Raw genomic sequence first — 144,179 nt, 5'->3', positions numbered from 1 at the left:
TTGAATACTTAGGTGTATCACTCTTTTTTTCTGCCCTGCTGGGAAATTTGGAAAAAAAAACCTGGAGAAATCTTGTTTTTTGTCTCAGTAGATGAAACAGTTTGTTTACTGGGATTTCCTGCATCGTCGCTGGCTGGGTGCAGCTTAATACATGCACTGCTTCCCTACTCCCTCATTCTTACTGCTTCTCCACTTCCTACCATTCCCCTCAGCTTGCAGTCAGTGCTGCCACCACTTCTTGCCACTAGCCTAGTAGCTGCCGATGGGAGGCGTGAGGGGTGGTTTGTTTTGATATGATTCTTGGAGATTGTTGACCCAGTTGCTGGAGACAACGGTCATATGTGCACGAGTTGTGTCTGAGTGATTGTGTGAATATGTGTGTGTGTGTGTGTGTGTGTGTGTGTGTGTGTGTGTGTGTTATTTTCCAAGAAAGGCTATGGCCAAAAATTTAGTTGTGAGAGTGTGATTGTCTTTTCTACGTGTCTGTCCATGGTTCAGCGATCATCTTTACGGTGAGTTGCTACCTATCTTCATTAGCATTAATTCTCAGAGTATTTGCACAAATTGATGGATTTATCACCACCATCTCATTTCATCAACATAATGTCAGTGACTTGTGTAAAGCTGGCCACATGAATGGACTTCCATGACGGGCCAAAACCACAGGTCATTTCTGTGGGTCTCTCTAACGGATTGGGTCTGCCGATTTCAAGCCCATCGTTTCCCAATAATGTGCAAGCCCTGCCTATCGGATCTAGTCTCGCCGATCTGTTCCCAGGCTGGCTCTGTTTGTGTGTGGTATAATGCAGTGGGTTTTCGTGATTTATCCGAGGACTCAGGACTGTGGTGCTCCTCGGCAGGCCAGAGGCCACGGGCGATAGAGTTCAGGAATTGTGACTTTCTCACTGCAAGTACATTGTGCGGTACATTGTTTTATAAACATTTTATTTATTCTAGTACATTTTGGGGCTTAGAAAATAATTTATACAGGATGTACATATCTTTTTTTTTACAAACATTCAGTACGCGAAACATGAGTGACCCGGCAGACATCAATACAGTAATCGAATTCGTGCCATACCTGTCCCAGCATGGCATCGTTGATTGTGATATTTGTTTCTCGTATTCTCTCCCGGAGCTCCGCTACATCACGTGGTAGAGACCATACTTACACCGGATCTTAAATGTGTCCCCACAGAAAAAAAGTCACACGGAGTGAGGTCTGGTGATCAGGGAGGCCATTTCATGAAACAGCTGTTCCCTTCTGTAGCACAGCCAGTTCATCGATGCGGCAGCTCCGTATTCAGGTACCCACAAACTTCACGATGAAAATGGGGTGGAGCCCCATCCTGCTGAAAGATGAACGGAGAGCCCAATTGCATCTGAGGCATCAGCCATTGCTGCAACATATCCGAGTAGGAATATCCAGTGACAGTTCTCTTGGCGAAGAAGAATGGCCCGTACAGTTTTCGACACGACAGAGCACAAAAAACATTTACATTTAGCGAATCACACCCAAATTCAATGCATTCGTGTGGATGCTTTGCACCCCAGATTCGACAATTATGCCTGTACACTTTCCCATTAGTGTGAAAAGTGGCTTCATTGCTAAAACTTAAGCGATCAAAAATTCCATCCCCTTCCTTATTCAATTGTTGCAACTGTGAACAAAACTCAAAACACTTGTCTTTGTTGTTGTTATTGACCTTCTACCCTAGCTCCAATCTGAATGGTTTCATAGACAACTTCTGTCGCATGACTTGCCACAGTCAGTGGAGCCATTTCGAGTTCATGGGATGCACGACGCACCAATTTCTTTGGACTCCTTATGAATGTCTCTCGTATGCAATCCAAATTCACTTCACTCACACTGGGATGTCTGCTTCTCTGTGCTGGGCACAAGCAACCCGTCATAATAAATTTGTTGTGCCTTCCTTATTGGTGGTTTCTTACCGTACTTTGTTCTAAACATCCATTGAACAGCTGTAGCACACACTTTTTTTGTCGAACTCCAACACCCAGAAAGCTCGCTCCGCACCTGAACTTGCCATGTTTATGACTGGTGCTATCGGCAAATCACCAAAGTATGCTGTGGTGGTATACATGAACAAGAACTTTCAGGGTATCTCTTCAAAATGACATATGTGTGATATCTGTGCTATGTTTGGTTCTTGTGCAATAAATAATTGAAAGTGTTCCCAGATGTAATGTACACCCTGTATATTAGAAAGTATGAGCGATAGGAAGAACAACTTGTGGCAGTCACAGGCGGTTTGTATGCTATGTACCTGTATATTTTGGCCTGCCTTATATACTTCTTTCAATAGGCCTACTTTTTTCTGAGGTTATTTCTGAAATCAGTGTAGGTATTTTAAATCTGTCTTGTGACTCCAAGGAAATGTGTATTTGTGTCACCAAATATGTTTAGTTTTATTGAAATAAAATAACATCAGTGGTCTTCATGGAATATTATATACCATTGTCTTTCTTTCTCCATCTAAAAACTGTTCATTACAAAAGATGCTGACATTAGTACTTAAGATTTTTGCTCATGAGGGGAAGAAATACAGAAGTCCTTACATTTTTTTTGTGACCTTATGTGTTTACTTGCCCTTGAGACCTCGAAATTTGTCAGGGAAAAATGCTAAAAGTTGCTGGAAATCGGGGAACGTCACTTGGGGAAACTTGCGGCAACCCTGAATGTTCACAAGCTGGCACTGCAGAGCTTGCTGACTGCATTTTTCAGGGATGAGAATATTCTTGCGAAGTGCACAGAATTGCCCCAAACTATAACACCATATGAGATAACAGAGCAAAAGTAAACAAGCTTTTGTGTTTGTGTCCAAGACATAGTGTATAGTGAAGACAGAAGTGTTCATTTTCTGCTTAAGGTGTTGAACATGATACTTCTAAGAGAGCTTTTCATCTATCTTCAGTCTTAAGAATTTAAAATGTCTGTTCGACCAGCTCAGGACAAGACTATTTCTATTTTACAAGAGTTCAGTTGTTGGCAGTGAAGTATTAATCCATTCTCCAAAAGCCATGTGCTGATGTTGCCAACTACCTTGTCAGCTAGATGATTTACGTTACGTTCAGTGTTTTCCGAGAGAACACATGTCCGAATATACAAAAGCTTTCATTTGCATTTGCAGTAGGTATGAAAAAAAAAAAAAAAAAAAAAAAAACAGAAGCTCCTGTTTGTGTTTCCTATAGATAGTGGATATAACAACAGCTCCTTTAAGTTATGTTTTCAGATTATTTTTGATGCCACAATTTCCACTCACGTTGCTACTTTTGTGTTTTCTTCTTGCTTAGTACTCTTGATACATTTTGTTCAAAGTTTGACTATGGTTTCTGCTACTAGGTGCGAGAATACAAGTGAGTTGGCTTCCATTCGGACGTCTACGATGAGACGATGGACAGGGTGAAAGGCCTCGGCGTTGATACCGAGTGCACTGGTGGTGGCAGAATACAGCACGACCCCAGTGCCAAGGTCATCAAAGTGTACAGCTACTCACAGGTGATACCTAAAGCAGTGAGTTGTAGAAATGACAGTATGTGTCATCTTGAGCTGTTATTCAACTTAATTTTTTACTGTGTGACTGGTTTCAGTTGAAGACCATTTTCAGGCACCTGTTGTATATACATCGTGGATACGGGAAAATTTGGGATGAAAAGAATGTTTGAAAATTATAGTAACAATACAAGCAACACTTACAGAATTTGATTACCAGCAAAAACTATATATATCAAAAGAATACAATGTCAGAAATATAAATATCCACAAGTATTGTTACTACAATTTTGAAGTATCCTTTTTGGCTGAATTTTTCCTGTTTCCATGCTGTGGGTACAACAGGTGCTCAAAAATGGTCTTTGACCAAAACTGGTTGCATCGTAAAAAAAAATTATCAACAGCTTAAAGTGTTACGTGATGTCATTTCTACAATTCGTATAAGCTGCAGACCACAGTTAACAAAAAATATTTTAAGAACAGTGAAGTTTCTGTTCATACGTTGTGTGCCCCATAATTCAAGTATTTTTAAAGTTTTTAAGAATGTTATACGCCAAGCTCCTCCATGGGAAAGCAGTTTCTGCTTCGGTTACATGGCACAAATTATAGAATACCTTGTTAGATGGTCAGAAGCAAATGTCACCAGATGTTAATACCTGTAAATCATCATCATCATCATGCTTCTTACAACCGTGTACAATAATTTGGGTGTGGTGTTGTGGACAAGTGTTATGGTTGAAATGGCTACTGTTGTTCTGGGTAGCAGCCGTGATTATGAAACTTCCTGACAAATTAAAACTATGTGCCGGGCCAGGACTACATCCTGAAACCTTGGTTTCCGTGGACAATGCTGATACCAACTGTGCTGTTCAATCTGATTCATGATTTTTTCTTACACCTTTCAGATTACTTTTGAGGCCACAATCCTTGCTTCCACTTGTATATTTAGCGAGAGAGAGTTGTATATGTAGCAAGAGAGAGAGAGAGAGAGAGAGAGAGAGAGAGAGAGAGAGGAAGGATCTTCTGTCCCATAATTTTATGACATTATTATTATTATTATTATTATTATTATTATTATTATTATTATTATTACCAGCTTCTGTATCTTTTGATTGAGTATAGTTACGGCAGCACATGAATTGTGGTGAGCCTGGTGTTTTTACAAGACTTTTTCCAGTTGCCAGGACAGTTGTCATAATTACTCAAATCAACAATTCCTTGCACTTGGAGCAGACCAAATGATTCCTCTGTACCCCTCGCACCTATTTTATACTTTTCAGACTGTGTTTCACACATTTTGTGACCTACCTGTTTCATTTAACACAGTTAATACAGTTGCAGATTGTGGGTACGTGTTTAATGTTTTTGCACGATTACTGCTGCTTGTGTTTCAGTGTTGTGTACAATGCCAGACCCATCAATAGAAAAATTAATTCTGATGCTGCATCTTGCACATCTGTTCTGAAGGTCTTTACACACTCCCTTTTTCTGCTGCTTTTGTGTTGTGATGTGTGGTTTAGAAAATTTCAGATTGCTTTACGGTTTCATGTGCTCTGTATTAGATGCATTTTTAGTGTACGTACAAGCACATTGTTTACTTATGATGTAGTTGTAGTTAAGAGTTCTCGTTTTAGTGTTTAATTATTATTGTGATATGTAGCACACTGTTTAATTGTACTTTAGTATTAAAATACCCAAGGACTGCTTCATTTCAGGGGTTTGGGAAGGCAGACCACAGCAAGACTGTAGAAATTCTGAAGACTGCATATCCTGTTTACATTACTTGGAGTGATGAAGGATACTGATCTGCTCAGGTAATTAAATTTACATATGTGTGATACATTCAAAATGTCTCTGACATTACGACAACCTTCATAATGAATGAAGGTGATATTTTTTGCATTTAAGCTGTTGTATTTTAATAAGACCTCTCCTTAATTATACAGGGTGATTCAAAAAGAATACCACAACTTTAGGAATTTAAAACTCTGCAACAACAAAAGGCAGAGCTAAGCACTATCTGTCGGCGAATTAAGGGAGGTATAAAGTTTCATTTAGTTGTACATTTGTTCGCTTGAGGTGCTGTAGACTAGGCGTCAGCGTCAGTTGATGCTAAGATGGTGACTGCTCAACAGAAAGCTTTTTGTGTTATTGAGTACGGCAGAAGTGAATCGACGACAGTTGTTCAGCGTGCATTTCAAACGAAGTATGGTGTTAAACCTCCTGATAGGTGGTGTATTAAACGTTGGTATAAACAGTTTACAGAGAATGGGTGTTTGTACAAAGGGAAAATTTCTGGACGGCCCAGAACGAGTGATGAAAATGTAGCACGCATCCAGCAAGCATTTGTTCGCAGCCCAGGAAAATCGACTCGCAGAGCTAGCAGAGAGCTGCAAATTCCACAATCAACTGTATGGAGAGTCCTACGATAAAGGTTAGTTATGAAACCTTATCGTCTGAAATTGGTTCAAGCACTGTCTGCAGCTGATAAGATTAAAAGAATCGATTTCTGTGATTTTATCCTTGCTCAAATGGAAACAGATGAATCTTACGTTTCAAAGATTGTGTTTAGTGATGAAGCAACTTTCCACACTAACGGGAAAGTCAACCGTCACAATGTCTGTATATGGGGCACTGAGAATCCGCGGGAAACAACTCAGTATGAACATGACTCGCCTAAGGTGAACGTTTTCTGTGCCATTTCAGCCAATAAAGATTTTGGTCCCTTTTTCTTCGAAGGTGGTACTGTAACTGGACTACAGTATCTGGAGATGTTAGAGAATTGGCTGTTCCCTCAGCTCGAACAAGAAGCACAATAATTCGTATTTCAGCAGGATGGAGCACCACCACATTGGCACTTATCTGTCCGTAACTACCTGAACGTCAACTACCCCAGGCGATGGATCGGCCGCCAGGCTGCCCATGACAGAGCACTTCATCACTGGCCTCCAAGAAGCCCTGATCTTACCCCCTGCGATTTTTTCTTATGGGGGTATGTTAAGGATATGGTGTTTCGGCCACCTCTCCCAGCCACCATTGATGATTTGAAACGAGAAATAACAGCAGCTATCCAAACTGTTACGCCTGATATGCTACAGAGAGTGTGGAACGAGTTGGAGTATCGGGTTGATATTGCTCGAGTGTCTGGAGGGGGCCATATTGAACATCTCTGAACTTGTTTTTGAGTGAAAAAAACCTTTTTAAATACTCTTTGTAGTGATGTATAACAGAAGGTTATATTATGTTTCTTTCATTAAATACACATTTTTAAAGTTGTGGTATCCTTTTTGAATCACCCTGTACAGTTAGTTCTGGCCCAAAAAGCCATTTTAAATGTTTTTAAAGTACAACAAACAGTAGCATTTCTACTGTAATTTGTAAGCCATGATGAACAGTAGCACATAGTGTGAGTTTGCTGCCTTTTTATTTCTGTGGGACCTCGCTATGTGTGTAAACCGAAAAATTGCTTTTCGAGCTGAAACTAGTTGCTTAATTAAAAATATTTTTAGTAACTCTATTATCTTAAGTTGAAAAATATCATTTTCATCCAATGACATTAATAATTTTTGTGTCCTCTTTTTCACTTTTGCCATATGGGTGTGTTCTGAGAAGGTCTATCACATGTTTCTTTCTAAGATTGGTACAGTTGTTTTCTGTCATTAGTTATTGTATGCTGCTTTTGACCACTGAGAATCAAATTTTTCAACTGTTTAATATCAGGATTTAGCAGTAAGTTTTTTTACTCAAGTGTTAAAAGGTGTTGTATCTAACAACTATTTTTCTGATCTTCACAACTATTTTTCTGATCTGAAGATTGCCATGCAGGAACTCAACAAACTAGTTCTGATCTGATTCAAAGATTGCATTCATTTTGTTGGTAGAGACAGTGGGGAGCTGTCCTCTTCAGTCATCATTATCCAGAGGTGAAGCTAGTTTCTTTCAGTAGTGGCTGTCATTATTGACTTCAGTCTTCAAGAGTGTGTCTCAGAAATCATTAAATCAGCAGCAGACTGTTGGTTTATTGCATGAAGAGATTCCAAATACTGCTTTAAATTCACTTCTATCTTAAATTCAGTGCCATGTATGAATGTCTTCTTTTAAACTCCATTGCTACCTCAGTCTAACTGATGTGTGTACAAAAGGAGTGAACAAGTGGCCCGTGTAATATGCCTAGTGTGTTAACAGTGTACACCACTACACATTGTCTATTTTAGAAAATGAATCACTCTGCAGCAACCCAGAATGTCTCAGAATTCCCACACTATGCAGTACAGTATCCAAAGATTGTTATTCTGTGAAAAGAAATCCATTAGTGTTAATTAGATGTGTACTGTACTCTCCATTTAATGTACAAAAGCAGTTGTCCAGTAGCAATTCATTGCAAGAGAAGGGACAATTTCCAGTTTTGTTATTTATTTTATTTGCCCATTTAAATAAAGCTGACTTAGGAATTTTCCCTTATGTGGGGACTGTTTGTACTAGATAATGTGTCTGTTTGAAGTTCTATATTTGTGTATTTTGCTGTTCATGTCACTTCTGCGTAATTTTTCATTGATTGTATCGATACTTGTTTGAATTCTGATATGTTGTGAAATTTCAAACATTTGGGAATCCCGTGATAAACTAGTACTATTAGCATCAATTGTAGGCTTAAACTAAATTGTGCTCTTTCGAAAATTTTTAGAACATTATGCCCATCATCCTCATTCAAAATAGTCTGTCTCTTATTTTGTTGTCCAGTTATGTGAGAAATAGTTTAGTTTCAGAATTTTGAGATGCCTGCAAAACTATACTTTGTAAGTTAGTGCTACCAGTGTTTTGTATACGTAATTTACGTAGCAAATCAATGCTTTGTGGTTCACAGCTCAGCCAAAGTATACATCACCCCTGAATTTCATTGTATATCAATGCAAATAAATGTGTATTTTTGAGAATTTTCGGAAGTTACCATTGTCCTTTGCGTAATCTGTGAGCAGTCGGGGTTTGTGATGTAGTTCCTGTAGCAGATTTTCTGCCAGACATTTTGTGTTACATCTGGTTTTCCCTTAACCCTTTACTGGCCAAAACTCTATTGTATCTTTTTTTTTGCAAACTTTTATACATAAATATGTTACATTGAGTGATAAATTGAATAAAAAGTTGTTTTGAAAAGTTTATTAGAAGTTTATTAGAACAAAAACTACAGAAGTCCCATGTTTGGGACATTGGCCAAATGCGCTATCCAAATTCACAATCTTTTTCTCCATGCATAATATTGTAAGAAGCAACACAAACATTAAATAAAGAATATTTTAATGTTATGGAATGTATATTCAGTATGAAATGAAGCAAAACACTTGTCATGTACACCAACATTGCACCTATCACAAATTTTTGTTGTTTTTTTCTTGCAGTAAGCACATCTCTTCTGTGTTTTACTTGGCACAAAGAAATGATTTCCTGGATCTAGTCGTACATCTGTGCTCATCCGTCCTCCCATCAATTTGCTTACTTGTGGTCCTCTTTGTTTTGGTACTGATCCTTTTTTCTTTGATAGAAAAAACATCAATATTCTCTGTCGGACATCCAAAAGTAAGAGCTTCTCATTAGAGTTAGCAATTTGGTATGCACGCCATGTGTTTACTACGCAGATATATACCATCTGTGTGAATAATGGCCACCACCATTTCTTTGACCTTATCCTCGTCCTATAAAGTGATATCTGCTTGTCCAGTAGATATATGCCACCCATATGGGCATTGTATTCTTCAATGATATGTGGCAGTGTAACAGATATTTCCTTTTTTTTGCCCGTGAATATCTTTTTGTAGAACTCGAGGAATAATAGTACTGTTATTTGTCACTACACATACTGGTTTGTTGTCACTCCATTTCACAACCAGAACTTCATGCTCTTTGTCAAATATGTAGTCATAGAATCCTCGTTCCTTACTTTTGCCATTCTTTTCGAGTCAATCAAAGGACATGCATTAGTTCGGATCTCTGTTATTGTTCCTGCAGCTTTCATTTTACTCTTTCCGAGTGTGATCAGTGTGTCAACACTGGTGAACAAGTTGTCAAAGAAAAGCTTGTAATTCGGATACTCTGATTCTGGAATCAAGCTGGTTAGTTCATTTATTACCCTTGCACCTAAAGGCTCCTGTTTGTTGTCAGTCTTGCCACAGTATGGTGAAAAATTATAAAGAAAGCCATTGGAACTTGTAAGACACCAAATTTTATATCCAAATTTGATAGGCTTTTCCCTCAGAAACATTTTAGCTGAATGTTTGCCATAATAATGTACCATTATTTCATCAGTTGAGAGTTCTGAATGAAATACGCCAAATTTACCAAATTCCTATTTCAGCATTTCAAATTATAACCTCAGTTTGTACATCTTGTCGTTTCTGTCCATTTTGGAGTTGTCATTGAGATGAATGAATCTCTTTATTTCCCAAAACCTATTTCTTGACCCGGAGTTGAAGACTAAAGGAACACCGACATCAGGAGCCTGTTCCCAGTACTTATTCTTGTGGGGAAGCTTAATGATAACCACTCAGAAGTAGTACGCCAATAAATAATTTTAGTTCTTCTTTGGTTAGCAGAAAATTTATTCTGTTATGTTGGCAAGCATAAATTTCGCTTTGTTCAATAATAGTATCCATTAGTTTCTCAGAAAAAAAAATCCTCAAACACCTGGGGCACTGTGTTATTTGCTAGACATTCCGCATCATAATGTTTGTTGCTCTTCCCTGGTTCACTATTGTTTGTGTACGTTGGTTGACATTTATACCACTTACATATATATTTTTTTGTAGATAACATACCACTTTCTCCTCCACCTCCCAACGCTTTCCTTCTTTTGGCTTCTGGATGTACAATTGTAGCATTAACTTCATCTCAGCTGGTTGTGAGCTCTAAAGTACTGGCGTCATCTTGTACAACAGTACATTTTCGTCAGTGTCTTCTTCATCTGTTATTACATCTGCATCGGGTGGAATAATCGCCAATTCTGTATATCATCTTCATCGTCACTCTCTTGATGGTTCTCTAGTTCTGCTAGAATTTCTTCAAATGTAAGTTCACGCGGCATGTTTTTGTCCTGTTGGAATCGTAAAATTGGAATAGAATATGAAAAAAGCAGATATAAAGAACATAAAATGCAATTCTTCTCTGTATATTATGTGTATACAAGAATAGGGCACATCAACAATAAATGATAGTATGATTATATTTATATAATAGAGGGAAAAACACACAGGGAGAGGGTAAGGAGTCATTCCAATCCCGGGAGCGGAAAGACTTACCTTAGGGGGAAAAAAGAACAGGTATACACTTGCACACACACCCATATCCAACCACACATACACAGACACAAGCAGACATTTGTAAAGGCAAAGAGATTCGGCAGAGATGTCAGTCGAGGCAGAAGTACAGAGGCAAAAATGATGTTGAAAGACAGGTGAGGTACGAGCGGCGGCAACTTGAAATTAGCGGAGGTTGAGGCCTGGCGGATAACGAGAAGAGAGGATATACTGAAGGGCAAGTTCCCATCTCCGGAGTTCTGACAGGTTGGTGTTAGTGGGAAGTATCCAGATAACCCGGACGGTGTAACACTGTGCCAAGATGTGCTGGCCGTGCACCAAGGCAAGTTTAGCCACACAGGGTGATCCTCATTACCAACAAACACTGTCTGCCTGTGTCCATTTCCCCCCTGCGGGTTCGGGGGTTAGAATAGGCCCGCGGTATTCCTGCCTGTCGTAAGAGGCGACTAAAAGGAGTCTCAACTGTTTCGGCCTTTAATGTGATGGTCCCCATTAGGGTTTGACCTCCATTTTTCCAAATTCAACAGAAGTAAGAGCCTTTTGGGGAAGGACCCCTTACGTGGTGCACCATCAGTCCTCTGTGCCCTAAGACCTTGGCACTCTTTATCGTCTGGGCGTCGTAACTGCACCCTCCATCCCTCATTTTGGGCATACACACCTGATGGATTGTGTAAGTTACGCCCTTAGTGCATCATCATCTGCACCCACGATCACTATGGACTACCCATGGCACCCAAAATCCAGCACGGTAGCCAGCCCGTTGTGGTGGGGTCGTCATGTACCCTCTAGGTTGTAGCCCCCTGACAACACAGGGATCGTACTGCCGATGCCTGAGCTGCCGCCTCCCCACGTAAGCCAAGGAGTAGATGCCCGTCTCTCTGGGGCATCAGGACTCCCGGCAACGGCCATCCTGCTAGGTGGCCTTCGCTGTGGCTGGGTGCCACCCGTGAGGAGAGCCCCTGGTCGGAGTGGGTGGCATCGGGGCGGATACCCCGCAATGAAATGAAATGGGTACAATCTCAATCCGGTGGTCGCGCGACCACCAACGTCTCTAAGCGCAATAAAGTAGACTTTAACGCTGTGGCATATAACCCCAAATCATCCCCTTCCCTAGCCACGCCCTGGGAGGGACGCAGGGCTGCGGACAGACAGGAGCCATATTCACCGCGATATCTTGTGTGTAGCAGAATTGATGGGGATTCATTTTTGGGGACTAAGCCTCTGTTCTTTGTGACCCATCTTGAAGATAAGTTTGGGGAAGTGGCCTCTTTCCAAAATGCGGAGCGGGGCCATTTTGATACAAGCACCTTCCTCTGCACAGTCAAGGGCGTTGCTCGCCTGTGAGAAGCTTGGTGACATACTTGTTAACGTCACTCCCCATAAGTCACTAAATTTTGTCCAGGGGATTATCTTTCATAAAGATCTTCTGCTACCGTCTGATGACGAGCTACGGGAGAACCTGGCACGACGAGGTGCACACTTCGTTCGTCGTGTCTTTAGGGGACCCAAGGATAATAGGATCGCTACCGGTGCTTTCATCCTGGCCTTTGAAGGCGACTGCTTGCCTGAGAAGGTCAAGGTCATGATCTACCGGTGCGATTTCAAGCCCTATGTCCCGCCCCCTATGCGATGCTTCCAGTGCTGGAAATTCGGACACGTGTCCTCCAGATGCACTGCCAGCCCCACATGTCGCGATTGTGGACGACCTTCGCATCCAAATGCTCCGTGTGCTCCACCTCCCACCTGCGTTAACTGTGGGGAGCATCATTCTCCCTGCTCGCCAGACTGTGCAGTCTACCAACGAGAGCAGAAGATACAAGAAATTAAGACCCTGGACCGTTTAACTTACCAAGAGGCGAGGAAGAAATTAGAATGGCTGAACCCCACACCTATGTTGAGGAGTTATGCTGCTGTAACACCGCAGCCACCAGTTCCTGCAAAGACTCCTTTGACAGTTGGCCCACCGAACAGTCACGTTTCGCCTGCCCCACCACCGGTGGGGGCCACTCTCTCTTCCACTGCTCCCAAAACACCCAGTTTGGGAGCAGTGCGCCCCAAGCAACCGGGGACGTCGGTCCCCACCTCTCAGCCGGAGCGGCGACAGCCCTCTCCGGCTCCTCAGCCGGGGAAGCGACAGCTCTCTCCGGCTGCTCAGCTGGAGACGCAACAGCCTCCTCTGGCCTCACTTGTTCGGAAGGGATCCCTTGGGGGAGTCCCTTCCAAGGACTTCCACAGTGTCTCACAAGACACTAGCCAGTGGCTGAAGAAGCCACCAGCTGCTGGTCGAAGGGCTTCACGCTCTTCCTCTGTTCCTGATAATGCGTCAGGAAAGCCCTCCCAGCATGCCAACCCTCCTCCGAAAGACAAGAGAGAGAAGAGGAAGCTCTCCAAGAAGGATAAGGACCCAGTGGTTCCCGCACCAACGCTTCCTGTCAGCTCAGCCTCTGAGGATGAGGTCGAGCTCTTTGCGTCCCCTGATGACCTGGATCTCACCGTCTCCTCAGAAACGATGGCCGTAGCGACGTCCGTCACTCAGTCGGTGGCAGCATGTGACCCTGCCCAGTAATTTGCCTTTTCAGTGCCTGAATGCCTCTACAGGACGCGCTTTGTACAATCCTCCAGTGGAATTGTGGCGGTTATTTTAGCCATCTACCTGAGCTACGTCAGCTTGTAAGCTTGACACCTGCTTTATGCATTGCTCTCCAGGAAACCTGGTTCCCGGCAATGCGGACCCCTGTCCTCCGTGGATACAGGGGTTATTACTGCAACCGAAGCACTTACAATAGTGTGTCAGGTGGAGCCTGCGTGTATGTCCTTACCTCTGTATATAGTGCTCCTGTGCCCCTTCAGACATCTTTGGAAGCTGTGGCTGTCCGCGTAAGGACTACCCAGGACATAAACGTCTGCAGTGTCTATCTCCCTCCAGGTGGTACAGTCTCCCTGACCGAATTGGCTGCACTTGTCGCCCAACTTCCCATGCCTTTTCTTCTCCTTGGGGATTTTAACGCCCACAATCCCTTGTGGGGTGGATCGAAGATTACTGGCCAAGGCAGAGATGTCGAGAATCTCATCTCCCAACTTGACCTCTGCCTCTTAAACACTGGCGCTGCCACGCGTTTCAGTGTGGCGCATGGCACGTTCTCGGCCATAGATCTGTTGTTGTGCAGCCCAGGGCTTGTACCATTGGTCCACTGGAGAGTCCATGACGACTTGTGTGGTAGTGACCATTTTCCCATCTTCCTTTCACTACCCCAGCGTCGATCCCATGAACGCCTGCCTAGATGGGCATTTAGCAAGGCAAACTGGGAAACATTCTCCTCTGCTGCCACTGTTGCATCTCTCCCCCACGGTACCATCGATGTGGCGGTTGAGACACTGACTGCAGCAATTGTTTCCGCTGCGGAACGTACCATTCCTCGTTCGTTAGGGTGCCCCCGGCGAAAGGCAGTGCCTTGGTGGTCTCCGGAGGTCGCTGAAGCCATTACAGAACGTCGGCGGGCTCTTCAGCGACATAAGCGGCACCCGTCTTTGGAGAACCTCATTTTCTTCAAACGTCTCCGTGCTCAGGCACGGCGGCTCATCAAGAGGCGGAAACAGAAGTGCTGGGAGAGGTACGTTTCCACCTTTGGTTCCCGTACTTCACCCTCCCAGGTGTGGATGAAGATTCGGCGCATCTTTGGAGTGCAGCACTCTACAGGTGTCCCAGGGCTTACCATCAAGGGGGCGGTATCCACCGATGCTGATGCAATCGCCGAGCATTTCGCACAGCACTATGTTCGGGCCTCTGCGTCGGAGAATTACCCGCCTGCGTTTCGCGCGCTTAAACGCCGGGAGGAAGGCAAACGGCTTTCTTTTGCTTCTGCCACCCTGATACGTATAACGCCCCATTTAGTTTGTGGGAACTCCAAAGCGCCCTGGCACAGTGCCCCGATACTGCCTCTGGGCCAGATGGCGTCAACAATCAGATGCTCAAACACCTGTCCCCGGTCTGTCAGCGATGTGTTCTTGCCATCTTCAACCGCATATGGGGCGATGGTGTCTTTCCGTCGCAGTGGCGAGAAAGTACCATCATTCCGGTGCTGAAGCCTGGTAAGGACCCGCTTACTGTGGATAGCTATCGACCCATCGGCTTGACAAATACTCTGTGCAAGCTACTGGAACGTATGGTGAGTCAACGGCTGTGTTGGCTGCTCAAGTCTCGGGGTCTTCTGGCTAAGTGCCAGAGCGGCTTCCGTCAGGGCCGTTCCACCGCCGATACTTTGGTCTTTCTTGAGTCTGCAATCCGCACTGCTTTTTCCAGGCGCCAACACCTTGTCTCCGTCTTTTTCGACCTCTCCAGAGCATATGACACGACGTGACGGCACCATATACTCGCCACGTTGCACGGGTGGGGTCTCCGGGGCTCTCTCCCCATTTTTATTCAGAATCTTTTATCTGTTCGAACATTCCGCGTTTTAATTGGCACATCCCATAGTTCACTTCATATCCAGGAGAACGGCGTTCCACAGGGCTCAGTATTGAGTGTGCCCCTTTTCCTTGCAGCAGCAGTTGGGTCGTCTGTCTCACCCATGTTATATGCAGACGATTTCTGCATCTTGTTCAGCTCCTCCACCATTAGTGTTGCAGAACGTAGGTTGCAGGGAGCCATACGCAAGGCGCAGGCATGGGCCCTAGCTCATGGGTTTCAATTTTCTCCTGCGAAGACTTTTTTTATGCACTTTTGTCGGTGTCGAACTGTCCATCCCCACCCTGAGCTCTATCTTCAGGATGCCATGCTCAGGGTTGTTGACACTTACCGTTTTCTGGGATTGCTGTTCGATGCCCGGCTTACTTGGCTTCCACATATTCGTCAGCTCAAGCGTCAGTGCTGGCAGCATCTGAATGCCCTTCGCTGCCTCAGCAACACAACTTGGGGTGCCAATCGTAATACGCTGCTGCAGCTCTACAAAGCCCTTGTGCTGTCCCGGCTTGATTATGGGAGTGTGGCGTATGGCTCAGCGTCGCCCTCAGCGTTGCAACTGCTGGACCCCGTTCACCACTGTGGGGTTCGACAGGTGACAAGAGCATTCCGCACCAGCCCTGTGGACAGCATACTTGTGGAGGCAGGTGTCCCTCCACTGCGATTGAGGCGCCAACATTTACTGGCCGCTTATGCTGCCCATGTTTTTAGCTTGCCCGGGCATCCAAACTATCGTCTCCTGTTCCCGCAATCGGTCGTCCATCTTCCTGAACGTCGGCCCCGGTCAGGTTGTATGATCGCGGTCCACGTCAAAGAGCTTCTCTCCGGGCTTAGGGTTTTTACAGTTCCACCTCCTTTCCGGACCACTTTGCGGACACCCCCATGGTGTGTTCCTCACCCTTGCCTTCGGCTCGACTTGGCACAGGGCCCGAAGGACTCCGTCCCTCCAGAGGCCTTCCGCTGCCGTTTTTATTTCATCTTGGCCACGTATCAGGGCTCTGGCGTTGTATACACTGACGGTTCGATGGTTGCTGGTCGTGTCGGATATGCGCTTACTCTAGGGGACCATTCTGAACAACGTTCCTTGCTGGATGGCTGCAGCGTTTACACAGCTGAGCTGGTCGCCATCTTTTGTGCCCTAGAGTATATCCGCTCCTGCTCAGGTGAGTCCTTTGTTATCTGTAGCAATTCCCTGAGCAGTTTATGAGCTCTCGACCAGTATTTCCCTCGTTCTCGTCTGGTGATGGCTGTCCATGAGTCCCTGCATACTCTTGCACGTAGCGGCCGCTCTGTGGTCTTTGTGTGGACCCCAGGCCATGTTGGGATCCCCGGCAATGAGAATGTTGACCGCCTGGTGAAAGAGGCCATCAGTAAACCACCTCTGGAGATTGGCCTCCCGGCGACTGATTTGCGGGCACTATTACGCCGCAAAGTTTTCGATTTCTGGGACACTGAATGGCGCGACCTGCCCGTGCCAAACAAACTCCGTCGTATCAAGGAGACGACGACTGTTTGGCGGTCATCCCTGCGAGCCACCCGCAGGGACTCAGTCGTCGTTTGTCGGCTCCGCATTGGCCACACCCGACTGACGCACAGTTATTTACTGTGTCGTGAGGATCCTCTTATTATGCGTTCAGTTAACTAAGTAGAAATTAGTAATATCTTATCTCAGTGAGGAACTTGAAACTTTCAGGACAGGTCAGGAGCATGTAGAGGTGCTCTTCCTCTACTTGAAAAGAACAGTTGACCATGCACTGAGTAGATAGGTTCCTAGTAGAACAGTTCATAATGGGATGGAACCTCCGTGGTATACAGTCACTGTAAAGAAAACGTCTAAAGGAACAGAGATTACTGCATAATAGGTGTAAAACAAAGTGTAGGATTATAGATTGAGAGACGCTGGATGAAACATGTTTGGCTGTCAAGAGAGCAATGCATGAAGCCTTCAATGACTACTGTAGCAGAATATTGTCAAATGACATTTCACAAAATCCAAATAAATTCTGGTCGTATGTAAGGGCTGTTAGTGGCACAAAAGTTAGTGTCCAGTCCCTAGCAAGTGAGACAGGAACTGAAATTGAGGGTAGCAAAGTAAAAGCTGAAATTCTGAACTCGATTTTCAAATGTTCCTTTGCAAATAAAAACCCATGAGAACTGCCCCAATTCAATCCTCGTACACTGAAAAAATGGACGAAATAGGTATTAGTGTCAGTTGTGTTGAGAAACAGTTGAAATCATTAAACAAAGCTCCAGACCCGATGGAATCGCAGTCAGATTCTATATTGAATTTGTGGCTGAGTTATCCTCTCTTCTCACTGTAATCTATCCAAAAGACCTTACCCAGTTTTTGGAAAAAGTTACAGATCACACCCGTCTACAAGAAGGGTTGTAGGAGTGACAAAACTACCATCCAATAGCCTAGACATCGATTTGTTGTAGATTCTTAGAAAATATTTTGAGCTCAAACATAATGAGGTATCTCGAACGGAACTACCTTCTCAATATCAACCAGCATGGTTTTCAAAAACATTGATGATATGAAATCCAACTCTCACTTTTCTCACATAACTTGCTGAAAGTGTTGGGTCAAGGCAACAGGTAGATAGTGTTTCTTGATTTCCTAACAGTATTTGATTCTGTTCCACACCTACACTGACTGTGAAAAGTACGATCATATGGGGTATCAAGTGAAATTCGTGACTGGATTGAGGACTTTTTGATAGGAAGGACACAGCATGTTACCTTGGATGGAGAGTCATCATCAGATGTAGAAGTAACTTCAGGTGTGCCCCAGGGAAGTGTGTTAGGGCCCTTGCAGTTCTTGTCCATTAATGACCTTGCTGTAAATCAGGATTTTTGCAGATGATGCAGTTATCTGTAATGAAGTGCTATTTCAGAGAAGCTGCATAAATATTCAGTCAGATCTTGATGAGATTTCAACATAGTGCAGTGATTGGCAACTTGCTGTGAATGTTTAGAAATGTATAAACTTAGTACCCTGTGACTATAATATTGGTGAGTCACTGTCGGAATCTGCCAACTCGTACAAATACCTGTGTGTAACACTTTGTAGGAATATGAAATGGCATGATCACATAGGTTCAGTTGTGGGTAAAGCAGGTTGTAGACTTTGGTTTATTGGTATAATAATGGGGAAGTGCAATCAGTCTACTAAAGAGATGCTTACAAGTCATTCGTGTGACCCCCCCCACCCTAGACTATTGCTAAAGTGTGTGGGACTTGTACCACATAAGACTAGCAGGAGACATTGAATGTATACAAAGAAAGGCAGCATGGTCACAGGTTTGCTTAATCCATGGGAGAGTGTCACAGAGATACTGAAGGAACTGAAATGGCAGACTGTTGAAGACAGGTGTAAACTATCCCAAGAAAGTGTATTAGCAAAGTTTCAAGAACTGTCTTTAAATGATTACTCTAGGGATATACTACAACCCCCCACATATTGCTCTCACAGGGGTCATGAAGATAAGATTAGAATGATTACTGCTCACACAGAGGCATTCAGACAAATTCAGACAATCATTCTTCCACGCTCCATACATGAATGAAACAGCAAGAAACCCTGATAACTGGTACAATGGGACTTACCCTGTACCATGCACCTCCTGGTGGATTGCAGATTATAAACGTAGATGTGAACTGACAGTCTCTTACATGTGCATGAGGGAAACAGCTAATCACCTTTATTTTACCAAGACAAAAATTATGATTTACTAAAGTTTCAAACCTTGACAGGAAATAATGGATTAGGCTGTCCATAAATTATAAACTAACATTATTGTGATGATGGAAAATCTCATATAAAGACGTGAAACAAATACTAACAAAGAGATAGAGGGGCTGGCCAGTACAGCCAATAGATACACAAAACATAACAGAAAATTTACGTATCCTAGCTTTTGGAACTTTGTTCCTTCATCAGGGAGGAGAGAGGGGAAAGAAGGGGAAGAAGAGAAAGTGGATTCAGTTACTCACAACCCAGGTTGTGAAGCAACAGGGTAGAAGTAAACAGGGAGGGTAGCAAAGATGGAGGCATGGGTGTATACTCTACAGTATGTCAACATGTTGCCTTGACCTGTTTGATCACCAGGTCTGGCTCCAATTCAGTGCACACGGGACATCATCGAACAACTCCAGTGTCTCCCAAAAACAGCATTAACCATCCCTATTTCGATAAAAATGTGAAACAATCATGGAACTTCATCCCACAAACTCATATCCAGCACAATGCATGCACGTTTGCATGCTTACATTCGGGCAGTTACACTGGATTTCAATGTATTACTGTATCACATTTGCAATGGTGTATCTCGCACTTATATTATCCTGTGATCTTGCAACGTTAATCACTTAAATAAGTTACTTAGACATATATGTTCCTGAAATTTCATTACTCTACGTTAATTACTTTTTGGTGTTGCAAATTTTTTATTTTTTTTTTTTTTTCAGTGTACGTGATGACTACAATAATACATTATAATGTTTCTCCAGTGGTTTCAACATTAACTTTTTAACAGAAAAGATTTTGCTTACAGTTCATTTTTAAGTTAACATTTCAAAACTTTTTAACCATCCATATTAAAGCTAGCAATAGTAACTATATTAATAATTGCTACTGTAAACAGTTACACATATGGACATCAGTTTTGAATAATGGGTTTTGAGTGTAAATAATGTTTTATGTAAGTGTTTGTATTGATACTTAAAATTAAATGTCATGTAATGAATGTCCAGATACTCATATAAAAAGTTTTGTTGGATCAAGTTATTTACGAACGCGATGTACTGTGTTCTTCCATTAGAGAATAAGACTGTATTGTTTATCGGTTTCATTACAAAATGCTAATAAGCTTTTAGTTAGAAAACCTTCTATAACTAGAATTATTAATATGAGAAAAATAGGAACAATGAAAGAACGGAAGATCAGTTGCAGAAACAAGAGTAGCTCTGAGTTGCAAGAGTGGTTGCTTTTCCCACACATGTAATTAACTGGCATTATCGCCACTATTAACTTACCATGGTTTCACATCTCATCTGTTCATTGTTCCCCATGTCCTGCCCTTCTGTTCCCCCTTCCTATTAGATCATATATGCCTCTGTTACTGTAATCGATATGTAAACAATATTTATCTCATGACCTTTTTTTGTTACAGGTTGTAATATTTGACATTGCAGCTTTTGAAAATGGAGCAGGATGTTGTGCCCTCTTTCCTATTGGAGTGTTTCTCTGTGATCAGAATTGGAGGCAGACAATTCACTTGAACGTCCATTGCTGTTGTTGATGTCTTTGAATCATGTTGTTTCTTTGTGATTAATAAAAAAATTATACAATCCAATGGTTTCTTCGCCTTGTCTTTAAAAATTCCAGACCTATTGTTCAAACACATATTTTGAGAGTTATGCATCTGAGCCTTTTTGTGGAAAGTGCGTTTCACACGTACTTTCAAGATAAATTGAATAATGACCCCCATTTTGTGTGTTGGGGAAGATAATTTGATACAGCTAAATGCATATACGGGTACACACATTTGCTCGCGCCTGAGACAAAGTGAGAGTGATTCAAAGGAAGAATTCACTACTTTTTACCTACTTTCTGAATAACTCGTACTTTCGTCAGAAATGTCACACTGCAAAGTTGATTAGATAAAGGGACAAAAATGAGAGTAAAATATAATTCGAATATCAGAAAAAATAACCACTTAGTGTTTGTGTAATGCTTTACGGCAAGCGTAAAATTAATTTTTAAACATTGGGAAATCTGGGATGGAATAACAATAATATGAAATAGGATAGCTTTCTGCTCCCCACCTAGAGGAGACACTGAGCGGCAGACTGGCACATTGAAGGAAGATTTTTAGATATTAGAAAGTATGGGACAGTCCTCATCAAGCAGGTGTGAGGCTGGGGTGGGAGCAGGTAGAGGCCTAGATATGTGAGACAGAGAGACTAGCAAAGGTTTACGTAACGGGGTTTACAGGAGTGAAGAATATGTCGCAGCTAAAGTTTCTAGGCTTCGTTCCTGTGGCCCCACACCTCAATGCCCTCCCCTGCTCCCATTCCAATCTCACACACTGTTACTGTCTCCCTAGTACACCTCTCTCTGTCTGTCCACCTCCACACTCCCAACCAGCAGAGACTCCCTATGCTCAGGTGGGCTCTGTCCATTAGATTACACTCGTAAGATAAAAATAAACATTATGCAGCATGAAAGAATTATCTGTGTGGGATGGAAATATGTAGATGTGATGTACGTGCACAGACAAAAAAAAAAAAAAAAAAAAGATACAATGTCAGAAAAATTGATTGATTTATTCAAGAGAAAGAGCTTCACAAATTGAGCAAGTTGGTCCACCTCTGACTCTTGAGCAAGCTTGGCATTGATAGATTTGTTGGATGGCCTACTGAGGGACATTAAGCCAAATTCTATCCAAGTGGCGCATTGTATTGTCTAAATCATGAGCTGGTTGGGTGGCCCTGCCCATAATGCCCCAGACATACTCAGTTGGGGAGAGATCCCGCGACCTAGCTGGCGAAGATAAGGTGTGGCAAGTATGAAGACGAATTGTGTGTGGGCAGGCATTATCTTGCTGAAGTGTAAGCAAATGATGGCTTGTCATGAAGAGAAACAAAATGGGGTTTATAATATCGTCAACAGATGTCTGTGTTGTAATGGTGACACAGATGACAACCAAAGAGGTCCTGTTATGAAAAGAAATGGCACAGTAGACCATCAGTCCTCGTTGGGCTGTATGGCAGCCAGCAGCCAGGTTGGTATCGCACTGCTATCTGGTGTGCCCCCAGGCACGTCCCTGGTCTGGAATTGCATTGACTGGAATATAATTGGCTTCAGTGATGAATCCCACTATGAACTGAGCCCCAATGATCAGCACAGATGTGTCTGAAGACGCCCCAGACGGTGGGATACCACCGTGAATGTCACATCCCATACGGTCCAACTACCAGGACTGATGATCTGGGGTGCGATTTCTTTTCATAACGGATCCCTTTTGGTCAACAGACGACTATGCTGTAGGGGTGACATGGATGTCACCCCTACAGCATAGTCGTCTGTTGACGATACTGTACATCCTATTTTGTTTCCCTTCTTGGCAAGCCATACATTGCTTACATTTCACCAAGATAATGCCTGTCCGCACACAGCTTGTCCTCGTGCTTGCCAAACCCTACCTTGGCCAGCAAAGTTGCTGGATCTCTCCCCAATTGAGAATATAAGGAGCATTATGGGCAGGGCCGTTAGACCACCTCGGGATTTTGACTATCTACCGTGACATTTGAATAGAATTTGGCATGATGTCCCTCTGTTGGACATCCAACAACTCTATCAGCCAGAGCCAAGCTTGTATAAGGGCCAGAGGTGGACCATCTCATCCAATTTGTGATGCTCTTTCTCTTGAATAAATTATCCAGTTTTTTCTGAAACTGTAATTATTTTTCTGTCTTCACATGTATGTCACATTTACTGATTTCAGCCCTATTTGGTATTTGGATAATTCCTTCAGTACCTAAGTGTTTTTTTGAGTATGTAATATCTGACAGTTTCTATTTTTTTTCAGTATGCTTGTCTGCTGCCCATTGCCTGCTCTAACTGGTGAGTAGCAATCTGTCCTATTTCATATTGTTAGAATTAACTTTTGACACTCAATATTTATGATGCAAGCAAACTGTTATTGCCACTTGACATGATGGTGAATGGTACTCTGTTAGCCATTGGCACAAATGGATTGACATGATAAAACAAGGGTCCACAGCTTTTACAAACTCTTTGCATGTGATAAATACAGCTTACTACTGTCAATACTTTTGTTAATTACAATATTGATCGTTTGTTATTTTCAAGCATACATGTCGGGTGCCACGACACCTTTGAATTACTGGAAATGGACAAAGATGACCAGCTCATTTCTCTTCAGTAGAAACAACTATCGACAAGAGAAGAAACTTGATGTCATTCAAATCTACTTTTTCATTGGTAGAGATCTTTCACTCATGGGATTAGCAGCAGAGATTAAAAAGAAGCAGCAGCAAACAGATCCAAGGCATCCATTGTTTGGAACTCATGTTCTTCCATCACAACTCCTTATAATAGTATCAGCTCTGGAGAACTAAGTCCCGATTCATTTTCTTGTAACAAAATAGACTGGCATTACCTAGCAGTTAAAAATGGGAAGCTTTACATGAATGTCCTACATGCAGTTTTTTTATACTTGTGCTCTTTGAGTTCCTGTCCTAGAATACATTAAAATATTAAAAAATGTGTAAATTAATCTTTGAAACAATCCAAACCTTTCAATGGAAACCAGGAAAGACTTAGAAACATTATCATTTAAAAAAAAAAAAAAAAATCAAGGAAAGGTAATGTAAGGAACAATCAGGGAAAGTCTGCTGTACCCTTCCTGTTGTGTACTGTGTTATTGTTATTCGTAATTTTTTAAAATTTGATAATGGCCATTAAAGACCACGCAGAATAGCAGTTGCACATTACTAGTAGCTGCCTTTGCATTCTTCCTCCAACAGCCCGTTGTATTTGCTCAGCGTAGAAGCCTTTAAAGTTGTAACTCTGGTCGGTCTGAGACGCCGCCTAGATTTAATCCAGCCTGTCAAAGATCCCTTTGTCATTCCCCTGAACTACGTCAGAAACTTTAGGGTTGTTTCCAAGAGTATTAAAAATATGTTTTGTCAACCTGACCTTAAAACTTTCGTCTTCCTGACTCGACAGGTGCAGGCAGTATTTCTCGATTTCTGAACAGCTTTTGACTTAGTGCCAGATCGATGCTTATTATCAAAATTGCTACCGTGAGGGGTATCGAGTGAAATTTGTCACTGGAATTGAGGATATTTTGGTAGGAATGACTTACATGTTATCTTGGCTTGGGAGTCATCATCTGATGTAGAAGTAACCTCAGATGTGTCATAGAGAGGTATGTTGTGACCATTGCTGTTCATGTTCATGTACATTAATGACTTTGCAGACAATATTAATAGTAAAGCACTCTTTTCACAGATAGTGCATTTATCTAGAATAAAGTACAGTCTGAAAGAAATTGTACAAACATTCGTCAGATCTTGATAATTTCAAACTTTCTTTTAAATGTTCAGACATGTAAAATCGTGCATTTTGCAAAATGAAGAAAACGCAGTGTGGTATGACTACAGTATCAGGGTGTCTTGCTTGGATTAAGTTTATTCGTACAATTACCTGGGTGAAGCACTTTGTAGGGATATGAAATGAACAGTCATATGGGCCTACTCAGGGGTAAGGCAGGCGAAAGAGTGAGATTTTTTTTTTTTTTTTTTTTGTAGAATACCATAGAAATGCAGTCATTCTACAAATCGTTTGTATGATCCATCCTAGAATATTGCTCAAATGTGTGGGACCTGTATCAAAATGGATTAATGGGGAATTGAACGCATGCAGAGAAGGGCAGATCAAATGGTCACAGGTTTGTTTGACCCAAGGGAGAGTGTCACAGAGATGCTGAAATAACTGAATTGGCAGACGCTTTAAGATAAGATGTACACTATCCTAAGAAAGTATGCTTACCAAAAGACGACTCTAGGAATATGCTACAACCTTGTAACTATTGCTCCCATAGGAACTGTGAGGACAATATTAGATTAATTACAGCATGCCGAGAAAGATTTAAATGGTCTTGAAACATGAACAAGCTTTAATATCTGGTACAGTGAGATGTACCCTCTGTCATACTCTTCATAGTGGTTTGCAGATTGTGGATGAACATGTAGATAGCATCATCAAGAACGCAATCAATGTGTATCTGAAACTTGAGCTTCTCCTAGTGTGTAGTGTCACAAACGTTTTGACATTATTATACATGCTTCTGCCACTGGGGCAATCATAGGTAATGACTAATTTGGCAGTAATATGCAGTGCTAGATTTGTTAAAAGAAAAAAAATAGACTTCTTAACATGTATTTATGGTAAGTAGCACTCTATCATTTCCTATATTTCTAAGCTCCTACCGAGAGTTTCCATAGTTTGATTTAGACTTCTGAAAAAGTTATAACACTTTTCTGAGCTTTTTAAAAGTGTGAATACAACATTTGCATCTTACCGCTTCAACTAGAGCAAAAGTTCTATTGTACCACATCTCAAAATCTTTGGGTCCAATTTTTTTCGTCATCAGCGGTATACTGTCACAAATCAAGCCTTGGTTATGTGTATTGTTAGATTTTGTTTATTATTATTTATGTGGGGTGCATGAGCAATGCAGCTGACTGGGATTCACCTGCTGCAAGTCATAGACTGACCGCTGCTGTGTTCACTGCCTGGGTCAAAGGTGCTGAAAGGATGTTCTCATTGATGCTATGGAGACACTGTTCTGTGTTTTATTTTAACGACAATTATTGTCAGTTTTTTCTTGTTTTGTTTATAAGAAAGGAATGAGGACATCATTAGATCTTTTGAAGAGTACACAACATAAATCACAAAATGTTATTTCTGTATTAGCAAAAAATTGGACTACATTGTATGATAGAGATGAAAAAGAAACCGTGATTAAATTCTTTCTGTGTTAGATTTCTGAACCTGCCGATCTTTGAGAGAGAGAGAGAGAGAGAGAGAGAGGGGGGGGGGGGGGATGGGATTTAATTGTATCTCCCCATGCAGCCGTAGCATTTTGGCGTGTCGTACATTGGTCAGATCATCAGTAGCTTGGAGGACTCGTATGTAGGGCATAAGCAAGACACGCACACACTTAATAATAGTCAAGAAAATTTGCAACCGCAAAATATTGCTTCGGTACAGGTCATAGAATCTGATATACAACACAGATATTTCAATATGCATATCCAGTTACTGGAATAGTGTTATTAAGAAAGCTGTTGAGAGACAGAAGTTTTTGCTTAAATTCTTATAATTTATACCAGATGATGTACAAAATAAACTCCAAATTACTGTAACAACATAGTGCACAAGGCACACATTCATTTTCTAATTACAACAATCATACCCCAAACTATAACAATTAAAATATTGAAGACCAGCATTTAATTTTAGCTGCTACAAAATTATGTCACAAGTAACAGTTATTTAATTCACTTCTTAAACATAACAATTTAATTTAAAAAAGACAACAAATAACATTTTTAAGTACAATATTCAAGTTTAGCTGCTGCAAAGATGCATAACAATCATCTATATTTCAACATTCTTATAAAAAATACAACATAAAAAGGAAGACCTGATTGTAGATCATGGGTGGGCTACGTAACATAAATGACAAAAACCAGCAGCTGTAAAAGGCAGATTTTTTTTCCAACTACAACCAATTCCTCCATTTTACAACAGCATAAATGAATGCAGCTCTTTTTCCCCAAATTTGCTGCTTCAGAGTATTAGTGTCATAATGAAGTCTTTTAAGAATTAGGGGCACAAACAGATTAATAAATACAAACAAAAGCAGGAATATTCAATTTGCTCGAGGCTACCAAATGAAAGAAGAAAGGGGGCTAGGGAGGAGAAAAAAGATCACGTAAGAAAGAAATAAACTGCTGATTGTTTGCATCATTCCTAGACTCAAAACCCTAAGCAAAAGAAACAGTGATGATAGCATTGATTTAAAATCATGTCAGAAAAGACGGCAGCTAATTCTAGGTGATGCTCCATAAAGCCATGGTCTCACGTTGTCAAACCCCTGCAGGATTGTTTGAGGGACAATGATTTGACACTGATTGTTAAGTCAAAAAGGCAATGCATCTTTGACTGAAGTAACAATCAAAAATATATTCTTTTAATGGAATATTTACATTGCAGTGTACTGATCTGAGAAACATACTGAAAAGAAACATGACTATGTTGAGAAATTTTCATTTTGTATTTTCTTATATTTGTAACCGCAGTACATGAAAAAAGTGACACTCGACATTTGAGTTAACTGAAAGATGAAAGATTAGGGTTTCATGCCCTGCCGATCCTTGTCCCCAAACGGGGACAGCCCGCAAACAGTATTCTACCAGCCAGCTTGGACTGAAAACATAACACACAGGGATCGTGCCCGTGAGTGTAGATGGCACTCAGAATATAACGCAACACGGATACCCGAGGATGGTGTCTGTCAGAGCAGATTGCAGATGAAGCACGAAGGCAGAGGGAACAAATTACAGACCTGCTCCATATGACGATCAGTCTCAAGTAGCACTTTGTAAAAGCAACGACTAATGTCACCGAAATATGCGAGGAAGACAATGATGTCCGACTGCAAAGGACAACTCGGGAATTTCAGCAAACTTCTGGAAAAACCTGAAGAATTAAATTGACAGAAACCTGTTCTGGATTGGTAACTTACAAAATAAAACATTTTCAGTCTCTGGACAAGTCACACACAAGAAAGATGATAGGCCTTTAAAAAAGAGGATACCATACAGTGTAAAGCTGAAACATGTAAATTAGTCTGGCCAATATACTCTACACCTGAGCAAAAGTGTCAATGAAGTGGTGCACCTTTTAGGAACTGTTAAAAAAGTGTCATTTTACTTCAATGAACACAGCAATGACAACCTGATCCTAGGAGAAAAGAGCTGATACGCACTATTTATTTAAGAATGAACACTTCACCTCACCTTTTCACAGCACGGGACCATCAAAAATTGAAACAATAGAGCAACACAGAGGACACTACCACACAGCTGGGGGAGGGCACAGAGAGAGAGAGAGAGAGAGAGAGAGAGAGAGAGAGAGAGAGTTTAATGACCGACTTACTCACTTTTTACTGGCAACAAGATAAGAGTGCAGGTGGTGTCATATCAAAATTGTAGAGAACATGCACGAGAAAAAGTTTTAACAATAGAAAATTAACGTACTTGCTAGTGCTTATTTTTTGTTTTAAATATCTCTCTCAAATTGATCAGGTATTGGAAAAAGAAAGATAAATATTTTGAATTAAGACTAAAAAACAGGATGGAAACGGGTACCATACTGGCCTGAATATAAGATACACCATTTCTACAAAAAATCTCCAAAAAAATTAGAGTATACAGCACACCCCATAAAAACTGGGACTTTTATGAATCATAGAAACCTCAACTGTAGTGCTTCTACTTAAGTTTGAAATGAAACAAAAATATCACTACAGTTTGTAAATCAGTTGTTGTGTATGAGGTAGCAATGCAAACATTCTCTTTGTTGCTATCCCATTTAGGTAGTGACTACAGAGGGATCCAGAAAAATGTAGACATTCTCTGATAGTTATTACCTTTGGAACAAAGTGTTATATGGCTGCAATTTTGAGTGGTAGCATAAACCACTGTTTTCCCAACAGATCTTGTCGTGTGGGTTTCCAGCAGATGACAATGCAGCACTGAATGAAGTACAACTATTGTTTGAGCAATGCAAGGCTGTACTGAAACAACAATTTATTGTATTTGGTATAAATTTTAAGCCGACAATACTGTTTAAAATGTGCACAAGGAAAGGTCCTCCGAACAAGAACATCAACCTCCAGGTTCCAGCACTGCTGTATTGCAACATTTTTCTAGATCATCTCAAAAATCTATGAAGCAGGATGTATGGGGAAGTGGGGTAAGCTGATCAAGTGCATGATAAATTCTGAAGACTGCGAAGTGGAAAGTGTACATTCCAAGATTGTTTCACACTATGAATGAGGACAACTCAAATCGAAGGATGGAGCACTACGAGTGGTCTGAAGGCATGCTTCACGAAGATGAATGGTTTGCAGGGAAGGTTATCTGGCCTAATGAGGCACAATTCAACCTGAATGGTAATGTAAACTGTCATAGCTGCGTGTATTGGGCTGCTGAAAATCGTCATGTTCACATGGACAAACATGTTACTTCACTTGGTGTTAATGTGTGGTGTGGTCCGTCATAGTATTGTTTCTCTGACCCATTCTTCTTTGAAGGTACATAACTGGTGAGGTGTATCATATGCTGCAAACATTGATTTTATTAGCCATCCAAGTGGTGTTTGGAAACAAAAGATTTTTACCTACAAGACTGTACTCCACCTCACCACCACAGAGATATCAGATTCTACTTAGATGAAAATCTACCTGGACGACGGATAAGTCGAAGAGGAGCTGTCAAGTGCCCAGCAAGATCACGGGACCTTACAATTCTCGACTTCTACCAATGGGGGACCTCAACAAACAAAGTTTACCAACAGAACCCAGCTACACTGAATGAGATATGAGAAACCATCAAGACATCCTGTGCAGCTACCACACTGGCAACACTGACAGCTGTACTTCAGTCAACAATTCAGCAACATTGATGTTGCTTGGCTGCTAACAGGTGTCACTTTGAACACACAAAATGATCTTCCTCCCATGCAAGAATTTTGACACTATGCCATTTTGTTCCATCAATATTGACTATCAAAGAGAGTCTACAGTTTTCTGGACCCCTCTGTATTACCACTGTCACAGTTTCACTATTTTAGACAATGGGACAGGCACAGTTTTTCTCTAACTAAAGAATATAATTTATTCTTCACCAATGAAGCACAACATTGAGAGAAAATTTTGGAATTTGGTACAGTTACGTTGCAAATTTCAAACTCACAGTTATTCATCTAACAGATGTGCTTTTTAAAGGTACGGTTCAAGAAATGCTGCACATGCAATGCCCGGGATTGTAGTGACGGCACTGTACTTTGGGAGGAGAGTGACAAAAATACTGACAGTGACAAAACAATGAATGTTAGTGAAGTTAAGAGTGTCTTACATGAAAACTGCAACTGAAAGCTTTGTTTTTGTGTGTAATTTATCTACAGTGTACTACAAAAAAAGTGGTTAAGGGTAAATCACATTTTGAAAAGCTTTTGTAAATGGGCAACTTGACAAATTATTTTTAATTAAGTTTCTCTCTTTTTCGAAATTAAAGGCGCAACTTATATTCAGGCCAATTCGATGTGTATATAATTTGTGATAACTACGAACAGACTTTGAAATTTGCCTACATCACACCAGGTGTACTTAACTTATTTCACTGACCCACACAGATGCTCATGTCCGGTGGAAGTCTCCTCTAGTTCCCCCACTTTTGGCCAGAAGCATTATTTCAGATATCACAATGTCATGACTCACAGCTTTGCACATATCGTACACTGTTAAGGCAGACACTGATACAGCAGTGAGAGCTTCCATCTCCACGCCCGTCTGCCCTCTACACTTTGCCGTGCCAGTTATAATCACACAGTTGAGAGCAGAGTCCAGTTCAATGTCCACAGCCACAGAGGATAAAGATATATTATGACACAGAGGGATAAGGCTGGATGTCTGCTTGGCCCCCACAATTCCCGCCAGGCGAGCAACGCTAAGTACGTCACCTTTCTTCAGGCCATTTTCTCGTACGAGTTTCATCAGTTTGGGTCCCACAAAAACCTTTGCTCATGCTGTAGCAGTCCGTTCTGTCACCGGCTTCGAACCCACGTCGACCATTTGCGCACTGCCGGTCCGGTCGACATGAGTCAGACTTCCGGACTGTGCTCCCGAACTGCAGAAATGGCAAGAGAAGACAGAGGGCTGTGCTCTGTGTGTTTGGCTTGTTAGGAGTCCTGCATTGCACATAATGCTTGGGGTACAGGGAAGCAAAAGAAATTGTTTTCTAGATTCAGTCACTACACTCAAATTATGTGATAACAACTTAGACATCTGTGTATCCGACACAAACAGGGGCAAAATATTGGTATCTGAGAAGAAGTACTTTTGAAAATCTTGTTTCTGAAGGTTTAACAACTTCCGACTTTGTGCCTTCACGACATCACTACAGCCATCAAGTTCAGTGCCACCTGGAACAAAAATACAAGCTGTAACAAAGAACTCTTCATAATCTGAAAATAGGTTAACTACAAAAGAATTTTTAAGCATTCGTGTTGAAACACCCCTGATTAATTCCTTTACTGGATTTTGGGTAATTTACCGAAGCCACCAAACAGTTAATTATTATGATATATGACTGTGTACTTAATGGATGAAAGGCTATTGGTTGTTCTGCGAATGCGGCTGTTCTGAGACAGAATAGCTAATGATTGAAAGTTTGTCTATTATTAAGTATCACAAAGGTTGCGATGTACAACTGATATATATTTCCTACTAACACACAAATTCTGAGGCAGTTGCTACCTTTGCCTTACACGTCTAATTGCGGTTATTTCTTTTTATTGATTGCTGATTTTCAGTACTTTGTCACACGCAATGCTGATCGTTAACATTCACAACAATCCTCACTGCAATCCATGGTTGTTGCTGGCCGACGCGGTTGACGCGAAACACGTAATTCGGCACTTGTCACTTTCTGTTTCATATCACTCGCGAATCGGCATTAGTGAGAGTCAACCCCACGATGATCAGGGGGACGTGCTCACTCGTCATACTCCAGTGAGTTTTACCGTTTACAACTCACTCGACCACCATTCTCGCCGGTCATTCCCGCACTACTTCTCACTCGACACTCTACCATACTACTGCGCACTCAGCACTAGTCTCACTGCCTACTGCAGTGCTCGACAATCGACTCCTGTCCACTATCGACCTGGGCGTCAGATACTAGCATCTATGTTTGTGGGATCACAGATCCCTTACAGTGTTCAAGACAAGTTCTTTGAACCTTAATGATCTGTGATGATTCTTTTCTTTCCTAAACTAAGTCGAAAATCTGTTTTTCTGCAGAAGTGTGCAATATGAATATTACACAAAGTTGATAGGAACATCTCGCATAAATCTCCTCAGTGGCTGTAGATTTCACAATCTTGCAGGAGTGCATACAAGGGGAGGTCGTGGCAATGGTGATAACTACCACCCACTTCCCAAACAACATATTATACTGGGGTGCACTTAAGAAGGCAGCAGTGTGGTGCATTCTGTGCAGAAAGAGATGGGGAATGCTTTATGGTGCTGTCTGTGTGCTCTCTCTCTCTCTCTCTCTCTCTCTCTCTCTCTCTTTCTCTCTGTCCCACTTCAAACCCTCGTATCTGGCACAGGCCACTGTGTCTGCTTCTGACTCTGCCTATTAGAATTTATGCGGTCGGAAATCTATCGCTGTTGCTTTCTAATGTAATACTTGTCATGTTTCCTTTATGCCAGCCATTGTGAACACTAATGGCTAAGTAACCTCACCATACCTAAATGCCTTGTATCGTACACGCACTCCAAAATGCACACTACAGACAGATGTGGCAGAATGACACGATGTCTTTATATTTTTTACCTCACCAATTTCCAAATGCACACATAACTTTTGGAGAAGGAGGTAGCGTGGAAACAGAAGTGTGTAAAAACTGCCAAGTTCTTCCAGCAATGACAAGCTACATTTAATAAAGGACACTTTTCAGTTGCTCGTGCTAGGGTCTGCCCACAAGGACATGCTTTTGGTCTGATTGACAACATTCCAGCCGGGTAAAGCTGCACAGCACTGGGTTGAACATACCAGCTGTCAACAACAGATCCGATACAACAACAACAGAAAGAATGACTTCCCGAACACAGTTGGAAATCACTGATAGAAACAGTATTCCCCTCATTCACATGTGTTTGCAGACCTCTGTTCACTCATAATGTTTATTGAAATAATGATGTTGAGCACACACTTTGACAGAGTTCAACTTGGTTGTTACGTGATTGTTCAGCTTTTTCCTTCTTTCCTCCTCCCTTTTCTCTTTCCAAAATCTTTTCATTCTTTGACTCTGTTCTTGTTTCTTTTGATATGTACATATTCTCTCTGTTTTCTTCCTTCCCTTTACTTCAAGTTTTATGTTCATAATTTTGTTTCTGAATTTGTCTCTTTCATTCATCATTTCCATTCTGATTCCTGCTTGTTTGTAGCCTTCTTCTATTTCTTGAAACCAACTGGTTTTTTTGATTAAGGCATTTACTACATCCTAAATCCCTTTGTGAATCTGTCGCTATTCATTGTGTGTATGTGTCCACAGAATGTTAGTCGGTGTTTTCTGATTGTGACTGAGTCTGCCTCTGTGTTCATATAATTCTCTGGTTGATCTCTTCATCCATATACCATCTCTGTGCACTGCTCCAAAAAATTTTCTGAGGATTTTGCATTGTATTCTTTCTGCTTTGTGGTGCCTGGTCCTCAGATTGTGGTCATTTCTGATGCGAAGAGTGCTTCTGATACTATAACTGTATTGTAGTGCATGTGTTTGCCTTGTACTGAAATGTTTCTTTTATTATAGTGTGTCCATGTCAGTTTGTACACTTTCTGAAGTTCTTTTGTTTGTTCTATGTTTTCTTCCTTCTTTGATCAACCTATTTGTATTGTTACTATTATATTGAATAATTTAATATAATTTTGTGTGTTTATTATTGTTATTAAAATTGTAGATGTCTGTCGTATGCTAACAGCGAGGTTGCTAGCGAGTTGCATTTTTGAGGGAAGCTGGCCGAGGCGGGGTGGAAACAATAACAAACCGTCACTCCCCCCCCCCCCCCCCCCCCCCCAAATAACCAAACCCTGGATGCCAATACATTTGCTCTGTATAGGTGTTTGTGTCCAGAAGTAAGAGTCAATTTAGCAAAAAAAAAAAGCAAAGGAAAGCTTCATGTTCTGGCCCACATCAAAACCAGATGACCAACCACAGTGTAATCCTCTGCAATGGCATCACTGAAAGCAGAAGGTGGGAGGGGGGGGGGGGGGGGGGCGTCAGCACACCCTGTTCTGGTCACTGCCAGCTTTCTGGACCTCAGAGTCACTACGCCTCAGTCCAACAGTTCCTCAATGGGCATCACAAGGCTTGGTGCACCTCGTTCCAGTCCTCCCACCAAGGAAAACCACGGGCAGTACTACGGGTGAGTCGCAGCTGAGCAGCTGCCTTCCCCCTGTACCTGCAGTAGCTGCGAGCGAGAGGAAATTTGTGTTACACATACGCTAAAACTGGCGTAGATGCCACAGGACACTCTTTGGAGTGTCACTAACAAGCACACGCTACTACACACTTGACAGTGCTAGGTGGCCAAGAGTTCTGGCTCAAAGTTCCTGCAACTGTGGTTGGAACTTCCCCAGTGTGACTCTCCCATTCTTTAATAGGGTATTTCAGTGTCCGGGGCACGTTCACATTGGACAACACTGTCCAGTACAGGCTGCTGTCTTCCACCCGTGCTCTCTTGCACTGAGCATTGCATCTTGCACAAGTGAGTCATAAGGACTCCCCTCTTCTTTTCAGACGAAAAAGTAAAATTGTCTCATATCCACATTCTATCCTTAAAAGTATCCTTATGTCTGGGAGACGCAGATCCACCGAGCAGATCCCACCCGACGACCCGTAGCAAGACTGCAGCACAAGAGGCAGGAGTGCCATCTGTTCCCTTCGACGTTTCTGTCTTGCTTTGCCACCTATCAGTAAGTGATGAACCAGCTAAATCTGGACTTTGCTGCCACAAATCAAGAAGCAATGGCTTGGAGACAGCATGAGCTCATTGTCCAACTGACGGGTGGACATTGGGCATTGTTCAAGGAAATGCTTGAAAAGTCGTATCCCACAAATTCCCAAAATTACACAAAGCAGGAAACTTGTTGAAGCTGTCAAAGCCCTTACCACCGCAGTTCAGGATGCAATAGCAGGTACCATTACGGTACTTATACCACAAGAATGCTCAATGGCCCTGCTCCCAGAAATACAGGGGCCAATGTCAATGAGAGATCATCTCGGGAGATACTGGCTGTACAAACAGCATATTAGCAGGCTCCAGGGGATCATACAGGCTAAATTAAAACTTTTAAAACCACAAACTGGGACAATACACTCGCAGGGCTGCACACCACATCACCTGGAGTGTGGCAAATAGCTGTCCACTCCACCAAGAAGAAATACTACACACCAAGTTTACAAATACCTTACAGACCAGCATACTCCATGGAGGAGAAGCATGAGCTGATGACCAGAACACTAGCAACATCATTCACACTGAATCTGGCTCCTTCCAATCCAGCACTGCTACTTGAAATGGACCAGGAGGTTACATGGCTTGTAACCCAGCCCAAGTGCAATGTAACAATACATACTGCTACACATGAAATTACACAGGTTATTAAGCACAAAACAGCTAGAAAAGCTCCTGGTCCCAATCACTTTCAAAACCGTGTCACCCAGGAGTTCATGAATAAAGCTATAGAGCATCTCACACATATGACGAATACCATTCTACAACATCAACACTTCCCTGTCCTGATGTTCAGGAAGCCAGGGAAATACCACTCCCTACCACAAAATTACGGAGCCATCAGCCTGCTGAGCTCCCTGAATAACATTGTTGAGAAGATGATTCTCAAACATCTTACTATGCACTGCAACACCAATGACTCGCTGAGACTGGAGCAATTTGGATTCAGCAATCAGCACTCCACAACACAACAACTCCTCCATGTAGTAGAACATATTACACACACCCCCAACACCAACAAAGCTACAGGAGCGCTGTTCCTGGTCTTCAGTCATCTACGGCACAATCGTCTCATTCGCAAACTCTGCACTGCTAGTCTCTCCGACGAGCTCGTACATCTTACACACTCATATCTCACCCACAGAAGCTTCAACACCGACATTCAGGGCAAACAGTCAACACAACACAGTATACAAGTCGGAGTACCCCAAGGCAGCATTCAAGGGCTCCTCTTGTTTAATCTCTACGTCACTGACTTTCCAACTGAACAAAACACAATGGCAACCATCTACGCAGATGACACTACCATCCTAGTGCAAGACTGAAAACCATCAGGCATAATTCGCAACTGCAAACAAAACTGCCTAGCTGGAACGACAGTGTGTTAAAGCAAATGCTGACAAGTGTGAAGCAGTTCTGTTCACTGACAAACCATAACAACTGCACAAACATTAAGTGTTCTGGCATACCCACAAGCTCTGGAATGAAAATTAAGATAGCAAGAGCAAAGAAGGAAGTGAACACACCGTCAGCCAATAGCCCACTGACAAGGACCACACCACGACGGGAGCAGGCCCCTAGACAAAGAGAATATAAGTGCCGCTCCTGCCAGCCTCGGCCACTCAGTATTTGGACAGGATTAGGAGAGTATACGGACAGGCCTAGTGCAGAATGCTACAATAACAGTTATTAGTGAGCCACAAACTGTGTGTCAAACTTGCACGAACATTGTATATAGCAAAGGACTCGGATTTATACTACATGTCGCCTATTGCTTGCGACACCATTGTAAATTCCAGGTTAAGCATTGTCAAGCTTCTTATTTGTAATAAAAACTATTAATGTTGTTTGCTTGAATTGTTGTATAGCATTTTGAGAATGCAGCATCCTTTAGGCACCCTATACGAGATGAGTGGGCAGGACCCCACATTAAGACTGCAGACAAATAACACTACGCACACGCCCAATATGTTTCAGTGTTAAAGTCATATACTTCAGTGACAGGCCAACTGAGCAAATGCAAGGCTCAAACAGTGTTACTCTAAGCTCAACAGGTAAAGCACACTGAATAGGAGGGTATCGAGGTCCGTGTACATGATACTGATTAGACCCATGATGATACATGCAGCTGCAGTCTGGGGTTACGTGGCTCTGACCGCCTGTGCTGCCTACAGGTGATACAGAACGAAGTGCACCACAGTCCACACACACTGTCGACCTTCACAGAGAATACTGCCTTGAAACTCACACACAGATATTCAAAAAACTCACCACATGACTGTACAGGAACTTGAGACACTCTGACAATCACTTCATTCTTAACCTGGGAAACTACGACCACAACCACGGGTGAAAACACAACTGCTGAAAAACACTTCTATCTAGGGACAATTAATCACCTGTTGACAGCACAAGCTCACAGACAAAATAAACACTGGTGAATCCCTGCATTACAGCAAAACTAAATGGCATTGCCAGCTGCAAATATCTAGCTGACCAACTGGCAATACGGGAAAGCAGTATTGCACACTAAACATAAACATATCCAACCAAACCTCTTTATGGCCAATTGACCACTCGTATAACGACAAGTACAGATGCTGCAGGTGGCCCAGGCGACACTCAGGTGCATAGCCCAGGAGTACCCCTCCTCAATAGGACTGACACTCGTAAAGAGTGTTTTAAGCTGCGACAATGGTATCGAGCATCGCACAATACCCAAAACTAATGACAACCTCACCCTTGCAGACAGAAAGAAACTGCTACTGCTCTTACTATCTGTCCAGACTATTGCAGAAGTTCTTTTCCTTTGGTGCTTGCCTCGGCACTTTTCTCCCTCTGCCCTTAAAACTGCTACCTTCTGCTCACTTCTCGACCACTTCTATCACCTCAAAGTGCCTGTATTAGTGGGTAATCCTATGGGCAACATCATGACCCCACATCCTATGCACTTCTCAATTGTAACGAAGCAAACGGAGGTGATGGTAGAACTTTGGTGATGGTCACCATGTCAGTGTGGGTGTGGAGTAGCTTCGCCCTTTAAAGAAAAAGGCATTACCACGAATTGGACCTGGGTCCTCCACATAGCAGCAAGATATGCTGACCTCTGAGCTGCTCAAATGGACAAGAGAGAATTTAGCATTAATTGCAAAGTTTGCAACTGTAACAATCACAATATAAATAATTTCCATAGAGAATATGCATTGAAGCTTAGGGTTAAGAAAACTGTTTTATATTCAGGTGCAACACCCTTTTAACATCTGCCAGCCAACATTAGGAGCACTCTGGAAATCCCCAAATATTCAAAATTAAAGTAAAAAATGTTTTATTAGCCAGTCCACCAATAATTTACCTGGATATGTGAATTTACCTACCTGTCCCATCTCAGATACACAACGCACAAACACTTTCTAAAAGAAAACCATATTTAGCCATGCAACACATTCTCTAGGAGCAGACAGGAATGGTAGATGTTTTACTCCACAGAGGGAAGCTGGCAGCAGCTTTGGAATGCCTTTTGAAGTGGTGATTCCATCATAATAATAGCCTATGTGCAGGTACGGTTGGTTCTCCACGGAACAGAAACTACTGTACCGGTCCCAACGTGGCATTGACAGCATAAAGGGCATTGCACAGGAAGGAAGTATATGAATTTATCAGAATAAGTTTAGATGACAGTGTCCTGTGTAAAATTAAATGCCCATTTAGCATGAAGTATTAAATCAAGATAGTGGCAGAGCAGTTTAAGTAGCAGGGCATTGGCTTTTTTCAAGTAGTTGCTTCTCTGTATATTTATAAAAATAAAATGATGTAGAACTGATCCCCTTGAATAATGATAAATGTGAGCAGATTAGTAGTAGATGAAAATGGTTGTTAGTAGTTCAGTGGCACTTCTCACTTACTCGTTTTACACCCCTGAAGGCTCTCATTGGTGATGGAGCTGTTGGAATATTACATGTGAATGAATGGCTGAACTCGATAATTTTCAAGGTATTCAGTATTCTTGTACAGTGCATTCAAAACAAAGTTATATAAAAATGAAGAGGGATGTGTACTTCATAAACTGGCTTGACAACAAGCACACAACAAAGCAGTGTGATGTAGCTTACTCAAGCACCTCAGTTTCGCAGGAGACCCTGAGGCAACAAGTACACACATCATGTTTGCTCACTGTTTTTTATTGCCTGTGCTCGAGCACAGTATGAAATGTATTAATTTTTATGGAGTCAGCTATCCGTCCAATTTCCTTCTCCAATCTGGGGCTGCTTCCCATCTCTAATTAATTTGTCGTTAACAGGATGTTAATTGTAATATTCCCTTTAATGAACTAATTTTCAGCAAATTGCTAAGCTGGTAATCTTCCTTTCTGTATTGAATAATAATAGTAACTCTGACATTTACATGAAGAGGCATACCAGCAGCAGCAGTTAGCTGTCTTTTAAACTTCATTTGATGCATCCAGAACATTGGAGATATACTGCAACGTCAGTAGGACATATTTACTGAGAAAAATGATACACAACACACTTGCCTCCACTGAACGCATCCACACCCATTAATGTACAGGCAAAAATCCACAAAACCTAACATTCTAGAAGTGGAACAAAATGAATAATATTTTTCAAATACAGTGCTTAAAAAAGTTTCACACTGCCCCCACAGCTTGTATACTTTGTTTTTAACCCATTTGTGGGCACATTTTTTGTAGCAGCCCTGTAAAGTTAATTGTTTTGGTATCATTTTAGAAGTGTCAACTACATTTAATTTTTGATTATTTTATTTTTGTGGTTTAGGAGCAAAAAACTATAGTGGTAAGTATACTTCCCACTGTCTTTAGTAAGCTGTTATGAGTTACTACTACATGTGAAAAAAAAGGAATTTTCTGTTTTTATTTGACTATCTATTTTACAATCCTAGAAACTTCATTTAACACTACATAAAAAAACGAGCTGAGACAAGTCGCAATAGCATATATTGCAGAATGAAGCAATGTGTTCTGTTGTAACAAGTGACAACAGCACTGATGTCATGACAAACAGATACCAGTTGTTTAGCATATTATCACAAAAGGTCAACCACATCCAGAGGAGGTAAAACATTTTCCCAAGAGCATAGTAAAACAACTAAATTAGTGGTAAGTATGGTCAGTTGGTGGTAAGTATCCTTTCTGCAGTCCAAAAAAGAAATTAATTTTGTGGTAAGTATATTCCCCTTGTATCATGGAAAAATTACTTTGGTAGTAAGCATACTTCCCAGTGGCCTTCAAAACAACATTATTTGGTGGCACATATAGTTGCAACTGCTTCTGAAAGGAACAAGTGACATTTAATGACAATTAAAAGCTACATTTCATAACAGACAAAAAGTTCAGCTGGTGCAGCAAACTAACATCAGGTGCCAGGTGCATACAGAGCTCGTATGATGTGTTCTCAGGAATACAGTAAAGAAATACAGTTGATGGTAAGTACACTTCCCACATCCTGTGAAATGGTTAAATCAGGAACTTCTCTCACAATATATCGAGAAAGGTGGCACAGTGGTGAGCTCACTGGACTCACATTCAGGGCGACTAACAGTTAAAGTCCATGCATTACTCTCCTGTGGCAACCTGTTCATCTCAGAGTAGCCCTTTCAACCTACAGCCTCAATTATCTGCTGGACGTATTCCAATCTCTGTCTTCCTCTACAGTTTTTGCTCTCTACAGCTCCATCTAGTCCACCCAGACTTGGGTTACCTGAGCTTTCTCTAAGTCAGTACAGGCAAATGCCGAGATGGTTTCTCTGAAAGGGCACAATAAATAGCATTCCCATCCTTGAAACAATCAGAGTTTGTGCTCAGACACTAAAGACCTCAATGTTTATGGGACATTAAACACTTATCTTCCTTCATTTCTCCTTTCTCAATATTCTTTTATCTACCAGAAATCACTAAGTACAACTGACTGTGTAATGTAGGTGAAAGCGAACCTGCACTCTCATTTACTTTAGCAGAGTGCACTGTGTCTCCATTCGTTAATGGGACAGTGTGACTCACGTGGGCCGTACAGTCTGTCGACCTGCTGCAAAGAGTCACTTACGGCTTTTACTGGTCATGAGAGATATACTTAGCAGTAGCTGTGTTTCTTTACTGCATTTATGGGAATACATTGAACCACTTCTGCATGCTCCTGGCATCCAGTGATAGTCCGCTGCACCAGTTTACTTTCTTTTTGTTATGAAATATAGCTTTTAGGGCTGTGAGAAGTATACAGCCCACCAAATAGCAGTGTTTTAATGGCTCTTGGAAAATATGCTTTCCATCAAAATAGTTTCTCAAAATGGTTTGGGAAGTACACTTACTGTATTTACCCGAATCTAAGCTGCACTCGAATCTAAGCCGCACCTGAAAAATGAGACTCGAAATCAAGGAAAAAAAATTTTCCCGAATCTAAGCCGCACTTGAAATTTGTGACTCGAAATTCAAGGGGGAGAAACGTTTTAGACCACATCTCCAAACCGAAGCAAAGTTGGTCCATTGTAATATGAGACAATTTAGGTTGAATGAATGACGATACAGCTACAGTAATTTGGTGCGTGTGGTAAACTTAGCAGTTAAGCTTTACCACGTAGTCATTGCTATGCGTCAGGCTCTCCGTCCATATTTATACTAGAGAGCCTTTTTCACGTGCTTCATCTGGTTGGAATTGATTGCTTATTTTTCTTTGATCTGATAAGTGCCGTTCTCTTTGTTATAGGTGTTTCCATCACTGTAAGCTCAAAATGCATTATTGTACTGTGCCATGCATTGTTTGTTGCATTCTAATTATGCGTGTTTATGGCCTGTTGCCGCTCGCGGAATGGCTTGCTTTTGCGCACGCTACCGCCGCTTACAATTAAAAAAAAAAAAAAAGAGAGAGGAATCGTCTCATCAGCAAAACAATGGCAAAAGACCGCTATTTGTTGTTACTTACACTGCCGCTTTCTTTGATAATGATCAACAAGAACCATATAATAGACTGCATATGATAGATGTTCCAAACGAAAGTTTAGCGAAAAATTATCTCCGTTTGAAAATTTTTGCAGACGCCTCTTTAGTGCATTACATTCTGCACAGAAATTAGAGCCATCTTAGGTTTAAAAATCTAGTCAGTTGCCATGCTTCATTTCTGACTGTATCACTATTCAGCATAGGAATAATACGAATATAAACATGACATGATATATATATTCTTCCGTGTTTGCTGTTGTCTCACTCTAGTTTCGTAGTTTATTAGGAAGACAGGATTTAAATGAGATAGCAGGAAACACATAGGAATACATGGCAAAATGTTTACATTCGTATTATTCTTATGGTGAAGAGAATACTGCATGTGATTCACAATTCATAAAAGTTGCTATTAACAACCATCTCTTGTCACAGGTAGGACAAAAATTCAGAACGTAGACTTGGCCATATTGACAAACATCCCAAACAGTCTTCCAGTCGGATTTTCGTAGTGCATTGAAAGGCTGCAACATTCGGAGATGAAGAATACGGAATTTGTATTTACTTCGTTGGATAAAGTATGAAAATGCAGTGGTCGAAACTTGGGGCAGAGAAAAAAGCTCATCTTCCACCCCCCACGCCCGTTTTTTTTAAATTTGTTTACTGACGCAGAGGTTTTGGCGCCAGTATTTATCTTTGTGCCTGCAAAGCATGCCTGTGTAGTGCTACATATATTCAACGGCAGAAGTTAGTTGTGGCAGCACCTACCAACATTTTTCAGAACTTCCGCTTACTTTGCACTTGATTCTAAGCCGCAGGCGGTGTTTTGGATTACAAAAACCGGAAAAAAGTGCAGCTTAGATTCAAGTAAATATGGTATTACTCAATTATGTCTTTTGTGAATCTCGGGAAGCATACTTGCCAACCACTTAGTGGTTTTACAAAGCTTTTGGGAATATATATTACCATCTGTAGATGTACCTGGTATCTTGTGATAGTACACTGTACCAGATGCATAAAAATTGCTACAACAAACAGTTTGTGGCTATTCTAACAGATATACATAAGGCACTACATTCTAAAATATTTGCATCTTTCACTGAAAAGCAAGCAACTAGAGGTAAAGTTCTCTTGCAATTTGTAAAAACAGTCGCAGATCGCGACCTCCGAGTGCTATGAAGAGAAGGTATTGACGCAGTGCTTAAACCAAACTGAAGACCACAACAGCAGCCATACCCAAGTAAATTGCTATGCAGTAGTTTCAGTGAATTTGACAATGATGTGGCTGCTTTCATGGTGGCCCAGTCACATTGTGGGGTAAAAATACGTTTTGTTTGTAACAAGTTGTATACCAATAAAAACATCACACACAGATACTCTTTATAAAATTATTTAATTGGATAGATAAAAAATCTACTCACCAAGCAGTGGCAGAACACACACATAAAAGACTGTTGTGATAGGCAAGCGTTTGGACCCAGTGACTCCTTCTTCAGGCTGAAGGGTTGCAGGGGAAGCAAGAAGGGTGAAGGAAAAGGACTGGAGAGGTCTAAGAAAAGGGGTAGATTTTGGGAAAGTTACCCGGAACCGTGGGTCATGGGTTACTTACCGTACAGGATGAGAAGGAAAGACTAATTGTTGGGGACTGCATCGGGCAAGATTCGGAAACCTGAGAGCTTAAAGGTGGAAGACAGGGTAATATGCAAGACAGAGATTACTACTAAAACTGTACATGAGTTAATAAGAGTGAGAAGCTAAGTGTATTGTATGCAACAGCTGTTGAAGGGGCAGTGAAAATAGACGGGAAAGACAATGAAAGATGTAGAAAGCTAAAACGGGGTGAAGCAAAGAGTAATTACAGTGAAGAAAGGCTGAGACAGGAGAAATTAACGTAAATTAAGGAGAGGTGGGTGGTGAGAACCAAGGACACGTTGTAGTGCTAGTTCCCACCTGCGGAGTTCTGAGAAACTGGTGTCTGGTGGAAGAATCCAGGTGGCATGTGTGGTGAAACAAGTGTCGAGGTCACGTATGCCATGTTGTAGAGCATGCTCTGCAACAGGATATTGTGAGTTTCCAGTATATACACTATGCCTATGCCCATTTATCCTAACTGATAATTTGGTGGTAGTCATGCAGATGTAGAAAGCTGAACAGTGTTTACATAATAGCTGGTATATGACATTTGTCGTTTCTATTTTTCGCCTGATCCGCAGTTCTGGGTGACTTTCCCAAAATCTACACCTTTTCCTGGAACTCTCCAGGCCTTTTCCTTTACCCTTCTTCCTTCCCCTTCAATGCTTCTGTCTGGAGGAGCCACTGGCTCCGAAAGCTTGCCAATCACAACAGTCTTTTATGTGTATGTTCTGCTGCCACTTGGTGAGTAGATTTTTTATCTATTCAATTAAATAATTTTATCAATAATTTATTGTTTTTGTTGTTATAGTTACTCTTTATAACCTACTTAAAATACATCACGTACCCTCCTCTCCACAATTCTTCGAACACATAATTTTGCCTTTTGTAAAAAATCACTGCATTTCTGTATAACATACTTGGAGTCAAAGTGTCCAACATCTATTACAATCATAAACAGAAGAAAGAAAGTCATTGTATTTATTGGCAGTATTACGCAATCAAATATTTTGAAAGAGTTCCAGTGGTATAAATTTACAAAATCTTACAAATAAATATATACGTTTATCCGTTAAATCAATTCTTAGCAATAACATAATAGTATAAATTGCAGAATCAATATAGCCAATTTTAATGTAATGACTGCAATACAAATACAAAATAACAGCGGTAAGTTATAACAAATGAGAGAGAGAGAGAGAGAGGCATTTAGACAATGTTTCATTACAGTGTGAAACTTATTAGAATTAAAATGAAGCCATAGTGAATTATTACATTCCAAAAATAATAATTATTGTGCTCTTTCAGCCCAAAATAATACATTCATTAGGTAATATATACTTTTAATTTCAGAAATTTTTACAACAGCTCTGGACTTCACTGCCTCGATGAATTTATTACATGTGTCAATGAAAGAGGGTTGATAACACTGCTTTAGTCATTCAATTGTTCCTCATGTGATATTCGCAATGTTCTTAATAACTTCTTATGTAAAGTTCTATCATGAAGAAGATAATCTACGTAAGTTTTAAAAGTCGCGAATCTTTAAACAACAACTTGAAAATGGGTATATCAGTATTTTGTATACATTCTAGCATTGCTAGATTTACTTTTAAATTTTAAAGTATATGAGCAGATTGAGTGACTTTCCATCCAGAAAATTTGCTGTTGGCAAGACCTCACTACAACGAAAAATGGTCTTTCCGGAGTCAAATGCTAAAAAATTCATAAATACCAGCATTGTAAGTGATACAAACAGGTATTAAGCAATGGGCATAAATATCGTTCTGCTTGATGAGAAAAAAAGTAGGTAGATGAAAGAGTAAATTGGGTGCAAGCATTGAACATAAACTCACCCAAATTGCAAAGGTTTTTTTTAAAAAAAATATGTAAAGAGAATTACAGATGAAGAGTTTTCTAGAATGAGATTTTCACACTGCAGCATAGTGTGCACTGATATGAAACTTCCTGGCAGATTAAAACTGTGTGCTGGACCAAGACTCAAACTTTGTGATCGTAACCCCAGACCTGTGTTGCCGTTTTCGGAGGTAAATCTCGTATCTGGAAAGAGGAGATGACAGTTAGGGTACTATGGGCGAGCAGCTGCCATCAATTTTTGGTGGTGCAGAACCCACAATAGTGGAACTGCTGCCTAGTCCAAAGGCACCTGTTACCAGTCTTACCCCACAATAGTGTATCGAATCCAGACTTAATGTCGAAGCTGATAAAAAGTCATATGAGAGATTCCTGTAATCTAGGTGTGACTGCACCAATGCTGCATACAGCCATATCAAACTAGAGTGGACCACACCGCGGTCGGTGTCGCTGAGGCATAGAAGAGCATTCAGGTGCGACCTACGTGTCTGCTTTAGTTGACAAAGACGGGCAAGCCATGTCAACTAGGCATCAAAGACCGGTCCTAAAAAACACAATGACAGAAATGCATAAAGTAAGTCATGGCAGCCAAAAAATGGATGCTATGAGTGAAAGCCCAGGATTGTGCTTGGTGTATTGCTCCCTGCATTCTGCCTCCAGCAATAGCCATCGCGGACGAACAGAAAAGATGGGGACACCATATGTCATGCAGCTGCCGCCAGATCATTGATAGCCACAAAAAGGAGAGCGACACTCAAAACAGAATCTTGTGCAAGCCCCTTCTCCTGCAGGGGGGGATGCTACAGGAGGCACCAACGTGTACCCAAAAAGTGAGACATGGAAGAAAGTTCTGGATAAAAATCAGGAGTGGGCCATGGAGGCCCCACTCCTTTAAGGTGGCAAGGACGTTATGGCACCATGTGGTATCATAGGATATATACGCAGATCAATGAAAACTGCAACAAGGAATTGATGATGAGCAAAACCTGTTCAGATAGCACACTTCAAGTGGACTAAATTATCTTCAGTAGAGCGCCCTTGGCGAAAAGCACCCTGGATCGAAGCCAAAAGATCCGGGGATTCAAGGACACAATACAGCCTTCGACTAACCATATGTTCAAGTAACCTGCAGGACACTGAGTAAACAATCTGGACGACAGCTGTCCGTTTGAAGAGGCAATTGATCTGATTTCAAAATTGGAATAATGGCATTTTCTCGCTACTGGGAAGAGAATTCTGCATTGCACCAGGGATGGTTAAAGAAAGGCCAGGTACACTGACGGAAAAATTTGCAACACCAAAAAATAATTAATGTAGAGTAATGAAATACCAGGAATATATTTGTTGAGACAACGTATGTAAATTATTAATGTTGCAGGATCAGAGATCAATGTAAGTGTGGGAGAAGCCACTGCAAATGTAAAAGTAAATGCTGGTACGCTGTTGTACACGTGTCATGTGTCAGTTTGCGGGATGGAGTTCCATGCCTGTTGCACTTGGTTGGCCAATATATGGACAGTTAATGATGTTTGTGGATGGGTTGAAGCTGTCATCAGATAATGTCCAATATGTGCTCGATTGGAGGTAGAGCTGGTTATCAAGCAAGCCAAGGCAATATGTTGACACACTATAGCATGTTGGCTTACAACAGCAGTATGTGAACAAGTGTTATCCTGTAGGAAAACACCTCCTGGAATGCTGTTTGTGAATGGCAGCACAACAGGTCAAATAACCAGACGGACATACAAATTTGCAGTCAGCGTTCGTGGGATTCATACAGACAGTTTTGTCAGTGGAAAAGTGAAAGCCATTGTCGATGCTCCAGGAGTAAAGACAATCAAGACATTGCTGAAGATGCCACTAAGTGAGACAGGTTCATAGAGAACTGCAATAGAATGCAATATCGTCAAAAAAAGGGAGCCGGAGATGCCCAGTGGGAGACAGGCCATTATATTGTTAATGGCGACAGCAAAGAGAATGACACTCAGAATGGAACCCTGAGACACACCATTTTCCTGGATAAAGGTGTCCGACAAGGCAGACCCTTCATGCACCTCGAAAACTCGGTCTTTTAAAAATGTCTGAAGGAAACAGGGTAGGTGGCCACGGAAGCCCCACATGTGAAGAGTATGGAGGGTACTAGCTCTCTAGCAGGTGTCATAGGCCTTCTCCAAATCGAAAAACACGTCGACAGTCTGGGATTTCTGCAGAAAACCATTCATGACATGGGTGGGCAAAATAATGAGACGGTCAACTGCAGAATGCCGTGTTGAAAGCCACAGTGTGCATTCATCAAAAATTGTGAGACTCGAGCCACCATATCATCCAGGCATGAATCATATGTCCCATCACCTTACGAACACACTGGTAAGAGAGATGGAGTGGTAGCTAGAAGGAAGAGTGTGTGTGTGTGTGTGTGTGTGTGTGTGTGTGTGTGTGTGTGTATGTGTGTGTGTGTGTGTGTCAGAGAGAGAGAGAGAGAAAGAGAGAGCTAATTTCGGCAAGAGCTGGATTTCCATCAATAAACTGAGTTGAAGTCTGCTGTTGTGGTCTTCATCCAACTACTGCTTTGGTGCATCTCACCAGCCTATTCCAGCCTTTGTAAACCTCTTCATCTCTGCATAGTATTTCAACCTAAATCCACTTAGAATGGTGAACCACCATTCAGAGAATAACTTTTTAACAGCACAGTTTGACTTCTGTAAAGGCTTCTATACTGAGAATCCAACATAATATCTCACAAATTCAATTCCAGTAGAATTAAATAGTGGAAATTATCCCCTCTGTCATCTTGCCAAAGCCTTTGACTGTTTGGATTAAAAAATTCTGAGAGGGGAAGCTAAAATAGTATGGCATTAAAAGTCTTCCCCTTGCATGGATTGAGTTGTACTTTAACTACAGAAAATGGAAGGTCACATTAACAAATGATAAGACAGGAATAAGATTAAACTCAAAAAGGGAGAACATAAAATATGGTGTGGCACACAGTGTTTGCTGCCAAGTCCACAAAAATGATTTACTTGGGGCACTGGAGGTCTTTGGAAAAACTCTAATGTTTTGCAGTGTCACAAACTTATTGATGCAAGATCTAAACTCATCCATACCAGAAACATCCAGGAGAATAACAGAACAGCCTTGTACTGATCCACAGGTACCAGCTTAATGCGTAAAAACTTGTATTGTGCAGTTCTAAAGAAATAAAACGACTTACAGATACGAATATCAAAAGTAGGGATAAATGGGCAATTATGTTCCCGTGTTCTAAGTTCCTGTGTATGCAGATTCCACTCACGTGTGAGACCAGCATGTGGGTCAGTTAACTGAGAAGCTCAGTTCCGCCCATTTTGTGCTTAGAAATCTCTTACTGTATGAAACTGGACAAAGGATTGCTAACACACTTTCACTCAGTTTACTCATATGGCATAATCTTCTGAGGTACTTCAGCTAAGCGGAAAAAAATATTTATTCTACATCTTGAAAAAGCTTCTTCAGGGACCCATAGATTCTCACACTTACATGCCTATAGAAGTTATATTCCCTAATGGTATTTGTGATTAGTAATAAGAGTTAATTTAAGATGAACTCAGCAATTCAGAACTGCAATACTAGAAGCAAAAATAATTTCCATATATAAAAACCTAAAATCAGGGTTGCCACAAGTTTCTCCAAGTGAAATTCCCTTATATTTCTCTGATTCCACAGACACGTTTTAGAATTTTTCCCCGACAAATTTTGAGGTTTCAAGGAGAGGTAAAGACACAAGTCGACAAAAGAATGTAAGGGCTTTGTATTTCTCCCCCATTTTGTTTTAGGGCGCAAAAACAACTAGGGTCATATGTGTCCATGCCAAAACTGTGAAACGCAAAGATGAAGAGAGGAGTTAAAAATGATTATATGTCAACGTTTAATGACAGAAGAGAGGACAGCTACAAACAGGGACATGGAGAACGGTCTATGAAGTACGCAATAGGGAAATGGGGGCCCAGAACTAAAAATTAAATGGCCTTCACCATATTGCTACAACTGATAAAAAGTAAAACACGGTCGACAGCCCATGCATTGTTCACTAAAACGGCCAATAACTCAGATGGCAAACCCAAACGGGAACGTAAACGGTAAAAATGGGCATCCCCTCAGGAAACGGCAGACAGTTAAAAGTTGGGTGCAATGTGCACAAAGTAGTGGGGGAGCACCACTTAACAAATGGTGATGGCTAAAAAGGCAGTGCCCAATATGCAACCTAGTTAAAATGACCTCTTCGCTGCAGGAGGACTGAGAGGAGGTTGTCCAAGCCACTCGGAGAGGCTTAATAACCCAGAGCTTATTCCTACGAATGGAGGACCAGTGGCGATGCCAAAGTGACACCACCTCCTGACAGAAAGCAACAAGAGATCATCAGATGGAACGCAAGAATTATTGGGCTGAAGTACGAGAAATGCAGCTTTGGCAGCAGTGTCAGCAACCTCTTGGACCGATATGACCTGGAACCCACATAAACATCACAGTGGCTCCATAAAAAGTGAGCAAGTGGAAGCTTTCCTGGAACCGGTGCACTAAGGGATGGACAGTCTACAGTGCTGAGGCTTTGAAGGGTGCTGAGAGAGTCTGAGCAGTGACACAGTTGAAAAGAGTATGTCACCAGATGTACTCCATGATCTGATACAAGGTGAAGAGCTCTGCTGTAAATACTGAGCAATGTGCCAGAACTCAGTACCAAAAATGTTGGTTGACGTTGAAGGCACACCCGACACCATGGTCAGTCCAAGAGCCATCAGTGTACACAAAGATACTATTGCGAAATTCCATGCAGAGGTCGTGAAACTGAAGGCAATAGAGTGAGCCTGGTACAGTGTCTTTAGAAAGTGAATGAAGGTCAAGGTGAAGATGGGCTGCCGCACGAAGCCAAGATGGTGAAGGTTTCACACCCATCGAAAAAGCTGCAGGTAGCATGAAGTGGGAGGACCAAGATAGTTTTGTATAAAGCAGGAGCCTCAGGAATTTTGTAGTTTCAATGAATGGAAGCGCAACAGGCCCAAGATGTAAAAATGGTGGGAGAAACCAGCTGTGCTGCCAGAAATTCATACAAATGTTTTTGTCACTAGAAAAACGAAAGCCACTGTCGATGCTCCGTGAGTAAAGACGATCGAGACATTGCTGAAGACACCACTCAATGAGACAGGTTCATGAAGAGCAGCAGTAGATAGCAAAATTGTCAACAAAAAGAGAGCCAGAGATGCCCGGCAGGAGACAGGCCATTGTAGGGTTAATGGCGACAGCAAAGACGACGACACTCAGGACAGAACCCTGAGGTACACCATTTTCCTGGATAAAGGTGTCCGAGGAGGCAGACCCCATACGTACTTCGAAAACTCGTCTTTTAAAAGTTCCTCAAGGAGATGGGGCAATTGGCCCCATGTGTAGAGAGTACAAACGATACTAGTCCTCCAACAAATGTCGTAGGCTTTCTCCAAATTGAAAAACACAGCCAGTCTGGGATTTCCACAGAAAACCATTCATGACATGGGTAAACAAAGTGGGTGATAGCCAGAAGGAAGTTGTTTGTCCATACCGGGCTTAGGTGTGGGTATGACAGTGGCTTCACGACAGTGGCTGGGAAACATGCCCTCTGCCCAGATCCGGTTGTACGTATTAAGCAAAAAGTGTTTGCCCACAAGAGAAAGGTGCTGCAACATTTGAAAGTTAACAGTGTCTGGTCCAGGGTGGAGGATTGAGATGAAGTGAGAGCGTGATCTAGCTTCCTCATAGTAAAGGCAGCACAGTAACACTCACGATTCTGAGAAGAGAAGGGTATTGCCCGAGTCTTCTCTGCTCATTTCCAATAGAGGTAGGCAGGACGATAGTGGGAGGAGCTCAAAATTTCTGCAAAATGGCGACCCAAGGTTTTGGAGATAGCAATAGAGTACACGATGATATTGTCTGCTACTGTCAGGCCGAAAATTGGGGAATGGATCTTGCTCCCAGAGAACCGTCAGAGGTTGGTGCACACGATGGAAGAGGGGGGTGAAACTGTTAAAAGAACTAGTGAATGAAGTTCAGCTGCCTTTCTGGTTATCCCGAAGAATACGAATTGCATTGCAGCAGGCTTCAGTCCACCAAAGGACTGGGACACAGCATGGTAAAGAGGAAGTGTGAGCAATGGAATGTTCTGCGATGGTAAGGATAATGTTTGTAAGAAATTCCACCTGGTCATGACAACTGCGGAAATCGTGTTCTTTGAAGGTCGCCAGGGAGGAGTAAAGTCTCCAGTCAGCCTTAGTGAGCTGCCATTTCGATGTGCACGGAGGTGGGGTAGGAGTTAGCAAATGGATAGCACACAGGAGATGGTCGCTCGAGTAGGTGTCAGAAAGAACGGACCGTTCAAGATGATGTGCAGGACGGGCAGTGAAGAAGGAAAGGTCCAGATGGGAATAGGTGTGTGACGAGTCTGAAAGCAACATGGGTGCCTCTGTGTTAAAGAAGAAAAGGTTAAGTTGATTAAGAATGGCAGTGAAGAGGGCACCTCTCGGATAGGTTCTGGAAGAGCCCCAAATGGGATGGTGTGCATTAAAGTCCCCAAGCAGCAGAAATCGGCGAGGAAGCTGTCCAATAAGCTGGAGGAAGTCGAACCTGGTGACATCGAATGATGGTGGGATGTAAATGGTAGAAAGGGAAAAGCTCAAGTGAGGAAGGAAAAGACAAACTGCAACAGCTTGATGACAGGCAGTCAGGGAGATGGATGGGTTGACTATGAATGTCATCCCATAAGAGCAGCATGACTCCCCCATGAGACAGAATGCCAACCTCGAGCGGAAGGTCAAAACAGACCAGGAAGAAATGCGAAAGCTCAAAGCAGTCGTGAGGATGCAATTTTGTTTCCTGAAGGCAGAGTACAAGTAGAAGCTGCGATTCTAAAAGCAGTCATAAATCCTCTTTGTTGGATCAAAGGCTGCAAAAGTTCCATTGGAGGACATTCACGATGAGGACAATACAAAGGGGTGTCACCTCGGCAGCTGCCGAGTGCCAGTCTGCAAAAACTCGCTGCTACAGGGCACAGAGGCAAGAGGATCCTGCTCCATGAGGTCCTACAGAAGTGTCGGCTTTCTTCTGCTGTTTACACGAGGAATCCAGGCCATGTTGTCTGTAGTTCAACAATGTCTAGATGATCAATACTGCAGTTCGATTGCATCTGCATTATTACTTTGTGCCAAGAAGGGCTCTCAGCAAGGGTAGTGTCCAGGCATCGTGGAGTGAACTGTGGCAATGTTGTTTGGACATGGAGGAGATACAGAGAGACAGGAACTGTCGGTGACATACCTTGCTCAGGCCACCTGAGGGCTACTACTGCAGGGGGTGACTGCTACCAACGGATTATGGCTCTGAGGAACCCTGACAGCAATGCCACTGTGTCGAATAATGCTTTTCGTGCAGCCACCGGACGTCATGTTACGACTCAAACTGTGTGCAATCGGCTGCATTATGTGCAGTTTCACTCCACACATCCATGGCGAGGTCCATCTTTGCAACTGCAACACCGTGCAGCACGGTACAGATGAACCCAATAACAAGCTGTATTGGACTGCTCAGGATTGGCATCACGTTTTCTGCACCAATAAGTGTCGCATATGCCTTCCGACGATTGTCAGAGATGTGTTTGGAGGCAACCCAGTCACGTTGAACTCTTAGACACACTGTCAAATGAGTGAAGCAAGGTGGAGGTGTTGTGGCGTAACAAGCTTGCTACGCCACACTGGGAAGGGAGCCGAGAGAAAGGCACGCGTACACACACGCCGACTTGCGTCAATTCTGGAACAGGATACGTTATGACTGCAATAAAGAAAATACATAGCTTTGGAATATACTTAACTTTATTCTTTGTTGGTTTACACGTTCTTCTTGAGACATTTATACGATAACTCTCAAACTAGGTAAGGCTAATGGCGCCTTGCTAGGTCATAGCCATGGACTTAGCAGAAGGCTATTCTAACTGTCTCTCGGCAAATGAGAGGAAGGCTTCGTCCGTATTGTCGCTAGCAATGTCGTCTGTACAAATGGGGTGAGTGCTCTATCGTATCTCGAGACCTGCCTTGTGGTGGCGCTCGGTCTGCGATCACACAGTGGCGACATGCGGGTCCGACATGTACTAAATGGACCGCGGCCGATTTAAGCTACCACCTAGCAAGTGTGGTGTCTGGCGGTGACACCACATTCCTCCCCCACAAATCGGCGAACGGTCGTGTTATAAGGCTTCCGCCTGCCGTGGGGAGGACCCCATGTTGACGTATGCGATGAGGTGGGGAGCCTAACAACAGGCAAGGCTGTGCCACCCGCACCCGGCCATTCGGTCCGAGGGGAGCTAGGAAACGCCTGAAAACCTAGTCCAGGGTGCACGTCAACATGCGGTGTATGCGCCCGTTAAGAGACAGGAGGGGCCGAAGGTTCGACCTCCATTGCGTCGGGGTATCCGACGCGCGATGACGTCATGTGGTCCGGAGCGGGCAAGAGTTCCATGGCGGAGGACGGCTGGTCACGGTAAGCGATCGGCGGCGCGTGACCCAGGGAGGCGCTTGGCGGCTGCAGCGAAGCATCGAATGCGGGCGGCGCCGGCTGGAGTACCGGCGGCTGCGGCGGCAGCTGGGGCGGCGCCGCGCCATGGGGCAAGATGGAAGGCATCGTCGGTAACACCTGGGGATGAGGCGAGCCAGTAGATGGCCCCTCAGGGCACTGACCGGACGGCACCGTCTCTGAAAGCAGACGGGGAGCGGCAGAACCCGTGTGATGACAGAGGCGCAGCTGATTGAGATGCCGACGCACCTCACCAGAGGCCCCCAAAACCAAATACATCGCGCGGCCGAGGCAGCGAAGAATGCTCCCTGCGAGCCAACGCCGTGAACCGCGATAGTTGCGATAAAATACAACGTCGCCTGGAGCAAAAGCAGGAGTCTGCCGCTGCACAGGAACCTGATGCGGCGGATGCAGCAAAGACATCAAGGTTCGATGAGGACGACCGTGGAGCAACTCAGCCGGCGAGCGACCATCTAGGGGCTGAGAGCGATACGAAGACAAAAAGAGCAACAACGCGTCCTCCCATGAATGCGACTCTTTCAACTTCAACATCTGGGACTTGAAAGTCCGGACCAATCGTTCAGCGGCACCGTTTGACTGAGGCAAAAACGGCGCGGAAGTCAGATGTTGAATACCATTGGCCTGGCAGAATGACTGAAATTCTGCGGACATGAATTGTGGGCCATTGTCGGAAACAATAGTCTGCGGAAGACCTTCAATGCGAAAGATAGCAGACAACGCTTGGATGGTGGCAGATGACGTCGTGGAAGACATCCGGACAACAAAAGGAAAATTACTGAAGGCATCTACCACAACCAACCATCTAGCATTCCAGAATGGACCCGCATAATCAATGTGCAAGCGTTGCCAAGGGGAAGTGGCTTTTGGCCATGCAAAGACTTTCCGCGGCGGTGCGGATTTGTGTTCGGCTCACGCCATGCAAGAAGAACACATATTCGTAATCGCAGCATCGATTCCGAACCAAGTACAGAGCTGACGAGCAAGTTATTTCGTTCGCACTATACCCCAATGTCCTTGGTGAAGAAGCCGTAAGACAGAGGACTGTAACGAACGTGGGACCACGACTCTGGACTGATCATTATCAGAACGCAACAACAAAACACCACGTTGAACAAAATGTCTCTCCTTATGAGCAAAAAATCGGCGAACCAACGGATCCTCGATCCGTGAATTTGACAAGGGCCATTGCGTAGCAAGAAAACGCAAAACGGTAGCAAGGACCGGGTCAGCAGCTGTGGCTGTTGCTACACGACGAAAATCAATCGGAAATGATTCGACCACTTCATCGGTTTCCGAATCAATGAACCTGCAAGCAAGTTCGGAAGAATCGAATGCTTTATCCTCAGCAACAGGCAAACGGGACAACGCATTGGCGTTTCCGCGCTTAGCAGTGGACCGATACAAGATATCGTAGCGGTACTGCGAGAGAAAAATAGACCAGCGAATGAATTTCTGTGCTGTACGCGGAGGTACAGGCTTGTTCGGATGAAAAAGTGACGTCAAAGGTTTGTGGTCTGTGATGATGGTAAAGTGACGACCATACAAGAAATCATGGAACTTAGTAACACCAAACACGAGAGCCAAAGCTTCTTTCTCTATCTGTGAATAATTTCTTTGCGCAGACGAGAGCAATTTGTACGCAAAGGCAATGATCGCGAGCCAACTTTGTGCGCAAGCACAGCACCGATCCCGAAATCCGATGCATCTACCATCAACAAAAGGGGTATCTGGGGATCGAAAGGCGTGAGGCAAGTATTAGAAAGCAACGCCGAGTTCAACCGGCGAAAGGCGCGTTCGCATTCCGTCGTCCAGAGAAACGGAACACCTGTACGGCGTAAGCGATGAAGCGGAGCTGAAATGGAAGAGGCATTGCTCACATTCACTCACACCTTGTGATTCTAGATCGTTTAATGTTCTTGCGACCTCAGCACGCAATGCGTGGGGAACATTGCGCGCTCTGAAAAATTTCGGTTGCGCGTTGACTTGCAGTTCCAAATGTGCTTCATAGTTTTTAGCGCAACCCAGGCCCGGTGCAAAAATGTCTGCAAATTCTTCACATAGACGAGAATCACTGTCTGAAGGCACAGTCTGATTCACTGATAGGACCTGATTTACAATAGACATGTTAAACAACTGAAATAAATCGAAACCAAACAAGTTCACTGCAGTAGAAGAACGAAGAACGTAAAATGACACAAGTTTTGTTTGTCCCTTGTATGTTGCAAGAAGGGTGCACTGTCCTAACACAGGTATATTCTGTCCTGAATAACTATGTAACATAACATTTGCGGCACGCAACGGAGGTGCGCCCAGTTGTTTGTACGTGTCGTGATTGAGCAATGAAACTGCAGCTCCAGTATCGAGCTGGAATGGTATGACCTTGCCATTAAAGTCCAAATCTACAAAAAGTTTATTGTCCTGCTGACGACAAGAGCGACTGTTTTGTGGAATTTGAACAGACACTTGTACAGAATCACTTGCTAATTGACGTGATTTCCGGCGACGTCGACGCACAGTGTTTGTGGGACGAACACAGTCACTGTTAGAGAAAGCGGCACTGGACGAAGCGGAATTAACTACATGAATGTCCATGGGCGAAGGTCCACGATCCTGAGTGTCCATGGTTCGATTCCGGCGCGAAGCAAAGGGCCTGGAATGATTGTGATTGTCTGATCTGAGCTTTTTCTGGCAAACACTTTGAACATGTCCTTTCTTATTACAGAAAAAGCAAATAGCTTGGCATGACGGGCAATGTTCACGCGAATGTCTAGTAGCACACCGCGGGCATGATTTCACTGCATTTGTGTGCTGGCGCGGCACACCTGGTTTAGAGCGCGGCTGCAGCTGCGTCGAAGTGCGCGAGGGCAGGTTACCGGGCCGCGCAGCGCGTCCAGCGGGCCGGTTAATGTTACACACGGCTGGCGAAGTTTCAAAAGATTCCTGAGCACAGTCAAGTGTGTCTTGTCCATCCAATATGTCTATCACTTGTTGAAGGGAGGGATTAACTAGTTTCAAAATTTGCTCCCGTATGCGAACATCAGAAACGCTCTGTGCAATTGCATCACGTACCATTGTGTCTGAATAAGAAAGGCCACAGTCACAGTCAAAGGCACAGTCCATAGTAAGTCCTTGCAATGTTGCTACCCACTCTCTATTAGTTTGACCGGCCGTACGTTTTGTACGAAAGAAAGTATACCTTTTTGCAACTACATTAATTGTTTCTTTGAAATAGGCATCTAAAGCAGACAAAATTTCTTCATAGGACAGAGTTGCTACGTCGCGTCGGGGAAACAATTTCACTATCACACGGTAGGTGGACACACCGACACAAGAAAGCAAAAACGGCTGCCGCTCATTACCTTGAATTCTGTAGGCGGCTAGATGAAATGCAAATTAGCGGGACCATTCCGTCCAAGTCTCGTGGGTTTGGTCAAACTGGCGAAACTGCGGTGCAACTGCATGTTGTGGCTGCGGTAGCGGTGAAGCGGCGGCTGCCGCATCGTGTTGCAGTGCACGTTGACCCTGGACGAGCTGTCCAAGGGTATCCAATAACGCCTGCGTCTGCTGATTCTGCAAGCGATAAAATTCGGACAGTACATCTGGAGATTGTGGCGAAGCCATGACACAAATAAATCAGAGCAACGCAAGAAGAAAGAACACGATCCTTTAAGCCTCGTCGCCAATCTGTTGTGGTGTAACAAGCTTGTTACGCCACAACAGGAGGTTCCCTGCTGTTTTGGGTGGGATTATGGGGGGCTGATGCACACTGTTGGTGGTCATGGTAGGCACCATGACAGCTCTGCTATAAGTGAATACCATCCTTATATTAGAACAAATAAGCCCTCGGTCACAAATATTAAGTCAAAATTGACCAGGTTTCGATGCTACTATGAGCGTCATCTTCAGAATTAGACTAACTGTTCTAAAACATATTAGGTATATAGTACATTAATAAAATTAAAGTTTGTACTGACTGGAAAAGATGCAGTACAAACTTCAATTTTATTAATGTATTATATACCTAATATGTTTTAGAACAGTTAGTCTAATTCTGAAGACGACGCTCATAGTAGCGTCGAAACCTGGTCAATTTTGACTTAATATTTGTGACTGAGGGCTTATTTGTTCTAATATAATTCTGAAACTGGCACTGAACCTTAGCAGCTATGTCCAAAGTTTTACGAATGCCATCCTCCGACCAATAGTGCAGTCGTATTGGCAACATATTGGCGAGGCATTCATCTTCGTGGATGACATTTTGCATCCCCATTAGCACATCTTGTGAATGACTTTTTTCAAGATAATGACATCACTCGACTAGAGTGGCCAGCATGTTCTCCAGACATGAAGCCTATCGAACATGCTTGGGATAGATTGAAAAGTGCTGTTTATGGGCAATGTGACTTGCCAACCACTCTGAGGGATCTACGCCGAATCGCCGTTGAGGAGTGGGACAATCTGGACTGACAGTGCCTTGATGAACTTGTGGATAGTATGGCACGATGAACACAGGCATGCATCAATCGAAGAGGACGTGCTACTGGGTATCAGAGGTACCCGTGTGTACAGCAGTCTGGACCAACACCTCTGAGAGTCTCGCTGTATGGTGGTACAACATGCACTGTGTGGTTTTCATGATCGATAGAAAGGGTGGAAACGATGTTGATCTCTATTGCAAATTTCTGCACAGGTTCAGGAACCGAGGAGATGCAAAATGTTTTTTGATGTGTGTATGTATGTATGTATGTATGGGATGGGCATTAGTTGTTCGGTAAGTGGTGCTTAGGTGTGTGTGTGTGTGTGTGTGTGTGTGTGTGTGTGTGTGTGTGAGAGAGAGAGAGAGAGAGAGAGAGAGAGAGAGAGAGAGTGGAGGGGGGGGGGGGAAACTGTGGTTGGTAAGACCTTTTTCCTTTTTGTAAGAGTGTAGTGGATTTGTTTACGGTTCATTGAGGTAATTTATGTTTAATTAATTTGGTATTATTTTTTGGGGGTATTTATTTGCTTATATCGGTGGGTTTTATGGAGTGTGGTCTGGTGCTGTTGATTTGTGGCAGTTGGTAGTATTGTGCACCTTGGTTGAGCTATATAGGTCAAGTGAAATTTGCAGTACCAGGTTTTTGTGTCTGGTTTCATGGTATGTCTGGCTATGTTTGAGCGGTATAGACCAAGTGAAAGTTTCAGTGTATGTGTGGGTTTCTAGTATCACTGTCTTCATTGGAGCTGTTTAGTTCAGGCAAAATGTATGATACCAATAGCTGTTTTTCGCAGTTATGGCTAGTGCTTCTCTGCTCGAATTGATCATTATGAAATTACTTGTAGATTTGTTATGTCAGGGGTAAAACAACGATTTTTAAAATATCCACTGCTCGTCCTATACTATTTAGCTGCTATTTTTATATAATACTTCAAACAAAACATTCATCTAATGGGACACAGACTACTGTCAGCTCTCTATATATGGGTAAAGTCAGGATCTATATAATAGTATTAGTATGCAGAATTTACCTTCTGGAGCCCAGGTATTCTTATAAATTATGGACACCTTGTCTCATGGGGTATTTTTTTACTTCATTTTTAAGGATTTGGGGATTTTTGTTTGCCTGTCCGTCTCTTGTCATACAGTTACACTTTTGTAGCAGAATATAAAGCTGTAATCTGAACCGTACGGAGAGGTGCACAGTCTACATGGAAATATGCCATTGGTACTTGAGGGAACATAGATATATTAATGCTTAAATTCACATCATTGATTTTCCACAATAGTATTTGTTTTATAGTCTGTTATAAACCAGCTTTTGGCATTCTGTGTCATCCTCAGACAATTTCTGATGATGTCCTAAAAAGCCAAAATCTGATTCATAACGAACTGTAAAATAAATGACTTTGATCATGCTGAGCACCACAGCTGAGACCAATATTAATGATTATATGTGTTATTACATATTTATCATGTTGCAGTTGCTTTCACTGATTGAACATCTTAAAATTGCCCATTTGTGTCATGACTTTACACATGTAGGCCACCTGAATATGTTCAGTGAACAAATCTGGTCATAACACAATAAATGTGTAATAATACAGCTTAGATGGTTATTAATATGAAATAAATATTATTGTGGCACATCAATCATGTGTATTTCCAGGGTTGCCACATGTTCTGGAAATCAGGGAATTTCAAATGTATCAGGGAAATTTGAAAAGAGCACTGGAAAAATCTTGTTTTTGTCTCAGTAGATGAAATGGTTTGTTTACTGAGATGTCACGTGTCATCACTGGCTGCGTGCAGCTGAGTACGTGTGTAACTTCCCTACTCCCTTATTCTTACTGCTTCTCCCCTTTATACCACTCCCATCGAATTGCAGTCAGTACCGCCACCACTTCTTGCCACTAGCCTAGCAGCTATCGACGAGAGACAGGGAGGCAGGAGGAGTGGTTATTTGAATCTGATTCTCAGAGATTGTTGACGCAGCAGCCAGAGGTGGTGATCACGTATACATGAGTTGTGTCTGGGTGACTGTCTGAATATCTGTGTGCTCTTGTTTTCTGACAAAGGGTATGGCGGAAGTTTAGTTGTGAGAATGTTATTGTCTTTTTTACATGCCTGGATGTGGCTCAGCACTCATCTTTAGCGTGAGTTGCTACTATCCTCATTAGTGTTGATTCTCAGAGTATTTGTGCAACTCACCAGCTACACAACTGGCAGGCCGGAAAGGACAGAAGGAAGACTCCCTTGAAGACTTGCTACATCCCTCCAGCCAATCAACACATGAGTCTCCCTCTGCCAACTGGAAAGGCTCGAAAAAGTCCAACAAAGGCAAATGGTCTTCTCTTTCGCTGACCCAAAGATCCTCTTTGACGGTGTTGCCATGTGATACCTTCTCCTGGCCGGCCACCATGTCGCCAGTGTGCCCCACCAACCTTTCTTGTGCCCTGGATTCCTCATGTTGACAGCAGAAGGAAGCCGACACTTCTGTAGGACCTCATGGAGCAGGATCCTCTTGCCTCTGTGCCCTGTAGCAGTGAGTTTTTGCAGACTGGCACTCGGCAGCTGCCGAGGTGACACCCCTTTGTATTGTCCTCATCGTGAATGTCCTCCAATGGAACTTTTGCAGCCTTTGATCCAACAAAGAGGATTTATAACTGCTTTTAGAATCACAGCTTCTACTTGTACTCTGCCTTCAGGAAACAAAATTGCATCCTCACGACTGCTTTGAGCTTTCGCATTTCTTCCTGGTCTGTTTTGACCTTCTGTTCTAGGTTGGCATTCTGTCTCATGGGGGAGTCATGCTGCTCATATGGGATGACATTCATAGTCAACCCATCCATCTCCCTGACTACCAGTCATCAAGCTGTTGCAGTTTGTCTTTTCCTTCCTCACTTGAGCTTTTCCCTTTCTACCATTTACATCCCACCGTCATTCGATGTCACCAGGTTCGACTTCCTCCAGCTTATTGGACAGCTTCCTCGCCGATTTCTGCTGCTTGGGGACTTTAATGCACACCATCCCATTTGGGGCTCTTCCAGAACCTATCCGAGAGGTGCCCTCTTCACTGCCATTCTTAATCAACTTAACCTTTTCTTCTTTAACACAGAAGCACCCATGTTGCTTTCAGACTCGTCACACACCTATTCCCATTTGGACCTTTCCTTCTTCACTGCCCGTCCTGCACATCATCTTGAATGGTCCGTTCTTTCTGACACCTACTCGAGCGACCATTTCCTGTGTGCTATCCATTTGCTGACTCCTACCCCACCTCCGTGCACATCGAAATGGCAGCTCACTAAGGCTGACTGGAGACTTTACTCCTCCCTGGCGACCTTCAACGAACACGATTTCCGCAGTTGTCATGACCAGGTGGAATTTCTTACAAACATTATCCTTACCGTCGCAAAACATTCCATTCCTCACATTCCTCACACTTCCTTTTTACCATGCTGTGTCCCAGTCCTTTGGTGGACTGAAGCCTGCTGCGATGCAATTCGCATTCTTCGGGATAACCAAAAAGGTAGCTGAACTTCATTCACTAGTTCTTTTAACAGTTTCACCCCCCCCCCCCCCCCCCCCCCCGCTACCATTGTGTGCACCAACCTCCGACGGTTCTCTGGGAGCAAGATCCATTCCCCAATTTTCGGCCTGACAGTAGCAGACAATATCATCGTGTACCCTATTGCTATCTCCAACACCTTGGGTTGCCATTTTGCAGAAATTTTGAGCTCCTCCCACTATCGTCCTGCCTACCTCTATTGGAAATGAGCAGAGAAGACTCGGGCAATACCCTTCTCTTCTCAGAATCGTGAGTGTTACTGTGCTGCCTTTACTATGAGGAAGCTAGATCACGCTCTCACTTCATCTCAATCCTCCACCCTGGACCAGACACTGTTAACTTTCAAATGTTGCAGCACCTTTCTCTTGTGGGCAAGCACTTTTTGCTTAATACGTACAACCAGACCTGGGCAGAGGGCATGTTTTCCAGCCACTGTCGTGAAGCCACTGTCATACCCACACCTAAGTCCGGTAAGGACAAACAACTTCCTTCTGGCTATCACCCACTTTGTTTACCCATGTCATGAATGGTTTTCTGTGAAATCCCAGACTGGCTATGTTTTTCAATTTGGAGAAAGCCTACGACATTTGTTGGAGGACTAGTATCGTTTGTACTCTCTACACATGGGGCCAACTGCCCCATCTCCTTGAGGAACTTTTAAAAGACGAGTTTTCGAAGTACGTATGGGGTCTGTCTCCTCGGACACCTTTATCAAGGAAAATGGTGTACCTCAGGGTTCTGTCCTGAGTGTCGTCGTCTTTGCTGTCGCCATTAACCCTACAATGGCCTGTCTCCTGCTGGGCATCTCTGGCTCTCTTTTTTGTTGACATTTTGCTATCTACTGCTGCTCTCCATGAACCTGTCTCATTGAGTGGTGTCTTCAGCAATGTCTCGATCATCTTTACTCACGGAGCATCGACAGTGGCTTTCGTATTTCTACTGACAAAAACATTTGTATGAATTTCTGGCAGCACAGCTGGTTTCTCCCACCATTTTTACATCTTGGGCCTGTTGCTCTTCCATTCATTGAAACTACAAAATTCCTGAGGCTCCTGCTTTATACAAAACTATCTTGGTCCTCCCACTTCATGCTCCCTGCAGCTTTTTCGATGAGTGTGAACCCTTCACCATCTTGGCTTAGTGTGGCAGTCCATCTTCACCTTGACCTTCATTCACTTTCTAAAGACACTGCACCAGGCTCGCTCTATTGCCTTCAGTTTCACGACTTATGCATGGAATTTTGCAATAGTATCTTTGTGTACACTGATGGCTCTTTGACTGACCATGGTGTCGGGTGTGCCTTCAACGTCAACCAACATTTTTTGGTACTGACTTCTGGCACATTCCTCGTACTTCAGCCCAATAATTCTTGCATTCCCTCTGATGATCTCTTGTAGCTTTCTGTCAGGAGGTGGTGTCACTTTGACATCGCCACTGGCCCTCCATTCATAGGAATAAGCTCTTGGTTAGTAAGCCTCTCCCAGTGGCTTGGACAACCTCCTCTCAGTCCTCCTGCGGCGAGGAGGTCATTTTAACTAGGTTGCATATTGGGCACTGCCTTTTTAGCCATCACCATTTGTTAAGTAGTGCTCCCCCACTACTTTGTGCACATTGCATCCAACTTTTAACTGTCTGCCGTTTCCTGAGGGGATGCCCTTTTTTTTACCGTTTACGTTCCCGTTTGGGTTTGCCATCTGAGTTATTGGCTGTTTTAGTGAACAATGCATGGGCTGTCGACCGTATTTTACTTTTTATCAGTTGTAGCAATATGGTGAAGGCCATTTAATTTTTAGTTCTGGGCCTCCATTTCCCTATTGCGTACTTCGTAGACCTTTCTCCACGTCCCTGTTTATAGCTGTCCTCTCTTCTGTCATTAAACGTTGACATGTAATCATTTTTAACTCCTCTCTTCATCTTTGTGTTTCACAGTTTTGGCATGGACACATATGACCCTAGTTGTTTTTGCGCCCTAAAACAAAATGGGTGAGAAATACAAAGCACTTACATTCTTTTGTCGACTTATATCTTTACCTCCCCTTGAGACCTCAAAATTTGTCGGGGAAAAATTATAAAACGTGTCTGTGGAATCAGAGAAATATAAGGGAATTTCACTTGGAGAAACTTGCGGCAACCCTGATTTTAGGTTTTTATATATGGAAATTATTTTTGCTTCTAGTATTGCAGTTCTGAATTGCTGAGTTCATCTTAAACTAACTCTTGTTATTAATCACAAATACCATTAGGGAATATAACTTCTATAGGCATGTAAGTGTGAGAATCCATGGGTCCCTGAAGAAGCTTTTTCAAGATGTAGAATAAATATTTTTTTCCGCTTAGCTGAAGTACCTCAGAAGATTATGCCATATGAGTAAACTGAGTGAAAGTGTGTTAGCAATCCTTTGTCCAGTTTCATACAGTAAGAGATTTCTAAACACAAAATGGGCGGAACTGAGCTTCTCGGTTAACTGACCCACATGCTGTTCTCACACGTGAGTGGTATCTGCATACCCAGTAACTTAGAACACGGGGGCCTAATTGCCCATTTATCCCTACTTTTGATATTCATATTTGTAAGTCGCTTTTATTTCTTTAGAACTGCACAATACAAGTTTTTAGGCGTTAAGCTGGTACCTGTGGATCCGTACAAGCCTGTTCTGTTATTCTCCTGGATGTTTCTGGTATGGATGAGTTTAGATCTTGCATCAATAAGTTTGTGACAGTGCAAAACATTAGAGTTTTTCCAAAGCCCTCCAGTGCCCCAAGTAAATCATTTTTGTGGACTTGGCAGCAAACACTGTGTGCCACACCATATTTTATGTTCTCCCTTTTTGAGTTTAATCTTATTCCTGTCTTATCATTTGTTAATGTGACCTTCCATTTTCTGTAGTTAAAGTACAACTCAATCCATGCAAGGGGAAGACTATTAATGCCATACTATTTTAGCTTCCCCTCACAAAATTATTTAATCTAAGCAGTCAAAGGCTTTGGCAAGATGACAGAGGGGATAATTTCCATTATTTAATTCTACTGGAATTGAATTTGTGAGATATTATGTTGGATTCTCAGTATAGAAGCCTTTACAGAAGTCAAACTGTGTTGTTAAAAAGTTATTCTCTGAATGGTGGTTCACCATTCTAAGTGGATTTAGGTTGAAATACTATGCAGAGATGAAGAGGCTTACAAAGGCTGGAATAGGTTGGTGAGATGCACCAAAGCAGTAGTTGGATGAAGACCACAACAGCAGACTTCAACTCAGTTTATTGATGGAAATCCAGCTCTTGCCAAAATTATCTCTCTCTCTCTCTCTCTCTCTCTCTCTGACACACACACACACACACACACACACACACACACAAACACACACACTCTCTCTCTCTCTCTCTCTCTCTCTCTCTCTCTCTCTCTCTGTCTCTTCCTTCTAGCTACCACTCCATCTCTCTTACCAGTGTGTTCGCAAGGTGATGGGACATATGATTCATGCCCGGATGATATGGTGGCTCGAGTTTCACAATTTTTGATGAATGCACAGTGTGGCTTTCAACACGGCATTCTGCAGTTGGCCATCTCATTTTGCCCACCCATGTCATGAATGGTTTTCTGCAGAAATCCCAGACTGTTGCCGTGTTTTTCGATTTGGAGAAGGCCTATGACACCTGCTAGAGAGCTAGTACCCTCCATACTCTTCACATGTGGGGCTTCCGTGGCCACCTACCCTGTTTCGTCAGACATTTTTAAAAGACCGAGTTTTCGAGGTGCATGAAGGGTCTGCCTTGTTGGACACCTTTATCCAGGAAAATGGTGTGTCTCAGGGTTCCATTTTGAGTGTCATTCTCTTTGCTATCGCCATTAACCCTATAATGGCATGTCTCCCACTGGGCATCTCCGGATCACTTTTTTTTACGGTTTTGCCTTCTCTTGCAGTTCTCTATGGACCTGTCTCACTTAGTGGCATCTTCAGCAATGTCTTGATTGTCTTTACTCCTGGAGCATCGACAATGGCTTTCATTTTTCCACTAACAAAACTGTCTGTATGAATCCCACGAACGCTGACTGCAAATTTGTATGTCCGTCTGGTTATTTGACCTGTTGTGCTGCCATTCACAAACAGCATTCCAGGAGGTGTTTTCCTACAGGATAACACTTGTTCACATACTGCTGTTGTAAGCCAACATGCTATAGTGTGTCAGCATATTGCCTTGGCTTGCTCGATAACCAGCTCTACCTCCAATCGTCCAATCGAGCACATATTGGACGTCATCTGATGACAGCTTCAACCTAGCCACAAATATCATTAACTGTCCTTATATTGGCCAACCAAGTGCAACAGGCATGGAACTCCATCCCACAAACTGACACATGACACATGTACAACAGCGTACCAGCATTTACATTTACATTTGCAGTGGCTTATCTCACACTCACATTGATCTCTGATCCAGCAACGTTAATCACTTTACATATGTTGTCTCAACAAATATATTCCTGGTATTTCATTACTCTACATTAATTATTTTTTGGTGTTGCAAATTTTTCCGTCAGTGTACCTGGCCTTTCTTTAACCATCCCTGGTGCAATGCAGAATTCTCTTCCCAGTAGCGAGAAAATGCCATTATTCCAATTTTGGAATCAGATAAATTGCCTCTTCAAATGGACAGCTGTCGTCCAGATTGTTTACTCAGTGTCCTGCAAGTTACTTGAACATATGGTTAGTCGAAGGCTGTATTGTGTCCTTGAATCCCCGGATCTTTTGGCTTCGATCCAGTGTGCTTTTCGCCAAGGGCGCTCTACTGAAGATAATTTAGTCCACTTGAAGTGTGCTATCTGAACAGCTTTTGCTCAGCATCAGTTCGTTGTTGCAGTTTTCATTGATCTGCGTATATATCTTATGATACCACGTGGTGCCATAACGTCCTTGCCACCTTAAAGGAGTGGGGCCTCCATGGCCCACTCCTGATTTTTATCCAGAACTTTCTTCCATGTCTCACTTTTTGGGTACACGTTGGTGCCTCCTGTAGCATCCCCCCCTGCAGGAGAAGGGGCTTGCACAAGATTCTGTTTTGAGTGTCGCTCTCCTTTTTGTGGCTATCAATGATCTGGCGGCAGCTGCATGACATATGGTGTCCCCATCTTTTCTGTTCGTCCGCGATGGCTATTGCTGGAGGCAGAATGCAGGGAGCAATACACCAAGCACAATCCTGGGCTTTCACTCATAGCATCCATTTTTTGGCTGCCATGACTTACTTTATGCATTTCTGTCATTGTGTTTTTTAGGACCGGTCTTTGATGCCTAGTTGACATGGCTTGCCCGTCTTTGTCAACTAAAGCAGACACGTAGGTCGCACCTGAATGCTCTTCTATGCCTCAGCGACACCGACCGCGGTGTGGTCCACTCTAGTTTGATATGGCTGTATGCAGCATTGGTGCAGTCACACCTAGATTACAGGAATCTCTCATATGACGTTTAATCAGCTTCAACATTAAGTCTGGATTCGATACACTATTGTGGGGTAAGACTGGTAACAGGTGCCTTTGGACTAGGCAGCAGTTCCACTATTGTGGGTTCTGCACCATCAAAAATTGATGGCAGCTGCTCGCCCATAGTACCCTAACTGTCATCTCCTCTTTCCAGATACGAGATCTACCTCCGAAAATGGCAACACAGGTCTGGGGTTACGATCACCAAGTCTGAGTCTTGGTCCAGCACACAGTTTTAATCTGCCAGGAAGTTTCATATCAGTGCACACTATGCTGCAGAGTGAAAATCTCATTCTAGAAAACTCTTTAACTGTAATTCTCTTTACATATTTTTTTTAAAAAAAACCTTTGTAATTTGGGTGAGTTTATGTTCAATCCTTGCACCCAATTTACTCTTTCATCTACCTACTTTTTTTCTCATCAAGCAGAATGATATTTATGCCCGTTGCTTAATACCTGTTTGTATCACTTACAATGCTGGTATTTATGAATTTTTTAGCAGTTGACTCCGGAAAGACCATTTTTCTTTGTAGTGAGGTCTTGCCAACAGCAAATTTTCTGGATGGAAAGTCACTCAATCTGCTCATATACTTTAAAATTTAAAAGTAAATCTAGCAATGCTAGAATGTATACAAAATACTGATATACCCATTTTCAAGTTGTTGTTTAAAGATTCGCGACTTTTAAAACTTACGTAGATTATCTTTTTCATGATAGAACTTTACATAAGAAGTTATTAAGAACATTGTGAATATCACATGAGGAACAAATGAATGACTAAAGCAGTGTTATCAACCCTCTTTCATTGACACATGTAATAAATTCATCGAGGCAGTGAAGTCCAGAGCTGTTGTAAAAATTTCTGAAATTAAAAGTATATATTACCTAATGAATGTATTATTTTGGGCTGAAAGAGCACAATAATTATTATTTTTGGAATGTAATAATTCACTATGGCTTCACTTTAATTCTAATAAGTTTCACACTGTAATGAAACATTGTCTAAATGCCTCTCTCTCTCCCTCTCATTTGTTATAACTTACCGCTGTTATTTTGTATTTGTATTGCAGTCATTACATTAAAATTGGCTATATTGATTCTGCAATTTATACTATTATGTTATTGCTAAGAATTGATTTAAAGAATAAACGTATATATTTATTTGTAAGATTTTGTAAATTTATACCACTGGAACTCTTTCAAAATATTTGATTGCGTAATACTGCCAATAAATACAATGACTTTCTTTCTTCTGTTTATGATTGTAATACATGTTGGACACTTTGACTCCAAGTATGTTATACAGAAATGCAGTGATCTTTTACAAAAGGCCAAACTATGTGTTCAAAGAATTGTGGAGAGGAGGGTACGTGATGTATTTTAAGTAGGTTATAAAGAGTAACTATAACAACAAAAACAATAAATTATTGATAAAATTATTTAATTGAATAGATAAAAAATCTACTCACCAAGTGGCAGCAGAACATACACATAAAAGACTGTTGTGATTGGCAAGCTTTCGGAGCCAGTGGCTCCTCCAGACAGAAGCATTGAAGGGGAAGGAAGAAGGGTAAAGGAAAAGGCCTGGAGAGTTCCAGGAAAAGGTGTAGATTTTGAGAAAGTCACCCAGAACTGCGGATCAGGCGAAAAATAGAAACGACACATGTCATATACCAGCTATTATGTAAACACTGTTCAGCTTTCTACATCTGCATGACTACCACCAAATTATCAGTTATGATAAATGGGCATAGGCATAGTGTATATACTGGAAACTCACAATATCCTGTTGCAGAGCATGCTTTACAACATGGCATACGTGACCTCGACACTTGTTTCACCACACATGCCACCTGGATTCTTCCACCAGACACCAGTTTCTCAGAACTCCGCAGGTGGGAACTAGCACTACAACGTGTCCTTGGTTCTCACCACCCACCTCGCCTTAATTTACGTTAATTTCTCCTGTCTCAGCCTTTCTTCACTGTAATTACTCTTTGCTTCACTCCGTTTTAGCTTTCTACATCTTTCATTGTCTTTCCCGTCTATTTTCACTGCCCCCTCCCACAGCTGTTGTATACAATACGCTTAGCTTCTCACTCTTATTAACTCATGTACAGTTTTAGTAGTAATCTCTGTCTTGCATATTACCTTGTCTTCCACCTTTAAGCTCTCAGGTTTCCGAATCTTGCCCGATGCAGTCCCCAACAATTAGTCTTTCCTTCTCGTCCTGTACGGTAAGTCACCCATGACCCACGGTTCTGGGTAACTTTCCCAAAATCTACCCCTTTTCTTAGACTTCTCCAGTCCTTTTCCTTCACCCTTCTTGCTTCCCCTGCAACCCTTCAGCCTGAAGAAGGAATCACTGGGTCCAAACGCTTGCCTATCACAACAGTCTTTTATGTGTGTGTTCTGCCACTGCTTGGTGAGTAGATTTTTTATCTATCCAATTAAATAATTTTATAAAGAGTATCTGTGTGTGATGTTTTTATTGGTATACAACTTGTTATAAACAAAACTTATTTTTACCATTTAATATGTTTCCAGATATTTACCAGTGGTAAAGATGAAATTGGGTTGATTGTACTTGGTTCTGACAAGACACAGACTCCACTTGATTACCCAAATGTGAGTGTGGAATTTCCTCTTGCACTGCCTACATGGCAGATGATATCCTTTGTGGAGAAATCTTTACATGAAAGAGAAATAAAAACAGATTGGATAGATGGTGTTGTTGTTGGCATGCAAGTCTTGAAAGATGAGCTAGAGTAAGTATTTAAAGCTGTCTGTTTCATGACATTCCTGGAACATGTTCCAGAATGTGTGTTACACAAATCACAGTGACATAGTTGTGACTTTATAAACATGAATCAATATGTTTTTGTAATGAAAAAGAACCAGAAGGCACAATACCTGCAGAAATAGGAAATTTTTTTGTGTGATTTTACTGTATGAATGTTTTTTACAGTTTTTCAGCTCAATAATTAAGGAGGTATTGATACAAGGCTTTGCCAAAAATCCATCTGTCACCTACAATTCCAGCCCTGTCACTGGCATTCCCTACCCCACAATATGACTGGGCCACCATGAAAGCAGCCACATCATTGTCAAAATCACTGAAACTACTGCATAGCAATTTACTTGAGTATGGCTGCTGTTGTGGTCTTCAGTTTGGTTTAAGCACTGCGTCAATACCTTCTCCTCATAGCACTCGGAGGTCGCGATCTGCGACTGTTTTTACAAATGGCAAGAGAACTTTTCCTCTAGTTGCTTGTTTTTCAGTGAAAGATGCAAATATTTTAGAATGTAGTGCCTTATGTATATCTGTTAGAATAGCCACAAGGTCTGAAAGTTATTTTCAAATGATTGAGCTCTTCTACAGAGTATTGAAATTCACAGATTCTTCCAACCTGGTCCACCAATGTCTTACATACTCCTCTTCCTCCATGGATTGTTTCCAGCATTTGGAGATGAAACATTAGGCAGCAAAACGTGCCTTATAACCAAAATCTAATGAACATATAATTAAATTAACCAAAGATGTAATGTTGCACTCTCAGGTAAGACTGATCTTGAATGCAAAGCCAAAGTGGAAATTAAATGTACGCTGCAACATTCATCACACTTTTTGTTATTGAAATTATTCACAGTGCCATAGGGAGAACTGAGTTTATGTGTTTTATAGAGTCAGATGCACGTTGTGGCATAGGGTGCTGTCCATTATTCTCCTGACTATGATGTGCAGGAATGGTAGTCTTCCTTCTTCTTTGGTCTCCATAGCGAATTTGATTTTGTGGCGTTTGGAGTTCAGATGTACAAAGAAGTCAAGAAGTTTGTCTCTTCCATGAGGCCAGATGACAAGTGTGTTATCCACATAACAGAAGAAGAAGAAGAAGAAGAAGAAGAAGATGGATTTCCATTTGGATGACATCAGGGCCTCTTCCTCGAAGTACACCGTAAACATATTCACAATCTCTGGTCAGAGTGGGCTGCCTATTGCGACTCCATCTGTTTGCGGGAGGGGGGTGTGCCACGAGTCAGTGAAGTGGGAAAGCTGACCAAGTAATATGCGTGACGTGTCGTACCTCGACCGATATTGAGAACAGAATAAAAAATTCAGAGGCATTACTTTTCAGCACTCCCATGCATATTCTGTATGCAGGAAAAGCTTATGGAGCAGGTTTCTCATTCAGAAATTTTATTCCGGTGTTGGTTGTTTACACGAAGACCGTGTTAAGCATAATGGAAGAAGGAGAAATGTTTATCAGCATTCCAGATTTGGCAGTGGCAGGCTCATGGTCTGCTGAGACTCTGGTTTATTGTTTCACTATATTGCTGCTTGCATTGCTCAGAATCTCATTTTGTGCGAACATAGAATTGGTAGGTTCAGGAGGGCCATGCTAAATGCCTTGCAGGGCCTCAGTAGTGCCACCCAACTAGCAACTGAGAGGGCAGACAAGTGTTCGCTCATGCGTACGTGATCCTGCAGTGAAGTTGTGTACATTTAGTCAGGAAGTGGGCTTGTATACAGTGAGACAAGTATCCACACAGACAATGTGATGGCATCTGGAGCAGCACAGACTGTCAAGCCCTTAATGCAGCTCTAGAGAAAGGTGAACTGACAGCGGTGCAACTAACAACAATGCCAGACACAAGAATGGCACTGTGTCATCGTATCAGGTGTGTCTCGGTTCTGAAACATCGTCACAATTGATGTACTTGTGTGTGGAGGCTCTGATGCCAACAGACCTGGCCAGATTGTACCTGTCATTCCCATGCGGGTCCAGCATGTGATGTGATGGTATGGGGTGCAACTGGATACATGTGACAACCTCTGGTTCACATAGCCAGTAATTTGGACAGCAGCCATTGCATTTGTGTTTTGTTAAGGCCTATCGCTGTGCCCTATTTTCAAGGGCTCCATGATGTTATCTTTTAACAAGATAATGCAAGACTACACATCACCTGAGCTGTACTGAGCTACCTCGATACAGAGAGTGTTCCACTGTTGCCATATCCAGCATTTTCTTCAAATCTGTCACCTGTGGAGAACGTCTGTTCACAGTATGCCAAGAGATGGGTATGCCACCAGTCGCCAGCCACCAGTCGCCAACCACTACAGTTGATGAACTCTGACATATGACATACAGTTGAGTAGCATGAATTAATGTACCCATGGCTGTAATCCAACCTCGATTTGATATCCAGTGTGATGAGAGCTGTTCTGCTGTTCCAGTTTCAATACTGAAATTCATATATTATTTTTATTCTATCCTTACCAGATTGGACTGTGGTGTCATACAGCATAAAATATCTTACAACGTGTTGAATCAGTGATGAGAAGTGTAGAACAGCCAGCAGGGGAAAGATGTTGGCAATGAGACAGCTTTTATGTAGAACAGCAGTACAGTGTTTTACAGTGCATAATGCTTCCGCAGATTGAGAACAAAATGTGCGGTTTGCTGTCATCCATTTTCACAAACATAGCCTTGAAAAATAATGTTGACATTACTGTGCATTTCACTCTGAGGCATATTGCACTCTGAGAATGTTCATTGAATTCAGTTACTTTGTATTATGTTTCAGTAACAGTGACATAATAGCAAATTGGACTGTATGAGTTTTTATGGATTTTTTTTCCAGACACACACTACCATTTCTTCAGATTTATTTAATTTGGGTATAAATCCTTTCCAGCATATATGCTGTACACAAAATGTTGAACATAAAATATAGCTATCTGCTGATTTAACATCTTGCTGAGTATACCAGTACAATGTTTTGTTGTAACAAATAGTTCAATGTATTTTACACACTTATAAACTTATTTATACAGTTATAGTAATTTATACCATTACATTAATGTTGTACCTTAATGTTCTGGAAGATGATATTATAAGGAACCTCATACTTTTCCTGGATGATAGAGTTATCTATAATGAATTATTGCCTGAAAAAGATCTGCACAAATTTGAGTCAGATCATAACATTTCAAATTGGTCCAAAGATAGGCAACTGAGTTTAAGTTTTCAGAAATGTAAATTGGAGCACATCACAAAACAAATAAAAGACAGTATTGTATGACTACATTATCAAATAATCACAGTTTTAATTGGTCAACTCATTCAAATATCTGGATGAAATGAAATGGTGACATAGACTCACTTGTAGGCAAAGCAGAATGCAGACTTCAATTCGTTGGTAAGATACTGGAAAATGCAATCAGTCTATAGAGGACATTGCTTACAAAATACTTGTGTGGCCCATTCTAGAATATTGCTTAAGTATGACCCGTAACAAATAAGGCTAATGGCAGACATTGAATGTATACAAAATAGTGTAGCATGATTGATCATAAATTTATTTGATGCATGGGAGAGCATCAAGAAGCTACTAAAAATTGTAAATGCCAGACAAGTGAAGATAGACGCCAAATATATGACAAAACCCAACTTATGAAATTTCAGGAACCTGTATTAAGCGAGGTATTTAGGGATTATACAATAACCACATATGTATCACTCCTATAGGGACCATGAAGGCAAGATTAATTACAGCATGCACAGAACCATTTAAAGAATCATTCTTCCCACACTCCACATGAGCATTGAATGGGGAAAAACCATAATGTGTGGTACAACAATGTACTTTGTCGGACAAACCCACAGTGGTTTATACAGTGTGCATGGAGACATGGAATCAGTTGACAGTAGCTGGGTAATGGTTCATATTGATTCCCATTTCCCTGTTGCAGTAGGTGATCTTATGCCTCTAATTATTTTTTCATTGCTATCTTAATTTGCATTCTTCAATTCAGTTTATTAACCCTTCTTATCTCTTTGTATTAGGGCAAATGTACAGTTAACTTTTAAGGAATTTGTATTTTCAATTTATCAACTGGAGTTTTGTTTGATGTTGTTGTTGTGGTCTTCAGTCCTGAGACTGATTTGATGCAGCTCTCCATGCTACTCTATCCTGTGCAAGCTTCTTCATCTCCCAGTACCTACTGCAACCTACATCCTTCTGAATCTGCTTAGTGTATTCATCTCTTGGTCTCCCTCTACGATTTTTACCCTCCACGCTGCCCTCCAATGCTAAATTTGTGATCCCTTGATGCCTCAAAACATGTCCTACCAACCGATCTCTTCTTCTAGTCAAGTTGTAGAGCTGCATGTCCTCAGGAAAAATTATGGCTGTAGTTTCCCCTTGCTTTCAGCCGTTCGCAGTACCAGCACAGCAAAGCCGTTTTGGTTAATGTTACAAGGCCAGATCAGTCAATCATCCAGACTGTTGCCCCTGCAACTACTGAAAAGGCTGCTGCCCCTCTTCAGGAACCACATGTTTGTCTGGCCTCTCAACGGATACCCCTCCGTTGTGGTTGCACCTACGGTACGGCCATCTGTATCGCTGAGGCACGCAAGCCTCCCCACCAACGGCAAGGTCCATGGTTCATGGGGGGAGTTCCTCCATAGTCAACAGTTAAGGAATGGGTGGCTGAATTCATATGTGGCATATGTCTGTAAGATGACTCATGAACAACTTCCTAGAATTACAATCAAATATGAAAATGCTGAGAAAGAACACAGTGTGATATTGCAAGATCAGTAATTAAAAAGATGTGTAAAACAGTTGATGCTGTGGCTGTACCAGAAAGTGAGTGGCATGTCTGTTGAAGCCTGACTACAACCTAATGTGAAAAGCAATTTGGGACAATCTGACACACAACTGATTCTATGCACCAATCTGTTCCCGTGGATGAGAGATGACCGAAATGAAACAGCAGTTGCACAAAAATAGCCAAGGTGACTTCATCGGAGAGAAAGAGTGGTCATTGTTTTCTAGGATGCAAAAGGGATTTGTATTTTAGATTAGCTTGCAAGACTGAAACAATACCTCACAAATACTATGCAAGTATTCTGACTCAACTGGATGAAAAAATATGGAGCCAAGACCCAGGGGGAAAAAAAAGTTTATCGTCAGTGAAATGCATATGGTCACAAAGGCACTTTCACAATAGGAAAACTGGGAGTTTCAAGTGTGAAGTCTTCAAATACCTATTCCATTCTCCAATTTTTTCACATTCTGACTTTAGCTTCTTCTTCTTTTCTTTTTGTATGAATGATTCACTTAAGACTACATGCGTCACAGCTCAAAACCATGCTAAATTTGTGATCCCTTGATGCCTCAAAACATGTCCTACCAACGGATCCCTTCTTCTAGTCAAGTTGTGCCACAAACTTCTCTTCTCCCCAATCCTATTCAATACCTCCTCATTAGTTACGTGATCTACCCACCTTATCTTCAGCATTCTTCTGTAGCACCACATTTTGAAAGCTTCTATTCTCTTCTTGTCCAAACTGGTTATCGTCCATGTTTCACTTCCATACATGGTCACAAAGGCACTTTCACAATAGGAAAACTGGGAGTTTCAAGTGTGAAGTCTTCAAATACCTATTCCATTCTCCAATTTTTTCACATTCTGACTTTAGCTTCTTCTTCTTTTCTTTTTGTATGAATGATTCACTTAAGACTACATGCGTCACAGCTCAAAACCATGCTAAATTTGTGATCCCTTGGTGCCTCAAAACATGTCCTACCAACGGATCCCTTCTTCTAGTCAAGTTGTGCCACAAACTTCTCTTCTCCCCAATCCTATTCAATACCTCCTCATTAGTTACGTGATCTACCCACCTTATCTTCAGCATTCTTCTGTAGCACCACATTTTGAAAGCTTCTATTCTCTTCTTGTCCAAACTGGTTATCGTCCATGTTTCACTTCCATACATGGCTACACTCCATACAAATACTTTCAGAAACGACTTCCTGACACTTAAATCTATACTCGATGTTAACAAATTTCTCTTCTTCAGAAACGATTTCCTTGCCATTGCCAGTCTACATTTTATATCCTCTCTACTTCGGCCATCATCAGTTATTTTACTCCCTAAATAGCAAAACTCCTTTACTACTTTAAGTGTCTCATTTCCTAATCTAATCCCCTCAGCATCACCCGATTTAATTTGACTACATTCCATTATCCTCGTTTTGCTTTTGTTGATGTTCATCTTATATCCTCCTTTCAAGACACTGTCCATTCCGTTCAACTGCTCTTACAAGTCCTTTGCTGTCTCTGACAGAATTACAATGTCATCGGCGAACCTCAAAGTTTTTATTTCTTCTCCATGGATTTTAATACCTACTCCGAATTTTTCTTTTGTTTCCTTTACTGCTTGCTCAATATACAGATTGAATAACATCGGGGAGAGGCTACAACCCTGTCTCACTCCTTTCCCAACCACTGCTTCCCTTTCATGCCCCTCGACTCTTATAACTGCCATCTGGTTTCTGTACAAATTGTAAATAGCCTTTCGCTCCCTGTATTTTACCCCTGCCACCTTCAGAATTTGAAAGAGAGTATTCCAGTTAACGTTGTCAAAAGCTTTCTCTAAGTCTACAAATGCTAGAAATGTAGGTTTGCCTTTTCTTAATCTTTCTTCTAAGATAAGTCGTAAGGTTAGTATTGCCTCACGTGTTCCAACATTTCTACGGAATCCAAACTGATCTTCCCCGAGGTCTGCTTCTACCAGTTTTTCCATTCGTCTGTAAAGAATTCGTGTTAGTATTTTGCAGCTGTGACTTATTAAACTGATTGTTCGGTAATTTTCACATCTGTCAACACCTGCTTTCTTTGGGATTGGAATTATTATATTCTTCTTGAAGTCTGTGGGTATTTCGCCTGTATCATACAACTTGCTCACCAGATGGTAGAGTTTTGTCATGACTGGCTCTCCCAAGGCCATCAGTAGTTCTAATGGAATGTTGTCTACTCCCGGGGCCTTGTTTCGACTCAGGTCTTTCAGTGCTCTGTCAAACTCTTCACGTAGTGTCTTATCTCCCATTTCGTCTTCATCTACATCCTCTTCCATTTCCATAATATTGTCCTCAAGTACATCGCCCTTGTATAAACTCTCTGTATACTCCTTCCACCTTTCTGCCTTCCCTTCTTTGCTTAGAACTGGGTCGCCATCTGAGCTCTTGATATTCATACAAGTGGTTCTCTTCTCTCCAAAGGTCTCTTTAATTTTCCTGTAGGCAGTATCTATCTTACCCCTAGTGAGACATGCCTCTACATGCTTACATTTGTCCTCTAGCCATCCCTGCTTAGCCAGTTTGCACTTCCTGTCGATCTCATTTTTGAGACGTTTGTATTCCTTTTTGCCTGCTTCATTTACTGCATTTTTATATTTTCTCCTTTCATCAATTAAATTCAATATTTCTTCTGTTACCCAAGGATTTCTATTAGCCCTCGTCTTTTTACCTACTTGATCCTCTGCTGCCTTCACTACTTCATCCCTCAGAGCTACCCATTCTTCTTCTACTGTATTTCTTTCCCCCATTCCTGTCAATTGTTCCCTTATGCTCTCCCTGAAACTCTCTACAACCTCTGGTTCTTTCAGTTTAACCAGGTCCCATCTCCTTAAATTCCCGCCTTTTTGCAGTTTCTTCAGTTTCAATCTGCAGTTCATAACCAATAGATTGTGGTCAGAATCCACATCTGCCCCTGGAAATGTCTTACAATTTAAAACCTGGTTCCTAAATCTCTGTCTTACCATTATGTAATCTATCTGATACCTTTTAGTATCTCCAGGTTTCTTCCAGGTATACAACCTTCTTTCATGATTCTTGAACCAAGTGTTAGCTATGATTAAGTTATGCTCTGTGCAAAATTCTACAAGGCGGCTTCCTCTTTCATTTCTTCCCCCCAATCCATATTCACCTACTATGTTTCCTTCTCTCCCTTTTCCTACTGACGAATTCCAGTCACCCATGACTATTAAATTTTGGTCTCCCTTCACTACCTGAATAATTTCTTTTATCTCGTCATACATTTCATCAATTTCTTCATCATCTGCAGAGCTAGTTGGCATATAAACTTGTACTACTGTAGTAGGCATGGGCTTTGTGTCTATCTTGGCCACAATAATGTGTTCACTATGCTGTTTGTAGTAGCTAACCCGCACTCCTATTTTTTTATTCATTATTAAACCTACTCCTGCATTACCCCTATTTGATTTTGTATTTATAACCCTGTAATCACCTGACCAAAAGTCTTGTTCCTCCTGCCACCAAACTTCACTAATTCCAACTATATCTAACTTTAACCTATCCATTTCCCTTTTTAAATTTTCTAACCTACTTGTCCGATTAAGGGATCTGACATTCCATGCTCCGATCCGTAGAATGCCAGTTTTCTTTCTCCTGATAACGACGTCCTCTTGAGTAGTCCCCGCCCGGAGATCCGAATGGGGGACTATTTTACCTCCGGAATATTTTACCCAAGAGGACGCCATCATCATCTAATCATACAGTAAAGCTGCATGTCCTCGGGAAAACTTACGGCTGTAGTTTCCCCTTGCTTTCAGCCGTTCGCAGTACCAGCACAGCAAGGCCGTTTTGGTTAATGTTACAAGGCCAGATCAATCAATCATCCAGACTGTTGCCCCTGCAACTACTGAAAAGGCTGCTGCCCCTCTTCAGGAACCACACGTTTGCCTGGCCTCTCAACAGATACCCCTCCGTTGTGGTTGCACCTACGGTACGGCCATCTGTATCACTGAGGCACGCAAGCCTCCCCACCAACGGCATGGTCCATGGTTCATGTTTGATATGCAGCAGCAATGTTACAAATTATTTGTTTCAGTTTGTTTAGAATAATTTGCTGTTTCACAGGTGCCTTGAAGAAAATAAAAGATCTCGAAAGTGTCTTAATGACAACCGATGGCCTCATATTGACAAGACAGCTGGTTGCCTTGCAGAGGGCGGGGCTTGATGGTCTGAACATCAGCTTAGACACCCTGCAGTCCCAACGCTACAACCAGATCACGAGGAGGAAAGGCTGGGAGCGTGTCATGGCTGTCATAGATCTAGCCTTGCAACTTGAATACGACCCTGTGAAGGTATTACTAGTGCAGCTGTCATCACATGCAGACTTTCATAAGCAAAAGATATAAATCTGTTGTTAAGAATATCAATACAAGAATCACCATTTTAAAGCAGTACGCCCTCACCCTCGCCCCCATCCCCGCTCCCACCCTCACCCCTGTCTCCACACTGCAGCTGTAAGTGAAGGAAGGTATATTAAGACAGAAGAAGTAAATTTTAGCTGATGATGCTAACAGTTTCGTAGTTTATACAACATAAAAAAGTATGCCTTGCAAGTTTACCAATTAAATATCTTATATTTTCCTCCAAAGAGAGTCTTATGAGACTCAAGATCTTTACAGTTTCTCTTTTTTTCTTTTGTGTCTTTAGTTTAAAATAAGTTTCCTCTATTGTAGTGTTGTTTTGAAAAAAATACTCAATTGTTTGGAAAAATTATTCTTAATTCTGTAGTCACACTTTTGTTGTGTCTAAGTACTACTGGTTTCAGTAGCGAGTACCAGCATCAGTTCATCTTATTATCAAAAATTTCTTTGCAAAATGAAAGCTGACCACTGTGGCCGAGCGGTTCTAGGCACTTCAGTCCGGAACCGTGCTGCTGCTATGGTCGCAGGTTCGAATCCTGCCTCAGGCAGGGATGTCCTTAGGTTAGTTAGGTTTAAGTAGTTCTAAGTCTGGCGGACTGATGACCTCAGATGTTAAGTCCCATAGTGCTTAGAGCCATTTGAACCATTTTGCAAAATAAAAAGCTTCTGTACAACTGCAAACTAGACATACCATTTTCAGTGTGCAGTTCACATCTATTGAAAGCACAACAGTGACCTTTACTTTTAGTAGATAAGACACCTACTGGGGTAAGTGACTTGATGAATGCACACAAGAAGTTGTCATTTATTCCATATGTAGCTGCCATGCAGAATCATATTTTGTATTAGTTTGTCCTTACTCTTCCAAAAGGTTAAACCTTGTCTCTGCAGCCACAGCTTCCTCTCTTCAGCAGTTGTCTTCATCTCCATGTGTGAAGAAAATCCCATTCATTGATCATATTGTTTAAGTAGGATGTTCTCAGTCATCCCCTTGTTTTCTTACCTACGATCTTGCCTTCAGAAATGTTTTTTAAAAGATTATCATCTCCAGTTAAGTGTCCGTGTATTTTGCTTTGCTCTGGCCTATAACTTTCAGTGGTTCTTCCTTCTCTCCTATTTCCTTTAATTTTTCTGTCAATGCAGCTAGTTCTTGTACTTCTCCTCCAGAACCACATTTCAGCAGGTTTGAGGTGAGCTTCCTTTGGCTTTTCTAATGTACAGATTTTGCATCTTTGTGTCAGAACACTCCACACAAAGGTCTTTACAAATATTTTCTTAATGTGGGAGCTGATATGTTTATTCAGTTGCAGCTTCTTCTTATTTTGGAAGGAACTCTTCACCTGTGCTATTCTTTTCTTGAATACCTTGAAATATTGATTGTTTTCTTGCAAAATGTTACTGAGATAGTGAATTTCAGTTCCTTTCTTGAGTTGCTCATTGCCTGTTCTTGTGTCAGTCCTACCTCCACCTCCTTTCTTGTCTGTAGCCATAACTTTTGTCTTCTTTGTATTCATTTTTAGCTTTAGTTTTACCATTTCTTGATTTAAGGCCTGAAACATTTTATTTAGTTCCTACTCTGATTTACTATTGCGATGTCGTCAATCTTCAGTGTATATGCATGCAATTAAGTCTCCATATTGACATCATGCTCCAAAAACCACCTAACTGTGTGTGGCAGGGAGTACGTCTCATGCCACCAACTGATCCCCTCTGCCTTGTTCCACTTGTGAACAGTGCTTGGGAAGAATGACTGTCAGTACGCTTCTGTATTATCTCTAACTTCTCAAATTTTCTTCTCGTGATCATTTCGTGAATTGTATATGAGAGAAGCTATTATGTTGTCAGACTCTTCTCAGAAACTACTCTCTCGAAACGTGGGTAGTAAATCTTTCCGTGATGCACGACTGCTCTCTTATGGCATCTACCACTGGAGTTGCTGAGCATCTCTGTAATGATCTCACAGTGACTAAATGATCCTGTGACAAAACACTCCGCACTTCATTGGATCTTCTTTCTCTCTTCTGTCAGTCGTACTGGGTAAGGACACAGGGGTAATTTACATTCACTTAAGATTCTTCCTGTGGATGTTAGTCTGGCATCTGCTTTTCTATTGCTGTTTTATGTGGTCATTCCACTTTAAGGTTGCTCTGGATAGTTACTTCTAGATATTTTATGGTAGATTCTGTTTCCAGCAATTTGTCATTAATAGTGTAGTTGTACAGTATTGGATTTCTTTTCCTGTGTGTGTGTGTGTGTGTGTGTGTGTGTGTGTGTGTGTGTGTGTGTGTGATATGTTACATTTATTTATGTGCAGGGTCAACTGCCAGAGCCTGCATCATTCACCAATCCTCTGCAGGTCATTGTGCAAATTGATACTGTCTTCTGTTGTTGATACTTTCTTATGGACAAGTGTAATACCTGTGAACAATATTAAGGAGCCTCTGACACTTTTTACTGGATCATTTATATACATTGTAAATGTAATGGTCCTATCACATTTCCTTGGAGTATTCCAGAAATTACCTTTTGATTCTTGTCATCTTTTCTTTGTTGTTGTTATTACTTCCTTGATGAACATATTAAGGAAGTAAGGTGATAGAAGGCACCCGTCTCTCACTGCCCTTCTGGTTTTCCTTCTTTCATATCTGGTTCAGTACTCTGACTTTTGTATATACTCAAAATTAATCATCTGTCCTTCCACTTTGGACATTGCTTTAAGGAATGATGATATAATGGTAATCTGTTTATTAAACAATATTTTAATGATACACTATGCTTTCTGATCATATAGTGGCTTGATGATGGAATTTGATACTGAAATTAGTAATCATTAGACAAAATAAAAGTGAAGCTATAATGAAAGAAAGTAATATTTTGGATCATGTCAGTTGTTCCAGACAACAGCACGTCAGGAATAGGTTCAAATGGCTCTGAGCACTATGCAACGTAACTTCTGAGGTCATCAGTCGCCTAGAACTTAGAACTAATTAAACCTAACTAACCTAAGGACATCACACACATCCATGCCCGAGGCAGGATTCGAACCTGCGAACGTAGCGGTCACTCGGTTCCAGACTGTAGCGCCTAGAACCGCACGGCCACTCCGGCTGTCCAGGAATAGGTACTAAATTATTTGTCCACTGATGACCTCACAGCTTAGAACACTAAAACACAAATGTTAATTGTTTGTTATGTGCCCTGGTAGAGTGTACAACTGTTTACAGTTCGCGATTGGTTGTTGGAGATTGGGCGTTACTCACATAGTGTATTTGGTGCACAGTGCAGAAAAAGGCAGTGTCCAGAAAAGTAAACAAGTGTAAAGGCAAAAGTTTCATGACAGGATGTTGTGTCACCATACTTGGAAGACAATTATAGCCAAAGACAGAAATTTAAAAGAAACTGGCTCATTTGAGCTGCAGAGACCTAGTCGAGGATTCTCAGTAGATAATTGTTAGCACAGTAGAATTTATAAAGAGACAATGTCAGTTCGTGTCAGGGAAGGTTGATTGGTAAGTATCTATCAGCTTTCTCATAAAACTCACAATTTGAAGAATACACATCAAGGAAAAGGTAGAAGTCCAACAGTGTCAAATCTAGACAATAATATCGATCATCCAACAGTTTTGCAAAATCCCCATTTGTACTTACTTTACTTACTTACTTACTAACTTACTCAGATTTGCTGTGTACCATACAAGGAACTGGTTTCCACTAGTTCACTCAATCAGCTGCCAAGTTCTCACCTTCCTCCAAGTTTGTGTCCATGCATTGAAGATTCATTGCAAAAGTTCCAGGTGTTAAAAGGTCTTCCTGTACATCTTTATCTGTCCATTGATTTCCACAACAGTGTTTATTTTGGGATTCTTCCACCTTACATGCGTAGAAAATAACCTGCAATCTTCAGTCTTCTTTCAACAATAATTTTGTGCAGGCTGTGTAGAGCTCGTATTCTCAGCACTTCATCGTTTGTAACTTGGTTGGGTTAACATCTTCAGAATTCATCTCTAGCATTGTTGGTGAAAAATATGGAGACTGTGTGCTGATTTTACTGACATTTTCCAAGTCTCACACATATAAACGATAAAGGAGTACAGTCAAAGCTTTGTTGACATATTACAGACCTAAGTGCCATATGGACTGATTTTCCAGTTCTGCTGGTGATTTCTGCATCTGTGACCACATTATTACATATAAAGCTACCGAGATATGGCAATCTGTCAACATCTTGTAGTATCTTCTATTGCACTGTAATTGGGGAAGAGACGAGTAATTTCCACTTACTTTGCACATTCTGTTTGCCTTATCTCTATTAATTTTTAGCCCTACACAATAGGACATTTAATGAGAAAGCAGATAAAAATTAACTTGATGCCTTCCAAGGAGACGGTCTCTACTAAGTCTCTACTCCTTCAAGTCTGACTATGTAAGTGTAGACCAGAGATGGTTTGAATTCAGAGAAATAGTATCGACATCAATTAAGAGATATATACCAAATAAATTGAAAGGATACCAAATAAATTAAAAGGGTGGTGCACAAATATGTCAAAACTCAGCTGCAGAAGCAATGAAAAAAAGCATGTCAAAATTTAAAAGAATGCAAAATCTCCAAGATTAGCGATGTTTTACTGAAGCTCGAAACTTAGGGTGGGTTTCAGTGCAAGATGTGTTTAATAGTTCCCATAGTGAAACTTCGTTTTGAAATCTGGAAGAAAATCCAAAGAGGTTCTGGTTGCGTGTATAGTACACCAATGGCAAGACACAACCAATACCTTCACTGTGCAATAGCTGTGGTAATGTTACTGATGACAGTGCTACTAAAGCAGGGTTACTAAACACGGATTTCTGAAATTTCTTCACCAAAGACAACAAAGTAAATATTACAGTATTCAAATCAAGAACAACTGCAACTGTGAGTAACTTAGTAGTAGCTCTCCTCAGTGTCATAAACCATTTATGTTTCTTTCAGAGAATGTTGATACAATAGCTCCATTAGAAATCATATATAGCCGCTCATTTGATAAAGATCCATACCTAGAGACTGAAAAGTTGCTCAGGTCACACCAATGCTCAAGAAAGAAAAGAGGAGTAATCTACTAAATAACAGACTCATATCACTAATGTTGATTTGCATTAGGATTTTGGAACATATATTGTGTTTGAATATTATGAATTATCTCAAAGATAATTGATAAATAGGCAAGATAGATTCAGAAATATTGACCTTTTAAAACACAGCTAGCTCTTTAGTCACACAAAGTAATAAGTGCTGTCGACTGGGGATCTCAAATTGATTCCATATTTGTAGATTTCCAGAAGACTTTTTGAAACAGTTCCTCACAAGCATTTTCTAATCATATTGTGTGCCTATGGAGTATTGTCTGAGTTGTACAACTGGATGTGTGGTTTCCTGTCAGAAAGGTCACAGTTCATAGTAATTGATGGAAAATCATCAAGTAAAACAGAAGTGATATCTGACATTCCTCAAGGAAGTGTTATAGACCACCTGCTGTTGCCGATCTACATTGACAATTTAAGAGAGAATCTGAGCAGTCCTCTTAGATGATGCTATCATTTACAGTCTTGCAAATCATTTACTGTCTTGTAAAGTGATCAGATGATCAAAATGAACTGCAAAATGATTTAGGCTACCTATCCATATGATGCAAAAAGTGGTAACTGACCTTAAATAATAAAAATTGTTATGTCATCTGCATGAGTAGTAAAAGGCATCTACTAAATTTTGTTTACATGATAATTCACACAGATCTAAAGGCTGTGAAGTCTACTGAATACTTAGGAATTACATTTGCAAATAACTTAAATTGGAATGCTCACATAGATAATGCGGTGGGAAAGCAAACAAAAGACTGTGATTTAATAGTAAAACATTTAGAAGATTAGGATTACTAAAGAGACTATCTACAACTATACTTGTCTGTCCTCTTTTGGAGTATTCTGCATGGTGTGGGATCCTTACCAGATAGGACTGACAGAGGACATCATTTAAAAGTTCAGAGAAAGGCAGCTCATTTTGTATTATTGGGAAACAGGAAAGTGCATGCCACAGATATCACATGTGAAATGGGGTGGCAGTCATTAAAGCAAAAGCATTTTGCTGGAGCAGGTTCTTAAAATTTCAATCATCAACTTTCTCCTCCGAATGTGAAAATATTTTGTTAGAGCCCTCTTACATAGGGAGAAATGATCATTGTAATAAAATAAGAGAAATGAGAGCTTGTACGGAAATATTGAAGTGTTTGTTTTTCCTCAAATGCTGTAGGGGATTGTAATGGTAGATAAATAGGTTGAGGGTGGTTCTCTGAACCCTCTGCCAGCATTTAATTGTGAATTACAGACTAGTCATGCAGATATAGATAATGTAGATAGGCTTTCAATATTGTGCACCGATTCTCTAATTTTATACATTGCTCAAATACTTTCGTGGCGCTTTGGAGTGACCCCTTTAAAATAATAATTTACCAGTCTTCTTAATATGTATTTTGGTAACGAGGTTGATAAGAAGTTACAACAATATTCTCTTATTGCTCCCCAGTTTTGGGTTTTATTAATGAACAAAATCACCACAGTGTTCCATAACAATTACGGGCTGAAGTTTCCTGCTGATGGAACCAATATGATTTTCTGTGTTTCTGAGCATACAGGTTGTGTACGCTGATTGGAGTCTGGTGTATGCTGAATCAAATGTTTTTATTGTTGTGATCTTCCATCTGAAGATTGGTTTCATGGAGTTGCCCATGCTAGCCTATCCTGTGTGACCCTCTTCACCTCTGAATAACTACTGCAGCGTACAATAACTTGAACTTGCTTACTGCAGTCAGTTTTTGGTCTCCTACAGTTGTTACCCCCATTATATTCACAGATGACCACATATTGTGGAAATTGCATATTGTAATGTAGGATGCAATAATAACGTACGGAAAGTTTCTGTTGAAAATTACGAATTATTTAGGAATAAAGCAGATGGCTCACCAAAAGGCAGAAGCACTGTCTCATCGATAGGCACACGAACAAAAGGTATGTAGAATGAGATTTTCACTGTGCAGTGGAGTGTGCACTGATATGAAACTTCCTGGCAGATTAAAAGTGTGTGCAGGACTAAGAGTCAAACTTGGGACCTTTGCCTTTTGTGGGCAAGTGCTCTACCATCTGAGCTATCCATGCATGACTCACGACCCGTCCTCACAGCTTTACTTCCACCAGTACCTCGTCTTCTACCTTCCAAACTAAAAGGTACGTTGCTTGGCGAGCTTCCAGAATGCACTTTCTTTTTCTAGATGTAGGGAAAACATGCGCGCACGCACACACACACACACACACACACACACACACACACACACTCACATGCGCATGCATGTCTCCTTATGTTGTGGTCGCTCAACTGCCAGCTCTTTACTGGCCCATGGTGAGTGTTCTGGAGTGAGGTGGGGCTTTAGAGTGGGGTAGGATGGGGTGGGTTGAGGCAATCTGAGGGATGGAGAGAGATGGGAGGGGTTTGGAGGGAAGCATTTAGTGGCTCGTGGGAGAGTGGGGAGCCATCTGTGGGCTAGCTAGGGGTGCAGGTAGAGGGGTCAGGCGACAGACAGCTGGGCACTCATAGACTAGGGTGTGACGTGAGATAACAGCACACAACTAGCTGATTGGGGGGGGGGAGAGGGGGGGGGGAGGGGCGTGTGTGTGGGGGGGGGGGGGCAGGGGGGCTGGTAGTTAACTTGGATTTAGGCCAGGAAGCAAAGGATGTGCTGTAAGTATGGCTACGAAAGTTGAGTATTCTTAAATAAGATCAGCTGGTGGCAATGTATTGGAAAGTAACTGGCACACAAAGTGCAATTGTGGCTCCTTTTTCTTTGTGAATTTTAAATAGTCTGCAGAGCAAATTGAATTAGGAGGATCAGGCATTTGTGTGGGTCTAGGAAAGTAAATTGTAGAGCCAGATAAAAGGCGCGCAAGACAGGAGGGGTACTACTGCTCATCACTGCTGTATTGTGCTACTTGTACGTGTCAGTGTGAGTGCACCGAGAGTGGTGTTGCCGTACATGCGTCTTTAAATTGGTCACCCACTGATCATTGCAGGCTGGCTGCTGGATGCCGTCTCTGGAAGCCAAGCGTGTGGTGCGGTCCCTGCCGTGCCATCTGCTGGCGACTCTCACATATATAGGTGTGGAACAGTGCTGACTGTCTCTCTGTGTGATTCTAGTTTGTAATGTGCACATCAGTGTTCTGTGTCTTGTTGAGTCCTTAGAGGCATATTGTTCGGAGGTTATTATTAAAGCCATATTTGTGCGACTTGGATCACACTTCAGTATTACTTGGTTATTACATCACCACAAACATATGGACCGGGAATGTACATGCTTTGACAGTATGCTATGTCTCTCTCTTCTAGGACTGACATGGTAGCTGCCTTGCATTTCTTAATGACTCTGACCTTGTCAACCACAAACCGAATCTTAGTACAGTCATGATTTCCCTGAAGAGATTACATGACAGCAGAGACTTGTAAAATTGTGTTACCCATTTCTCTAGCCAGTGAAGATTCATTCTATACCTTCAGATACAGTGTCATGTAGGAGTAGAACAGCAAGAAAGACGTAGCTCCTCTAACCGTAATGATAGTTTATCACCTCCCAACACTACATGTGCCAATGTTTCAGTGCATTTTTGAATATGTTTGTTAACAGATTCATCAACACAACAAAAATTTACGATCTCAGTAGCATCTTATTTCTTAACTCATACTTTACTATTCATCAGAATCTTCATCGCTGCTCTTTGATTCGTCAGAGCTTCCTGCTGTACTTTGTTTTATTTCATAGTCAGAATTAGTTGAAATACCACCTACTGTATTTACTCAAATCTAAGCTGCACTCAAACCTGAAAAATGAGACTCGAAATAAAGGAAGGAAAAAAAAAAAAATCCCGAATCTAAGCCGCACCTGAAATTTGAGACTCGAAGTTCAAGGGGAGAGAAAAGTTTTAGGCCGCACCTCCAAATCGAAACAAAGTCGGTCCATTTTAATATGAGACACAATTTAGGTCGAATGAATGACGATACAGCTACAGTAGTTTGGTTCGAGTTGTAAGCTTAGCACTTAAGCTTTACCAGGTAGCCTTTGCTATGCGTCAGGCGCTCCGTCTGTATTTATACTGGTACCCTTCCTTTTTCACGTGCTTCGTCTGGTTTGAATCAATTGCTTATTTTGCTTTGATCTGATAAGTGCTGTTTTCCTTGTTATAGGCGTTTATGTCACTCTAAACTGAAAATACATTACTGTACTGTGTCATGCATTGTTTGTCGCATTCTGATAGTGCGTGTTTGCGGCCTGTCGTCGCTCGCGGCATGGCCTGATTTAATGCACGCTACCACCACCTACAATTAAAAAAAAAAAAAAAAAGAGAGAGAAATTGTCTCATTAGCGAAACAATGGCAAGAGACTATTTGTTGTTACTTACACTGCTGCTTTCTTTGATAATGATCAACAAGAACCAAATAATAGACTGCGTATGATAGAACATGTTCTGAACGAGAGTTAGGCGAAAATTTATCTCCATTTGAAAATCTCTGCGGCCGCTTCTTTAGTACATCAAATTCTGCACAGAAATTAGAGTCATCTTAGATTTAAAAATCTAGTCAGTTGCCGTGCTTCATTTCTGAGTGTATCACTATTAGGCATAAGAATAATTCGAATACAAACATGACACGATACGTATATTCTTCCGCATTTGCTGTTGTCTCACTCTAGTTTCGTAGTTTATTAGGCAGACAGGATTTAAATAAGATAGCAGCAAACACGAAAGAATACGTGGCAACATGTTTATATTCGTATTACTCTTATGATGAAGAGAATACTGCATGTGATTCACATTTCATCAGGTTCCTATAAGCAACCATCTCTTCTCACAGGTAGGAAAAAATTCAGAACATAGAGTTGGCCATATTGACAAACATCCGAAACAGTCTTGCCAGTCGGATTTTCGTAATACATTGAAGTTCTGCTACATTCGAAGATGAACAATACGGAATTTATATTTACTTCGTTGGATAATGTATGAAAATCGTCTTCCACCTTTTTTTTTAAATTTATTTACTGACACAGAGGTTTTGGCGCCAGTATTTATCTTTGTGCCTACGAAGCATGCCTGTGTAGCGCTACATATATTCGATGGCAAAAGTTAGTTGTGGCAGCACCTACCGACATTTTTCAGAACTTCCACTTGCTTTGCACTCGATTCTAAGCCGCAGGCGGTTTTTTTGGATTACAAAAACCGGAAAAAATGCGGCTTAGATTTGAGTAAATACGGTACATCCTCTCCTTTGGATTCAACTTCTTAAGTATTATCTTTCAAGTCAACACCTGCTAATCTGTGAGACCGAATTGATGAGCCATACTACTCTATTTCACTGTGCCTGTTTGTTTCATTTGTATAACATTTTATTCCAGCATAGATGCTGCACTTACAGTTTCATATATGCATTGCAGCAGCAGACACAATAAAAGTAGCAATCAGCAGTGCTTAGTTTGTTGAATGGGTAAAAAATATGCCATTGTCCCAGTTCCACATATCCCCAAAATTTGATTCTGCCAAATTCTGTCCTCTCTGAAATCGAATGTTTAATCCAAAGATGAAAGTGAACAAGTTTGATGCAGTATTGCTAATATTGTTTATTACTCATCTTGCTGAATGAAGTGCATACCGTGTCCTTTCTGAAAGGTTTGCAGAAGTAATGCACATATCAGTTTTCTAAAAACTTACATTGAGATTGTGCTCTACTTCCTCTTGTACAAATTAGTAGAGCCCTTCGGATTACTCCACAATATGCCTCTTGGCAGGGTGGTAACGACAGTATTATGAAAAGGATAGATTGGCACTCACTGTAAAGTGTAGATTTTGTGTTGCAGGCAGGAGGAAAAAAAAAAAAAAAAAATACACCACCCATTAAACACGTAAGCTTTTGGTGCAAACCCTCCCCCCCCCTTCCCACCCCCCCTCCCCCCCCCCCCCCCCCCACACACACACACACACACACATGCGCGCAAATGCAGATCACACATACATGACCACGGTCTCTGGCTGCTAGGGCCAGACTGGGAGCAACTGCGCATCATGGGAGAAACAACGGTCATGTGTGTGTGTGTGTGTGTGTGTGTGTGTGTGTGTGTGTGTGTGTGTGTGTTTTGTCCACTTAGGAAGAAGACTTTCTGATCGAAAGCTTATGTGTTTAGTAGTCTTTTTGTTGTGCTTGTCTGTGACCTAACATTTCCTGTATACAGTGAATAGCAATGTATCTTTTTTATAATATGGTCATTATTCCAGCCTAGATTTTCTATTGTTTGTTTTCTTTTAAGACCTTATAGAGACAGTTACTGACAATTTCTTTTTTCTTATTGGAGAAAAGTAAAACCATATGGGGGCCAGACGTAGATTGTGAATGAATATGGAATAGAGTATTTTTATGCTCCCTGTATGCAGTTTCAATAACGTCACCTCACACACTTCATTTCTGGCAGCACCTCCTCCTCAACACATGACTGTCCCCCACCACCTCACCATAGTCTTCAAGTTATATCCTATAGCACTTCCGGGTGGACAAATAGATGAAGGATGTAGTTTAAAACAGTATAACTAAACTTAAAAGCTGAACTGCCCTTTTATAGAGACTGCCATCATTATTTAAACATACTAAACAACATCAAAACAGTCAAAAGAAATTGTTTTTCAAAAGAGCAGAAAATTGTAGTGAAATTCATGAAAGGATTGTTTTAAATTGTTATATCTTAAATCTGTCAGCATTTCCCAAGATTTTCTGGCTTAATTAAGACTAGGTCATGCCAATACAGTGGTCAGATGGTGGACTTGCCTTCGAGAGGACAACGGACCCGAGTCCCATCGGGCCACCAAAATTTGGGTTTTCCTTGATTTCCCTAAACGATTTAAGACAAATTCTGGGATGGTTCCTTTGAAAAAGATGACATTCGGCTGAGGAAGCTACACAGTGCTGGTGGAAGCACGAGTATTTCAGAGCACACCATTCATTGCACATTGTTAAACATAGGGCTCTGCTGCAGACAACCCCTGTATGATCCCATGTTGACAACACTGTTGAATTACAATTTCTGTGGCTCAGGAGCATTGAGATTGGGCAGTGAATCAATAGAAATGTGTCATCTGGTTGAATCATTCGTGTTTCGCATTACACCTGCTTGACGGTTTTGTGCACATACACTGTCAACAGAGTGAATTGGTGCTTGAAAGGTGCACTTTGCTACAGACTTAGGCCAGTGGGAGCAATATTATTCTATGGAGGACATTCACCTGGTCTTCTGTGGGTCCTGTGGTAGTAACTGAAGGCTCCATAACAGCTTTGTTCTGTGTGAACATTATTGTGCACTGTCCGCACCCTGTCCCTAATGAAGGTGACATGTTTCAACAATATGACTTTCAATGTCAGGAGGCCAGAATCAAATTCACCCCTTCTGAATCTGATGGAATACATCTGCGATGCTATCAGATACCAGTTCTGCACCCAGAAACCACTGATCTCCAATTTATGGGAATTACATGACCTGTGCTTAGACATGTGGTGCTGCATAATGCTGGGAACATACCTCACATAATGCTGGGAATATACCTGAAATTTGTTGAACTTGTCCCACGCAAAATCACTGCTGTATTGTGTTCCAACTGTGGACAAACACATTATCAAACAGGAGGTCATAGTGTTTTGTCTCATCAGTTTATATATTCAATGCTTGAATGAAAGGTGTGCTCTTTTCCTTTTTTCTGCCATTGCATGTATGTGTAAAGCAGGATGTTCTACCATTTGGGCTTGTTTATATGAAGGCTGTCAGTGTTACCACCTGCACAGATACTAAATGCTCCTTTTGTGAAGACCTTTTATCTTGAGAACACTTTTAACTTTGTTTCACAAAAGGCAGCACAGTTTCAAGAAAGCTTCTTAATTTAATGTGATATTTAAAATAATACCTTCAGCAAAAGATGTTTGCGTTGGAGTGGGGAAAAAGATTGGAGATGTATGTAGTTTAATTTTCGTAAATTGTTAAGAAGGTTAACAGCTCGGCATGCTAAGATAAATTCCCACATTCTCTAAAAAGAGAGAAAAAGATTAATTTTACAGAATCAGTGAGGTATACAAATATAACAGCAGACTTGTAGAACCATTATTTTGTAGGTTAGATTAGATTAGATTCAGCTTTTGTTCCAAGACCCAAAACATGAGATGATTCTCATGGGTGAGTAACATGCCTGAAAGTATAACATAAAAAATATAAAACATTTGAATACCCTGATCATTTGTCAGGAGATTGTCAAACTAGGTGAATACAATACAAACTGGAACAGCTAATATTTTCAGAATTGATACACTGTCAAACTGAAACATTGTTATGCACTATTAATAAATTTATCAAACAAAAAGTACATAATCTTGACTGTTATGACAAAGTGCTCTCAGAACTGAAATCTAACAGACATTCTTATTTAAGCTGGCCCAACAGCCACTGTTAAGATATTCATCTACAGAGTAGGATGAGTTGCCTATCAAAAAGTCTTTCAAACTCTGTTTAAACCATGCTTTATCTGATACCAAGTTTTTAATGGTGTCTTTCTTCCACAGATAAATTGTGTTGTAATGCGAGGTTTTAATGAAGATGAAGTGTGCAGTTTTGTGGAGTTAACAAAAGAGAAAAATGTTGATGTAAGATTTATCGAGTACATGCCTTCCAGCGGCAACAAATGGAATGATGGGAAGATGGTCTCATTTAGTGAAATGCTCCAAATAATTAGAAAGCAGTGGCCTGATTTTGATCCTCTTCCCAATGGGCCCAATGATACCTCAAAGGTAAGTGCAGTATTACATATGAACATACAATGAAAATAATTTAATGTTTATGACTTACTACCAATCACAAGAATACTTCACATCTGCTGGTGGTATGAGAGATAGACTGGTTTAGTTACATATTTCTCATCCCATTCAGTAAGTCTGTCCTGGCCTGGGTTTCTCTGCAGCTTTTCTGCAACTCTCCCCATTTCCTAAACCTTGACAATCCTTTTCTTTCTTCCCTTTTCCTTCCCTTCATTGTTTCTGCCAGAAGAACAAGCAACTGGCTCCGAAAGCTTGCACATTTCCATAACTTTAAGGGGAGTTAGAAGGGGAAAACATTCTTTTTCACTTTTTCGGGTTTTTGTCTGATTATAAAATTTGCAATTTTCCAAATAAAATGATATGTATATTACTTATAAACTTGCGTGGGAAGTATTTTATTTTATTTTCTAAAATATAATCTACACCAGTTGAAAATGTTAAAATTTTTACATGCATTACTTCAAGACCTAATAAAATCTGTAATTTTTTATATACAGGGTAGTCCATTGATTGTGACCGGGCCAAATGTCTCACGAAATAAGTGTCAAACGAAAAAACTACAAAGAACGAAATTTGTCTAGCTCGAAGGGAGAAACCAGCTGGCACAATGGTTGGCCTGCTATAAGGCGCTGCCATTGCTCAAACTGATATCAACTGTGTTTTTTAAAATAGGAACCCCATTTTTTATTACATATTTGTGTAATACGTAAAGAAATATGAATGTTTTAGTTGGACCACTTTTTTCGGTTTGTGATAGATGGCGCTGTAATAGTCACAAACATATGTCTCATAATTTTAGACGAACAGTTGGTAACAGGCAGGTTTTTTAAATTAAAATACAGAACCTAGGTACATTTGAACATTTTATTTCGATTGTTCCAATGTGATACATGTACCTTTGTGAACTTATCATTTCTGAGAATGCATGCTGTTACGGCGTGATTACCTGTGAATACCACATTAATGCAATAAATGCTCAAAATGATGTCTGTCAACCTCAATGCCTTTGGCAATACGTGTAACGACATTCCTCTCAACAGTGAGTAGTTCGCCTTCCGTAATGTTCGCACATGCATTTACAATGTACTGACGCATGTTGTCAGGCATTGTCAGTGGATCACGATAGCAAATATCCTTCAACTTTCCCCACAGAAAGAAATCCGGGGATGTCAGATCCGGTGAACGTGCGGGCCATGGTATGGTGCTTTGACGACCAATCCACCTGTCATGAAATGTGCTATTTAATACTGCTTCAACCGCATGCAAACTATGTGCTGGACATCCATCATGTTGGAAGTACATCGCCATTCTGTCATGCAGTGAAACATCTTGTAGTAACATTGGTAGAACATTACGCAGGAAATCAGCATACATTGCACCATTTAGATTGCCATGGATAAAATGGGGGCCAATTAACCTTCCTCCCTTAATGCCACACCATACATTAACCTGCCAAGGTCGCTGCTGTTCCACTTGTTGCTGCCATCGTAGATTTTCCATTGCCCAATAGTGCATATTATGGTGGTTTAGGTTACCGCTGTTGATGAATGATGCTTCATCGCTAAATAGAACACATGCAAAAAATCTTTCATCGTCTCGTAATTTCTCTTGTGCGCAGTGGCAGAACTGTACATGACATTCAAAGTCATCGGCATGCAATTCCTGGTGCATAGAAATATGGTACGGGTGCAATCGATTTTGATGTAGCATTCTCAACACCGATGTTTTTGAGATTCCCAATTCTCGCGCAATTTGTCTGCTACTGATGTGTGGATTAGCTGCCCCAGCAGCTAAAACACCTACTAGGGCATCATCATTTGTTGCAGGTCGTGGTTGATGTTTCACATGTGACTGGACACTTCCTGTTTCCTTAAATAATGTAACTATCCGGCGAATGGTCCCGACACTTCAATGATGTTGTCCAGGATACCGAGCAGCATACATAGCACACGCCCCTTGGGCATTTTGATCACAATAGCCATACATCAACACGATATCGACCTTTTCCGCAATTGGTAAACGGTCCATTTTAACACGGGTAATGTATCACGAAGCAAATACCGTCCGCACTGGCGGAATGTTATGTGATACCACATACTTATATGTTTGTGACTATTACAGCAGCTGGCCGGAGTGGCCGAGCGGTGCTAGGCGCTACAGTCTGGAAATGCGCGACAGCTACGGTCGCAGGTTCGAATCCTGCATTGGGCATGGATGTGTGTAATGTCCTTAGGTTAGTTAGGTTTAAGTAGTTCTAAGTTCTAGGGGACTGATGACCTCAGAAGTTAAGTCCCATAGTACTCAGAGCCATTTGAACCATTTTTGACTATTACAGCCCCATCTATCACAAAGTGAAAAAGTGGTCCAGCTAAAACATTCACATTTCTTTACGTACTACATGAATATGTAATAAAAAATGGGGGTTCCTATTTTTAAAAAATGCAGTTGATATGAGTTTGACCTATGGCAGTGCCATCTGGCAGGCCAACCATAGCGCCATCTGGTTTCTCCCTTCAAGCTAGACGAATTTCGTTCTTTGTAATTTTTTCATTTCATGCTTATTTCGTGAGATATTTGGCCCGGTCACTATCAATGGACTACCCTATAGAAAGCTGTGGATTGCTGTGTTATAAAGGTTAAATTATGTGTTTGTATTGGTAGCACTGTCAAAAATAGTATCATATCTTTTCATAGTATAAACATGCTTTGTATATCGAAGTGCTAACGTTTTTCCGAGGAAAAGTGACGAATAGACTGGTAAATCTCTCAAAAAGTATGACTCCAAAATGAAGTGTTTTTAAGAAATGTGGGTTTCATGGTAATAAATTTTTGAATAAAGAGAAACATTGTGTTCAGCATGTGGTGTGTGAAGTTGCAGACAATGAAATACTGGCAAACTCATGAGTATCTAGAGAAACACCCATTAGTGCTTCGAAGATTAAAATAAAACATAGTGATAACACAGTTATCTCAAAACAAAACTCATGTAAACGGTAGGTTAGGTTATATTCTGATACATTTACACATCCTAACAGGGTTGTTATGTGAATGTGTGTGCTGTATGTATGTGGAGGGCCAGTTAGTTTACATGAAGACATTGAGGTATCAAATGGACTAGCCAGGAAACTTATCATTAATTCTGCCAGTTGTAAATACACTCATTCATTTTGGAATTCTGATAAGTGTAAAGATAATTATTTTGACATAAATGTTAGGTGGTTTTATGGATTGAGAGCTATTGGCAAAGGACACACTGCAGCAGAAACAATGTGTGTCGTGATGTATATGCCACGCCCACTTTGTAAAATGGACAAGTATGCAGGATTTATTGGAGCTGCTGTGAAATCCACTGCATGTGAGTCAATTAAGGGTGCTGCAAATGAAGCTGCTGAAATAAACGATCGTATGATTGACACATCAGTAGCTTTTGGGGCACTTGGTAGAAGCGCAGCTGCAGTTCTAAGAATTCTGTTGCTACAGTGACCAGTGTGGATACTGGAAAGCTAATAGATTTCCAGATTTTAACCAAACATTGTTATAAGTATAAATCAGGGAATGAAGAAGGGCATATCTGTGACAGAAATTATGAAGGACAACTAGTCGTACGGAGGCCTGTGCAGCTGTTGAAATTTATAACCGATCTGTAAACTAAAGGGGAATGTGTTACACTAAGTTTTTAGGTTATGCAGACTCAAATGCATATAACAGTGTAGTAGCCACTCAGCCTTATGGTGAGAAGCTTATCACAGAACTGGAATGTGTTGGCCATGTCCAGAAGAGGATGGGTACCAGATTGAGGAAGTTGAAACAAAGTTTGAGATACAAGAAACTTTCAGGTGGTAAGACCATAAGAAGCAGGCTGACAGACAAAATGATTGATGAACTACAACAGTATTATGAGATTGCCATTAGAAATAATACTGAGGATTTGTTGAAAAGGAAGCAGGCAGTATGGGCTACCTTCTTCCAGTGACTGTCAGCTGATGATAAACCAGTACACCATCTTTGCCCTCCTAGATCTGGTTCATGGTGCAATTACCGCAATGCCCCGTACTCAAACAGGTCATACAGCCATAAACATTCTATCCCAGCAGCAGTTGTGGATATCATGAAACCTGTTTACAGAGACCTGGCAATCCTGAATTATTGAAGAGGTGTCTGCATTGTCAGACTCAAAATCCCAATGAGTCGTTCAATAATCTTATTGTGTCAGTGTCATCGTAACAGCCATCTGTGTCACGTCCGCTGTGCAGCGAGCTATGCTAATTTAAGTATTAACTCTATTTTTCTTACTTGTCACTTCTTTTTCCATGTGTTTTTGCTTTTAGGAAGCTTTAATTGTCAGGTGCTAGTAATAGTGTTCCATAGATTTCGTGTTTGTTTTGAATACAGTCAGAGAGAGTCCGTTTAGTCAGCCATAGTGCCAGTAGTGCTAGTGTTTGTTTTCAATACAGTCCAGAGACAGGTAGTGCTATTTTCATTGTTTTCTACAGGAAGTGTCTAGTAACCACAGTTTAATCAACTATCAGCCGCCTTTAGTGAATTAGCAGTCTAGTTATAAGTTGATTAACTCTCTACAGTAAATTGATTTCTTGGGATGGATAGGATGTGTGACTGCTGTGTACGGACACAGGAGGAGCTGGCCACTGTTCACGAACAGCTGAATGTGTTGAAGCCGTGGTTAGCCATCTTCAGGCTGCTGCCTCAGAGTGTAGCGGCAGTGGGGAGTCTGGTGCGTTGCATGGTACACCCCAGGTGTTACATGCTTCACCCACTGACCCTGCTGTCAAGACATCTTTGCGGGTACCGGGCGCGGTTGGGCCACCCTCTTCCCAAGGGGAGTGGCGGGTTCAGCGGCATTCGCTGCGCATGAGGTGGAGGGTCAGTGTGGAGGCTGCCCGTGTGGCATCGCCCGTTCTGCCTGTGAGTGGACATGTGGCCACTCCTTCAGCAAGGTCCGAGCAGGCACATGGGGGGAGGGGTATTTTAGTTGTTGGGAGCTCCAACGTTAGGCGGGTGATGGAGCCCCTTAGGGAAATAGCGGAAAGGTCAGGGAAGAAGGTCAGTGTTCACTCTGTCTGCTTGCTGGGGGTCTCATCCGAGATGTTGAGGAGGCTGTGCTGGCAGTGATAGAGAGCACTGGGTGCACCCGACTGCAAATTGTTGCTCATGTCGGCACCAATGACTCCTGCCGTCTCAGTTCAGAGGTCATCCTCAGTTCGTACAGGCGGTTAGCAGAGTTGGTGAAGGCGGAAAGCCTCGCGGGGTGGAATCTGAGCTAGCTATTTGTTGTATCGTTCCCAGAACTGATAGTGGTCCTCTGGTTTGGAGCTGAGTGGAAGGCTTAAACCAGGGGCTCAGACGATTCTGCAGAGATCTGGGGTGCAAATTTCTCAACCTCCGCTATCGGGTGGAGAAATGTAGGGTCCCCTGAATAGGTCACGCGTGCACTACATGCAGAAAGCGGCTACAATGGTAGCGGAGTATGTGTGGAGTGCACATGTGGGTTTTTTAGGTTAGAGAACTCCCTCCCTAGGCCCGACAAGACACCTCCTGAGATGCAGCAAGGTAGGAGTAGACAAAATGCAGCAGGGAATAACAATATTAATGTGCTAATAGTAAACTGCAGGAGCGTCTATAGAAAGGTCCCAGAACTGCTCTCATTAATAAATGGTCACAATGCCCACATAGTAATAGGGACAGAAAGTAGGCTGAAACCAGATGTAAACAGTAATGAAATTCTAAACTCAGATTGGAATGTATACTGCAGAGACAGGCTGGACAGTGAAGGGGGAGGCATGTTTAAAGCGATAAGAAGTGCAATAGTATCGAAGGAAATTGACGGAGATCCGAAATGTGAAATAATTTGGGTGAAGGTCACGGTTAAAGCAGGCTCAGACATGGTAGTTGGATGTCTCTATAGGGCCCCTGGCTCAGCAGCTGTTGTGGCTGAGCACCTGAAGGATAATTTGGAAAATATTTCGAGTAGATTTGCCCACCATGTTATAGTTCTGGGTGGAGATTTTAATTTGCCGGATATAGACTGGGAGACTCAAACTTTCATAACGGGTGGCAGGGACAAAGAATCCAGTGAAATTTTTTAAGAGCTTTATCTGAAAACTACCTTGAGCAGTTAAACAGAGAACTGACTCGTGGCGATAACATATTAGACCTTCTCATGACAAACAGACCCAAACTATTTGAAACAGTTAACGCAGAACAGGGAATCAGCGATCATAAAGCAGTTACTGCATCGATGATTTCAGCTATAAATAGAAATATTAAAAAAAGGTACGAAGATTTTTCTGGTTAGCAAAAGTGACAAAAATCAGATATCAGAGTACCTAACGGCTCAAAACAAAAGTTTTGTTTTAAGTACAGATAGTGTTGAGGATCAGTGGACAAAGTTCAAAACCATCGTACAATATGCGTTAGATGAGTATGTGCCAAGCAAGATCATAAGAGATGGAAAAGATCCAGCGTGGTACAACAACCGAGTTAGAAAACTGCTGCGGAAGCAAAGGGAACTTCACAGCAAACATAAACATAGCCAACACCTTGCAGACAAACAAAAATTACTTGAAGTGAAATGTAATTTGAGGAGGGCCATGCGAGAGGCGTTAAATGAATTCGAAAGTAAAGTTCTATGTACTGATTTGGCAGAAAATCCTAAGAAATTTTGCTCTTATGTCAAAGCGGTAGGTGGATCAAAACAAAATGTCCAGACACTCTGTGACCAAAAAGGTGCTGAAACAGAGGATGATGGACTGAAGGCCGAAATACTAAATGTCTTTTTCCAAAGCTGTTTCACAGAGGAAGATTGCACTGTAGTTCCGTCTCTAGATTGTCACACAGATGACAAAATGGCAGATATTGAAATAGATGACAGAGGGATAGAGAAACAATTAAAATCACTCAAAAGAGGAAAGGCCACTGGACCTGATGGGATACCAGTTCAATTTTACACAGAGTATGCGAAGGAACTTGCCCCCCTTCTTGCAGCAGTGTACCGTAGGTCTCTACAAGAGCGTAGCGTTCCAAAGAATTGGAAAAGGGCACAGGTCATCCCCGTTTTCAAGAAGGGACGTTGAACAGATGTGCAGAACTACAGACCTATATTTCTAACGTCGATCAGTTGTAGAATTTTAGAACATGTATTATGTTCGAGTATTAAGACTTTTCTGTAAACTAGAAATCTACTCTGTAGGAATCAGCACGGGTTTCGAAAAAGACGATCATGTGAAACCCAGCTCGCACTATTCGTCCACGAGACTCAGAGGGCCATAGACACGGGTTCCCAGGTAGATGCTGTGTTTCTTGACTTCCGCAAGGCGTTCGATACAGTTCCCCACAATCATTTAATGAACAAAGTAAGAGCATATGGACTATCAGACCAATTATGTGATTGGATTGAAGAGTTGCTCGATAACAGAACGCAGCCTGTCATTCTCAATGGAGAGAAGTCTTCCGAAGTAAGAGTGATTTCAGGTGTGCTGCAGGGGAGTGTCGTAGGACCATTGCTATTCACAATATACATAAATGACCTTGTGAATGACATCAGAAGTTCACTCAGGCTTTTTGCAGATGATGCTGTAGTATATCGAGAGGTTGCAACAATGGAAAATTGCACTGAAATGCAGGATGATCTGCAGCGAATTGATGCATGGTGCAGGGAATGGCAATTGAATCTCAATGTAGACAAGTGTAATGTGCTGCAAATACATAGAAAGAATGATCCCATACCATTTAGCTACAATATAGCAGGTCAGCAATTGGAAGCAGTTAATTCCATAAATTATCTGGGAGTATGCATTAGGAGTGATTTAAAATGGAATGATCATATAAAGTTGATCGTCGGTAAATCAGATGCCAGACTGAGATTCATTGGAAGAATCCTAAGGAAATGCAATCCGAAAACAAAGGAATTACGTTACAGTACACTTGTTCGCCCACTGTTTGAATACTGCTCAGCAGTGTGGGAGCCGTACCAGATAGGGTTGATGGAAGAGATAGAGAAGATCCAACAGCATGCTTCATTATAGGATAATTTAGTAATCATGAAAGCATTACAGAGATGTTAGATAAACTCCAGTGGAAGACTCTGCGGGAGAGATGCTCAATAGCTCGGTATGGGCTTTTGTTGAAGTTTCGAGAACATACCTTCACTGAGGGTCAAGCAGTATATTGCTCCCTCCTACGTATATCTCGAAAAGAGACCATGAGGATAAAATGAGAGAGATTAGAGCCCGCACAGAGACATACTGACAATCCTTCTTTCCACGAACAATACGAGACTGGAATAGAAGGGAGAACCAATAGATGTACTCAAGGTACCCTACACCGTCAGGTGGCTTGAGGAGTATGGATGTAGATGTAGATGTAGACCAAAAAATGTTTTTCTTGTAATGAAGACACTAAAGTGGGGGTCAGTCGTGCTGTTATTGCTTTTAATGATGGCAACATTGGTAGCGTGAAAGTGCTACAACATATGGGAATTAATTCTGGAGCAAACTGCATCAGAGAATTTGAAGGGATGGACAAGGTTTGCACTGGTAAAGCAGAGTATGCAGCACAGTTGGCCACTACGGAGACCAGAAAGAAGAAAACAAAAAAAACTTGAAAAAGATCAAGAGGATGATATACAGTATGGTGCAGGGAGCTTCTGACTGACTAAAAATAAAATGTTAAGCATATATTGAGTTACAGTCTATTAAAACTTTAAAAACTCTTCCTGAAAATTTACATTTTCTCTTGCATTTTTCCCTAAATCTCAGAAACTACTTCAAGTAGCGAATTCAAATTTTCAGGGAGTAATGACATACGTATCCTGAGTCTTCTGAACTAAAAGAAGAACATAATGTTATGTATAAGTAAAATTATTTAGAATAACATACAAAAAAGTACACAAAATTTTAACTGTGTAATTAAAAAATTGTATTTCCAAAAGCAGTGGCTGAAATGCAATTATTGTAAGACTCAGAACATATAGTTTAATGTCCTGTAAAAGTTTCTTGTCAATGGCTACAGTTGTTCCTGAAGTACGGGGAAGTTAAGTGACTAAATTTAACATTGTCAGGATAGGGCGTTCAAACTCCCCTTAATGCACATTTTCTCCTTCCTCCACTTGGTGAGCAACACATTTATAGTATTTTCACAACAGCAGTAGCTATTTTCTTACAATTTCTTTTTGCAGGCATACCATGTCCCAGGCTTCAAGGGACGTGTGGGATTTATTACCTCAATGAGTGAACACTTCTGTGGCACGTGCAACCGTTTACCGATAACAGCTGATGGCAATTTGAAGGTGTGTCTCTTTGGGAATTCAGAGATATCTCTCAGGTGAGTGATGAAACATAGAATAATCATGTCCAAGTGAAAATTCATGCGAGGAAACCATAAAATTACTAGAAGACTGACAGACTGATCAGTATTTTACCTTCAGGAGGTGAAATTCCAAAACTTCTTATAGACACATTTGTTCCTCTTGTCCTCACATTAGTTGTGGAGTCCGAGTGACCTTTCAGACCTTCAGAAACTTATCCCTCTTTCCTCTCTCATGAAGGAACTGATAGTTCCAAATGCTGAGTATAGAATAATACTTTCAAACTGTTTGCCATGCACATTAGGTATGTGGTTGGTATATGGAAGAGATAAACTGCAGTTAAATCCAGCAGGTATGAAATGAGTAATCTTTTCTTGAAGTTTTCAGCTTGCACCCTCCTCCCTCCCAGACATACAAACCAGATACCTCTAGCTAAATAATTTGTGAGTATATATAATTTGCCTCTGTCAACATCATGTTACACTAACCTATTTGTGAGATTAAATTAAAGGAAAGTAATCAGGACTGGAAATTATGTAAAGACATTTTTAGCTATGTCCCTAGGTTGTAATAAAGTTAACACAGTATTTCTGTCCATGTGATGGTAACTATGATTCGCCAGCCGCCGTTGCCGAGCGGTTCTAGGCGCTTCAGTCCAGAGCTGCGTGACTGCTACGGTCGCAGGTTTGAATCCTGCCTTAGCTCAGATGTTAAGTCCCATAGTGCCCAGAGCCATTTGAACTGTGATTCATGATTATCAGAGTCTATATGTTCCAAATAAAAATTGGAACTTCATGTGTATAAATGTACAAATTATTAGACAATGGGAACAACAACTGACACTTTTAAATTGATGACTAGACTAAGAGATTAATAATAGGAAAAAAACTGCAAGATACTTGGCGATAAGTTTGTTTCAGGACAAGGTAAGGGAGGTGGGGGGTGGGAAGAATCAGCTCTCTCTTTGTGAGCATACCAGAAATCCTTTATCAACCGAAGGTAAAATAAGATATAAAAATACAGGGTCAAACAATTAATTTAAGTATCTTAAAAACCAAATGACTAATAAAATTGGAAGCTAAGAAAAGTAAGTTCGTAGTAAGTAGGGTGAAACACAGGGGGCTGCAACATATTGCCATTGTTGTTTGACTTGTCTATCAAAGAAAAAAGAAATGGATCAAAACAAAATAAAAGTGAGAATGGAAATGTATCAGAAGCAGATAGAAATAAGCAAGGAACATATTCTTTAATAAAAGAAAAAAAACTGACATGTGAGGCAGATGTTCCTACAATTTTATGTTCAAAGCACAGCAGTCTGTGAAAGCAAAATATTTATGACATTGAAAAAAGAAAATCAGTGAGTGAAAAGTGTGTGTAGGTGAATTGTGGTGAAAGACTGGATATTGGAACTTCTGTTAGGCTGCCCAGTATTAGTTAACTTGGTAGTAAAGGAGCAAGTTTGCAAGGGCAGATAACTGTTTGACTACGTAAAATAGAGTGGGAGTATGGAAAAGCTAGTCCAAGATAGGATGAAAAAGATAACAGCAACTTAAAAAATGAATTGATAAGTTACCATGAACCCCATTCCAATCTAGTGAATGCAGTGGTTGACAATATCTTGTGACATTCGCCTATAAGGCTCAAACAATAATTGCTAAATAAAAATACAAAATGTTGACAAGACTGTATCTAAGCTGTCACTCTCTTTTGAAACAAGGGTGTTTAAACCAACAAACATGCAGGAAAGCAGGGACAACTCGCACACTAGAGAAGGATGGGCAGTATCATTGAAGGAGTGAGCATAAACCGTGTGGAATATGTGTGGTAAAAAAAAAAAAAAAAAAAAAAAAAAAAAAAAAAAAAAAAAAAAAAAAAAAAAAAGAGAAGAAGAAGAAGAAGAAGAAGAAGAAGAAGAAGAAGAAGAAGAAGAGGAAAAATGTTGATCTGGAAACAAGGGAATAAAAATTTTCCACGTGAAGAGACAATATGGTACTGTGCTGATGAGTGTGTACAAGTGGTGATATACAATATACATTGATAAAGGAACTCTGCGTTGGGCCCAGAAGACCACGCAATGCTCTTCGAGAGATGTCCTCTACTATATATCTATGGAGAGTTAGGGGGTCAGTATACAGCTCTCCAGGCTGTTATCAACTTCCAGAAGTTGAAGACACTACTTCTCACTTGAGTATCTCCTCAGCTGGAACTACAAGCAGAGTGTACCCTATTCCAGTCTGTCCACCGAGCAGAATTTCCCGGCTCTACAAGGAATTGAACCTGATCCCTTTCTATGGGACGCCTGTGGCATACTGACTGCATGGCTGTGGCAAGAGTCATAATATACACTTGTGAACAATTGAGTTATAATTATTCTGTTTATTGGGGAGAGAGTATGTATATTGCCACGGTGAATGAAACAGTTTAGTGTATCATAACTGGAATGTATTCAGACCTCGTACTTGTTGTGTGAGAGTGCAGTGTCTTAGACACTTGTAGTGTTTGTCTTAGCATGTACTAACCGATGTGCATTACTTTCTAGTATTTTTAATTGTATATCATTACTGGTGCCTCTGGCCCTTTTGTGTTGCAATAGCAATAGCTTGCAATAGCAAACATTGAGTCAACCATGGTTTTTGGATTAGAAGTAGAGGTCAGCTGGGTTGACATTGGGAATAGAGTGATGGGAAGTGGACAATAAGCAGTTATATCGAAGGGTGCATTATTTGATATGTTAAGGTTAATTACAAAATGTGAATTGGAGAATTTTTCACGTTGAGCAGAAGTAAGTTTACAGGGCCAGGTGTCAAATTACACATGATCAGTGTGAATCCCTATAGTCAGCATGAACACTGGCACACAGAATAATTTATAGTAGCCTTGCTGTATATAAAAAATCAGATTTGTGCTGAACTTTCATGAACAAACTGTCACTTCTCTGGAATAAATAGACTCTGATTTGTTAATTACATCTGTGTAAATGAAAAATACAGGAAAACATAGATTGCTGCTTACTGTAAAGGAGACATGTTACATTGTAGACAGGCACAATTAAAAAGGCACTTACACAAAGCTTTCGGCCACAGCCTTCATCAGCAAAAGAGATACAGAGAAACACACACATTCATACACACAGGCAAGCACATGTCACACACATATGACTGCCAACTCCAGCAGCTTGCCCCTAGCTGCTGGACTTGGCAGTTTTTTTTCTCTGTGTTTGTGCAGGGAAAGATAGATCACTATATACCATAAAGAAAACAAAGTTGCACCAGGCACAACACACAAGCATTCATTACGTATCCTGTTTCAGACCTCACGCCCTCCTTTTTTAACTTAGCGCGTGCCTTTCGGCTTCCTCTCATTGTGTCTAGGCTGTCTTGTCTAGACACAACAATTTTTGGCGACAAGTCAACGGAAAGGGTCTTGTTCTTTCTAATTGCTTACATTTACTTGTGTCATGGCTTCGCCAGATGTACTGTCCGAATTTTATCGCTTGCAGAATCAGCAGACGCAGGCGTTATTGGATGCCCTTGGACAGCTCGTCCAGGGTCAACGTGAACTGCACAACGATGCGGCAGCCGCCGCTCTACCACTACCGTAGCCACAACTCACAGTTGCACCGCCTTTTAGGCCGTTTGACCCAGCTAAGGAAACATGGACGGAGTGGTCACGCCAGTTTGGATTTCATCTCGCCGCCTACAGAATTCAAGGTAACGAGCGGCAGCCTCATTTATTGGCGTGTGTAGGGGTGCAAACGTACCGTGTGATAGTGAAATTATTTCCCCGACGCGATGTAGCAACTCTGCCCTACGAAGAACTTTTGTCTGCTTTAGATGCCTATTTCAAGGAAACAGTTAATGTAGTTGCAAAAAGGTATACGTTCTTTCGTACAAAACGTACGGCCGGTCAAACTAATAGGGAGTGGGTTGCAACATTGCAAGGCCTTACAAGGGATTGTGCTTTTGAGTGTGAATGTGGACTCCCTTATTCAGATACAATGGTCTGTGATGCAATTGCACAGAACGTTTCTGATGTTCGTATACGGGAACAGATTTTGAAACTAGTTAATCCCTCCCTTCAGCAAGTGATAGACATATTAGATAGACAAGACACGCTTGACTTTGCTCAGGAATCATTTGCAACTTCGCCAGCCGTGTGTAACATTAACCGGCCCGCCGGGCGCGCTGCACGGCCCGGTAAACTGCCCTCGCGCACGTCCACGCAGCTGCCGCTACGCTCTAAACCAGGTGTGCCGCAACAGCATACAACTGCAGTGAAATCATGCCCGCGGTGTGCTACTAGACATTCGCGTGAAAATTGCCCGTCACGCCAAGCTATTTGCTTTTTCTGTAATAAGAAAGGACATGTTCAAAGTGTTTGCCAGAAAAAGCTCAGGTCAGACAATCACAATCATTCCAGGCCTTTTGCCTCGCGCCGGAATTGAACCAAGGACACTCAGGCTCGTGGACCTTCGCCCATGGACATTCATATAGTGAATTCCTCCCTGTCCAGTGCCACTTTCTCAAACAGTGACAGTGTTCGTCCCACACAAAGTGTGCGTCGACGTCGCCGGAAATCACGTCAATTAGCAAGTGATGCTGTACCTGTATCAGTTCAAATTGCATGAGACAGTCGCTCTTGTCGTCAGCAGGACAATAAACTTTTTGTAGATTTGGACTTTAATGGAATGGTCATACCATTCCAGCTCGATACCGGAGCTGCAGTTTCATTGCTCAATCACGACACGTACAAACAACTGGGCAAACCTCCGTTGCGTGCCGCAAATGTTAAGTTAAATAGTTATTCAGGTCAGAATATCCCTGTGTTAGGACAGTGCAGCCTTCTTGCAACATACAAGGGACAAACAAAACTTGTCTCATTTTACGTTCTTCGTTCTTCTACTGCAGTGAACTTGTTTGGTTTCGATTTATTTCAGTTGTTTAACATGTCTATAGTAAATCAGGTCCTATCAGTGAATCAGACTGTGCCTTCAGACAGTGTTTCTCGTCTGTGTGAAGAATTTGCAGACATTTTTGCACCGGGCTTAGGTTGCGCTAAAAACTATGAAGCACATTTGGAACTGAAAGTCAACCGTCAACTGAAATTTTTCAGAGCGCGCAATGTTCCTCATGCATTGCATGATGAGGTCGCAAGAACATTACATGATTTAGAATCAGAAGGTGTAATTGAACGTGTGCAGGCTTCTCTCTGGGCCTCACCATTAGTAATTTTGCCCAAACCTTCCGGAAAACTGAGACTTTGTGTGGACTTCAAGGCCACTGTGAATCCACAACTAGTGATTGCAACTTTTCCATTACCCCGCCCGGAAGATCTTTTTGACAAACTGTGCCCGGGTAAATATTTTTCAAAGTTGGACGTCGCAGATGCGTACTTGCAAATACCAGTGGACGAAGAATCCCAGCGCGTCTTGGTGGTTAACACGCATCTTGGTTTGTACCGATTCAAAAGATTGCCATTCGGGTGTGCATCCGCCCCTGCATTGTTTCAGCAATATTTACAAACTGTTTGTGCGTCGGTCCCTACTGCTGCGAACTATCTGGACGATATTGTGTTCTCCGGAAAGACAGCAGACGAGCATTTAGCACACCTATGAACATTATTTCAGATATTGCGACAAAATGGTCTTCGCTTGCGGAAGGACAAATGTGTGTTTTTTGCTCGTGACTTACCATACCTGGGACATGTCATCAATGCCCAAGGCATACATCCGAGTCCAGAGCACCTCCGTGCCATACAAGACTTGCCTTCGCCGCAGAATTTGAAGCAGCTACAGAGTGTGTTGGGTAAAATTAACTATTATCATTGCTTTTTGCGCAATGCCTCTTCCATTTCAGCTACGCTTCATAGCTTACGCCGTAAGGGTGTTCCGTTCGTCTGGACGACGGAATGCAAACGCGCCTTTCGCCAGTTGAAATCGGCGTTGCTTTCTAATACTTGCCTTACGCCATTCGATCCCCAGAAACCCCTTTTGTTGATGGTAGATGCATTGGATTTCGGGATCGGTGCTGTGCTTGTGCACAAAGATGGGTCGCATGATCGCCCTATTGCCTTTGCATCCAAATTGTTCTCGTCTGCGCAAAGAAATTATTCACAGATAGAGAAAGAAGCTTTGGCTCTCGTGTTTGGTGTTACTAAGTTCCATGATTTCTTGTATGGTCGTCACTTTACCATCATCACAGACCACAAATCTTTGACATCGCTTTTTCATCCGAACAAGCCTGTACCTCCGCGTACAGCGCAGAAATTCATTCCCTGGTCTATTTTCCTCTCGCAGTACCGCTACGATATCTTGTATCGGTGCACTGCTAAGCACGGAAACGCCGATGCGTTGTCCCGTTTGCCTGTTGCTGAGGATAGAGCATTCGATTCTTCTGAACTTGCTTGCATGTTCATTGATTCTGAAACTGATGACATGGTCGACTCGTTTCCGATTGATTTTCATCGTGTAGCTACAGCCACAGCTGCAGACCCGGTCCTTGCTACCGTTTTGCGTTTTGTTGCTACGCAATGGCCTTTGTCAAAGTCTCGGATCGAGGATCCGTTGGTTCGCCGATTTTTTGCTCACAAGGAGAGACTTTTTGTTCAACATGGTGTTTTGTTGTTGCGTTCTGATAATGATCAGTCCAGAGTCGTGGTCCCACGTTCCTTACAGTCCTCTGTTTTACGGCTTCTTCACCAAGGACATTGGGGTATAGTGCGAATGAAACAACTTGCTCGTCAGCACTGTACTTGGTTCGGAATCGATGCTGCGATTACGAATATGTGTTCTTCTTCCATGGCATGTGCTGAACAACAATCCGCACCGCCGCGGAAAGTCTTTGCATGGCCAAAAGCCACTTCCCCTTGGCAACGCTTGCACATCGATTTTGCTGGTCCATTCTGGAATGCTCGGTGGTTTGTTCTGGTAGATGCCTTCAGTAATTTTCCTTTTGTTGTCCGGATGTCTTCCACGACGTCAACTGCCACCATCCAAGCGTTGTCTGCTATCTTTTGCATTGAAGGTCTTCCGCAGACTATTGTTTCCAACAATGGCCCACAATTCATGTCCGCAGAATTTCAGTCATTCTGCCAGGCCAATGGTATTCAACATCTGACATCCGCGCCATTTTCGCCTCAGTCAAACGGTGCCGCTGAATGATTGGTCCGGACTTTCAAGTCACAGATGTTGAAGTTGAAAGAGTCGCATTCTCGGGAGGACGCGTTGTTGCTCTTTTTGTCTTCATATCGCTCTCAGCTCCGAGATGGTCGCTCACCGGCTGAGTTGCTCCACGGTCGTCCTCATCGAACCTTGATGTCTTTGCTGCACCCGCCGCATGAGGTTCCTGTGCAGCGGCAGACTTCTGCTTTTGCTCCAGGTGACGTTGTATTTTATCACAACTATCGAGGTTCACGGCGTTGGCTCGCAGGGCGCATTCTTCGCTGCCTCGGCCGCGTGATGTATTTGGTTTTGGGGGCCTCTGGTGAGGTGTGTCGGCATCTCAATCAGCTGCGCCTCTGTCATCGCATGGGTTCTGCCGCTCCCCGTCTGCTTTCAGCGACAGTGCCATCCGGTCAGCGCCCTGGGGACCCATCTACTGGCTCGCCTCATCCCCAGGTGTTACCGACGATGCCTTCCATTTTGCCCCATGGCGACGCGCAGCTGCCGCCTCCGCCGCCGCCGCCGCCTGTCCTCCAGCCGGTGCCGCCCGCAGTGGACGCTTCGCTGCAGCCGCCAAGCGCCTCCCTGGGTCACGCGCCGCCGATTGCTTCCCATGACCAGCTGTCCTCCGCCATGGAACTCTTGCCCGCTCCGGACCACATGGCGTCTTCGCGCGTCGGGTACCCCGACGCAATGGAGGTCGACCCTTCGGCCCCTCCTGTCTCTTTACGGGCGCATACATCGCATGTTGATGTGCACCCTGGACTAGGTTTTCAGGTGTTTCCTAGCTCCCCTTGGACCGAATGGCCGGGTGCGGGTGGCACAGCCTCGCCTGTTGTTAGGCTCCCCACCTCATCGCATACGTCAACATGGGGTTCTCCCCACGGCGGGCGGAAGCCTTGTAACACGACCGTTCGCCGATTTGCAGGGGAGGAATGTGGTGTCACCGCCAGACACCACACTTGCTAGGTGGTAGCTTTAAATCGGCCGGGGTCCATTAGTACATGTCGGACCCGCGTGTCGCCACTGTGTGATTGCAGACCAAGCGCCACCACAAGGCAGGTCTCGAGATACAGACTAGCACTCGCCCCAGTTGTACGGACGACTTTGCTAGCGACTACATGGACGAAGCATTGCTCATTAGCCGAGCCGATAGTTAGAATAGCCTTCAGCTAAGTCAATGGCTACGACCTAGCAAGGCGCCATTAGTAACATTGCATGTATATAAAGAGTCTCACTTGTATCACCACAATCTCCAGATGCACAAAAAGGATGGATTAAAGTTAAGTATTCCAGAAGCTACGTACTTTTCTTTATAGCATTCATTACGTATCCTGTTTCAGACCTCACGCCCTCCTTTTTTAACGTAGAGCGTGCCTTTCGGCTTCCTCTCATTGTGTCTAGGCTGTCTTGTCTAGACACAACGCAAAGCATGGATATATGTGTGTGTGTGTGTGTGTGTGTGTGTGTGTGTGTGTGTGTGTGTGTGTGCGAGTGTATACCTGTCCTTTTTCCCCCCTAAGGTAAGTCTTTCCACTCGCAGGATTGGAATGACTCCTTACCCTCTCCCTTAAAACCCACATCCTTTCGTCTTTCCCTCTCCTTCCCTCTTTGCTGATGAAGCAACTGTGGGTTGCGAAAGCTTGAATTTTGTGTGTGTGTTTGTTTGTGTGTCTATCAACATACCAACGCTTTCGTTTGGTAAGTTACATCATCTTTGTTTTTAGATATATTTTTCCCATTTGGAATGTTTCCCTATATTGTATTATACAGGGTGGTCCCGAATTCATGGTACAAACTTTAATGGTAGGTACAGGACATTGTAACAAGGATTTATTGTATAGGAATGTATAGTCGCAGGTGACGCGGTGAGGCGTAAACAGGGGAAAGAGAAATGGAGTGATCGGTTGGTGTCACTGCCGGTAGAGGGCAGTAGATGAACATGATGTATCGCAGTAGGGACAAGCGCCATTCACAATTGTGCTGCCGTAGACGATGGGTGACTTTACGTATGCAGAAAAAGCAGACATGCATTACATGTACGGCCGTGCAAATGGTAACGCCAGAGCTGCGTTACGAATGTATCGCGCGGAGTATCCTAATCGACGAATGCCGGATCATAGAATTTTTCAACGGTTACATCGTCAACTTTGTGAAACAGGTACGTTCGACGTCAACAGACATGACGCTGGTCGATTAAGAGCTGTACGCACTCCAAGACTGGAAGAACGCATCTTGAACATAGTGGCTGATAGACCCGAGTCAAGCACAAGAACTGTTGCGCGTGACGTACATGTGAGTCATCAGACTGTATGCAGAGTGTTAAATGAAAATCGCTTACACCCCTTCCATTTTCAAAAAGTACAAGCATTGAATCCGGCAGATTATCCTCTTCGCGTGAACTTCTGCCAGTGGTTGTTGCAGCAATGTGCGTTGCAGCCGGATTTCGTAGGTCATGTGCTATTTACAGATGAAGCGACATTTTCACGCGAGGGTGTCTTTAATGCGCACAATTCCCATGTGTGGGCAACAGATAATCCACATGCAACGCGTCCACATGCGTATCAACAACGTTTCGGTATTAATGTGTGGGCTGGTATTGTGAACGACTTTTTGATTGGGCCATACTTACTACCCACGCGACTCTGTGGCGAAAGCTATCTTATTTTTCTGCAAGAAGTGTTACCAGAACTGCTGCAAGATGTTCCGCTCGCCATTCGTAACCGCATGTGGTTTCAGCACGATGGAGCGCCAGCACACTTCAGCACTGCTGTACGGAATTACCTGAATGCCACGTTTGGTGCTAGATGGATTGGGCGTGGTGGACCAGTCCCTTGGCCACCCCGATCTCCTGATTTCTCTTGCCTCGATTACTTTTTATGGGGACATCTTAAGAGTCTTGTTTATGAGACTCCAGTTGACTCAGATGAGGATCTCGTTGCTCGCATATCTGTAGCTGCTGCAGGTGTGCGTGAAATACCAGGCATCTTTGAACGTGTACGCCAATCGCTGCACCGACGCTGTCAAGCATGTATCGCTCATGGTGGACGCAATTTTGAACACTTACTGTAAACATGACACTTGTCAACAACGATTTCAATAAAATCTTTCGTTTTCCTTTCGGCCGTTATTTCCCCTGTTTACGCCTCACCGCGTCACCTGGGACTATACATTCCTATACAATATATCCTTGTTACAATGTCCTGCACCTACCATTAAAGTTTGTACCATGAATTCGGGACCACCCTGTATATCAGTGCTTTCCTCTCCCACAACTATCCTGCAGACCTTGTCCACAAACAGATCTCCCAAGCAATACATTCCTCCCCACCCAACAACAATGTTACTACCCCCAGACCACACAGAAGCATCCCCCTTGTCACCCAATATTATCCTGGCCTCGAATACATCAACTAATTACTCCGCCAGGGATATGACTTTCTCAAGTCAAGCCCTGAAATGAGATCATCCCTTGACAATATTCTCCCCACACCACCCAGAGTTGCCTTTTGCCAACCCCCTAACCTCCGTATCATCCTTGTCAAACCCTACAATATTCCCAGACCACCTTCTCTACCCAGCGGTTCCTACCCCTGTAACCGACCCCGATGCAAAACCTGCCCCATGCATCACCCCACAACCAACTACTCCAGCCCCGCTACTGGTAAAACATACACAACTCAAGACAGGGCCACATGTGAGACAACATGTCATTTATCAGCTGACATGCCTGCACTGCACAGCCTTTTACATTGGTATGACGACAACTAAACTGGCTGAGCGCATGAATGGGCACAGACGAACTGTCCGCCTAGGAGATGTCCAATACCCAGTAGCGGAGCATGCCCTCCAGCATAATTCTAGGGGCCTAGGAACCTGCTACACCATATGTGCCATTTGGCTTCTCCCACCCAACACCAGTACCTCGGAACTGCGGAGATGGGAACTTGCACTCCAACACATCCTTTCATCCCGCCATCCCCCTGGACTGAACCTATGTTAACCAACCTCACTCCCATTTACTCTTTAGTCTTCTCCTCTTTCCCTTTCCTCTTTAGCCATTCATGCATCTTTTCATCCTACATAGTTGCATTTATCTTTATACTATGTACCTCTTTACTTCTGTATTCATCCTCCTTGGTTGAAGCTGGCACAGTAATTACAGTAGAATATCTTTGGCTTCCCTCTGACATCCATGCCTTCATCTTTGCTACCCTCCCTGTTTACCTTTCCCCTGTTGCTTCATAACGTGGGTTGTGAATAACTGAATCCACTTTCCCTTCTTCCCCTTTTTTTCCCTCTCTCCTCCCTGATGAAGGAACGAAGTTCCGAAAGCTAGGATACGTCAATTTTCTGTTCTGTTTTGTGTATGTATCGGCTGTACTGAGCTGAGGTAAGTACTGGCCAGGCCCTCTATCTCTTTGTTAGTATTTGTTTCATATATATAAACACAAACACACACACACACACACACACACACACACACACACACACACACACACACACACACACACACAGACAGACAGGGTGATGCGTATTAACATTTAAAAACCTCCAAAGCACTGTAGATGACCCTGAGACAAGTAATTTAATACAAGACACATGGGATCACAAATGTTGGATACGATACAAATGTTGGGAAATGTGTCAAAAGTGAATGATAAATGTCACCAGATGATGTACCTTGCCATGCCTGCAGTGGTAGAGCCTCTCGGTCTGTCACACTTGATCATCCCAACCCAAGTCAAGTATTCATATCATTGTGGCTACGGACACACATGTGTGACTTTAGTGATGGCGTTCAGGATTTGAGTCTTGCATCTGGCAGGCAGTATTTTTTCATTGTGTTAAACAATTATGTATTTATATTGAAGTTTATTATTTTATTTACCGATCTTGCAGTTTCCTTGATTTCTTGCAAAATACAGTACAATGAAAACCTACCGTATTGCATAAAAAGTAGATGAGTATAAACTTCAGAATAGCATCATTGCCATTAAATGACCTATGTTTTCTTTACTAACTAATGTCTGTAAACAAAAAGAGGACAGAAGCAAAAAACACAAAATCAGAACTGCTTTTGCTTGATTACAGCAGGGACAATAATTTTGTAACATCTACATTTACAACAGATCATATTTACAAAATGTTTTCGAAATTTGCTCTGTTTGCTCAAATGAAAGTATTGTACTGCTCAATCATTCCTTTACACTCAACCCTGACTGCTGCACATGCTGTGGGGTATGTCATCTGGTTATGTCATATGTTCAGTGTTTCTCACCAATTTTTGGGGTATTTTGAAATGTACAAAAAGGCAAATGCAGAAAATTATCACATTTTGCTGCACATTACCTGCGTCACAGAAAAATAATGTATACAAATCTTCTCAGATTTGCCACTGAATAACTTTGTGCAAGCCTCACAATATTTCACCAACACAACTGTTCGTCATCTTCAGGTAGTGGTGGGTCCTGTCATCACTGCTACAAGATGTGACTGGTGATATTTGCACAGCAGAATTGAAATTTGTCAGGCTAGAAGCAGGAGTACGAATGTGTGGACAGGCACTCCCAGTTGGATGGAAATGCCATTCATAGTAGCCTTCTGCTTATGTGTTGTGGGCAATGACTGCACTTCTGGACACTCGTGTGGTTAAAAGCTGAATTAACTCTCTGCAAGGTGCTGCATTGGAGGATCTGGTTTCTACTGTTTTAATTTCATGGCAGTCAGTGCTGGATTCTGGGCAGTGCTTAGTCAAAATTCCATATTCCTGTTGGTAAGATTGCCCACCGTATGGATACATGCCTCATTCTTAAAAACACAATCCTAGAGTGATGATGCTGAGGATAAAATTTCAGTCCTCTTGGGAAACGTGTGGTGCCCTGTATTCAGGCAGTGCTCTGCTACCACTAATTTACTGGGTGGCATTTTTGTCAGCGCTGTTGAACACAGTGTTCTTGCACAATGTGAGGTGTCTGCCCTATATAAGATTTCCCATAATGGCATCAGATCTTATATATGATCTGTGTTTTCTAAGGTCAAGATTGTCTTTAACTGAACACAAACAATTCCTTAGTTTTGCTGGTAGACGAAAAACACACTTGATTCTGTTTCTCTTAGTGATTCTTTCTATTTTTGAAAACATGCCACTGAAATATGGTAGGAAAGCCATTTGCAGTGCTTGTCTAAGTATCTTCATTTACATCCCTACACTGAACTTGCTTTGCTCAGAACACATTGCAAATCTGTTTACAAGAATAAACATTCTGCTGGAACACTGTTCTTAGGTGTTACAGTTCGCCAGGCAGACTGTCGGTATCTGAGATCACGTGTGCTCTATGTGCCAGGGAGTGTAAGACACTACCACATTGTGCAGGGTGATGGCAACTTTTGGACCGCAAATATAACTCTGTGTGTATCAGTTTGCAGTAGAGACTAAGCCCCAGTGTTTTGTCAGCTTTTCTTCTAACCGTGACATCCAGGAATGGTAAGCTGCTATCTTTTTGTACTTCCACAGTGAACTGAATATTCAGATGGACCGAGTGCAAATGCTGCAGGAACATAGGTAGTGTCTGTATTATGTGGGCCACACCACAAATGTCTCTTCAGCATTCTGACAGAAGGAGGAATGTTGGATATTTACTAAGGGAAATAGAGGATCTCCCATGGGAACACTGTCCACTTGATCAAAGTAGTTGGTGTTACATAAGAAATAGGATGAGGTATGCACATGTTTAAACAGCACCACAATTTCTTTCTCAAACTTGCTGCTAATAACCTCTAATGAGGGCTGCAGGGCACTTTTGTAAGTAATGATATAACATTTGAGCTAACTAAAAGATCTGAAAGTTCTAGTTTAAGCATCTTCAGGTATTCTATGAAATCCTCTGAATTCTAAATATGATGGTCATAGTCATCCACATGATAAATTTCAAAGCTGTCATGTGGAAATTGCCAGTTCCATCTTGCAGCAGTGATGGAAATCACCACCACCTGAAGATGCCAAAACGTTGTGTCACTGAAATATTGAGGGAGGGAGTTGCATAATGTTATCTGGTGGGGAACCCAAAGTGTTTTTGCAACAGATCTATTAGGCAAGCCTGAAAAGTCACATATACTCCAAGCAGTAAGTACCTGTTGTAAAATGGTCACATTAGTGAGCTTGGCAATTAATTAAGAGTTTATCAATAAATTTGGCTTCATTTTGCAAGAAATTGTGCTGTGTTCCAGTACTCCCTCTTCAACAAAACTAATGTCAGTTTCTGCTCCACCTCTTCAGCCCGAGATCCTATGTATACTCTTGAGCATTTGTGCAAGATACCTGTTTATTTATAGAAATAAAAGTAACTTCTATCATGACTTTCCCATTCTTGTCCAGTGGGTTTGTTATCCTGCTGTTGCCTACTGCAGACTACAAGATTACTGTTGAAGATTTCTGCAAAGTTTTTCTTCCTTTTTAGTGTACCGACATTTCACTGTGTGGTAATTGCATGGTACTGTTTAACGGGTGTTTTAACTGTTGTTTCAGAGATGCAATACGAAGCAAATGCAGTGAGGATGACTTGCTTGCCATGATTGGGGCAGCAGTGAGAAGAAAGAAGAAACAACATGGAGGTAAGATACATTACAGCAAATGTAACTCTATACATAGAAAGAAAATTTCTGCTTAACAAGTCATAGCAAACATAAGAGCAAAATAGAATGAGAAGCAACAGTGATAGAACCTGTGTTTTTTGTGTAAACTTGGATTTAATTTTTTATTTAGTATTCATTCTGATTGATGCCCATTGGTCAACAGTATATTTCAGCCCTAGAATTTGGTTCTGCAAGGTCCACCAGATAACCATATATGGCTGTTGTAACTCCTTTATTGGACTTCAGAAGTTTTCCAGCAACAAATCTTTTTTTTTTTCTTTCTTTCTTTCTTTGTTTTTTCTTTTTTTAAAAATAGCTAACATGCAGAAAACATCATAAAGGAAACACTCACAGAAAAGCATCAGTGTCCTTGAAACAATGGAAACTCCAGTAGGAATATCAACAATGTTGGAAAAGACAGATTACTACTTACTGATGAAGGCTGTGGCTGAAAGCTTTATGTAAGTGTCTTTTAATTCTGCCCATCTGCAGGCTAAGGTATCTTCTTTATGGTAAGTAACAGTCTGTCTTTTCCTTCATTATTCATAAGTGTTCTTTGTTTTTATTGCTGTTTAGCAAGCATCGTGTGGTATATAAGAGATGTGAATAGCGTCAGATGTTGAATCATCACTCTGGAGGATATGAAGGTGCTGCATATTGGTGTGAGACAGCATTATCTGATGAGAGTTTGAAAGAAACCTCATTGTGGATTTCCATTTGGTCGCCTGGTTAAACCTTGCAACATCTGTATTTTTGGAGTATTTGGATCTGACAGTGGCCTGATGTTGGAAAGTAAGGGCATACTCATCATCTATCTTCCAGTTGACTACATCAGACCGCTACAAGGGAGCATCACTGTGTAGTGTACTGAGTACATTGTAATCTGTTCACGTCTGTGACTGCCATCTGAGAACAAGTACAGTAAACTCTCGTGCAGCTACACTTTTGGCTATCTAGATTGACACTTGACAAGTTTCAATTTGCGTGCACCTGGAGCCAAGCATTTGCTGGTGTTGTTTCGCAAACTACTGCTAATCAGTGCACTGGTGCGTGTCAAAAGTCCAAGTATCGTCAATTCGTGCGTGTGTTGGTTGAAGCTCTAGTGTGTTTCTTATTCGTATTGCATGGTTTCATGCCACTGCCATCTATTGGAACTCCTTGGAAGTACAGTACATACAGTATTGTTCTATGCACGCGCAACGTAGCCCTGTTGAAACCGACAATTAGAGTGCGCCGCCTAACACTTTCCACTTGTTGTCGGTACATCAAAGCTGAGTGTTTAACAGTGAATGTACAACACCCTGTTGTGTTGCCACGTGGGCTTGGGTAGAACAGAGGAAATGGCATAGATGTATCGAATGCTTTCATTTGATGGCTGCCACAGCCTGGTTTCAAAAGTCAAAAGTTTGTCTAGTGCATCTCGAGTGTTGTCAAGTTGTGCATCTGTGTGTTTCTGATTTGAGGTTTTGTGCTCCCACTATGTGCCTTAAAGTGTCCAGAGATAAAACGGGCCAAAAACCATAAAGGAATCAGTCGAGTGTCTGTAAAAACAACACTGAACGTGACTACGGGCACAAAACATAAAACGAATGTGATCTTGTTGGAAAAAGAGCTTCACACTTTGCAGAGAATTGATGCTGGTGAGCCACCCACAAAAGTTGCTGCAGAGTAGGAGTACAATTACTGATCGGAAGACAAATCGATCAGGAATTGAAAAAATTTTGTTCCATCCAAGCATTGGGCAGCGCAGTGAAATCTTGAAAAACGATGAGAAAAGGTGCACATCCTCAGTTAGAAGAGGCATTATTTTTGTGGCACGAATAAATAAGAGCCAAAAGTGTGTCAGTTTCAGGTCCTCTACTTTGTCAAAATGAGCTGATGAGCTGATTGAAGGAAAGAAGCAAGAATTCCTCGGAAGTAATGGCCGGCAGGATCGTTTCAAGAAGCAGCATGGCATTCATGAAATTGCCATCAGTGCCAAATCATTATCTGGGGATGAAGCTGCTACGCTGATTTTAAGAAGAAACTGCACACAATCATTGACAAAGGAGGTTATACTGGCAATCAACTTTACAAATGTGATGAAACTGAGTTGAATTACAAAATGCTGCCAACGAAAACCCTTGCCTCTAAAGAAGAAGAAATGGCTTCCGGATACAAAAAAATCGAAGAAAGATTTACTGTCCTCACTTGCAGTAATGCCACTGGCAATCATAAACTGTGCCTTACTTTAATTGGCAAATCCAAAACACCAAGAGCATTTAGACACCGACCAACCAGCTTTGCCACTGAGGTACACGAATCAGTCTTAAGGCATGTATGAACAGTGCCATCTTCAGAGAGTGGTTCCAGGCAGAGTTTGTTCCAGCTGTAGTAAATTACATGGAAGGAAATGGACTTCCTTGAAAAGCGCTACTTCTTGTGGACAGTGCTCCTTATCACCCAGGTGATCTGCAAGATGGGGATATCAAAGTTGTATTTCTCCCACAAAATGTCACATCTCTATGTCAACCAATGGACCAAGGTATTCTTGAGGCGATGGAAAAACATTACAGACGCAAGATGCTGGAATACTTAATAGGTGTGATTGATGCTGCAGATGATTTTGTGGAGGCTCTTAAAAAAATCGATGTTGTAAGTGTCATTCATTGATGGCTGAAGCTTGGAATCTAATTCCTCCAGTTCCTCTTGTTAGGTCTTGGAAAAACTCTTAGATCATAAAGCAACCTAAGTGGTGGGAAGGAGGAGGCAACACCGAAACTCAAGCTGACATAATTTTGGTGAATTTACTGGAGAAGCTGGTTGTAAAGACACACACTTCGAAGACACTGAAGAGTGGATGGAAAATGGCATTTTTTCATGTGACAGGATGAAATCGTCCAAATTGTGACCGATCATAAAGTGTCAGAAGACTATGTTTCTGATGATGAATCAGAGAAAAATATTCCTCACACATTCTGTTACGAAGTGATCCAAACTGCTCTGGAGTACATCAGCCAACAGGAGGAGACAATTTATCCTGAAATAGTTTGATTTCAACGTTGGAGATGTATTGTTGCAGCAATAGTTTCTCAAGCAAAAAAAAAAAAAAAAAAGACTTTCGTGACTTCGTTACCAAAAAATAAACTCTAATGAAGCATCCTAGAACTTCTATGTCCATAACTTAAAAAGTATTTTTTTTTAAATTTTCTTGAAAGTTCCTCTGGACAGACTTTTCGTTCCTTTGGGTAATCTCTAGATTTGTTTCATAATTTTGTTCAGTAGTTTATTTTTTATTCAAAAGAGCAGGTAATAAAATTAAAACTCCTGTTTTTTCCTGCTGCTAAATAAGGGAGATTTTTTTCTGTAAGAATGCAAAATAAACGAGCTTTGTTATACAGCATTTAAAAACTTTGAGTTTTCAATCATAGTTTGGTGCCTTTTTAACATGTCAACACAATTTTTTCAGTAAAAAAGTGCAGGGTTATTTGCAACCGTATCAGAAACGTTTTACATACCCTACGCACGTTTTACGATCATATTTCGCAATATTGACACAATGTGGAGTGTTCACATGTGAAAACAGGGGGACTTTGATTTATCTGAAATTTTCGTTATCGGAACCGGCCACCATCCTGATCATTTCGGATAAACAGGAGTTCACTGTAATAGACTCCTTGCAACATGCTGTGTCATACAGCTAGGAGCAGCCAGACTATGGAATTGCCATCCTGCACATAGGCTGCCATTAACACCCAAGCAAATGACTGCATGTGAAGTGGTGCCATGATCGAGAAGTATGGACTGCTAATGAATGGTGTCACATTATGTTCACTAATGAGTCTCAGTCCTGCACTGCTCCAAATGACTATTGTGGAGAAGTTTGACCCGGGGAGATTGGGAGAGGTCCCATTCTTCCACATTTTGGGGGGGGGGGGGGGTCACAAAGGAGTCCCATGGTATGGGAAGCCATTGGGTATGACTTCAAGTCACGGCTTGTAGTGGCCGAGGGAACTCTGATGGTACAGCAGTGTGTAATAGTATTGTGGTGCTATTTTTCAACAGGCCAGTGCTTGTCCACATGTAGTATGTGTCTCTTTAAATTGTCTGCGTGATGTTGATATACTCCTGTGGCCAGCAAAATCCCCATATCTGTCCCCGATAAAACATTATGGGACCAACATGGACGTCAACTCCGTCCCACTGCCTGTATCCATGATTGCAATGTCCAGTTACAACAGTTGTGGATCACCTTTCTCAGGAGGGTATGCAGCAGCCTTACGACATCCTCCCGCACTGTCCAGGCCAGACAGGGTGCATTGCTGTATTGATAAGTGGGCTCAAACTGATAAGTTCTGTGTAAATTTGACTCTGTTTTGTTATCACTGAAATAACATCACATATCCTCTAAATTTGCTATGTTTCAATTTGTTTTCTCCCCACCTTCTGAGTGTCTCACTTTTTTTCAAGCAGTGTAATTTAAGACAGACATAAGAACATGAAAATGGGATGGCATATCACATTGCTATTCAACTATGCCCCTAAGAAAATTGTAAGGTAATGGAGAAGAGCAGGTGCACTATTACACTGACTAGAACGTAAACTTAAAGATAGAATTATATTGTGTAACCTATACCGATGACATAATACTAATTGACAAAAACATCACTGATGTGCTAAAGCAATTTGAAATATTAAGGGAGCAAGCTAGGAAAATTGGACTACTAATTTCACCTGAAGAAAAAATTCTTGGCTGATACCAAAATGGCACTAGTTGAACTTATATAGGCAACGACATAGTATTTGGTGTTAAAGAGTTTAAATAATTAGGTGAAAAAGACCACTGAACATCATAATGAAAAGAAGGCCATAGAATCCAGACTTCAGAAAATACAAACTGTCTCTCAGTTAACTAAAAGTATTTTTCCTGGAACTTTAAAATCTAACATTGTACAACAGTGATCAAATTATAATTTCTTTATGCATGAGAGAGACTCTTTGTCCAACACAAGACATGAAAACAGCAAACTGAATTAGAAGAATGTAAAATTGTAGTAAAAATCTTAGGTCCAAGAATAAAAGATGGAACACATCACACAGAACCCAGCGTGAAATCTCCAGGCAAATTCCTAAAAACTCTTGTTACAATGTGTCTCCAAAGACACCAACTTGTGGGACATACAGAAAGAATGTATCCAAACAGGCAGCTCATTGGATTCCCACATACTTGAAAAATAAGATCCAACTGATGAAAACAAACAGGAAGAGTCCTTAAGAAATGGGAATCACTACATTTACAGTATTCTGATGTAGTGATGAGTCACACAGAGTGCAGTTTCACAGTAGCTTGATCGATGCTTGTACTTGTGTATGTAGTATATGCAAGTGTGTACAGCGTCTATTCTGGTGTACTCACAATATGCTAATTTAGTGGCCGAGCAGTAAACCGGATCCCTACTCGGTTCCAGTGTGCTGTGCTAATTATTCTTCTTTACTTGACATTTATGCTTGGAGCTGCAAGAGAGGTCATTTTCCAGATAGTGCCACAAAAACAACAAATTCTCAGATATCAGTTTAACTTACACTCTTCAACATCATAGACAACATTTCACATTAATATGTTGCAGAACACTAGATTAGTGTTAAAATTGCCAGAGTAAACATTGTTCTCCATGTGACAGATTGTCACCCGACGTCCAAAATCGATAAATTTTATATCTCTGCACAGAGAAGCAGCTGGTTGCTCATTGTCATCTGTGGTGCTAATCAATGGGTCGTGCTCATTGCTGGCATGCCACCACAGAGTAAGTGGCCCCTCATCCCAGCAGGTGGCGATGTTTTAACACCCGTATAGCTCCCCAGACTTACCACGTCTGTGGATAACTCCGTCTCTGCACAGAACTTCCCACATTTCCCACACAGTGGGCGATAGTGTCTTTTACACACAATAAATCTTCAAACTTATTTCATTGGCTAAGTTAAATTTCGAGTGAGACATGCTATTTCGTAAAAAATTGCAAACGGTAGACATGGATGTTATTGTGACTCTTTCCTAAGGCAACATTTGTGTATTACACTTGTAGAAATGCACTGCAACATAAAACAGTAGACCATAAGTTCAAACAATGGAAACTCCAGGTTGGAATATCAGCAGTGTAGGAAAAGATAGAGTGCTAATTACCATAAAGATGGCACGTTAAAATGCAGACAGGCACAGTTAAGACACTTACACATAAGCTTTTGGCCACAACCTTCATCAGAAAAAGAAATAGAAATACACACCATTCATTCACACAAGCAAGCACACCTCACACACACATGACCGCCAACTCCGACAGCTCAGAGCAGAATGCTAGTCTGTAAGTTTGCTACACAATAAAATAATTATTCTGAGCTACAAGAAAAATGGATTCAAAGAACTAAACTGCTTGAAGAAAAAAAAGGGAAGCTCCCTGAAGCAACGTAGATTCACGAGTGTGCATACCAGTGGTAAATTATGAGAGTCGCAACTCTCTGAAATGGATACAAAGGCCACCAGATTGCATTAGCTTTGTTTGTGTCTCGGATTGTTACCAGGAATGGTAGGAGCTATAAGAGATGTGAAGAGTGTAAGATGTTGAGTGATCCCTGTGAAGGACACAGATGCCCTGTACTTCTGTGAGTCAGCATTATCAGCACGTAACAAAATTTGAAGGGGCCTAATTGTGTATCTCCATTTGCCAGGCTGATTGAATTATGCAATATGCAGATTTGTGAGACTTTCAGATGTGGTAGTGGCCCCATGTTGGACTGCTTGGGAATGTAAGGGCGGCGTGCTTGTCAGCAAGCTTCCAGTTGACCGTGTCTGACGAGCCCATGGGAGAATCGCTGTAATGTACGCCGAGCACATTGTAACCCTTCCACACCTGCACCTGTCATGTGATCAGCAGTGAATCACATTCTGCAAGACCCGCGATGACAGTTGTCAGTGAGTATAACAACGACATAGGGAGAGGGCGTGTGGGGCAGCATCGGATATGACTTCAGGTCACTCTGACAGCACAGCAGTATGTCATGGACATCCTACATCCTCATTTGCTACCTCCATGTCCAACGGAGTTACAAGAGACAGAGCAGTGAAAACATATCCAGTTGTTGACTCACAAAATGGTTTTGAGCTGTGACGCATGTAGTCTTAAGTGAATCATTCATACAAAAAGAAAAGAAGAAGAAGCTAAAGTCAGAATGTGAAAAAATTGGAGAATGGAATAGGTATTTGAAGACTTCACACTTGAAACTCCCAGTTTTCCTATTGTGAAAGTGCCTTTGTGACCATATGCATTTCACTGACGATAAACTTTTTTTTCCCCCTGGGTCTTGGCTCCATATTTTTTCATCCAGTTGAGTCAGAATACTTGCATAGTATTTGTGAGGTATTGTTTCAGTCTTGCAAGCTAATCTAAAATACAAATCCCTTTTGCATCCTAGAAAACAATGACCACTCTTTCTCTCCGATGAAGTCACCTTGGCTATTTTTGTGCAACTGCTGTTTCATTTCGGTCATCTCTCATCCACGGGAACAGATTGGTGCATAGAATCAGTTGTGTGTCAGATTGTCCCAAATTGCTTTTCACATTAGGTTGTAGTCAGGCTTCAACAGACATGCCACTCACTTTCTGGTACAGCCACAGCATCAACTGTTTTACACATCTTTTTAATTACTGATCTTGCAATATCACACTGTGTTCTTTCTCAGCATTTTCATATTTGATTGTAATTCTAGGAAGTTGTTCATGAGTCATCTTACAGACATATGCCACATATGAATTCAGCCACCCATTCCTTAACTGTTGACTATGGAGGAACTCCCCCCATGAACCATGGACCTTGCCGTTGGTGGGGAGGCTTGCGTGCCTCAGCGATACAGATGGCCGTACCGTAGGTGCAACCACAACGGAGGGGTATCCGTTGAGAGGCCAGACAAACATGTGGTTCCTGAAGAGGGGCAGCAGCCTTTTCAGTAGTTGCAGGGGCAACAGTCTGGATGATTGACTGATCTGGCCTTGTAACATTAACCAAAACGGCCTTGCTGTGCTGGTACTGCGAACGGCTGAAAGCAAGGGGAAACTACAGCCATAATTTTTCCTGAGGACATGCAGCTCTACAACTTGACTAGAAGAAGAGATCGGTTGGTAGGACATGTTTTGAGGCATCAAGGGATCACAAATTTAGCATTGGAGGGCAGCGTGGAGGGTAATAATCGTAGAGGGAGACCAAGAGATGAATACACTAAGCAGATTCAGAAGGATGTAGGTTGCAGGAGGTACTGGGAGATGAAGAAGCTTGCACAGGATAGAGTAGCATGGAGAGCTGCATCAAACCAGTCTCAGGACTGAAGACCACAACAACAACAACATGAATGAACTGACTCCTAATAAGTAAGATGATGCCTGTAGAAAAGTACAGCAAACAGTAATCTCAAAAAAGGACAGGATAGACAGTACATTCTGTAGGACATATTAAAAATGATTGGTAAAAGAGACTTGGCGTGTTAAATGCAGCTTTTGATTACATGATAATTGAATTGGATAGATAAACAATCTACTCGCTAAGTGGCAGCAGAACACACACATAAAAGAAGATTATAATTAGGCGAGCTTTCAGAGCCAGTAGCTCATTCTTCAGGCAGAAGGGTTGAAGTGGAAGGAAGAGGGGTGAAGGATAGGTCTAGGAAAAAGGGTAGATTTTGAGAAAGTTACCCAGAACTGCAGATCAGGGGAGACTTTCCAGATGGGATGAGAAGGTAAGACTGATTCCACATCTACATACATACTCCACTAGCCACCATATGGTGCATGGCAGAAGGTACCCTGTCTCACTACAATAGTCTGAATAAAATTACTTGATAGTTGACATCAATCACTTGCTGCAACAACGTTGCCACATTGGCTACCAGCTACCGTTTGGTTACAGGTGACAACAAACAAGCGGCTCACTTCACAAATTATGTTAAATGTTTAACACAGAGCAATTTTTCTAGTGGCTGGTGCAAGGTATGTCAGAAATGTTGGATACTCTGTCGACTATTGATTTAAAGTGACCAGTGACTGAACTGGGGCAGACAACCCGTTTTGTATCCCTGACTGTAAACTTGTGTCCTAACCCAGCTGAGAAAATTGTGGTCAACAGTCTGCAGCAGTACTAATATCATTATCGCTTTGTTCATGGCGATTAAAGCTAACCCTTAAGGGTAAACTCAAGACAACAAAAACTCAATTTCAGGGCTGAAAGCAAATTGAAATTTCTCCATGTCATTTGTTACCTGTAACTATCCTTATTCTAGCTGCACATGCTGCCATGTTAGAAACCAGTGAACGGTCCGTGTGGGCCCTTAGTCGTGGATTATAGATGACTGAGGCAGATTCCAAATGAAATAATGACAGGACGAAAAATAAGACCAAATAGAACAGTCAAAACAATGATGAAAAATGATGCAGCAAAGTATTAAAAATAAAAAAATACATTTAAACCAATTAATTGAATGAAAATAATAATCACACTCATTTGGTTAGATTTAGAAATAAAAATTTTGCTACATTGATGAGATTCAAACCTACGACATGCTACACATTAGATTAATCTGCCAACCATTGTGCTATGCCACAGCACTGCATGAAGTATTTATATATGTGAATGTAGTGACCCAGTTGCAACTATGAATTGCAACCTTAAAAATTTCAGTTTCACGCAGTGTAGTGAAAAGCTTATCTAATGTAACATGATCTCTGTGAATATGATAACTCTGTGAATATGATACTGAATTACACCTTGTGCTGATTTATTCGGTAGTGTTTGGTTAGTGCTATGAATGAAATGTGTGTCTTTCATTAGCATTGTTAATGTGTGTTGTTTTTGGTGTAGTTATCGCGTGTCATGAAATACATAATACAAGTGTCGTGCTCATAATTCGGGATACAAATACATCAAGAAAGAATGCTGAACCAGGAATTGGAAGTGACTGGCCAATTTTGGTGGAGTTTGGCAACAGCAGACAGTTCAAGTGTGACGCTGACAACTCTTATTGGCGTTTGAAGTGCCAACTATCAAGTAATTTTAATTCGACTGTAGTCAGTTCCTTTCCCGTTCCATTTGCCAATCGAGTGGGGAAAAAGTGAATGTCTGTATGCCTCTCTATGAGTCCTAATTTGTCGTCTCTTATCTTCGTGGTCCTTATGCGTAATGTATGTTGGTGCAAGCAGAATTGTTCTGCAGTCAGCACAGTGTTCCTCAAAATCCCTCCAGGGATTCCCATTTGAGTTCCTGAAACATCTCCATAATACTTGTATGCTGTTGTTTCAACCTACTGTTAACAAATCTAGTATCCTGCCTCTGAAATACCTCAATGTCTGCTTTAATTCGACCCCTTGCGGATCCCAGACACTCAAACTGTACTCAAGAGGAGATCACACTAGCACCCTATATGTGATGTCCATCACAGCTGAGCCACACTAGTAAAATCCACCCAACAAACGAAAGATGCTTATTTACCTTCCCTACCATGACCCTCACAAGTTTGTTCCATTTCATATCACATTGAAAAGTTATGTCCAGATATTGAAACAATATGACTTCTTCATTCATGACACTACTAATGCTGGATTCTGGCATTATGGATTTGTTTTTCCAACTCATTTGCAGTAACTTATATTTTTCTACATTTAGGTTTAGCTGTCATTTATTGCACCAACTGGGAACTTTGTCCAAGTCATCTTTTATCCTCCTAAATCACTCAACAATGACACCTTCCGTACACCACAACATCATCAGCAAACAACCATAGATTACTGTCCACTTTGTCCATCAGATCAGTTATGCACATAGAAAATATGAGTAATAGCGCTCCTATCACACGTCCCTGGAACGATCCTAATGATACCCTAGTCACTGATGGACACTCATGATCGGGATAATGTAGTGGGTTCTATTACTTCAGAAGTCTTTGAGCCACTCACATGTCTGGGAACCTATTCCATATGCTTGTACCTTTGTTAAAAGTCTGCAGTGAGGCACTATGTCAAATGCTTCTCGGAAATCAAGAAATATGGAATCTGGGTTTGTGAATTTTGTGATGGCAAAGTTAGAGGAGTAATGCATCTGCATTAAATTTTGCGTGAAACTCAAGAAAACCTTTACAGAGACACACCAAATGATGCAGGGAGCCTATAGCGATGAGTGCTTAAGCCATACTCGGTGTTACGTATTATTCACACGTTTTAAAAATGGCTTTACAAAAGTCAAAAATGATCCTTGTTCAGGACGCTCTTAGATGTCCCCTGATGACGCTTGTGTCAGGAACGTCAACGAAATTGTGTGTGCCAGTCGAAGATTCACTGTCCGAGAGATTGTAGAAGAATGTAACATTTCAATTGGATCATGTTATGAAATGACACAGCATCTTGGAATGCATTGTGTTGCCGCCAAGTTCATTCGACGGCTCATGAGTCAAGACCAAAAAAACTTTTTGGATCTCACAAAAGTGAATGAGATGTTCCATGTGAGAATAGTATGACCCCTGCAGACTTCTTTCTATTTCCAAAGTTGAAAAGGATGAAGTTTTGCAATGGTAGATGAGATAAAAGAAAATTCGCAGATGGCACTTTATGCGACCCAGCAAGAGGTGTGTCAAGACTGCTCCTGGAAGTGGAAATGATATTGGGAGCAGTGTATCAATTGTGGAGGAGAGTATTTCGAAGGAGACAATCCATAGTAACTAAAAGATAAGCATAGAAAATTTTGTGGACAAAGTTCTGGAATTTTTTGAACAGACGTCGTATGACAAAAGAGCATGCTGAGTTGCCCATGAGCGATGCTTTGTACTGATTTGTGGACATAAACTTATTGGTCTCTATGAAACTGATTAGATTCAAACCCAGAATATGTTCAAGAATTCTGCAGCAAACTGATGTTACGAGTATTGGTCTGTAATTTCGTGGGTCTGTTCTTTCGCCCTTCGTATATACAGGAGACGCCTCTGTATTTTTTTCCCCAGTTGCTTAGGTCTTTCTGCTGGGTGAGAGATTCACAATAAATACAAGCTAAGTAAGGATCCAGTGCCATATAGCACTCTTTGTAAAACCAAATTGAGATTCCATCTGCAACTGGCGACTTATTTGTTTTTAATTATTTCAGGTGTCAGGGATGCTTACGAGGGTGATTTGAAAAGTTCTTGAAACAGAATAGAAAAAAAGTACTTATGTCACTGAAACTTTTTTGTTTTTCAATGTACCCTGCTTGTAGATTAATTCACTTGGTCCAACAGTGTTCCAATACCTTGATCCCATCTCGACAATGATTTTCCTCCAGGCCTACAAAATAGTTGTCAACTCAGGCTACCAATTCTTCATTGAAGTGAATCTTCATCCACAAAGAAAAATTTTCAGTTTAGGGAAGAGGCACGTGTGGCAAGAATTCATACCTTACTTTGTGTAATTTTACCATGGCGACGGCACACGCGTGCGAGCGTGCATTGGCTTGATGGTAGATGACTTTCTTCCTTATTAAACCTGGCCTTTTTCGCATACCTTTTGTTGTAATTTGTCCAGAAGGTTAGCATAGTATTCTCCAGTAATTGTTTGCCCAGTGGGGAGACAATGTACAAACAGAATCCCCTTCTCATCCCAGAACACTGATGCCATGATCTTCCCCTGCTGAAGGAATTTGGTGGCGCATCCCAGAACACTGACGCCAAGTCCTTCCTCGCTGAAGGAGTTTGGCAGCGGAGATTCAGCATGTTTCCACTGCTTTGATTGTTGCTTTGTCTCTGGGGTTTAGTAGTAAACCAAAGTTTCTTCGTGGTCACAAACCAGCACAAAAGATCTTGTTTGTTTCTCCTAAAACCGTCCAAACGTTGTGATATGTCCATTCTCATGCGTTTTTGACCCAGCGTCAAGAGTCGCGGCACCCATCTTGTGAATACCTTTCAGATACATCTGGCAAGCGTGAGCAATTTCATGCCCTCTAAATTGGTGATCCTCGTTGATCATTATGCGCACTTTTGCAATGATTTCTAGAGTAGTGACACATCTTGGCTGACGTATTCATGGATGATCATCATCTAAGCTTTCCTGACCAAATTTAAATTCATTTATCCACTTGGCAACAGTTGAAGACAAAGGAGCAGAGTCCCCTGGTGTATTCTGGAAATCGGCATGAATGTCCTTCACTTTCATACCTTTCTTTATGAAGTACTTAATCACTGCTTGAATCTCGACCCCCCCCGTGTACCGTCCCGTCTTTGCAGATCACTACACAGGAACAACAACAGAGCCGTGTCACTGCCACAGCTCTCTTCCAAGAGCACTGACATGGCACGTGTTTACAGGCAACAGTCCAACGAATATCATGTGAACAACTTGTGCTAGCGCTGGCCTCTTGTGGTGATTGTTGTTAGGTGTCTTTGTGCTATTGTCAAATGATGGTATGTTTATATGATTCTCTTGCATGAATGATTTCTTGAATGCAAAATTTAAAACATTTATCTCCTACTGCCACACCAGACTGGTAAAGTGACTTGATGGAAAACTTTGACTCACTTAGTGATTTTACATAGGACAATAATTTCCCCTGCTTCTCAGCCAGATCTTTTGCTGAGGTATGACAGTGGTAGTAACCTTTCCTTGTTGGCATTTGGCATTCTCTTTTGAACTAAGAGTGCAGTAGCTTTTCCTTCCTCAGTATTTTCTGAATTTCATTGTTAAACCACAGTGGCTGTTTTGCATCCATAATTCGTTTACTAGGTACAGACTTGTTGAGAGTGCAATTCACGATCTATTTAAGCTTTGACCATAACCTCTCTACGTCCATCTTAATGGAACTAAGTGATGTCATTTCTGTCTAAGTGAGATGCTAACATCTGCTTATCTGCTCTTTCTGGCATGAACATTTTCCTAGCCTTCTTGACTGATTTGTTAATTTTTGTAATCTTAGTTGTTATGATGTTATCATGATTATTAATCCCCATCTCTATGCTGAAGTCATTGATGATATCTGGGCTGTTTGTAACTACAAGGTCTAAGATATTTCCATTGCATGTGGCGTGCCAAACTAGGTGCTCAAGACAATTTTCGAAAACCACATTCAAAAGTGCTTCACAAGATTGACTGCACCCCCTGCAATAAAGGCATAGGCTACCATCTATACTCAGTAGGCTAAATTCACCTCCAACTAGTATTGCATGATCTAGGTATTTACATGCTACTGTCTGTAGACTTTCTTTGAATGGCTCCAAAACTGTCATAGCAGAACCGGGTGGCTGATTAAAACATCCATTAATTAACGTGATTTCACATAGACTTGTTATAGGCAACCAGATAACTTCACTGTCACAATCAGCTTTGACCTCAATAGAGACAATGGACACTCCCTCTCCTACAGTGTCTAACCTGCCTTTCCGATATGTATTCCATTAATCACTAAATATGTCAGAGCTTTCTACTCTGGGTTTCAGCCAGCTCTCAGTCTCTGAGAATAATTTGAGTGGGAGACTTTCCTGGATGGCAGTAAATTCGGAAACTGTGTTACAAGTACTTTGACAACTGATAAAATTTTGACAATCTACACTGGAGTGAATTCAAAAGATAAACCTCAACCAACATTGAATGTATCTTGGTGATAAAGAGCCAAAATAAATAAATTGATGATTTTATTCCATTTCATCTGATTGAATGAAACACACACAGCATAACTACTCAGAAAACAACTATAGTGCGGATTACATTTACTATCATACATGTAGCACTCTGAGAACATTTCACCTTGTCATAGTAGTCCTGTGTTTTGGAACTAGGCAGTGATTCATTTCACAAAGCGAAAGGAATGGCTTGTGTAAAAAAAAAAAAAAAAAAAAAAAGAATAGGAAATAGTGGTTGCTGGTGTTTTTAACACTATCATTCAATTTAGTTCCTACTGTGAACTTTGCAGCTAGGATATGTAAATGCTCTGAGACTGCTATTGATAATATCTTTATGAACAAATCTAGGGGAAAAAAGTCATATCACAAAACCAATAGTAAATGGACTATCTGATCACGACGTGCAGCATCTTGTGTTAAATGTTGAAACTTGTCAGGATAAAAAAATATAAAATCTGAGTACAGGAGGATAATAAATAAGCCAGAAATTGAGGAATTCATTAAATTGCTCAAAGACATGAACCGTAGAGATGTTTACCTGACTCAAATGGAAAATACTAAGCATTTATTAATAAAGTTACCTCCTCTTTTGAAAATTGTTTTCCCCTAAAGGTAACTCAAATCACACAGAAAAGTCAAAAGATAAACCATGGATTACACAAGGAATAACGATATCATGTGGGGCAAAAAGGAGACTGTATCTACTATCTAGGAACATTTCTGATATTAGCATTGTAATGCATTACAAAGAATACTGCAAAATATTGAATCAAGTAATCCAGAAATCGAAGTAGCTTTATTAAGAGAAAAAGATAATTGTATCGGGCAACAAAATAAGAACTGTATGGGATATAGTGAAGACAGAGAGAAGTGGGGCCAAAAAGGAAGTGGAACAGATAGCTCTAAAAGTAAATGAGGCTTTGGTAACAAGTGCATGTAGTGTTGTAAATCTCTTAAGCAAGACTTAATTTTTGTTACTGATGGCTCGGGGTTATCAGGTTCGGTGAATGGTGCAATGGAGTATCTGGGACCAGTCTTTGAAGAACATCGTGTAGAACCTATTCGAGGAACTTTGAATTCCAACCATTGCTTCTCAGTATACTTACTCCTTAATGAAATTTGTTGCAAGTTATATATCTATATTTCCAACAAATAGCTCAATACATATTATCAATACTAGGAATAAGAACAATCTACATAAAGACCTAAAATCACTTATGTTGGCCCAAAAGGGGGTCCAATGTTCAGGAACACACATTTTCAATAAATTACCAGCAACCATTAAAAACTTGGTTTCAGATAAAGCACAGTTTAAACAGAGTTTGAATGACTTTTTGATAGGCAATGCCTTCTACTCTATAGATGAATATCCTAACAGAGACTGTTAGGCCAGCGTAAGTAAAAATATGTTAGATTTAAGTTTTGACAGCACTTGGTTGCAACAATCAATATTAGGTATTTTGTGTATGCTAAATTTATTAATAGTGCATAACAATGTTTCATTCTGACAGCGTATTAATTCTGTAAATATTAGCTTTTCCAGTTTACTATATTGTATTCACCTATTTTGACAATCTCGTGACCAATGATCAGGGTAGTATTCATTACATTAAAATGTTTTGTGTTATACATTCTGACATGTTCCACACCCTCGAGAATCATCTCATTTTTTCGGTGTATGTAACGAAAACTGAATCAAATCAAATCCAATCACCATCTCTTGTCATGTAATAACTTCACTTCTTCTTCTTTTCTTGTCGTCTCCTGTTTTTCCAGTACTCGTTCATCTCCTCCTCATGTTTTCCCCCTTTATTCTATTCGTGTTGTTCTCAATCCCCTATTTCTTCTGCATTGAAAGCCTTTTATTTTTATTTATTTTTTTTTTTATCGAGGTGAGTCTCTATGGACTGAGTGGTAACAACCGACTTCACTCTAGTGTCCAGGTCTTGTTCTTGCTCCAGCTTTGACTTCCTGCCAGTATCTTCTGAGCCCCTCCAAGAAGTGCCTTTTTATGCCCTTCAGATAATGGTCCTCACTGTCTTTCAGATGTTGATGCCATGTTAAAACCTTGGTAGTTGGTCACTAATCTTCTAAATTTGTTCCTTTCAGGAATTTCTCTCTGAGATACCAATCTGCTTAAGATCTTTTTCACATTCTTTGAACCATCTCAGCCTTGTTTTCTTAGATAGGATGAAACTCTGTATTCTTTTTGTTAGTCGATCACCATCCATTTTCATGAGATGACCATAAAATAACAATCATTTCTTCATAATGGATGCTGTGATAGGTTCTGTCTTGCTGCACGAGTCCTCATTTGCTGTCATTCGCCATTGTCCATTGACCCATCTATTACCTTAGGATTTTCCTTAATATCCTACACTCACGCTTTTCCAGCCGCTCAGCTTGACCTTGTCTATTCGTGGTCAAAGTTTTGGATGCTTATAAGCCCTCAGGTTTTACAACTGTATTATAATGTTGGAACTTGGCCCATATACTCATAGACTTTTTGTTATAAGTATTCTTTGTCAGTTGGTATGCTTGGTCTAACTTCCTCATCCCGACAATTGCTTCTTCTTTTAATCCATTCTCCTGGTGGATGACTTCACCGAGATACCTGAAATTCTTAACTCATCCGATTTTTTCCCAGGTTGGTTATCATCCATTAAGGTCCGTTACAGATGTTCGTCATATATTTTGTCTTTTGAATAGAGATCTGGAGTCTAACTTTTTCAGCAATTTCTGACAGCCTATTTATCTTGTTGACTGCTGACTCTATGTTGTTAGCAAAACTGGCCAGGTCAGCCGCAAAATCCAAGCAGTCAATGCACACCCCTTTGTTCTTAGGACCAAGTCTGAACCACTCTTCATTTGTTTCTTCTTGGGCTAATAACTTTCTCCACTCTCGAATGACCTTTTCCAAGACACAATTGAAAAGGAGAGGGATAGTCCATCTCCTCGTCTTATGTCCATTCTGATTGTAAAGAGTTCAGATACCTCACCCATAAATTTAATTTTTGACACTGTGTTAGTAAGAGTTTGTTTGATCAGCTTTCTTGATGTATTATCCATCCCAAACTTTTCCAAAATATTCATTAATGCCTGTCAGTCGATGGAGTCATATACTTTTTGAAAATCAGCCAACATGACCACATAGTTATTTCTTCCAGTTTTTTGGACCTGATGATGTTCTTCAGGCTAAAGATCTGTTCTGCGCAAGAATCGCCCTTTCGGAAACCAGCTTGATAGTCCCCAATAAGTTGGTTACAATGACCTTCTATTCTATTCTGTATCACTTTGGAGAGAATCTTATATGGAACAGATACTAATGAGGTACCCCTATAGTTATTGACATTCTATTTATCACCTTTCTTGTGTAGATGATGGATTAAAGCTGACTGCCATTCAGTTGGTATCATCCCAGCTCTCCAGAGCTCCTCAAAAAGTTGGACTAGTATATCTAGAGTTTCATTATTTTCCAGCTTCAGTAGTTCCACCACTATTGAATCCTCTCCAGCTGCCGTATTATTCTTAAAGTTGTTGATGATCTCTTTGGTCTCCTCTTTACTAGATGGAGGTGAGGGGTAGTTTGTGGATTGGGGCACATACAGGGAATCTTTCTTTCGGTTCATCACAATTAAGTAGGTTTTCAAAGTAACGAGACATGATCTTGCAGTTTTCTTTGTTGGTCAGGCCGAGTGTGGTGTGCGTACTGTAAGACCTTCAGTACACACACCATCAGATTATTTGACTTGTTGCTCTAACGAAGTAAGCGAGTGTCAGCAATATGTCTCGTGGTCTTATCATGGTGTGTTTATCTTCTGCCATTAGGTCAGATGATAGAAATGCCACTTGCACGCTTAGAGTAGCAGACTGACGGTGACCAACTTTAAACAGAACTTGATTAATTTTCACACACATTTATTAAAATAATAACAAATATAAAAATTACTTAACTTGGTTCTGGATGCTATTTACAATTGACAATCTGAAGTTCTTTGGGATTGGTACGTTAATCTTATTCTCACATATATCTCAGATACTTGACAAAAGTGTCTATACATTTATCTTCATGGCTATGTACAGGAATATGGTAATCTTATTAGGCGCAGACTGAATCTTGACTATGGACTGGTACAGACAATTGTAGAACTCGACAGACTGGTACAGACTAATGCAGACTGGTACAGACTAATGCTGACTGGTACATACTGGTGCAGACAAATGCAGACTGACTGATCGAAGGTCTTTACACTCGTTATAATACCTCGCACGTTCATGTATAACTGCGCGAGTGTGATGCGCGAGGAGAAAATGTTCTATGTTAGCAGCAATCTCATTGGCTGCGTTACATATTAATACACGGATCGGCGGAAGCAGAATTTGGTCCGTCTCTATGGCAGCGCCATCTCATAGTGCGGAGATGGACGAGCGCTGCACCTGCGCTGTTGTGCTTAGCGGGGCGCACTCTAGTGGGAAATTTGTGTACGCGCTGAATATGCGGAACTATGTACACAACACTGAGCTTTCCATTTTCGTCTGTAAAACAAAAACTAGGGGCTTGGTATCCTTTCAAATTCGATTTGAACGTCTGATAGAAGTCTCTGACATTGTTTATCTGGAAATGCTGATCGATCTGTTCTAACTGCGGTTTCTCATGCAATTGCTTAGACCTTCATAGAGTTCTGGCTGCATATTTTCGAACTTCATGGAATACATAAAAATCATCAGGTCTCCTGATAGAGTTCCACTTTTTCCATGCACTTGCTGTTTGGGCCACCACCTCGCCACAAACCTCATTCCACCATGTATGATTCCTCTTTTTAGCTGTCAGGATTGTAGTATTAGCTGCTTGTTGGATCATGGAGGCAATGTCTGCCCATTTATGGGATTCAACTGTCAGTTACTGGTGGCATTGTTCCAATATGTTTTGATTGATTTTGAGCTTCGCAATATCATATTTATGAATTTTATTTCCGGTTTTCACGGTCTTATTGAGAGGGATGAAATTAATTTTGATCTTGGAGAGGTGATGATCCTTTTAAATTCAGTATTTTATCTGTAAAAAGGCTACTAAATCAAATGTTTTCTTGAAACCAATACATGATACTATTATAGGTTTGGTGATTAGCAGTCTGTGGAGGATTATCGATTTTCTAATAAACATCTGCTCTGTGCAGGGTCTTCCCTTTCTAGAGCTCCTCGAGATTCTCCCAGTTATTTGTCTAAAGTTTCTACAACTCTGTCCAGAGAATTTTTGATAATATTTTGTATACCACTGGCAGAAGTGAGGCATCTCTGCAATTGTTGACATTTTGTGTGTCCCCTTTTTTTCATAGCTGTGGATTAATGCTTTCCATAATCTCTTCAGCTTTCCAAACGTTCTCAAACAGCAGTTGTAGATCATTTGTGTGTTCTGACTATTTCAATAATTTTGCTGTAATGGAGTCTTCATTTGTTGCTTTGAAGTTTTGGAAGATTTGATGGCTTCATGAATTTATTGCTCTGTTAGTGGAAAATCTTCCTCCAGATGTTGTGGGACTGCTATTATATATTGCTACAATGTGCTGTTATTATTACTGTTGTTGTTGTTGTTGTTGTTTGGTTGCCTGTTCTTCAGCACTATCTTTCTGTTTCCTTTATCTATTTGCCTCCATTTTAGCCCATTTACCGGTATTTTCAGCTTGTTCTTCACTTATTTGACCTTTTGGTGGCTCCTCTTGAAGAGATCTTATTTCTCAGCATTTAAAATTACATCATCTGCTGCTCTTTCGCAACTGAATTTCATCATGTCCATCTTCCTTGACTCAAGATCCTGAATTTTCATCCTTAATTCTTGAACAGTCTCATTTCTCTTTTTACGTTTTCCAGATGAAGAAACTTTTGGTCCTCAAAGCTAAGATTAGTATCAGTTTTTTTATTTGTTTCTGCCTATGGCTGCTATATCTCTTTAGTTAGAATATTTTCTCTCTCTTTATTTGATTATAGGCTAAGTCTGAATATTTTTATAAGTAAATACTAACAAAGAGATAGAGGGGCTGGCCAGTACTTACCTCAGCTCAGTACAGCCGATAGATACACATAAAACAGAACTGAAAATTTACATTCCTAGCTTTCGGAGCTTTGTTCCTTCATCAGGGAGGAGAGAGGGGAAAAAAGGGAAGAAGGGAAAGTGGATTCAGTTACTCACAACCCAGGTTATGAAGCAACAGGGAAAGGTAAACAGGGAGGGTAGCAAGGATGGAGGCATGGTTGTCAGAGGGAAGCCAAAGATGTTCTACTCTAAGTACTGTGCCAGCTTCAAACCAAAGAGGATGCATACAGAAGTAAAGAGGTATATAGTATAAAGATAAACACAACTAGTAGGATGAAAAGATGCGTGAATGGCTAAAGAGGAAAGGGAAAGAGGAGAAGACTGAAGAGTGAATGGGAGTGAGGTTGTTTAACGTAGGTTCAGTCCAGGGGGATGGCGGGATGAAAGGATGTGTTGGAGTGTAAGTTCCCATCTCCGCAGTTCAGAGGGACTGGTGTTGGGTGGGAGAAGCCAAATGGCACATACGGTGTAGCAGGTTCCTAGGTCCCTAGAATTATGCTGAAGGGCATGCTCCGCTACTGGGTATTGGGCATCTCCTAGGCGGACAGTTCGTCTGTGTCCGTTCATGCGCTCAGCCAGTTTGGTTGTTGTCATGCCGATGTAAAAGGCTGTGCAGTGCAGGCATGTCAGTTGATAAATGACATGTGTAGTTTCACACGTAGCCCTGCCTTGAATTGTGTATGTTTTACCAGTAGCGGGGCTGGAGTAGGTGGTTGTGGGGGGATGCATGGGGCAGGTTTTGCAGCGGGGTCGGTTACAGGGGTAGGAACCACTGGGTAGAGAAGGTAGTCTGGGAATATTGTAGGGTTTAACAAGGATGTTACGGAGGTTAGGGGGGCGACGAAAGGCAACTCTGGGTGGTGTGGGGAGAATTTTGTCAAGGGATGATCTCATTTCAGGGGTTGACTTGAGAAAGTCATATCCCTGGCGGAGTAATTTGTTGATGTTTTCGAGACCAGGATAATATTGGGTGACAAGGGGGATGCTTCTGTGTGGTCTGGGGGTAGGAACATTGTTGTTGGACGGGGAGGAATGTATTGCTCGGGAAATCTGTTTGTGGACAAGGTCTGCCGGATAGTTGCGGGAGAGGAAAGCACTGGTCAGGTTATTGGTGTAGTTGTTGAGGGATTCGTCACTGGAGCAGATACGTTTGCCACGAATACCTAGGCTGTAGGGAAGGGAGCGTTTGATGTGGAAAGGATGGCAGCTATCAAAGTGAAGGTACTGTTGTTTGTTTGTGGGTTTGATATGGACAGAGGTGTGGATGTGAGCTTCAACAAGATGAAGGTCAACATCCAGGAAGGTGGCTTGGGTTTTGGAGAAGGACCAGGTGAAATTCAGCTTCGAAAAGGAGTTGAGGTTATGGAGGAAATTAAGGAGTGTTTCTTCACCATCAACTGACATGCCTGCACTGCACAGCCTTTTACATCGGCATGACAACAACCAAACTGGCTGAGCGCATGAACGGACACAGACGAACTGTCCGCCTAGGAGATGCCCAATACCCAGTAGCGGAGCATGCCCTTCAGCATAATTCTAGGGACCTAGGAACCTGCTACACCGTATGTGCCATTTGGCTTCTCCCACCCAACACCAGTCCCTCTGAACTGCGGAGATGGGAACTTGCACTCCAACACATCCTTTCATCCCGCCATCCCCCTGGACTGAACCTACGTTAAACAACCTCACTCCCATTCACTCTTCAGTCTTCTCCTCTTTCCCTTTCCTCTTTAGCCATTCACGCATCTTTTCATCCTACTAGTTGTGTTTATCTTTATACTATATACCTCTTTACTTCTGTATGCATCCTCTTTGGTTTGAAGCTGGCACAGTACTTAGAGTAGAATATCTTTGGCTTCCCTCTGACAACCATGCCTCCATCCTTGCTACCCTCCCTGTTTACCTTTCCCTGTTGCTTCATAACCTGGGTTGTGAGTAACTGAATCCACTTTCCCTTCTTCCCTTTTTTCCCCTCTCTCCTCCCTGATGAAGGAACAAAGCTCCGAAAGCTAGGAATGTAAATTTTCAGTTCTGTTTTATGTGTATCTATCGGCTGTACTGAGCTGAGGTAAGTACTGGCCAGCCCCTCTATCTCTTTGTTAGTATTTGTTTCACATCTTATATGAGATTTTCCATTAATTATTTTTGTAAGTACATTTATTGCTGTAGCAATGAGTAAAATAAATTGTATTGCACTGCCTGTAGCATGTAGCACCATTTTGACTGTTAGTCCTCTCGCTGTACAAAAAGTAGCTTTGATGATTACTTAATGCAAGTATTTTGTAAGAGCTGTGGAACGGTTAGTATCTGTTTATATTTTTCTGATTAATTCAAGCTCGTCAATGCACATCCTGTGTTAAGGAAATATTTGCACTGAATTTACTGTGTGTTAAATATAAGCAGTGGATCCATTGGGGTAGTCTTTTTGGTAGAAATATGTCAAGGTGAACAAAACAGGAGATGGTGAAGGAAGAGAGGGAAAAGATCAACATTTGCTTCTCATCAGCAATATAACTGGGTTGCAACATTCAGTGAAAATTATCTGTGACAGGAAGTTGTCAGAAATACATTTTTTGAAGAAACTTTATGTTTGTATAAGCATTTATTAAATTTAAAAAGTTGGATTTCATCTGGTAATACAAAAGATAATGTTTTGCATTGCAGGCATGCTGAACCTGTCAAAGATGAAGAATCGGCCAATGATTCTTATTGGAGGATAACAGTATGTATAACTTAAACTTGAGATTCTTGAAAATAAAGCTAGTCAGTATTTCTTAACAGTACTGATTTAAATACATCTAAAAGATCGCTGTTACCTAAATGAAAGTTGACGAGCAAAGTCTTAGTGGACATTTGTATAAAATTGTCATAGCTGTTATTTACAAGAAGAGTAAATAGTTTCAATAGGAATGTGGTGAGACATTTAACAAATTTCATGATCACACATTAATAGGACCTTATAACACTACCATTATGATATTAGTATGCTTTTACGTAAATAACTGAAACCCTGTCTCTATGTTGCCACGTATAACCCTCTTACTAAAATTTAGTTTAGTTTCCAAATAAAATACACTATGGAAGGATAGTCCTGTTTATAGGAAAAGATAATCAATAGAGTTATCCTTCTTACAGGATTTACCGTGTGTTGTGTCTAATGGATAAGTAAATTGGACTATTCACTTCTTTTCCTAAGATCTTACCCAGTAGCTAGATAGGACAACTCATTTCCAAGTTCATTTAGTGGTTTAAAACATGTACTTAATGGTCACCAACCTATCCTGGCAATGAAATAGTGAAGCCTACTTTCTTGCTACTGTTTAGTTTGGCTCTTCAAATAAATTACCCCACTTAAACAATTTTGGGCTACATCTTTATACATTATGTTTTTAAAAAAGAAAAAGCCCAGCAGATAACTTCAAGGAAGGTAAAAAAAATTAGCCGGGGTGGGGGGGGGGGACTATCTTTAGAAAAGCACTTTCCATAATCAAGAAACTTAAATACTTAGACACTAAAGCACACACTTTTTAACTGAACATTTCACTTAAAGAAAACCTCTTTGTTGGTGGAATTTACTTTCAAAAGCTATTATTCTTTGAACTAATTCTGTATAGCCATCTAACAGGTTCTAGTAACTTGGCTTCACTCTGATTGAATTTTATGTAAGCAAACCATAACACTTTACAATAGTTAAGAAAACATTTTTATTATTTACACTAAAGCAATTTAAATGGTGCCTCTTTATATTAACTTTTCACTTCATAAGTCTGTAAAACAGGACACTCGGATTAATCAAACACCAGGAAGGAACCCTATACAGATGTATGATTTGGATGAAATAACAGGGTGAGCCAGTTTCCGTAAAGTTCAAGAATGATTATTAAAACACAGTTTAAATTAATGGTTCATGCTGTACAAAGGTAAAAATAGAAAAAAATCTTATCTGGTGGCTGTAGGCTTGGGTGTGGCGAACAGTTATGACGGCTACACTACCCACACTACGGCCTGCAAGTTTCTTGCTGTATGGGCTCAATTTCTCTTCTTGGCTCCATTCAGTTTTACATACAGTAGCTCAACAACTCGCAGCTATGCTGTAAGCTGTTTGCAGTCTTCAACCAAGGCATTTTTATGAAAATTTGCAGGCAAAGCTTCTGCTCCACAAAGGAGTTACCTCAATCACTGCTGCCTTCAGACTGTGTGACTTACTTCCCGAACTTGCTCAAGGTAGCACGCCAATTCACCTTTCGCACCTTTTCCACTCGCCACAGCCATTTTCGTTTCAAACAAAAGCACATTGGCTTTTACATAACACCTATTTCTTACATTGTTCCTAAGCATGACCATTTCTTAAATTGTCAAATTTACATCAACATGAACAATTTATACACACACATAATTTTAAATACAAAATGTTATCAAAACATTATTTAGACACTTGGTATCCTTTGTAGAGGATTTGGGCAGGTTTGTCCCATCCTAGTACACATTATTTTGTTACTTCCCTTCAGATATTCCATTTAGCTACATCTACAATAATTCCCAATGTTCTGCCTTTTGAGGTGTCCAGTGTGGGTTGCTCTCCACTTCCTGGGTGTATTGTATCGAGTTAGCTTTTTCAAATTTCCATGAGGGTTTATCAATGTATTTTGTAACTGATATTTCAGCACCAATGATAACTTTTGTGAGCCAATGTACACTCCCTGAAAAATGTTTCAGTACTACTATTGAGTGATTCAGTGGTAATTTGTTCTCATCAGTGGAAAAGATGGATGGGTCAGGTTTTGTACCAGTTTCCATCTGCCTGCCCAAAACATTTTAAATTCCTTGGCATCAAACTTAGATAATTTCTTGTGTGTTGATCCATTCGAACAATGGTTCTCTATTTTTGTCTCTATTTATGTATCTCCGGGTTGTGTTTTGGAATTAAAATCTTAAACATATACATGCTGTCTAGTTGCTGTGTGTAAGACTAGTGTCAGACACTTTCCGTTAGGTGATTTTTGGACTGATGTAATAACAAGGCCTTTGAGTTTTATCCTAATTACTTCTACATCACTAATTTTCTGACAGCTTAAGCCAGCATAATCCAAGAGCTGTTTCTTTCTTCATTTATTGTGGATGCACCTAACAATTGAGAGGAGTATTGATATTGCTTTATATTGCGTAATCTTGCATGTAGCTGCTGAATTATCACCTAAATGCATTTCCTATAGAGCTATAATACTGATGGCATGCTCATCATTTAATTTGCTTTGGTAACTGCATTTGTCACTTGTTAATCCTACGTTAATTTGCATAATATGGACACCTTGCCTGATAATTTTTGACTGTAAGCTCTGAGAAGTGCTGGACCATCTTTTGTGTAGAGTTTTTGCTGTATGCTCCTGCAGTCACACAGCCTTGGTGCACCATCTCGGGGGTTGTCTACATGCCCCACAACAGTCTTTTTGGTGTCCAGTGTGAATGATTCACTGGTAAATATCCTGTCCCATACACTTTTGTTTGTAGACAATACTTCTGTGTTAGCTGAAAATAGAAACCCTGAGCCAGGAAGCAGTAGTCTCAGTACCTCAGAGAATTAGTTTCAGGTAAAGTATATGGATCTAACATATCTAAAATATACATGGTTTAGTTTGGAAACCACACAAACACCCAAATGTACACACCCGCAGTAGCTGCAGAGGGGGGGGGGGGGGGGGGGGCAGAGTGATTGGAGAAGACAGTACATGGTCTGAATGGGAAAAGATTGGTGGGTACAGAAGAGAGAAGGGAAAAGGTAAAGTGATTCAGTGGGAAAAAAATTAGCAGCGGTTTAGGTCAGGTGGATGGCACTAGATGTGCAGGAGAGACAATTTCCACCTGCATAGTTGAGAAAAACTTGCACTGGAAGGGAATATCCAAATGGTATGTCTAGTGAAGCAGTTGTTGAAGTGGTGTACAGCCTCTTGGCAACTGGAATGTCAAGTCTCTGGTTTGCCACAGTTTGGTGCTAGACATTACTGCGAGTGAACAGTTGGTTACTTGTCATTCCTACATGGAAAATTTTATGGTAATTGCAGCATAGCTGATTTTTAACAGGTTGCTTTTGCACCTGATCGGGCCATTTATATGGTGGGAGATGCCTGCAACTGGA

The 144,179-nt window shown here is 41.6% G+C and overlaps 1 protein-coding gene across 1 annotated transcript; it reads left to right on the top strand.

Annotated features, from left to right (window-relative positions):
- The first annotated feature begins 23,206 nt into the window (after window positions 1–23,206).
- Window positions 23,207–140,766, top strand: LOC124742892 (molybdenum cofactor biosynthesis protein 1-like). Its single transcript, XM_047248826.1, has 8 exons — window positions 23,207–23,404; window positions 69,808–70,028; window positions 72,847–72,874; window positions 79,002–79,217; window positions 92,941–93,165; window positions 102,386–102,531; window positions 117,202–117,287; window positions 140,711–140,766. The coding sequence occupies exons 1-8, from the start codon at window positions 23,207–23,209 to the stop codon at window positions 140,764–140,766; spliced, it is 1,176 nt and encodes a 391-aa protein (XP_047104782.1).
- Window positions 140,767–144,179: the final 3,413 nt, after the last annotated feature.

The sequence above is a fragment of the Schistocerca piceifrons genome, unplaced genomic scaffold, assembly GCF_021461385.2.
Source record: "Schistocerca piceifrons isolate TAMUIC-IGC-003096 unplaced genomic scaffold, iqSchPice1.1 HiC_scaffold_2345, whole genome shotgun sequence".
Classification (NCBI taxonomy): domain Eukaryota; kingdom Metazoa; phylum Arthropoda; class Insecta; order Orthoptera; family Acrididae; genus Schistocerca; species Schistocerca piceifrons.
The sequence above is the reverse complement of the archived record's forward strand: the minus strand, read 5'-3'. Positions and strand labels throughout refer to the sequence as shown.

What these genes read in the sequence shown, in the direction of transcription:
- LOC124742892 (XM_047248826.1), top strand. Translation starts at nt 23,207, where the DNA reads ATGACCAGCTCATTTCTCTTCAGTAGAAACAACTATCGACAAGAGAAG. An exon ending in GGCCCAATGATACCTCAAAG is followed by an intron (nt 93,166 to 102,385) that starts GTAAGTGCAGTA and finishes TTCTTTTTGCAG; the next exon opens with GCATACCATGTCCCAGGCTT. An exon ending in AAAGAAGAAACAACATGGAG is followed by an intron (nt 117,288 to 140,710) that starts GTAAGATACATT and finishes TTTGCATTGCAG; the next exon opens with GCATGCTGAACCTGTCAAAG.